Below are 136,245 nucleotides of genomic sequence, written 5' to 3'. Positions count from 1 at the left end.
AACTTCATTAAAATTAAAAACTTTTGCTCTGCAAAAGATACTATGAAGAGAATTAGAAGATAAGGTACAGACTGGAAGAAAATATTTGCAAAAGACAATTGCTAAAGTACTAATTCAAAACATACAGATAACTATTTTTTAGAGAAAAAGTTAATTTAATTTTTTAATAATTTTTATTGTTGTTCTATTAAAGTTGTCCCAATTTTTCTCCCTTTGCCATCCTCTGCCCATTTCTCCCCCTTCCCACACTGTTGTCCATGTCTGTGGGTCATTCATACATATTCTTTGTCTAGTCCCTTCCTCTTCTTTCTACCATCATCCCCCTCACCTCTGGTCACTTTCAGTCTGTTCCATGTTTCCATGCCTGCAGTCCTATTTTGTTCATTATCTTATTTTGTTCTTTAGATTCTTCTTATAGGTGAGATCATACAGTATTTGTCTTTCACCAGCTGCCTTATTTCAATTAGCATAATACTCTCTGGTTCTATCCATGCTGCCGCAGAAGATTGGAGTTCCTTCTTTCTTTCTGTTGCATAGTATTCCATTGTGTAAATGTACCACAGTTTCTGACCCACTCATTTACTGATGGGCACTTAGGCTGTTTTCAGCACTTGGCTGTGGTAAATAGCACTGATAAGAACATACATTCTTTTGAATTGGTGATTATGGATTCTTAGGGTAAAAGATACACATAACTCTTAAAATTCAACAATAAGAAAGCAAATAAATAACTAAAAACTGGACCAAAGACCTTACCAAACACCTAATCAAATAAGATATATGGATGGCAAAGAAGCACATTAAAAGATGCTCTATATTATATATTTGTATCATCAAGGAAATGCAAAATAAAACATAAATGAGCTACTACCACATACCTATTAGAATGGCCAAAACCCAGAAAACTGACAACACCCAATGCTATCAAGAATGAGGAGCAACAGGAACTATCATTTGTTACTGGTGGGAATGCAAAATGGTACAGCTACTTTGAAAGACAGTTTGATGGTTTCTTACAAAACTAAACATACTCTTACCATGCAACCTAGCAATAATGCTCCTTGCTATTTACCCAGAGGCACTGAAAACTTATGTCCACACAAAACCTTCACACAGATGTTTATAGCAGTTTTACTCATAATTGCCAAAACTTGGAAGCAACCAGAATTCTTTCAGTAGGTAAATGGGTCAATAAACTGTGGTACATCCAGACAATGGGACATTATTCAGTACTGAAGAAAATGAGCTCCCAAGTCATGAAAAGACAGGGATGAAACTTAAATGCATCCAGCATCAGGCAAAAGTAGGTTTACAGTTGTGAGTACATGAAACACAGAGTTCATAAAGCTATTGTATTGTAATAATTGTAACCTGCATGTCTTTTTCCATACAGACAACTGTAAACCTATGTTTGCCCCACCCTGTATTACTAAGTAAAAGAAGCCAATCTGAAAAGCTCGCATACTGTATGATTCCAACTACGTGACATTCTCAAAAGGCAAAACTATGAAGAAAGTAAAAAGATCAGTGGTTGCAGGGATGGGGTAGGGTGAAGGTGAGGAGGAATGAATAGTCAGAGCATAGATGATTTTTTAAGCCAGTGAAAATACTCTATAGGATACTATAATGATGAATACGTGTGATCATATACTTGTCCAAACCCATGGAGTGTACAACAGCAAGAATGAAGGATAATATAAAACTATGAACTTTGGAAAATTATGATGTGTCAATGTAGATTCTTCTGTTGTAACAAATATACCACTCCGGTGCGGGATGTTTATAATTGGAAGAATAACTGTTGGAAGGTATTCTTGGCTGCCACCTTTTATCTTCCATCCTGTTGAGTATATCATTTCTCCTGGCTTACAGAGTTTCTTTTAAATTGTATTTTATTGCTTATGCTATTACAGTTGTCCCCCTTTTACAGCCCCGCCCTCAGGCAATTTCCATTATCATCGTCTGTGTCTATGGGTTCTGTGTATATGTTCTTTGGCTGATTCCTTCACCTTCATTCATCCGGCACCCCCCACCCCACCCCTGACAGCCATCAGTCTGTCCCATGTATCTCTGCCTCTGTTTCTGTTTTGTTTGTTAGTTTATTTTGTTCATTAGATTCCACATATAAGTAAGATCATATGGTATTTGTCTTACACCAACTGGCTTATTTCACTTAGTATATAATAGTCTCTGGTTTATAGAGTTTCTGCTGAGAAGTCTGCTGATAGCTTAATGGTGGTTACTTTGTTAAGTTACTTTCATTTTTTTCCCTTGCTATCTTTGAGATTATTTCTTTATTATCAGTTTTTAACAGTTTAATTATAATGTGTCTTGGAAAAACAATAGGCTATCTCTGCTTCACATAGCTCTTTTTTTAGGGTCCTTTTCTGTTCTTTCATTTGGGCCATACTTCTTTGTCTCCTCAATTTGGCAGCCTCCCTGTGTTTGTTCCTACATAGTAGGCAGAGCTTCTTTGACTCCCTATCTTATTGCAACTGTTAAGTTGTACAGGGCAGAGCCTTGGGTAACCACCAGGACAGGGCAACCTGCTTCACTGCTTTGTGGCTCTGTGTGTGGGGGAAGGGTCAGAGAAGGAACAATGCTGCTGCTGCCTGACTTCTGGAAGCTCGTCTGGCACTCACCCCTTTTCTAGTCACTTCACCCACTTTGCATATGCTACAGGCATCTCTCCTGCTGTTGCCCTAGTGGTGGTTCCCAAAGTGGGTGGGTTTGTGTACATTCTGGGCCATGTGGAGTCTTTATGGACTCTCCTGAGAAACTGGCAGTTTCTTCTGCCACCCCAATTTCCACTTGGTTTTACAGCCAGAAGTTATGAGGCTTTATTTTTCCCAGTGCTGGGACACTGAGCTGTGCCGTCTGGCCTGGGACTGGGATCACTCACTCATAAGATATCCATCCCCCATTTGTATACACCACATGTGAATGCAGGGCCACCTGTTACACTGGTTGCTGCCGCCGCTGCCTTGTTACAACAGGCTGGGCGCTGCCATACTGCGTCCTCTCCGACCTGGCTTCCCATCTCCACTCCTCCTACCCATTTGGATGAATATAGCTTCTTTAAATTCTTGGTTGTCAGACTTCCATGTAGTTTGGTTTTCTGGCAGTTCTGGGTGCTTTTTGTTTTGAGGTTCGTTGTGATCCTTCTTATGGTTGTGCAAGGAGGTGAAACATGTGTACCTATGCCTCCATCTTCCTCTTTCTTTCTTGTCAATCTACTCTGGGGTTTTGCCTTGTGTTTACCACAAGGTTTACATAAAATATATGTCACACATTAAAAAAAGGCTATACTAGACCCTCGCTGCTGTGGCTCAGTGGATTGAGCATCGGCCTGCGAGCCAAGTGTCGCTCGTTCGATTCCCAGTCAGGGCACATGACTAGGTTGCACGTCAGGTCCCCAGTTGGGGGCGTGAGTGAGAGGCAACCACACAGTGATGTTTCTCTCCCTCTCTTTCTCCTTTCCCCTCTCTCTATAAATAAATAAATAAATAAATAAATAATTTAAAAAAGAAAAAGAAAAGGCTACACTAAGTGAAATAAAGAAAAACCCACAGGAAACTAACAGTGAAGGGAAAGAAACTGGGATTCAAATCAACGATTTGGAACATAAGGAAGAAATAAACATTCAACCAGGACAAAATGATAAAACAAGAATTCAAAAAAGCAAGAGTTTAAGAAGACTCTGGGACATCTCAAAAAGTGCCAACATCCAAATCATAGGGATGCCAGAAGGAGAAGAGGAAGAGCAAGAAATTGAAAACTTATGTGAAAAAATAATGAAGGAAAACTTCCCTAATTTGGCAAAGGAAATAGACATATTAGTCCAGGAAGTGCAGAGAGTCCCAAACAAACTAGACCCAAAGAGGACCACACTAATATACATCATAATTAAAATCTCAAAGATTAAAGATAAAGAGAGAATCTTAAAAGCAACAAGAAAAGGCAGAGAGTTACCTACAAAGGAGTTCCCATAAGACTATCAGCTGATTTCTCAAAAGAAACTTCACAGGCAAGAAGGGACTGGCAAGAAGTATTCAAAGTGTTGAAAAGCAAGGACCACCAACCAAGATTACTCTATCTAGCAAAGCTATCATTTAGAATGGAAGAGCAGATAAAGTGCTTTCCAGACAAAGTAAAGCTAAAGGAGTTCATCATCACCAATCCCTTATTATATGAAATGTTAAAGGGACTTATTTAAGAAGAAGGAGATCAAAACTATGAACAGTAAAATGACAACAAACTCACAACTATCAACAACTGAATCTGAAAACAAAAACAAAAACAAACTAAGCAAACTAGAACAGGAGCAGAATCAAAGATATAGATATCATCTGGAGGGTTATCAGCTGGGAGGGGGAGCACGGAGGAAAAGATACAGGGATTAAGAAGTATAATTGGCAGGTACAAAATCACAGGAGGATGTTAAGAATAGTATAGGAAATGGAGAAGTGAAAGAACTTATATGTACAGCCCAGACACATGAACTAAGGTGGGGGAGTGCTGGAGGGAAGGGGGGGTACCAGGTGGAGGGGGGCACTATCACGATGGTAAACCACTAACAAACAAAAATAGGCAGAAAGAGATAGAAAAAGAAATAATAGCGATGCAAAAAAACCTGAATGCAAACAAAAAGATAGCCGTAATAAGTCCTTACATATCAGTATTACTGTGTATGTAAATTGACTGTAAAAAGACTCAACTATATGCTGCCCATGGAGACTCTAAAGACACTAGTGGCTCAAAGATAAGGGATGGAAGAAGCTATCCCATGCAATTAGAAACCAAAAGAAAGTAGAGACAGCCATACTAATGTCAGATAAAATAGACATTAAGCCTAAAACAGTAACAAGAGATAAAGAAGACCATTATATAATTATAAAAGGGTAATACATCAAGAAAATATAAGTCATAAATATATATGCACCCAATGATGGAGTACCTATATATTATGCAAAAACAATAGATCTGGAGGGAGAAATAGACAAGACAATAATATTAAGGGTTTTCAGCGCTCCACTATCAGCAATGGATAGGTTACCCAGACACAAAATCAACAAGGGAAAGTGGGAACTGAACAAAATTGACTTAACAGACATATTAAAACATTTCTTCAAACAGTAACAGAATACACATTCTTCTCAAGTGTACATAAAAAATTCTTCAAGAGAGATTATATGCTAGGACATAAAACAAATCTTAGCAAATTTAAGAAATTTAAAATACACTAAATATCTCTTTTGATGTTAATGGTGTGAAACTAGATAGCAACAAGAGGAAAGCTGAAAATCTACAAATATGTGGACACTAAACAATACATGGCTGAACAACCAATGGGTCAAAGATAAATCAAAAGAAAAATAATTATCTTAAAACAAATGAAAGTAGAAATACATGTCCAAACATGTGGGAGCAAACTTTATAGCAAAAATTGCATATATGAAAAAATAGAAAAACCTCAAGGAAGCAACCTAACTACAGCATGAGAAAGTAGAAGGAAAAACAAGTCCAAAGTTAGCAGAATAAAGGATGAGAGTTAAAATACATGAAACAAAAAAATAAATAAATAAATAAATAAAATTAAAAAAAAAAATACATGAAACAGAGACAAAAAACACAATAGATCAGATCAACAAAATTAAGAGTTGTGTTTTTAAAAAAGATTTAAAAATTGACAAACCCTTAGCTAGACTAAGAAAAAAAGAGGAAAGACTCAGATAAAACTAGACAAGAAAGAGGAGACATTACAACTCATACTACAGAAATACATAGGACAATTATACACCAAAAAAAAAAAAAAAAAAAAAAAAAATAGATAGCCTTGAAAAAATTCCCAAAAACATAAAACCTACCAAGACTAAATCAGGAAGAAATAGGAAATCTGAACAGATGAATAATGAGTAAAAGTATTAAATCAGTAAATCCCCAACAGAAAACTTCAGGACAAGATGGCTTCACTGGTAAACTCTACCCAATGTTGAAAGAAGTGAACACTTCCAAACTCATTTTATGAAGCCAGAATTACCCTGATGACAAAATCAAATCAGGACACTACAAGAATAGAAAACTGTAGATCAATATCCCTGATGAATAAGATATAAAAATTTTAAATAAAATATTAGTATACTGCATGCAAGAACACATTAACATGATTATACAACATGACCAAGAGGGATTTATCCCTAGGATGCAAGTCTGGTTTAACATATGCAGTTCAATAAATGTAATACAACATTTTAGAGAATAAAAGATCATATGACCATCTCAATAAATGCAGAAAAAGCACTTGACAAAATACAACATCCTTTTTTATATCATCATTTCATGATATAAAAAAAAAATCTGGACAGTCTGGATATACAAGAAATATATCTGAACGTAATAAAGGTCATATACAACATACTGCACAGCTACGATTATATGCAACAGAAAATATTGGAAGCTTTTCCTCTAAGATCAGGAACAAGACAATGTTGCCCACTCACAGTACTGAAAGTCCTAGCTAGAGCAATTATTTAAGATAAAGAAGTAAAAGTCACCCATATCAGAGAGGAGGAAGTAGAGTTGTCACTACCTATATGCAGATAATATGGTTTTGTATATAGAAAATCCCAAAGATTCAACAACAACGACAAAACTACTGGAAGTAAGCAACAATTTCAATAAGTTGCAGGATATAAAATCAACATATAAAAATCATCTGCTTTTCTATATACTAATAATAAGACATCTGAAAAATAAATAGAAAAAAACTATCCCATTCACAATAGCATCAAAAAACAATAAAATACCTAGGAATGAATTTAACCAAGGATGTGAAAGATCTGTATAATGAAAACTATAAGAATTCGCTAATAAAAAATCAAAGAAGAAACAAAGAAAAGACATCCTATGTCCATGGATTGGAAGAATTCATATTGTTACAATGCCCATACGCCCCAAACCATCTATAAATTGTACTCAGTCACCATTAAAATACCAAAGGCAATTCAAAGAAATAGAAGAAACAGTTCTAAAATGTGTAGGGAATAGCAAAAGAACCTGAATAGCAAAAGCAATCCTGAGGAAAATGAACAAAGCCAAAGGTATCACACTTCCTGATTTCAAACTATACTACAAGCTAAAAGAATCAAAATAGCATTGTACTGATATAAAATCAGGCACACCGACCAATGGAAGAAAATAGAGAGCTCAGAGTTAAACCTCCATGTATATGGTCAATTAATATTGGAGAAGGGAGTCAAAAACATCCAATGACAAAAGGATAGTCTCCTCTGACAAAAGGCGCTGGAAAAACTGGAAAAATACATGCAGAACAATAAAGTTAAACCCTTATCTTAAACCACTCACTAAAGTTAACTCAAAAGTGGATCAAAGACCTAAACATAAGACCTGATACTAAAAAACTCCTAGAAGAAAAAGTAGGGGAGAAGCTTCTCAACACTTATCTTGGTATTGATTTTCTGAATATGATATCAAAAGAACAAACAATAAAAGCAAAAATAAGTGGGACTAAATCAAACTTGAACTTTTTCACAGCAAAAGAAATAATTAAGATAATGAAAAGGCAACCTTCAGAATGGGAGAAATTTTTACAAACTAATTTCGAATAAGGGGTTAATACCCAAAACATACAAATAACTCACACAACTCAATAACAAAAAAACAAATCAATTTAAAAATGGGCAGAGGGACTGAAGAGAAACTTTCCCAAAGTCATACAAGTAGACAACAGGTACATGAAAAGATGCTCAACAGCACTACCAGAGCAATGCAAATCAAACCACAGTGAGAGATCACATCACACCACTTACAATGGTTATTATCAAGAACATAGAGATAACACATGTTGGAGAGGACATGCAGGAAAAGGGAACCCTTGTAAGCTGTGGTTCAGCCACTATGGAAAACAATATTGTGGTTCCTCAAAAGTTAAAAATAGAACTACCAGAATCTTTACAACCCAGACCCAGCAAAATGGCTCACATCAATAAGGGTGGAGAGAAGAAGGATCATTCTGCCATCAAGAAGTCGTGACCAGAGAATACACCGTCAACGTTCACAAGTGCATCCATGGAGTGGGTTTCAAGAAGTGTGCCCCTAGGGCACTGAAAGAGATCCGGAAATTTCCCATGAAGAATATGGGAATGTGCGCTTTGACACTAGGCTCAATAAAGCTGTCTCCACCAAAGGAATAAGAAACATCCCTTCTGTATCTGGGAGGTCGTCCAGACAATGTAATGAGGATGAGAATTCACCAAACAAGCTCTATACATTCATTACCTAAGTACATATCTGTCACCACTTTCAAAAATCTATAAATAGGCAATGTGAATGAGAAGTAATAGCTGATTGTCAAAGTTATAAAACTGCAAAAAAAATGCATATCTACCAAATGGTACAGCAATTTCATTCTGGATATATACAAAAAAAAAAAAAATGAAAACAGGATATCAAAGAGGTGTATGCACTCCCTTGTTTATTACAGCTTTAGTCACCAATAGCCAAAATATGGAAACAACCTAAATGTCCCTCTCGGTGATGAACTGATCAATCATTTACTCAACCATCAGAAAGGAGGACACCTGCAATTTGTGACAACATAAATGGACCGTGAGCATATTATGCTAAGTGAACAAGCCAGGCAGAGGGAGACAAGTACTGTATGATACCATTTACATGTGGCATCTAAAAAAGTCAAAGTTATAAAAACAGAAAATAAAATGGTGGTTCCAGGGGCTTAGGGGTGTGGGGTAGCACAGATGTTCAAAGGTACAAACTTGCAATGAGTCGTAAATAAGCCCTAGAGGTTTAATGCACAGTATAAGAGATATAGACAACAATATTGTATTAAAATCATCAAACTTTCTAAGGGACTAAAACATATGATTCCAATCACAAAAAAAGGATCATTATGTAATATGATAGAGGTGCTAATAATCCCTACAACATGTAAATGTATCAAGTTAGCATGTTGTACACCTTAAATTTGCAAATATATTTCAATTTAAAAAATTAAATAAAGCAGCTAATCACAAATTCTTTTTAAACTACAATAGGCCAAGAGAAGGGGGAAGAGAAGTGGAAGTTTCCAACATTTAAGGAAATGGAACTTAGTTGTTCATGACACAGATTCCACAGAGGTTTGGGGGTTGGAGAAGGAAAAGCCTGATACCTACTTATTATGTGTTTGTCTTTGTCTCTTTCAGTTGACAGTTCTGGAAAAATCAGTAAGTTGGGATCATTTCCTTACCTTACCTCTATTTCTGTATCTAGGACCTTTTCAGTTTTTGTTCCCAAATTTTTTTGTAATCCACATTCTTCTACCTTAGTCAATTATTTTGTAAATGATATTCTCATAATTCGACTCTTTTCTATCTACTTTCCTTTTATAACAAAGTATAATGGTCTTGTATTTGAATCTCACTGTTTACTACTAAAGAAGATTGGTAGCATACACTTCCAGCAAGTCTGCCACAAGACACCCTCTTTTCCATTAAGAAAATCCCCTAAAATTGATGTAAAGAATAGGTGTCACACAAGAAAATGACTTTGATAATTGACCAACAATACACATTTTCAAACTGACCTGAAGGAGAGTGGGTAAAAAAATAACTGACTTGTGAAAAAACAATGAAAGTAGGAAATTGCAATAGGAAAGTAAGAAATTGGTGAAATAGAAAAGACTTATTCAAGGATCCAATCCCACACATTAACTAAATGGCATCCTAAAGGTCAGCTCTGTGGAGCTGGATGTAGAGCTTGGGCCAGACCAGCAATCCTGAGGCTAAAATAGAGGATTTTATATGCCCTGGTTGGTCCTGTTTCTGCATTCACCTACAGAAACTTTCATTAGGCGCTGGGTTCACCTTGAGTTAGAACATTTCCACTGATCTTTCTTTTGTTTTTTATCTTTAGCATTATCTCCTATGGGTAAGTTCCTTATCTATTCTCAACTGTGATGTTTTACATTGTTTATAGTTATTTTCTGGCCTGTTTCTACTCCCAAAATAGATATTTGTGCTTCTAAGGTCATGTTAAATGTCCCTATTCTCAAGAATCAAGCAATATTTTAAATAACTATTTTTAGAAATGCTGTAGAGGAGATGAAGTTCATACAAAAGAGTGCTATAATCTCTGGCCATCTTCTAGCCAGAGTCTCCTCACTGACTCCCAGCAAAATATAATGAAAGAAGCATTGGTTTCTAAATTCTATTAGTTCCTTGCTGGTAATTTAGAACTTTTTTTATTATAAATAAAGGCCTACTGTATCACATTAATGGGAGAAAAGAAAACTAGTTAAGAATAAAATCTTAGCAACTTTCTGTTGCCTTTTAAGTAACTTCACCTTTGAGGAATATGTAGCAGGTATTGAACACCACTACTACTGTGTATTGTGCTAGACATATTCAAAAACAGTTATCTTTTGTTCTTAAAATAGCCCTGCCTGGTAGCTATTATTATCCTCCACTTTTACACATCCGAAACTGGCTCAGACTTTACCCAAGGTTAAAGAGTAGGTAAACAGCAGTGTCAGGGTGTAAACAAAGGGCTTCCTGTCTCCAAAGTAATCACACCTTCCATCCCAACATATTACAACCTATACTGAACCACAAATGCCTTTTTTGTGATTACTCCTGAAACCTTACCTATAAATCAAATATATGTGAATACAAATATGCATCTACTAGTAAGCTGTAAATTAAATTACACAAAAGGTTAAAAACAGAAGATATCCCATTTAAATTGATGTTCGGTTTTTAACTGTTTTCTAAATTCAAATTTTTCTGTATCAGTATTATGTAATGCATGATTCAGCTCTTCAGGAAAATCATATGAAACAAAATAGAATAATAATTTTTAAAACTCTGTAAACATATAATCACAAGAAGGAAGTAAGACTTCAGTGTAGTGAGATACACTTCAAGCATCTCAAACATTCTAACCATTGACAAACATAAAATATGTTCTAGATTTAATCACATTTAAGCCTCACTCTTCTTTCTACTAGAATGAGGGTGGGTTTGTGACTGGGGGAGAGGAGGTGAAGTTGGGAGGGAATTATTTTCTTTAGACTTACAGAACAAGAACAACATGCATTCAGAGCAGTAATGATGTGTCGGCTCCCTCAAATGCTCCCCCCATTTTCCTTGAAAAGAAAGAGGACGTGAGAAGGGCTCACAGGCCAAGCCCCTTCCTGGCAGTGAATTAGTTCTTAATGAATATGTTTTTTTAATTAGAGGAAAAACAATCAGTTTAACCTTTTAATTTTTTTGTCTTGAAAGATATATTTTTATTGACAATATTTCAAACATTTTCTTCCCAGTTAATATTTTTAATTAAAGAAGGTTAAGGTTTAATTCATTGTTCAAAAAAAGATTTAAGATAAATCAGCCCATCAGACTTCATCATCGCTAGAGTTGAGTCCCTTATTTTTTCACCACCATATTCAGCTAATAAGTATGTGATCTTTTTAAATGTTGATTCATGGTGTGAGAGCCATAATGATTCATCTCTCTGATGCTTAACATATCTTGTAGAGACTAGATTTGATTGTACTCTCCCTGACAGTCACTAAGTTAAGAATTTAATATGAGTAGGTTCCTAAAAAAGCCCATGGTCTATTTTGTACATTATTTAAGTATTATATAATTAGAATTATCAAATGTGACATTTATTTCTTGATATTTTTCAGCTTTAACAAAACTTATCCAATTAAAAAAATGTTTTTTCAATTTAAACTTTTTAATCAGCCTGAATACATCAACAATGTTTACCAAGGTCTTGACTAAATCTTTCAATTTTATTAGAATTTTGTTTTATAAGCACCTGCAATAAATGGACACTTAGCCATAAGGGTATGAAGATACTATTAGAAGTGACTAGAGGTATATTTTAGTGTGACAAGGAAAAGAATACAATTCTTTAAAAATTCTATAAAATTAGGAAAAATGTAGCTAAAATAAGCTGTTTCATTAAATCCTAGAATACTTAATTTTGATTGACAAAATCTATATTTTTAGGAAGTAAATTTAGGTTAAAATGGGTCATGTAGTAGTAAATATGAAACAAATTACCTCCAAGAGATAATATTCACTTACTAAGAAAAATCAGCTTGTTTAGAAATATATTCCATAGAATTTATAAAGTTAGAAGCTTCAGTGAAAAACACACTCCTCCACTCCATGCCACACCCCAAACAAAATAAGGGTCCACTGTTAGTACTGTCAGATATCAAGATGTTCTGAGTTGTTTTTATCATACAGAAGTGCTTGGGATATATTACCACCGATTCTCATTAGAAAAATAGAAATGAGTTTGTCTAGAATAAAATGTCAGCACCCATATCTTATTGAACAAGACTAATGAGGAAAATACGCAGAAAGGTTCAGAAAGCATGAATGCAGGGTTTCTAATGTAATTTTTATTTTGGTGTCAAAAGTTTAAAATACCAAAGAGAAAACACTGAACTATGACATCCATTTTGTTTATATTTATTTTCTTATCTAATACAGGTATGTATCACTTTTTACAACTGATAAGATAGTTAAGTATATAACAATTTTTCAGACAAAAAATTATAAATATACCAAAAAGCTTTTAATATTAAAAAGTCAAAAAAATAATTATTATGCAAGAAATATTTCTATGCAATTAATCATTTCTCTAAATTTTTTGGTTGGAGCTAAGAATAATTTGTCAAGCTCAGAGAGGGTTATCTTATTTGGTTGTAGTAATAGCCAATGTTTATTGACTGTATACTATGTTCCATGTGCTGTACTGAGTGCTTTACTTAGATAATATTATTTAACCCTCATAACACCTCTGTGAAGTAGCTACTACTATTACTCCTATTTTACAGATAAGAAAGTAAAGTTTGCCCAAGGTCACCCAGCTAGTTAAGTATAGAGCCAAGGTTTGAACCAGTCTGTCTCTAAAGGCCATCCTCCTTAAACGATTTGTCTACAATACATAAATAACTCTAAAAAATGAGCAGAGCAGACTAAATATGAGGAGTGAGTCTTTGGGGACTAACTAATTTACCCGAATAAACCCTGTTAACAGGAATACTAAACCCAGGTGTTCTGATTCAGCTTTTGAATTTAGTATTCTTTCTACTATATTAATATTAAATGTTAGAATTTTTTTTTTTTTTCAAAGCAAGACATACCTTTGTTCCATAGTACAAATCCACACAAGTTTCCTTGGTAGCACAGATATTCTTTTTTCTTAATTCAGAGAATCAAATCACTAAAAAAATAATAATAATAAAATAAATTCTAAAATAGCAGAACCTAGCCCTGGCTTATGTGGCTCAGTGGTTTGAGTGCCAGCCTATGAACTGAAGGGTCACTGGTTCAATTCCTGGTCAGGGCACTAGCCTGGGTTGTGGGACAGGTCCCCGATTGGGGGCGTGAGAGAGGCAACCAATCAATGTTTCTCTCTCTCTCTTTCTCCCTCCCTTTCCCTCTCTCTAAAAATAAATAAATAAAATATTTTTAAAAATAAAAATAGCAGAAGCTAGCTAACAAATTCAAATTTATTAGGTAACACAGAAATAAGACACAGCAGCGCTGATTTACCTATACATGATAAAAAGGATCTGAAATTTTTGTAAAGTAAATTAGCAGATAGCGCAAGAAACAGTCTAGTAGTATTGGTTAAAACTGAACTCTGTAACTATCAGGTTTAAATCCCAGCTCCACCACCTGCTAACTTTATGACCATATTCACATTTATTTAAACTTTCTGTGCCTCAGTTTTTTTCATCTGTAAAATGGGAATCATATTAGTACTTACCCTATATGGTCATTGTGAGGATTAAATGAGTTAACACATATAAAGTGCTCAGAATAGTAAGTGCCTGGTGTATGGTAAGTACTTAATAAATATCAGCTACCACTATAACTACTTTTGCATAATGAGATGTGCTTTTATTCAATATGAAAAATATATTTTGAGTTTTTATATTCTAAGAAATAATATTGCTTCTTTCCACGATTTTTTCTAAAAATAAGTTTTATTTCTTTTCAGAATCCTTCTTTAGCTAATTAAGCATTATTCATTAGCCATACATTCTGAACAAATGTCAGTTCATTTATACTACACCTTACCTTTTCTTTCATTAATCTTCCAATTTATTGAAAAGAATCTGGAGTGTTATCAACACTTAATATAATTTTATGTGTAGCGTTCCACCATTTTATATTTTCAGCAAAAACTCAACTTATCTCCAGTCTGTCAGTTTTAAGAGAGAAAAAGAAAGAAAGAAACCAATATCTGGGGGTGGGGGAGTAGAAATAAAGAGAAAATACTTATCTGAATCATGCACTTTTGTTGTGTGCCCAGTTATATTTCCAGGTTACGTGGATGGAGAACTTGCAAAAAAATCATACCCCAGAGCCCTGATTCTAAAAAGTGGAGACACTACAAAATCTAAGAGTAGCCAGGAAGAAAAAAAGGAAGCACTAAAGAAGGAACTTTTATTCACAGATTCTGATAAGTCCTTAATGCACAAAACAGACTCAAAAAGCAAAGCAAAAGGCACTGAGTTGGAGAAAGACAAGATGGGAATGGAAGCCAAGGTAAAGAGTGGCATGGGAATGCCCAAAAGACAGGAAGCCCAAGTAAAGGAGAGTGAGTCCAAAACACCGCAAGGACAAGAATCTCAAGTAAAAGAGAGTGAGTCCGAAATACCACAAGGACAAGAATCTCAAGTAAAAATACCACAAGGACAAGAACCTCAAGTAAAAAACAAGAATCCTGAAGATAAAGAAAACCAGGACAAGGAAACAGAAGATGCAAGAAAGAATGAAGATACAAAAGGAAACGATGCCCAAAACAAGAAAGGTGGTGAAGGAAAAGACAAAGCTAAAGGAAAGAAAGAACCACAAGCTAAGTGTAAAAAAGCAGAAGCTTCAAAAAAGGGCAAAGGCAAGTAAAGGAAGGAAGTACAACAAAAGGAAGAAGAATAAAGATAAATAAAAGGAAAGCCAGTAAGACAACTGTTTATTATGGTTTCCATCCTCTGGATACAAGTCATATCCCAGCCATTGCTTAAATGGATTGTAATTATAGAATTTCCTTTAATCTATACATCTGCAGAGTTTCTACTCTTTAGAATTTTCACCATTTTTAGGCCTCTCAGCCACAAACCTCAGTTTCCATCTGTTTTATAATTGATACTTATATTACTTAGTCAAAAAGACTGAGTACTTTCTGAAATAAAACATTTTAATTAAATACATGTATAATAACTTTTTTAACAAATATTATGTCTCTGTCATAGCTTAACCAACAAACTAGCAACTTTTCACTGTGAGCCTAATGTTCTAGCAATAAGGGGTATAAAGAAAAATTGTATGTCACAGTCCCTGGAATCAAAGAGTTTGTAACATATACAGTGATATAATATGACAGTTTTGAAAAAATATAATTTAAGTGTCAAAATGTAGTTTAAACGGACAGTATAATAACAGTTAGAGACCTCTTGGAATAAGAAGGTAAAGGGGACCTTCACAGGGAAGGGAATGGTGGCCTGTGACATGTATGTCTCAAAGATGGATAAGATGTTGCTATGCTGATGGTGCAGAAAAAGCAGAAGAAAGGCAAGGGATTAAGGAGTGCTGCAACTGAATTGTTGCAGCAGGTGCATGAGAAGTATCTGGGGTAACTTTGAAAAGGAGGGTTAGAAGAAGATTCTGAAAGGATTTGAAACACAAAGCTGGAATTTTTATTACTATATTCATCAAGCAACTGGAAGCTTTTTGGTGTATTTGTGAGAGTCAAGTGAATAAGGTTGCATTACTAAAATGTTAATTTTGTGATTATGCTAAATAGATTGAAAAGGAGAAATATCATAGGTAGTAAATCTAGTTAAGAGGTGCTTGGAATAGTAAGTGATGGAAAGACAATAAATAGAAGGATTAGATATGAGGTATTTTTTCAATGAAGAATTCACCACTTTGTAATGACTGACTACATATGATAAGGGAAAGAAAAACTGCTGACTCAACTTTTGAAACTGGGTAACAGAAAATCAATAACGAACTAGGAGCTAGTTTGTGGGACAGAGAAGGGAACAACAAGTTGTTGCGTCTGAAAGGACAAACAGTAACACTTATTTGAGAGAGATCTGGAGTCAGTCCAATGGAGGTAACAACTGAAGCCATAAAAGTAAAAAACTCCCCAAAAGCACAAGTACAGAGCTAGCAGAAGCAGAGATAGTACAGGTGCAAGAACTAAACCTGTGTAAGGTAACAGGTTGAAGAAGAAAATTAACCAAGATAGGAAGATACAAGGAAAACCTGTATAATGAATGAGTTTCAAAAAGAAATGATGATTAGAGGATAGCCAAGGCTTCAAGAAGAATAAGGACTGAAAGAGACTATTATAGTTGCTATTTGGAGATAGCTGATGAACTTATAAAGAGCACTTTTCAAAGATGGGTATCTAGGAGAGAAATTTAAGCAGGCAGGAAATAGAAACACAGGTAAGTAGTTGTAGAATGTGCTTTCCAATAAAGTCAATTTTAGTCTGCTTTAAAAGCATAGAATTTTATTTTTATACTGCTCATTCAGTGCTGGTTAGCCCATACTCTGAATATTATATTCAGTTCTGTCACAGAATGTTGATAAACTAGAGTACCTTTAGAACAGACAGATTATGATGGTAAGGGGATCCAAATCATTCCAAGAGAGTAGGAAGTTCCAATTTCACCTGGGGGAGAAAAACATACAAGGAGACAATATGAATTATTTTCAAATATATGAAAGTTCATCATGGATTAGAGTACTTAGTATGGCCACAAGGAAATAACACTAATGAATGAAATGTTCAAGGTAACAGCTTTTTGTCTCAACATAAGGGGACGAGGGGTGCCTAGAAGAATTGAAGACTGCGTGATCTTTGGTGGGAATGTTGCAAAGGAGATTCTTAGAAATAACTTGAGTGGTTGGAATAGATCATCAGTTTTTGTCTGATTGCTGTGGCTAGAACTTCCAAAACTATGTTGAATAGAAGTGGAGAGGGTGAACACCCTTTCTTGTTCCTGATCTTGGGGGGGAATTTTTTAGTTTTTGCCCATTGAGTACGGTGTTTGCTGTAGGTTTCTCATATATGGCCTTTATTATGTTGAGGTAAGCTCCCTCTATTCTTACTCAGCTGAGCAATTTTATCATAAATTGGTTCTGTCCTTTATCAAATGTTTTTTCAGCATCTGTTGAAATGATCATGTGATTTTTGTCTTTTCTTTTGTTCATGTAGTGTATTACATTTATTGATTTGCAAATATTATGCCATCTTTGCATCCCTGGGATGAATCCCACTTGATCATGGTGTATGATCTTTTTAATGTATTACTAGATCTGGATTGTCAATATTTGTTGAGGATCTAAACATCTATGTTCATCAGCAATATTGGCCTGTAGTTTTATTTCTTTGTTATTTCTTTACCTGGTTTTGGAATTAGAATAATTCTGGCCTCATACAAAGAGATTGGGAGTCTTCCCTGTTCTTGAAACTTTTAGAATAGTTTGAGAAGGATAGGAGTTAGTTCTTCCCTAAATGTTTTGTAAAATTTGCCAGGGAGGCTGCTGTTTTGTGGTTTTTGTATGCTGGGAGATTTTTTTATTACTGCTGCAATTTCACTAGTTATCAGTCTATTCAGGCTTTCTGCTTTTTATTCAGTTTTGGAAGATTATATGTTTCTAGAAATTTGTCCATTTCAATCAGGTTGTCAAATTTCTTGTCATGTAGCTGTTCATATAATTTCTAAAACCATTTGTATTTCTGTGGTATCAGCTGTGATTTCTCCTCTTTTGTTTCTGATTTTGTTTATTTAAGTACTCTCTCTTTTTTTCTTGATTAGCTTGGTAAAGCCTTGTCAATTTTCTTCTTTTCAAAGAGACAATTTATGGATTTATTGATCCTTTGAATTGTTCTTTAGTCTCCACGTCTTTTAGTTCTTCTCTGATCTTGATTATTTCCTTTCTTCTACTCACTCTGGGCTTTGTTTGTTGTTGTTCCTCTAGTTCTTCTAGATGTAGGGTTAGGCTGTTTATTTGAAACTTTTCTATCTTTTTTAGGTAGATCTGTATTGCTATGAACTTCCCTCTCAGGACTGCCTTCACTGTGTCCCATAGGTTTTAGAAAGTGAGTTTAAAGATAACAAAGCTGAGTAAGGAATGCAAGGATATTGGGGAATAAACAACTTATATAAAATCAGTGGCTGCTATTAATCCAACATATTTTTTTAATGAAAAGAAAAAGATTTTGTAGGTTATAATTGCATTAAAAATATTATCCCCCATTGCCTCCAACTGTCTCTCACATTAGGTTATAACTGGTGTAACTAAGAAGTGAATGCAAGGAGCTGATGAAAGGGAAACTGTACATAATTTAAAAACAGGATCCAAAGAGATAAAAGTATAAACTGAAAAATTAACTAGAATATTCAGTTTTATATTTAATGAAATTCCATTACTCTCCCTCTTTAAAACAGTTAAAAATAGGAATAACCAATGTCCCGACTCTGTAGCAGGGAGGTTCCAATTAAGTTTTGAAGAAATATAAGCCTATTTTTCTAGTGTTTAAAGTGTAAAGATACTTTTATCCATCATCACCCAGAAACCTGAGCACCTGCCAAGACTTGGAAGTCAAACCAAAGGATGCCACACTACAGATTATATACTTTATAATGTAGGTCTCAAAAATACTTCCTTTAAATCTTTATTAAATTTATTTTTAAAAAATAAAAACTCACAATATTATCAGTGTTAACTTCCTATGAATTGCCTCTATCTTAAATCCATGCTATAGAAACATGCAAATGGGATCAAACTACATACATTATTCTGCAACTTGATTTCTTCACTTAACAATATATCATGCACATCACTCCAGGTCAACAGATGTCACTCTAAAGCATTGTGGTCATAGTATAGCCGTCAGTAGTATGAATGAATTACTGCTCATTCATTTCCTTAAAACAGATATTTGACTTGTCTCCAGCTTTTTGCCATTGGCATACAGAGCCAGATGGTGCTGTAATAAACACCTTTGTACATGATGAGAATTTTATTTCTTTAGGATGGGTTTCCAAAAGCAGAGTTTCCTATCCAAAGAAATGTGTATTTTTTAATGTTAATAAGTACTACCTAATCACTTTCCCAAAAATTTGTGAAAATTCAATTCTGACCAGGAAGTGTGAGAGTTCAACTTTCCATACTATCTCACGGATGTTGTAAATAGTAGCTATTTTTAATTTTGTCTATTTGATGACAAAACTGGTATTTACCATATTTTTTGCTCCATAAGACTCACTTTTTTCCCCAAAAAAAGTGGGGAGAAGCATCTGTGCATCTTATGAAGCAAATACCGCATCGCAGACCATAATGTGCATTACCTGACCTGTCAGTGAAGGATGAAACCATTGCACGGTCATTCAAAAAATGTGGCATTGGCAATGCCTTAGATGGCACTGAAGATAGTATCATATATGAAGATAGCAAAGAAAGTGATATCAGTGATTGTGAGCAATTGAGCTTCATAAATTCTGACACTAGCAATAATGAGTTCTTGGGGTTCCCAGAAAACTCGGAGAGTACTTGAACCTTAAAGTCTCTCCTCATTTGTTAATGACAGTGACGATGGTTCTTAATACAGCTATCTACTGCTGTTCACTTTACATGGTTGAAATATTATTCTGTTATACTTTATTAAATATTTTAGTACACCATTTGGTTCAGAATATTTTTTTTCTCATTTTCCTCCTCTAAACCTAGGTACTTCTTATGGTCAGGTGCATCTTACAGTGCAAAAGATAATATGTTCTCTGTTCAGTTTTAAAAGAGATGTAATTATAAACTGGAGCTCAGAAGGGAAGGCAAATTTGCTTAAGAGTACAGATTAAAGGGTCATTTCTATATAAGAAATATTTAAATAATGATTAGATCATATCTCCAGGAAGAAAGACTATAAGCTTATACACTTGTGCCTTGTTAAAATTTAGTAAAGAGGAAGAGAAAATAGGACAAACAAAAAACTAAGAAGTGTGAAGCAAGAAAAAACAAAGAACAAAAACCCAGAGGAGGCCTAAAACAATTGCATTTATATCCATGGAGACACTTTAGTTACAAATTGGCAGCAAATGAGATGGGAGTGGCTGCCTAAAATAGTTCAATCTTAGTGTGTACTTTTAAGAGTATAATAGGCATTAGGAAAGAGGAGGTAGACTCTCCCTAATCTGCAATGTCCAAACTATCTCTAGAGATCTTGGTACCATATTTAACCTAAAAGACCTTCAGAGGAGAAATTGACGTAAAAAAGAAAAATAAACTTCACAGGTTGTGCTTCTGCCTCCAGAAAGATAGGGTAAACCTACTTTTACCTACTCCGTCCCCTAAGTACAACTAAAAAATTGGATGTTATGTGTAAAACAAACATGAGAAGACTTTGGAAATGGAGAGAAAAAGGAAGACTACACAAGGATCTTGGAATCCAAGGAACAACATGGTGGTGAATTCCCTGGTTTTTTTTCTTGCCTTATAGATCCCATATTTTGAGCTGAAAAAGCGAGCAACCCAGAAACACCAATAGGGATAGACCAAGAGGAGCCCCAACAAAGGTATGAAAAGAATATCCTGGAAAGACATGAAATTTTTGGGTCTAGTTCAACCAAATACCATAGGAAAAAAAACCTGTGGTTCCCACACCCATTCACACCAACAAAGGCCCAGTAAAGAGCATAGACTTCTGCCTTCATGAGGTTGTAATGAAGTGCCCCAACAAGCCCAGTGGTGTGGTGACAGAGATGGACCAAACAGAAAGTCAGAACTTTCATCTACACTGACTAGTAAAAGGCCTTTTACCCATGCCATCAGCGATGACCACCTGGGGAGTCTTCATTTCCACCCATACAACTGATGATAATGAAATGCTCCTCTTTCCTGCTGGGATTGTGGCAGAGGAGGCCTAGTGGAAAGTGAGTCCGTCTGCACTACAATATCAGTGGAAAACAGGTGGGGAGCCACAACTCCTACCCATTCCCAGTAGTAATAAGGAACATTCCCCCATCAAGTGTCAGCAGAGGCCAAGTGGAGAAACTGGGCTTCTTCCTTACCTGACAAAAATGAAGCAGTGCTGGCCAGAGCAGTATCAAAAAAAAAAAAGCCAGCTAACCCTGGCCAGTGTGGCTCAATTGCTTGGAATACCTCCCATACACCAAAGGGTCACTGGTTCAATTCCTCATCAGGGCACATACCTAAGCTGAGGATTGCATTCCTAGTCAAGGTGCATGCAGAAGGCAGCTGATCAATGTTTCTCTCTCACATCAATGTCTCAATGTCTCTGTCTCTCTCTCTCTCTCTCTCTCCACCTTTCCTTCTCTCTAAAAATCAATGAACAGGTCCTCAAATGAGCAGAAGATTTAAATAAGATCCAGACTCTCATAACAACATAAAACTTTAGGTTTCAAATGAAAATCACCTGTTATACCAAAATCCAGATTATTTCAAATTGAATGAAATTATGCAATCAATAAATGCCAACCCCGAGGTGACAAAGGTGTTAGAATTACCTGAAAAAGATTTTAAAGCTGCCATAATAAAAATGCTTCAGTGAGAATTATGGAGCAGCAAGATGGCAGTGGAGTAGAATTTACCTTGCACCGCCTCCCAGAATCAAGCTGAAAACAAAAATAAAGAGGGGAACAGCCACCCAAAATAAACAACTGAAGACTACCTAAAGAAGAAATACTTAACCACAGGTGGGCAGAAACCACCTCGCGACCAGTAGAAAGGGGCCAGCGACACTTTCTCAGGTGGCAGCTTCCGCCAGAGAGGGAGTAAAGCGTGGATCTCAGCCCCGGCTCCCAAGCACAGAGCTGGGATCACCCGCCCACACGCATCCAGTGGTGAAAGGCCACAGGGTTTTTTTGACTGCCAGAGAAAGAGCTCACTGGGAACAAAGCCACCTTTTTTTTTTTTTTTTCTTTTTCTTTTTCTTTTTCTTTTTCCTTTCTTTTGTACTAAGGAACCAACATACAGATTTCACATTCCCAGCCACACGCCTTTGGCTCAAGTGAAGGGAGGGTAGCACAGTCTGCAGCCTTGTGAGGAGTGGGAGGCTTAGGGAAGAGGCGCAGGGAAATGGCTGTTGCGCTCCCAGTGCTTGAGAAGATTAAGCCCCTCCCGTGGGGAAAAACAATTACCCGACTCTTTGGGAAAAGCACTCAACCCAGCCTCTAAAAACCTCCAAACCTCACCCTCTGGAATCCTGTTTGCCCCACCCTGCATCCTTTTTTGAAATTTCTTTCTTTCTTACTTTCCCCCAACCTGCATCTTATCCACTGCTGAGGAGACAGCAATTTAGGCAGATTCAGGGGTGCTCGAGACTGGCTTTAGGGCATGGCCATTCCATACACTTTCCTGGGAACCTGACTGGTACTTGCCCCTCACCAGAGAGCCTGGGTACACCCTCCAGGTTTCTGGCAGGCCAAACTCCTGGGCTCTGAAGACCCCATCTGCTAACCTAATAAGGGGTTCGCCCCACCAAGTTCAGGGAAATAGTCTGGAACAACTCAGACATGTCAACATACCCAGCATCCTTCCTGAAAACTGAACGGCCCCTCCCACAGGAGAGCCAGAGGTCCCAACCTTCCAATTCCACCAGAAGCTCTCTCAGAAACAGATGGGTCAGCAGCTAGACCAGCGGTTCTCAAACTGTGGGTCACAACCCCTTTGAGGGTCGAACGACCCTTTCACAGGGGTCGCCTAAGACCATCGGAAAACACATATATAATTACATACTGTTTTTGTGATTAATCACTATGCTTTAATTATGTTCAGTTTGTAACAATGAAAATACATCCTGCATATCAGATATTTACATTACAATTCATAACAGTAGCAAAATTATAGTTATGAAGTAGCAACAAAAATAATTTTATGGTTGGGGGTCACCACGACATGAGGAACTGTATTAAAGGGTCGCGGCATTAGGAAGGTGAGGACAGTACTGAAGCAGAGGCAGGTAGAGGCTGTAGTGTTAAATATGGACGGGGACGCTGAGGGAATTCCAATAAGCAGGATGAATAGCCAGTACGCATGGAGGACTGTGGCTCGCTCAGACCAACAGTGGAGAGCAGGAAGCCTCATCCTCCTTTTATTAGGATTTCAAAAGTTACTAAAAATAGAATGGGGTGTGAGCTTTACAGCCAACAATAAAAGAATTTTTACAGGTGAAAGAATTCTTACAAAGTATCATTAATATGTAAAATACAGACAGGGTAACTTCTGGTTTTGATAACATCTAACAGAGAAACAAAGCAGATCCACTAATCATCAAGGCCAGCCCCAATTTAAGACTTTATCTTCAAGGAGGAAGATGGAGTACTCAACAGACCTCTTTGTCCTCAGGATTCCATGACCCAGTGGCCTCGAACAGCTTAAAGCTGCAGGCGGAGATAAGATTAGCTCATCATCTCCTGAGTCACAGGACACCTGGGCGGAGGGACATGGGAATGCCCCTACCAAGAGATCTGTGTTCCTACAACAAGAGGCAATAACTGTGCTGCTTTCAGTCATTAGTTAACCCACCCCTGGGCCCTGTGCTAATGAAACGTCAGCAGTGCAGAGGAGTGAGAACAATCCCAGATGCAGCCACCTGAAGGAGACAGCCACATACTGTGGGTTGCTTATAGCTTCAAACAGGCTGCCTAGAGCTAGATGGGGACAGCATCTGACATTGACTTCAGACAATGCCAGTGTCTTATTCAGAAGGAGAAACCAGCAGACGAACACTAAACTCTGCTGAGATGAATTTTGCTTTATTCTTTTTCATTACTTGCATTATTTTTTCTTTGGCATAGCTTTTAAACATTTTTCTTTTTCTTCAATTTTGTTCCTATTTTTCACTATTATTTCAAGTCTCATATTTTCCTCTTCCACTTTCTTACTTCATTTTGCTTTCTTCCTTCCCTTTATTTTAATTTTCATTTTCTTTTTTATACTTTTTTAAGTATATTTTATTGATTATGCTATTACAGTTGTCCAATTTTTCCCCCTTTGTCCCCTCTGCCTGGTACCCCACTTTCTTCCAGAAGTCCCCTCCTCTTAGTTCATGTCCATGGGTCATGCACGTAAGTTCTTTGGCTTCTCCATTACCTATATTATTCTTAACTTCCCCCTGTCTACTTTGTACCAACCAATTATGCTTCTTAATCCCTGGACCATTTCCCAATTTCTTCCCCTTCCCTCTCCCAGCTGATAAGCCTCCAAATGATCTCCATATCTATTATTCTGTTCCAGTTCTGGTTGTTTGCTTAGTTTGTGGGTTTTTGTTGGTTTTTTTTTTTTTTACATTCAATTGTTGATAGTTGTTAATTTGTTGCCTTTTTAATGTTCATGGTTTTGATCTTCTTTTTTATAAATAAGTCCCTTTAATATTTCATATAATAAGGGCTTGGTGGTAATGAACTCCTTTAGCTTTACTTTATTTGGGAAGCTTTTTATCTGCCCTTCCATACTAAATGATAGCTTTGCTGGTAGAATAATCTAGGTTGTAGGTCCTTGCTTTTCATCATTTTGAATACTTCTTGCCATCCCCTTCTTGTTTGCAAAGTTTCTTTTGAGAAATCCACTGACTGTCTTTTGAGAATTCTTTTATGGGTAACTCTGCTTTTCCCTTGCTTCTTTTAATATTCTTTTTATCTTTAACCTTTGGCATTTTAATTATGATGTGTCTTGTGTGGTCCTCTTTGAGTCTAACTTGTTTGGGACTCTTTGTGCTTTTAGGACTTGTAGGTCCATTTCCTTCACCAAATTAGAGAAGGTTTTTTTATTAGTTTTTCAAGTAAGTTTTCAATTTCTTGGTCTTCCTCTTCTCCTTCTGGCATCCGTATGATTCAGATGTTGGCACATTTGGAAATGTTCCAGAGGTTTTTAGGCCTACCCTCATTTTTTTAAAATTCTCATTTCTTCTCTTTGTTCTGGTTGAATGTTCATCTCTTCCTTATGTTCCAAATCATTGGTTTGAATCCTGGCTTCCTTCCCTTCTCTGTTGGTTTCCTGTGAATTATTCTTTATTTCACTTAATGTAATCTTCATTTCTTCCTTCTGTTTTTTTGTTTGTTTGTTTGTTTTGCCATACTCAAGGAGTTCTCTGAGCATCCTGATAACCAGGGCTTTGCAATCTGCATCCTATAGGCTGGCTGTCTCCATCTCACTTAGTTCTTTTTCTTGGGTTTTCTCTGTTCTTTCAACAGAGCCATATTTCCTTGTCTCCTCACTTTAGCAGCCTCACTCTTACTTACATTTTAAATTTTATTTTTTACTTTTCTTCAACCTGTTGAGAAGATTTCTTGTTTCTATTTCTTACTCTTATTATTTCTCCTCCCTCTATCTTCTCAAAATAATTTTTCTTTCCTTTATTCACCTCGTATTCTTTTTTATTTCTTATAATATTTTTATTCTCTTTCCACCTTTATTCTTTGCACATTTGTCTTTGATATTGCTGTTGTTGTTGGAGGGTATTTTTGCTGATGTGGGGTTTGTTTCTGTGTTGTTTTGTTCTGTTCTATCAACACCTATACAACAGCATACAAGACCTGATAGAGTTTGAGACTCTCAGTCAACCAGTCAGAGGGGAGAACACACCAACAAACAATCCAACACCAATCAAAACCCAAATACAACAGGAGAACCCACACAAACTACTAAAAAGCATCCCTAGACTTCCGGGCGGGTTCAGCTAGCAGCAGCCCTGGCAAAAAACACAGTCATACCGATTAAACCCAAGAAATGATTCCAGCCCCAAACTAGACCACACAGCTTGCAGTTCCAGAGCCTGGGAAAATAGAGCTGCATTACTTCTCATTGTGAAAGCAAGTGGGGGCAGAGGCGCAGAAAGAAGCTGCCAGTCTTGAAAAGGAGGCAGCTCGCTTAGTACAGAAAGGGGGAGAAGTGCCTGGAAAAGCTGCGGCAACCGGCACTTTTCCCTCTCGGACCCCTCCCCCCTTACAGCACCAAAATGCAGTGAAACAGTCACCAGCACTAACAGATACCTGAGGCTCCACCCACTATACTGTAAGAGGTGCGACAGCCCCACCAGATCGCAGAGGCAAACACAGAAAGTTGTCATGATGAGGAGACAGAAAAGGGGGCAGATCAAGTTTCCAGTGGCACAACTAAGCAACCAGCAGATAGCCAACCTAACAGACCAGGAGAGAGACAACAAGTGCACAGTTTAAGGCATTGATGATAAAGATGCTCACAGTCTTGACAGCAAAGATTAAACAGGACAGGAAAAGAATGAAGGGTATCCTGGCTGAAATGGAAAAAAAAAAATCCATACAAAACAAGTGGTGAAGGAAAGGAAACCAGGGCTCAAACCAACAAATTGGAACATAAAGGAGAAATATACAGTCAACCAGTACAGAGGAGAAAACGAAAATTTTTTTTTAATGAGGAGAGGCTTAGAAACCTCTGGGACAACTATAAATGTGCCAATATCAGAATCATAGGGTTGCCAGAAGGTGAAGAGGGAGAGCAAGAAATTGAAAGTTTATGTGAAAATATAATGAAGGAAAACTTCCCTAATTTGGGGGAGGAAATGGACATACAGGCCAGGAAGCACAGAGAATCCCAAACAAACTAGACCCAAAGAGGACCACACCAAGACACATAATAATCAAAATGCCAAAGATAAGGAGAAAATCTTAAATGCAGCAAGAGAGAAGAGGAAAATTACCTACAAAGGAGTCCCTATAAGGCTGTCAGCTGATTTCTCAAAAGAAACTTTGCAGGCAAGAAGGGACTGGCAGGAAATATTCAAAGTGATGAAAAGCAAGGACCTACAACCATGATTACTCTTATCCAGCAAAGTTATGATTCAGAATGGAAGGGCAGATAAAGTGCCTCCCAGACAAGGTAAAGCTGAAGGAGTTATCACCAGGCCATTATTATATGAAATGTTAAAGGGACTTATTTAAGAAAAAGATTAAAAATATGAACATTAAAATGAAAAGAGTATCACAACTCTCAACAACAGAAGCTAGGGAATGGAACAAAGGTAAACTAAGCAGACAACCAGAACTGGAACAGAATCATAGGTATGGGGAGCATGTGAGCGGAGGTCAGCTGGGAGGCGGAAGTGGGGAGAGGGAGGGAAACGGGACAGGAATTAAGAAGCGTAGTAGGAGGGTGTGGAATGGACAGGGGGATGTTAAGAAAAGCTTTACGCACAACCCATGGACATGGACTAAGTGGGGGGCTTTGGGAGGGAGGGGTGTTGTTAGGTGGAGGGGAGCAAAGGAAAAGGAATGGAAAACTGTAACAGCATAATCAATAAAACACACAAAAGCAAAAAAGAAGGTCCACCCACCACCACCCCCGCAGAGCCCTTGGCCTCTGAGGCCTGGGGGACAGGTCATGACATGACTTTTCTGCAGCACCAGCCCTGCTGGACATCCAAAGAGAGACTTGTCACCTGTGTTGCTTGACCTCAGCCTGAGTCACTATCACTGCTCACCTGGAGGACGACAGTGACTCATCTGTCTGTCTGTCTTCTCCCCTCCATGTCTGTGACCCTTTCCAACTATAAGCAAAACCATGTCCCTACTCTGCTCAGAGCCCTGTAATGCTCCCCATTTCCCCCAGTGGCCCACAGGCTGCATAGGGACGACTGCCAGTACCTCTGTGACCCCAACTCCTCCCTCCAGCTCCCTCTGCTCCAGCCCACACTTGTTTCCTCTGTTCCCTGAACATCCAGCTTCACACTGGCTCTCCCCTCTTCCCATAGGGATCCTCACAGGCTCACTGGCCAATCTCCCTGTCCAGTCTCTGCCCATCTCCCTGTCCGCCCTGACCACACCCACCTCCCCGCCCTGACTCTGTCCCTGCTCTACTGCAACGTCCCATCCTCTTGGCTCCGCTAACACACCAGATTTGGCCGGTTTGTTGCATTAGATATTCACTGTCTCCTGCTGGAATGTAAGTTCTATGAAGATAGGGAATCTGTCTTTTTTTTAATTCATAGAACAGCAGCTAACACACAGTCCACACCCTGTAAGTATTCTTGGAATGAAATGAATTCATGAATGAGTGCTTAGGATACCAATAAAGCTGGGAAGCAAAGAGGAGAGAAGTATTTTTGCATTTTTGATAGCTGACTTTTTTAAAACATCACACGCTCCTCATTGGACAATTGTTCAGGTCTCATCCCCACTTTATGGTTTAGTGACTGTTCTCAATGTTTAACTACAATAAGTAGTTGAGAAGAATCACAACCTCTCTAGAGAAGGGCCTCCACCAACAGCCACTATTCTGATGGCGAGAACTGGCAGGGCACCTGGGGCCCCCCTCACCAGGAATCCCACCCACCTGAGGGAGACACAGGAAGAGGGATGGGGACGTACTCACCTGCAGACCCTTGAGCGAGTAGCTGGATGAGAAGGAGCAGGGAGGTGAGATGGCAGAGCAGAGTGGCTGGAGCAATCCTCCATTTCCTCCAAGCTGGGGAGAGGCAGGACGGGAGGTGGGTGAAGACCAACAGAGGAAGCTCTGGGACCTCGGAGGGGACAGCAGGGCTCAGGACTGTCAACAGTCCCCAGCAGGATTACAGTTTTCCCTCCTGACTCGGTCAGCTAATGGGGTGGCAGGCCCCACACCACCCTGATACCAAGGAAGGACTGAGTGTAGACTCCTCCTGCCCTTTTGAAAGCCTCTGCGCAGCTAGAAAACCTTTAGGTTTGCTTGGAGGAAAACTACTGCTTCCCTTCCCACCTCAACTGCACCCATAGCTGCTCAAAAAACCAGGCCCTTCCTTCCTCAGCACCTGGGGCGCGTGGGAGAAACCGTCCCTCTACCTCTCCACCGTTTGCACACACCGGTGACTCCCCAGAACAGAGGGCCCAGATCCAGTCCCCTTGCCATGAAGGACATCCCCGATGCTGCTTGTGTTCTGCCGTCCTCTAACTGTGAGCAGGGAATCACTGAGAAGCATCAGAACGGACTAAATCCTCCCCAAGGAGACTGTGGCTCCTGTCACAGGGACCCTGTCCTGCTTATGTCTGCTTCCTTAAGTCACCCTCATTTCAATCCCACCCTTTGCTGCTCAGTACCAAGGACGTGGCCCTGCACGCAGCAGGTGCCCAGTCAATTCCCAGCTGATGGGTGAATCCTCTTCCTCTCTCTCGGGAAGATTTCTGTCCCAGGGTAAAGGATCCTGAGGAGGTTCTCCTGGATCTTCCTTGAGCCACCACCACACCCCCCAGTCTCACCTCAGCCTCTGCCTCACAGCCAGCTGCTCCCTGCTTTCTCCTCTTGACCCACAGGTGTCTTCAAAACCAACTTACCTGCTGTGAAAGCCTGAAACCTGGAGCTCTCTAAACACAGAACCTTCAGAAGGTTAAGGGACCTTCTGAATCTGCACTCAGAGCCCCAAACCCCGCTGCTGGAGCCAAGGCCTGGTGCACTGGTCCTCGTGTGGAGAGGCAGGTGGTTTCCAGGAAGTGGAGAAGAAGCAGAGCCTGGCCCAGGCAGCAGGGGCATCTGTAGAGACCAGACCCTGGGGCTCCAGCACGAAGAATCCACCCTTCTCCAGCTCCTTCCACCATTAGAAAGAGAAAGCTTGTCAAAAGCATTCCAGCAGACTCTGCCCTGCCCTCTGGACAGGGCACCGCAGGTATTGGGGAGGAAACCACAAGACTGGAGCAGGAAGCAGAGTGTAGGTTCGGACTCGCTGAGACAGCCCTCCTGGGCACAGACACGGGTACGGACTCGAGGCGTTTGTGCAACAGCTGCTACATTCCACGTTGGCTTGTTCTAGACCTCAGAAGCAGAATTGAGTGTGGCATAGCCAAAACCAACACCTAGCCCTACGCATAGATCTGCTCACAACAGAAATGACTTCATGTCGGTTCGTAATCACCCCTGGCCCGAGCCTTTGAAGAGCCTCCAGTGCTTGTCTCTCTTCACCAACAGATGACTAGGAGCTCCCCACAACCTGGCAACCTAGGGGTTAACATTGGGCATCAGGAAATTCCAGAACCAACACCGAAACCCTGGTCCTGCCCACCCTGAATGGACAGTGTCCTGAGGCTTGCTAATATTTTAGTATCACCTAAATGGCCTGGGTACAGACATTCAGGCCCTGTGCATGCCAGGCTGAGTCATGCACCAGGAAAGGCCCGAAAGACAACCCTGGAGCATGGTGACTTCCTCAGCAGCCTCCCTTCCTGCAGTTTCCCCATCTCAGTACAAGGCACCTGTGTTCACCCAGTTATCTCCGCCAGAAACTTGAGGGGCATCCTTGACACTTCACTCTCCAGTAAGTCTACTTCCAACCTACCAAAAAGTCCAGATTTTTCTCAAATCTATAGCCACAGCCAGCAAGCACCTAGTTACAAGCCACGCTCATTTCTCACCCAGCCCAAGCAGTGGCCTCCTCATGGGTGCCCCTGCCCCACGTCCAGCCTCACCTCCTCAACCTCATTTCCTTCCAAGGACATGATTCTCTCGTTAGCTAATGGCAACTCTCTGCCTTATCCCTTCAAGGGAGTCCTTTGCTTCACCCTCTTCTCTGTGGCTCCAGGCCTCTGGCTTTCTCTTCCACTTCATCCCATTCCTCTCCCAGGTGCTCCATCACTGGCCTCCCATTCACTGAGCTGTCCCAGCCTGGGGCCTTCCCACTGGACGTGTTGCTCTCTCTCCCCCACCAGACTCTCACCCTCAGGTCCAGCTCATCAGCAAAGGAGTCACTTCAGCAGCACATGTCTGTCCAGCCTTGTGCAAATTCAGAAACATTTCAGTCCACTAAGAAACATGAAGTCTGCTGACTCTGACCTAAACAAGCCAACCCCACGGACACAACGGCTTCGCCATCTTCCCCTCTGGTTTTCTATCTACCCCAAGCACAACTGTGTCACAGATGACATAACCCATTGGAAATTTCAGGTTCAACCCCCTTTGATGGCTCCCTCGACCCTACCTGTGCCCCGGTATACATGCTAAGTGATTTGGTCCAGTTGTCCCTCACTGGCTTGATGAGGTGACTGTCATGATTATCCTCATTCTCAGAGGAAGAAACCAAACCTCTCAGAGTTTCACAGCCACACACCCAGCAAGATTCCCTCACAGCCTGTGTTCACTCCAGTTGTTCTGAACGACTCCTCAAGTCTGTCTTCCTACAGCAAAGACTCGCTGACCTACTGATGCACAGGATGCTTGCTCTCTACCCAGAAGTCTGGTCTGAGATATTAAACTCTAAGCAAACCAGGGACTCCAGGATATACCTGAGTACATCCCACTCTGTCATCCCCCAAAGGTCGATTTCTGCTAAGGACCACTCAGACTATGGAATACTTATAAAATCTGTCGAGCCAAAAATAACTAAAACGACAAAGACCAATACTGGACTTCGGGTGCACCCCTAAACCCCACTGCCCAACAGGGAGATTTCTCAAGGCTCGAGAGACATTAGGGAAATTTTATGAAAAGACAGAGGGGGAAAAAAATTTATTGAATACCTACTGAGTGCCAGGGACTGGGTCATAAAAATTATATTGCTGCCTCTTCCTTCTGACACATGCAAACAGAGATTAAGTAAAACCTGAGCCCTGTCATCCAGTCACGCTTAATTCAGGAACTCTAAAGGATGGTCAGGGGGGACTAGAGCTGCAAGGCAACCGCTGCCCTCCACCCCCACCCCAGCCCTTAAGCCCAGCCCAGCCACCAGCTGCACACAAGTCAGAGCGAGGAGCAGAAAGGACCTTGTACTCAGACATGCCCCAGGCTGACGGGGCCAGAAATCTTGCTGCACCCTAAGTCCCAGCCCTTTGACCCCATAGTGGGGGAGGGAGGTAACAGCAGGTTTTCCTGAAGAACACTGGAAGGACACCAGGAGCACAGTGGCAGGAAGGACATCAATCAAGCAGCAAACCCCACTGCCCTCTGCCAGCTCATCAGGGTCATGTTCCAGCTGTTTTAACAACAAACCTGTTCACTAACCATGAATGATTTTTCTTTCTTAAATATAAATTATCCTAATACTCAGGATGTTAGTATTTTACTTTCTTTAACAGCTCTATAATACCTCTCATATTTTAGTTGCTTCAGTATTTTCAAAAGTTTCAGATACATACTTAAGCCATTAAAACAAAAGTGGTTTGTAAAATGAATTGTGATTTTTAAAATTTGACAATGGGTGGGAAGGATTAATCTCCTTTATTAAAAACATACAATACTGGCTCTGACTAGTACAGCTCAGTGGATTGAATGCCAGCCTGTGAACCAGAAGGTCACGGGTTCAATTCCTAGTCAGGGTACATGCTTGGGTCATGAGCCAGGTCTCCAACTGGGGGGGTGTGAGAGGCAGTGGATGTTTCCCTCCTGCTCTTTCTCCCTCCCTTCCCCTCTTTCTGGAAATAAGTAAATAAAATCTTTAATGGAAAACAAAAACATACAATCCTATAGAACTTAATTTATCTTAACACTGTTAGAGGGAGGGTTCGCTTGGTTATCTTCTACCACAGGAAAAACTTTTAAGATCAGTTTCTGACAGCCGATTGGGGGAAAAATTGAAAATAAAAAAAATCACAAACATACACACATGAACGCACAAACGAGGTGGTGGCTTGTGTTTCAACTTTAAACTGTTTTTCTTTCTTTCTCTAATCTGCATGACCCTGGCAGCCTGCTGAGCCGAGTCCCAAGGGCACAATCAGACCCTCACCTTAACCTGAGCTTTCACATCGCCCCGCCCAATACAGGCTGCTATTCCCATAACTCAATTATCCAACCACCAGTGCCTCAGAAAATTTCATAACCCCTCACTCGCTCCCAGGAGTTGGGGCCTGCCCAGGTCCACCCAGAGGTGGGCTTGGGCTGCAGAGCCCACCGGGTCAGGTACCTGCCCCACACCCTCTGAGTGGGCAACCACTCTGCCTCCAAAGTCTGAGCTCCAAGGAAGGTGAGGAGGCAGCAGTCCCACCCAAGCCCTGAGATATTAAAGGGAAAGGAGCAAGACCAGGGAGAAAAATATTCCTATTGAAAATGTAATAATAAATAAGTAAAAGATAAATAAGAAAATAAAAGGAAAGGAAGCCAACAGAGAAACATGGCCCAAGAAACGAAAGAAGGAAGAAAGGGAGGCAGGGAAGATAGTAGAGGGAGAGGGATGAAGGAAGAGAGGAAGAGAGGGAAGGATGGAGGGGGAAAAAAAAGTGCAAGGACCTCCCAGCATTTCAGCCCTGACATATCTAAGAATGAGTCACCAGAATGAGCACATCTCTCAGTCGCTGCAGTGCTAGTGAGCAATTTGCAGAGAGTGAGCACATGTACTGCCTATATGAGTGACCCAGTCAGTGAAGTGACTTGGGAAAAACTTACTCACCCTCTAATTCCATGTAGATCAGACCTATCCATGGTCAAGAATGAAACAGGCAAGTCCTGGAGGCAGGGGCTTAATTGCCAAGTTATAGGAAGGGGCCTGGAGACCTGGCACTTGGCCTCTGTCCTTAACAGAAGAGAGGGGCCTGGGCACTAGAGGCAGGAGAGGATCTGACAAACGTGAGAGACTGATTCTAATAGTCCCCAGATGCCAGACACTCTGTTCATTCTGAGTCAGGGGCACTTGTCTACCCAGGCTGAACTGTAAGCTGAAGCCCATAGGCCAGGCCCTGCTAGACTCACCAAGTCATCAGGCCCACCCTTCAGCCAGTACTGTTTTGCTCTGAACATTACATATTTCATTTCAATGAATGATTTACTATAGTCCTTTGAGAGGTGTCTTATTGTCCTCATTTCACAGCTGGAAGACAGAGGCTGAATAATGTGCTTGTGTGGCCAAACCCTGAAAGGAGCCAGGTCCCCTCCAAAGCTCAGCAGAGCTCTAAACAGAGGCCACCAGATTGGGGGCACCAACTCCAGGGGTGCTCCAGGAGTCTGAGGGCAGGAGGAGAGGTAAAAAAAAATATTAGAATTTCTGTTATAAAAGCTTACTCTTACCTCTTTTAATATATTATTTGTGTTTGTTTTTATAATCCATATAATGTTTGCACATAAATGCATGTTCCAAGTACATTAATGGAAGGAGTGTGTGATCTGGAGTTTGGAAACCCCTCCCTCCAACCCTCTGCTCCAGAAATCTCTAAAGCAGCAGGCCTCAGATGATGGAAGCGGGACCATGCTGCCTGAGATGGGCCCAGAAAGAGGGTGCTGCTCGGGTTGGGGGAGTAACCCAGGGAACAGCAGACCGGCTGCCTGCCCGGTCTCACCAGGTTCCATCAGGCTCTGCTGCCCCCTCGTGGCCGGCATGTGGCGGACAGAAGGGGCGCTTTCCTGCAGGAGTCAGATCGGCCGGCCTACAACCACTCGTAGATAAGTGAACAGGAATGCAGGAAATCAGACTCAAATGACTGAGCAGCAGGATTCCTGATTGATAAACTTAAAGAACAGGCAAAACTCCGTGGTGGCAGAAATCAGACAAGGACTACCCTGGAAGGTCGAAGAGACAGGACAGGAAAGGCCACTAGAACTCGCTACTTATTCATTTACTGAAGAGTTTGTTGTTATTGTTTCTATTTATTTTATATCTATTTATTTTAATAAAATATTATTCATTTTTAACAACAATACTGAGTTGCCATAGGAGTGTGCGGGGATAATGTCAGCATTTGCCCCAGACACATGAGGCAGTCACAGGATGCAGAGGACACTGGTAATAGAGCCTAGTGGACAAGTCAGAACGTGGCAGAGGTCCAAACCTCCACCTTCATATTCACCTCAGCAGCTATCAGACCCAGTGTGAGAGCCACCACCCTGGGCATCCTGTTAGCACTATGCATGTCTTCATGGTGGGGAGGGTGCTCTTCTTCCCAGCAAATCGGGCATGGGGATCCCAAACCCACCACAGGCCTGGGCACATCCCACCTCCTCCCCTGAAGAGGGGACAGGCAAGTCAGCCCCACTGTCCCCAGTTCTGCCCTGACAATGGTGGGAACAGAGGGCCCAGCAGCATGACCTTAGATTCTCTCCCCGGCTCTGTGGTTCCCAGACCTGCGTTCCTTTCACCTGCTTGTCCCTCAAGACATTGATGTTTCTCTCCTTCTTTCTCCCTCCCTTCCTCTCTTTCTAAAAATAAGTAAATAAAATATTTTTAAAAATAAAAGTAGAGATTGGAAGTTACACAATAGCCATGGGGATGTAAAGTACAGATAGGAAATGGAGTAGCCTAAGAATCTTATGCATGACCTATAGACATGAACAATGGTGGAGGGGATTGCCTGAGGGAGTTGGGGTGGATGCTGGGTGGAAGGGGGTAAAGGGGAAAATTTTGGAACAACTGTAATAGGGAGGTGAAAGCAAGCAAAGCATGGGGGAGGGGGTACCTCTGGGACTGGACAGAAAGTAAAATGATAGACACATACTTCTTTTACACAGGCAGCTATATTACAGAACAGACAGTGAGGTTCTGCTGCTCACCACCAATAGGCAAACTCTGGAGTCAGTGGTTTGGTGAAAAAGGAAAGGCGTTGTTTATTTAAAAGCTATACAATTTTGGAATAATGGCAGGTTTCTGCCTCAGAGCCCCGCTCCCTTTAAAACACCCAAAACTAATAACCCTGCCATCCTCTGTCAGGCCACACCAATTAAAGGAAGTGCCTGGAATCTCTTCTCTCCCATTTATAAGTATCCTCCTTTTGAGAAACGTAGGTGGCTGTAGCATGCTCATTCAGGCAGCTTGTCAGGTTCCCGGTCACACTTTGGCTTTAGGCAACTCTTGGAATCTGTGTGCCTGGCCAGGTATGGCTGCGCAACACAACGTACTACTGTCACTTTCTGTAAGGGAGAGGCACTTGGGAACACTCCCAGACCGTGCAGCCTCCAGGGCCCACCATCCGGGAATGCTTTGTCCAGGGTTTTAATTCGCATTTCTCTGATGTTTAGTGACCTTGAACATCGTTTCATATGTCTATTTTCCATCTGTATGTCCTCTTTGGAGAAGTGTCTATTCAGGTCCTTAGCCCATTTTTTAATTGGGTTGTTTGGGTTTTTTGGGTGGTGAGTTTTGTAAGTTCATTATAAATTTTAAATATTAATTGCTTATCAGATGTATCAGTGAATATGTTCCCCCATTCTGTGGGTTGTCTTTTTACTTTATTGGTGATTTTCTTTGCTGTGAAAAACTTTAGATTGATGTAGCCCTATTTGTTTATTATTTCTTTTGTTTCCCTTGCCTGGGGAGATATATCCAATAAAATTTGCTATGAGCAATGTCCTACATTTTGTTGCTATGTTTTCTTTTATGATTTTTATGGTTTCAGGTCTAAGATTTAAGTCTTTAATCCATTATGATCCACTTTGAATTTATTCTTGTGTGTGGTGTAAGAAGGTAGTCTAGTTTCATTTTTCTGCATGTATCTGTCCAATTTTACCAACACCATTTATTTTATAAACTATCTTTAAGCCATTGCATGTGCTGCCTTCTTCTGTTGAATGTTAATTAACTATAAAGGTGTGGGTTTATTTCTGGGCTCTCTATTCTGTTCCATTGATCTATGTGTCTATTTTTATACCAGTACTAGGCTCTTTTGATTACTATGGCCTTATAGCATAGTTTGATATTAGGTAGGGTGATTCCTCCAACTTTGCTCTTCTTTCTCAGAATTACTGCTGCTATGCAGGGCCTTTTGTGGTTCCATGTAAATTCTTGAAATACTTGTTCTAATTATGTGAAATACGTCATTGGAATCTTGATAGAAATGGCATTGAATCTATAGATTGCTTTGGGTATCATGGACATTTTAATGATGTTAATTCTTCCTATCCATGAACACGGTATGTGCTGCCACTTAATTGTATCTTCAATTTCTTTTTTCAGTGTCTTATAATTTTCTGAGTACAGGTCTTTTACATCCTTGGTTAGGTTGATTTCGAGGTATTTTATTTTTTTTGTAGGAATTGTGAATGTGATTGTTTTCTTAATTTTCCTGTTAGTTCATTATTGGCATATAAAAATGCAACTGATTTCTGGATATTAATTTTGTATCCTGCTACTCTGCTGAATTCATTTATTCTAGTAGTTTCTTGGTGGGATCTTTAGGGTTCTCTATGTACAGTATCATGTCATCTGCAAATAATGACAGTTTTACTTCTTCCTTTCCAATTTGGATACTTTTTATTTCTTTTTCTTGTCTGATTGCTGTGGCTAGGACTTCCAGTACTATATTGAATAAGAGAGATGAAAGCAGACATCCCTCTCTTGTTCCCAATCTTAAAGGGTACTCCTGTAGTTTCTGTGCACTGAGTACGATGCTGGCAGAGGTTTTGTCATATATGGCCTTTATTATGTTTAGGTATGTTCCCTCTAATCCCACTTTGCTGGGAGTTTTACCATAAATGGGTGCTGGATTTTATCAAATGCTTTTTCTTCATCTATTGACATGATCATGTGATTTTTGTCTTTTATCTTGTTTATATGGTGAATCACATTTATTGATTTGCAAATGTTGAACCAACCTTGCATTCCCAGAATAAATCCCACTTGATCACAGTGTATGATCTTTCTGATGCATTGCTGTATTCAGTTTGCTAATATTTTGTTGAGGATTTTAGCATCTATATTCACTAGGAATATTGGCCTATAATTTTCCTTCTTGTAGTCTCTTTATCTGGTTTTGGAATTAGGATAATTCTGGCCTCATAAAATGAGTTTGGGAACCTTCCCTCCTCTTGAATTTATAAAATAGTTTGAGGAGAGGTGTTAGTTCTTCTCGGAATGTTTGGTAAAATTCACCTATGAAGCCATCTTGTCCAGAGCTTTAGTTTGTTGGGAGCTTTATGATGACTGCTTCAATTTCACTAGGTATAGTCTTGTCTATTCAGATTCTCTGATTCTTTCTGATTTAGTTCTGGAAGATTGTATGTTTCTAGGCATTTATGTATTTTGTCGAGGTTGTCTAACTTGTTGGCATATAGTTTTCACAATATTTTCTTACAACCCTTTGTATTTCTTTGGTGTCAGTTGTTATTTCTCCTCTTTAATTTCTGATTTCATTTATTTGGGTCCTCTCTCTTTTTCTCTTTATTAGTCTGGTTAAAGGTTTGTCAAATCTGTTTATCTTTTCAAAGAACCAGATCTTGGATTCATTTGTCTTTTGTATCATTTTATAGACTCTATTTCATTTATTTCTGCTCTGATCATTATTATTTCCTTCCTTCTCACTTTTGGCTTTGAGTGTAAAGTTAGATAGTTTATTTAAGCTTTTTCTTATTTTTTTGAGATAGGCCTGTAATATTATGAATTTCCCTCTTAGGATTGCTTTCCCAGTGTCTCAAATTTTGAATTGTTGTGTCCTCATTCTTACTTTTTTTTTTTCAAAGTATCTTTTGATTTCTTCTTTGATCTCATTGTTGACCCATTCATTATTTAATAACATGTTGTTTAGCTTCCATGACTTTGCATGTTTTTCAGTGTTCTTCTTGTGATTGATTTCCAGTTTCACAGCATTATGGTCAGAAAAGATGCTTTATATAATTTCAGTCTTCTTAAACTTATTGAGACTTGTGTTGTGTCCTAAGATGTGGTCTAGCCTAGAAAACGTCCCATGTGCATTTGAAAATATGTTTGTTCTGCTGCCTTGGGGTGAAATGCTCTGAAAATATCAATTAAATCCATTTGATCTAGTGTGTTGTTTAAGGCCACTGTGTTGATTTTCTGCCTGGGAGATCTATCCATTGAAGTGAATGGTGTGTTAAAATTCCCGACCATGACTATATTTCTGTCAGTCTCACCTTTTATGTCCATCAAGATTTACTTCAGATATTTAGGTGCTCCCATGATGGGTGTATAAATGTTTACTAGGATTATAGCCTCTTGTTGGATTGTTCCCTTTATCATTATGTGGTGTCCTTCTTTTGTCTCTCACTATAGCCTTGACTTAAAGTCTATTTTGTCAAATATAAGTATTGCTATCCAAGCTTTTTTTCCTTTCTATTTGCATGAAATATCTTTTTCCAACCCTTTACTTTTAGTCTGTGTGTATCTTTCAATCTGAGATGTGTCTCTTGGAGGCAGTATATATATGGGCATTGTTTTCTTCTCCATTCAGTTACCCTATGTCTTTTGGCATTTAGGCCATTTACATTTAAGGTGATTATGATAGATCCATATTTAATGCCATTTTATTGTTAGACAGCTTTCCTGTTTTGGGGATTTTTTTTTTCCTCTTTTACTTCTTCTTCATAAAGTAAGTTCTTTAACATTTGTTGCAGTACTGGTTTGGTGTTAACAAACTCTTTTAGCTTTTTATCGTCTGGGAAGATCCTTATTTCTCCCTTGATTTTTTTATTTTAAAACTTAATTTATTTTTAGAGAGAGGGGAAGGGAGGGAGAGAGGGAGAGAAACTTCAATGTGTGGTTGTCTCTTCCACACCCCAAGTGGGGACCTGACTCACAACCTAGGCATGTGACCTGACCAGGAATAGAACCGACGATCCTTTGGTTCACAGGCCAGCACTAACCCACTGAGCTACACCAGCCAGGGCTCTCCCTCAATTTTAAATGGTATCTTTGCTAGGTAAAGTAACCTTGGTTGTAAGTCCTTCTTTTCTTTTTTCTTTCATTTATTTACTTACTTATTTATTTATTTTAGAGAGAGGAGAAGGAAGGGAGAAAGAGAGGGAGAGAAGCATCAGTGTGTGGTTGCCTCTCTCATGTCCCCAAATTGGAACCTAGCCCACAACCCAGGCATGTGCCCTGACAGGGAATTGAACTGGCAACACTTTGGTTCACAAGCCAGCACTCAATCCACTGAGCCACACCAGCCAGGGGTCCTTTTCATCATCTTGAATATTTTACACCACTCCATTCTGGCCTGAAATATTTCTATTGAGAAAACAGATGACAGTCTAATTAGTGCTCCCTTGTATCTAACTACCTCTTTTTCTCTAGCAGCTGAATTCTCTCCTTGTCTTTAAGCCTTGTCATTTTAATTATGATGTTTCTCAGTGTCGGCCTCTTTGGGTCCAACTTGTTTGGGACTCACTGAGCTTCCTGGAGTTGTGTTCCTTTTTTCTTCACCAGATTAGGGAAGTTTTAAGTCATTATTTCTTCAAATAGAATCTCAATCCCTTTCTTGCTCTCTTCTCCTGCCGGTATTTCCATGATGCGGATGTTGTTACGCTTCATGTTGCCCAAAATGTTTCTTAAACTCTCCTCATTTTTATTTAATTCTTTTTTCTTTTTGCTGCTCTGCCTGTGTGTTTTTTTCAACCTTGCCTTCCAAATCACTGATTCAGTCCTCTGCTTCATCTAACCTACTGCTTATTCCTTCCAGTGTATTTACTTCAGTTATTGCCTTCTTTATTTCTGACTGGTCTTTTTAAATGATTTCTATGTCTTTTCTCATGCTTTGAGTAATCCTTATAATCATTACTCTAAACTCTATCTGATAAATTGCTTGCCTCCATTTCATCTAGCTCTTCTTCTGGAGAATTCTCTTTTTCTTTCATTTGGAGTCTGTTTCTTTGTCTTCCAATTTTGGCTGCTTCTTTGTATTTGTTTCAATGTATTAGGTAGATCTGCAAAGACTCTGGTGAAGGCCTTTGTCAGACACTGCTTCTCACTGGCCCTGGTCGACCTGTTTGGAGCTATCAGTGATCCACAGCATGTGGCTCCCTCTGCTGAGCCTGTTTGCAGAAAGAATGAGACTGTGCACCAAGGCCTGTTCTTGTCAGTACTGGGCCCAGAGAGGGTCAGCTGAAGTTTCATAGAGCTCCCAGAGATCTGCTGTAGTTGTGAAGCTAATAAGTGATATAGCCTCAAGCCGGTTAAGCTCCACGGGGTAGGGCAGAGCAATTCCTGCAGGCAGGGCTATTGCTTCCTCTTAGGCTGATGCCATTCAGAGAGGAGTGCTCTAAGAAAGATGGCTTCTGCAGTATGGGGAATAAGTCAGCACAGGGTCCTCATGGCTGTTCCTTCAGTTCTTCCCCCTAGAGCCACCAACCCCAGACTCTCCTCAAGCATCTCTAGTCCACTCTGCCCTCCCTCCACCAGAGCCCAGGACAAGTGGCTACAAATGAAATTTTTGTGCATTGGCCCTTTAAGAGGCTCTCCTGGCAGACAGAAACCCTGTTGCTTTTCACAGCTGGATGTTATCTGGGTTCCTTTCCGACTCTGATGCTGTAGGCTAGGGAGCCCAGCTTGAAGTTTACACCCCACACTTCTCAGGAAGAACTTTAGCTGCTGCCCATTGGAGCCCAGCCAGCCTTCCCATGCCTTCTCCACACTCCCTACCAGTCATGTTGTGGTGAAGTGGTTTCTTCTGTCTGTCTGTGGTTATAAGGCTTCTCTCCAACTATTGTTCAGTGGATAATTCAGCATGATTTTTCTACAATTTAGATGTAATTCCAGATTGGTCCTGGGAAGAAGTTAGTGTAGCTTCCACTTACTCCTCTGCCATCTTGGATCTCCCGTGTCCGGCTTTTCAACTAATGTGGGCTAACGTCTGCCATGTTCATCAGCTGCACAGTATCTCTGACCCTCTTCCAGCCACCACTTTCTGGAAGGGGGCAGAGTCTTTAGCCACACCAGAGCTGGTTTAAGGAGTGCTGGCTTTGTTTACCATTGCCCCAGGGCACGTGTTACAAGCTGACTGCTGTTTCAGTCCACAGTCCTCTGGTGCTTCCTGCAACACCCTCCTTTCTGGGAAGAGGTGCTGCTCTGGCATGCTTTTGGAGTCTTCCCAGACCCACCCCTGTTACAGGATAGTTAACAGTCAACAATTAACAAAACAATAACAATGAGGGGATTTTGGTCTTTGCTCTCCCGTGGTTGTTGTGCCTGGATGGTTCTGAGAAAAGTTACCTTGACATTCCAAAGGAATGTTATCATAGATGCAAAAAGACAATAGACAGGCTCAATTAAGGTAAAGAGTGACTTTAGTCAGGGAAGATTCTAGCCTAGGACATGACTACCTGCCATGACCTGCTTTTAGTGAGAAAGTTTTAATTTCAGACCATCCTATGTGGTTACTTTAGGTCTTTGAGTTTGGAAGGCCATCACAAAGCCCTCTCCTGAGCTTCTCATGTTTAGGATATGGTCCCTTTTCATCCACACCACCCGGCCATTCTGCTGAGGGTTTGGGGTCCAGGCTCCAAAGCTGGTCTTTTTTTCCCTTTTCTTTTTGACTATCAGTGGCCTGATAAACCTTTTTTTTAATTATTGATGAGAGAGAGAGGAATCATGATTTATTGTTCCACTTATTGATACATTCATTGGTTGATTCTTTTCATATGCCCTGCCCGGGGATCAAACCGGCAACCTTGGCATATGGGAAGGATGTTCTAAACGAATGAGCTACCCATCTGGGCTAAACCTTTCCTTTTAAAAAGACTTTCAGGCCCTGACAGATGTGGCTTTGTTGGTTGGGTATTGTCCCAAAGTGTGAGGGGTCGCCAGGGTCACACACCTGGGTTTTGGGTTTGGTCCCCTGTCAGGGCACATACAAGAAAGCAACTGATTAATTTTTCTCTCCCTCTCTTTCTCCCTTCTTTCCCCTCCCTCTAAAAAATAAATAAACAAATAAATTTTTAAGTAAATAAAGACTTTCAGCTATGGACGTTAACATTTCTTGTTTAACAGCTTCCTGATTTTGATAGTTGTACTGTGGTTATGTAAAAGAATGTCCTTATTCTTATGAAATTCACACCAATGAGTTTACCATTGTAAGGGGCAAAGACATGGTGACTCCCAAACCAGTAGAATATAATTAGCAGCAAAGGACAAATGTAATTAAGCCTTGAATCAGGAGGTCTCTAAGCCCGAGTTAACAGTACCAGCACACTTACAAGTAAGGAAGGGGGCATTCTGTAGCTCAGCACAAATGCTTCTGAGGGCAAAGGATATCGGAGACCAAAAGGAGGAAGATATTCATCACCCAACTCCAGGAGATGGAAAAATGTAGCTAGACAGCCCAGCAAACAAGATAGGGAAATTTAAAAGAAGAACTGGAGACAGAACTATAACTAGATCACCCTCAATTAATTTAGTTAATCAAGTTAGAGTGTAACTCCGGAGTATCCAGCATGGAAAAACGGAGGAGGAGAAGGAGGGGGAGAGGGGAAGGGGGGGGCGCTTTACTCGCATTAGGATAAAAACAGCCAGCTCTGTCTTTTCAGTGCACACCTTTGATTTGGCTCTTGGCTGCGCCCAGAGCTGCAGATCTGTGAATAAACAACTGCTTCAGTTACTGCTGAAATCCTGTGTCCCAGTGTTTTATTGTGAGCATTTCTCACACCAGTAGAAGAGTATCTTGTGTACAAGTTACTCTCAAATGGTTCAGAAAAAATTCTAATGTGTATTTAGAGAAACAATGATAAAACAAATGTGGTTAGATGATATCAACTGGTTAATCTGAGTGAAAAGTATCCTGAAATTGTTTTTAGTGTTATTGCCCTTTTTCTTTGAGTTTTAAATGATTTCAAAATAAAATTTTTTTTAAATGGTGCTGGAGCCCTGGCTGATGTGGCTCAGTAAATTGAGCACTGGTCTGCAAATCAAAGCATTGCTGGTTTGATTCTGTGAGAAATGCTCGCAATAAAAACACCAGGACACAGGACTTCAGCAGTAACCGAAGCAGTTGTCTATTCACAGATCTGCAGCTCTGGGCACAGCCGAATGCCAAATCAAAGGTGTACACTGAAAAGACAGAGCTGGCTGGTTTTATACTAATGCGAGTAAAGCACCCCCCTTCCCCCCACAACCTTCTCCGTTTTTCCATGCTGGATACTCCGGAGTTACAATCTAACATGATTAACTAAATTAACTGAAGGTGATAATTAACTCAGGGTGATCTTGTTACAGAAACAGGGGAGTCCAAAAATCCCCAGAGCTTGCAGCTGGGGGATGGGGAGAAGGAAGCAGCTTTTGGAATGCCTCCACATGCCTGAGGCTGGTGGCTAGTGTCTTTCTTATGCAAATGGCTTTAATGCATCCAAAGTCTCAGGTAGATGGGAGGAGTCTTGAACCAGGGGACGGTATGGAAAGCACACAGAGCCTACGTAAGAACCTGTGAATGGTCAGAACTGTTTGCAACGCCCACTGCGTCAGATGACGCAGTCAGGGATATATAAGCAGCTGCAGACATTTTAGCTCAGACTCTCTCTGGCTCTTGCTCCTGCTCTCACTCTGAGACTCTCTCGCGCACTCGCTCTCGGGCTCTAGCTCTCTCACTCTGGCTCGCTCTCTCGCGTGCTCCCTCCATGTGGCTTGGTGAAGGGGCCTTCTCCATGTGGCTTGGAGAAGGGGTCTCCAGGCTGCTTTAAGAGGCTCTCGCCATGCGGTTTTGAGAAGGAGAGAAGACCCACGCGGTTTGCGGGAAGAAGGCAGTTTGCAAGGAGGCTGAGAATCCAGGTGGTTCTGCATTGAGAGCTGGAGGGCACCACGGCACAGAAAGGACCTCCCCAATCAGATTGAATGATTGGCAGCTGCTGGTAAAGCTGAACTGTGTTTGGAAAGTAGGGAAACAGTTTCTCTGACTTTCCTAAAACTAGCCTGGTTTGGTAGTGGGGAGGCAAGGATATGTGTTTGTGGGTGTTTTAAAGAGCATAAGGCTTAACAACAGAAATCTGCAAATAATTAAATCTATATAACTGTTAAATAAACAATTCTTTTTCTTTTCACCAAACTCTGGTATTGAGAGTTATAATTTTGGCGGCGGGCAATCGGGCCCCTAACTAAAGAACCCGTGGGTTTGTTTTCAATTGGAGCAGCCCAGGGGTTCTGTAACAATCTGATTATAGGTCTGTCTCCAGTTCTTCTTTGAAATTTCCCTTTCTTGTTTGCTGGGCTGTCTAAATACATTTTGCCATTTCCCAGAGTTTGGTGATGAATATCTCCCCCAGTTTGATCTCAGATATCCTTTGTCCTCAGAAGCATTTGTGCTGAGCTGCAGAATGCCCCCTTCCTGACTTGTAAATATGCTAATACTGTTAACTCTGGCTCAGAAACCCTTTGATTACATTTGTCCTTTGCTGCTAATTATTTCCTACTGGTTTGGGAGTCACCAGTTTCCTTGCCCCTTACAATTCCCAGTCAGGGTGTTACAGAATGGGGGTGTCCAAAAAAAACCCAGAGCTTGCGGCTGGGGGATGGGGAAAAAGAAGCAGCTTTCAGGATGCCTTTGCATGCCTGGGGCTAGTGGCTAGTGTCTTTGTTATGCAAATGAATTTGATGCATCCAAGGCCTGGGATAATGGGAGGGGTCTTGGACCGTGGGATGGTATGGAAAAGCACACAGAGCCTGCCTGAAGTTCTGTGAAGGGTCAGAACTGGTTACCACACCCACTACATCAGAGGATGCAGTCAGGGATTTAAAAATAAGCGGCAGACATTTTAACTGGGTTCTCCGTGCAGATTAGAAAGGAGGGAATGCCATGCGGCTTTGAGAACACCTTGCAGCTTGGAGAAGGGGGAATACCTTTGTGGTTTTGTTACAGAAACAGGGGAGTCCAAAAATCCCCAGAGTTTGCGGCTGGGGGATGGGGAGAAGGAAGCAGCTTTCAGAATGCCTCCACATGCCTGAGGCTGGTGGCTAGTGTCTTTCTTATGCAAAATGGCTTTAATGCATCCAAAGCCTCAGGTAGATGGGAGGAGTCTTGAACCAGGGGACGGTATGGAGAAAGCACACAGAGCCTGCATTAGGTTCTGTGAATGGTCAGAACTGTTTGCAACGCCCACTGCATCAGAGGACCCAGTCAGGGATACATAAGCAGCTGTCGACATTTTGGCTCTCTCGCTCACTCGTGCTCTCTCTTGCGTGCTGTCGGTCTCTCGCCCCCTCCATGCGGCTTGGTGAAGGGGCCTTCTCCATGTGGAATAAAGAAGCTAAGTTCTCCATGTGGCTTGGAGGAGGGGTCTCCAGGCCGCTTTTAAGAGGCTCTCGCCGTGCAGTTTTGAGGAGAGGAGATCCATGCGGTTTGCAGGAAGAAGGCAGTTTGCAAGGAGGCTGAGAATCCAGGCAGTTCTGCATTGAGAGCTGGAGGGCACCACAGCACAGAAAGGACCTCCCCAATCAGAATTGAATGATTGGCAGCTACTGGTAAAGCTGAACTGTGTTTGGAAAGTAGGGAAATGGTTTCTCTAACTTTTCTAAAACTAGCCTGGTTTGGTAGGGGGAGGCAAGAATATGTGTTTAAGGGTGTTTTAAAGAACATAAGACTTAACAACAAGTCCGCAAATAACTAAATCTATATAACTGTTAAACAAACTATTCTTTTTCTTTTCACTAAACTCTGGTATTGAGAGTTATAATTTTGGCGGCGGGCAATCGGGCCCCTAACTAAAGAGCCCATGGGTTTGTTTTCAATTGGAGCAGCCCAGGGGTTCTGTAACAGTTTTGGAAAGGAAAGGCTGGGAATTCACGCGGTTCTGGATTAAAAGCTGGAGGGCACCACAACACAGAAAGATCTCCCCAATCAGAATGGAATGATTTGGCAGCTACCAGTAAAGCTGAACTGTGTCTAGGAAGTAGGGAAACGGTTTCTCTAACTTTTATAAAACTAGCCTGGTTTGGTAGGGGGAGGCAGGAATATGTGTTTGTGGGTGTTTTAAGGAACACAAGACTTAACGGCAGAAATCCGCAAATAATCTAAACCTATATAACTATTAAATAAACAACTGTTTTTCTTTTCACTAAACTCTGGTATTGAGAGTTATAATTCTGGTGGCGGGCAATCAGGCACCTAACTAAGCAGCCTGTGGGTTCTGTTTCAGTCGGAGAGCCAAGGGGTTCTGTAACAAGGGCACATGCCTGGGTTGCAGTCCAGGTCCCCAGTTGGGGGTTCGCAAGAGGCCACCACACATTGATGTTTCTCTCCCTCTCTCTCTCTCTCCCTCCTTTCCCCTTTCTCTAAAAATAAATAAATAAAATCTTTTTAAAAATAATAAGTAAATAAAATAAAATAAATATGGTGCTGGCACCCTGGCCAGATGGCTCAATTGGTTGGAGCATCATTTTGTACACCAAAAGTTTGTGGTCCCCAGTCAGGGCATATACTTAGGTTGCAGGTTCAGTCCTCCAGTCAGGGTGTGTATGGGAGGCAACCAATCAATGCTTCTCTCTCACACAGATGTCTGTCTTTCTCTCGCTCTCTCTTTCTCTCTCCTCCTTCCTCTTTCTCTAAAACCAATAAATATATCCTCATGTGAGAATTAAAAGAAAAAATTTTAAATATTGCTGGCTGTCAGAACATGGAGGCAGCTAGAACGCACACCTGGACTTTGGTATATGCTAATCAACCTGGCCTTGGACTGAGCAGTTCCCAAAGGATATGTTGATGGACTGAAACTGTTCCCAGAGGAAATGGTAATGGACCTAGCCCAATATGTTAACTAACCTGGTGGGGGGCAGGGGGGCAGTAATGAGATGTAAATGACCTACTGAATTTGTTGATAAGCAAACTCATCCTGTCCAAAATGTGTGGTTGACAAGTATAGAAAAGGTGACTGCAGAAGTGCACGAGGAGGACCGGGAGTTCCCATTCCCCATTCTCTGTTCCCTTGCTCCCCATTCCCCTTGCTCCTATAGGTCCTTGAGTTGGTCCGGGAGCTGCCTCTCCCCTCCACCCCTTTTCCCTCAATAAACCCATTGCCTGATCCTACAGTGGTCTCTGGGTGATTTCTCAGAGCAAGGCTGCCCTGGCACTGGCAAAGCACATTCCTTGGCAGAGGAAATTGCTAAGGGTTCACCAGGCTTCAGGCGAGCTCCTCATGCTGGCTGTCAGAGTTCCTGCCACATGTGCAGCCACACTGACGCTTAGTCCTTTGCTAGCAGAGGAAGTCTGGGTGTGGTGACCCCGAAGTCCAGGGTTTACTCAGTAAGGTAAGATGAGTAAGAGCATTGAGTTTTGTTGTGATTTTATTTACTCTGATTTTAAAGTCAATGACTGGCATCTTCTACCACGGCAGTAAAAGGAGGGAGACATGGGGGGATGAGAACAATCCAAATGCAGTATTTGCTATAAATAATCCAGACTGCAAAATTGAGTGTTGAAGATGTCATTTACCATTGATGAGAAGTCTTATGCATTCCCCTCCAGAGGAAGGGCAAGATTTGCCCCCAAACCAGCTGGCATCTTGCCCATTCCCCAAAAGGAGAGAAGCCCCAGCAAGGGCCAAGGTAAAGACCAGAGTCCCCTGGGTTTCCTCTGCCAAGGTTAGTAGTTTCAAGTTAGGCCAAGTTGCAGAATCTGAGAAGCATCTGTAGTGACCTCAAAAAGCATCCTCCCTTGGGAAGAGGACTAGCAGAACTCCCATCACCCCACACCCCTGTTTCCAGGTCCTAACCCTTCTGGAGCACAGGTGGCCACCTCGCAATTCCCATCTCTAGAAGGAAAGAGCACATTAACAGAAGGGCTGAAACTGTCCCCGGAGCCCCAATCAGACCAGTTCTCCCCTCCCATCACCTGCCCTCCAACCACTCTGTTCTATTCCCTGGGAGTTGTCAGGGATGGAAGGCCCCTCCCTCATCCCCTCAAAGTCCCTCCCCTCTCCCCCATCACTAGGGTGTCCAGGACTGTGACTCAGGAAGCAGCTCAGACATGAGGCTTGCAGGCAGGCCGAGGAGAAAAGGGCTGTGGGAGCAGTGGTGGCTCCTGACTTAGTGAGGGCTCTGTGGGGTCAGGCTCAGGAATGCAGTCCCCTTCACTGCCGTTGCGCTGCTTGGTTGTGAAGACCAGAAGTGAGGCACGGGGTGGAAGAGGTAGGGGGACCCATCTTCCTTAGGCGGTGTCTGGTGGGTTTGGGGCCGGGGACCGAGCACCATCCTTTGAGGTGACACTGGATGGAGGAGATTCTCGCCGCCTTGATGGGGACAGCCTCTGCTGCTGGATCTGCACAGACCAAGGCTGTGGGCCTGGTGCCAGGCGGAGACTGTTGGGAGATGGATGACAGGGTGTCCTCCCCCAGGGAGGACCAAGTCAGCCCTGGAGCTGGGGGACGTGGGCTCATTTGGGGGGAGGGGAGAACAGACTGACCACCTGGGAAGGAAAGAGATGTGAGGGTAGCAGGGGATGGAGACACAGAAAGGTCAAAGGCCCACCAAGTCCCATTCCCTGTCCAGCTGCCCCCCCCCCCCACACACACACACCCATTCCTCCATGGCTCAATGCTGGGCCTTCCGGGAGGAAATCCTTTCTCTGGCTCAGTCATTCACCTCCCAGGAGTCCCTTCAACACCCCCTTCCTGATCCCTGTTGACTTGCTTCTGAGGATGGAGCCTGAGGCTGGACTTTGGAGGCCAGAGTAAAAACAGGAAAGGGGAGGTAGGGTTGGTTAGTAAGTGAGAGGCCTGGGATCTAGGAGGCTGAGGCAGGCACCATGTGAGGACTAGGAACAGGAGTGTTGTTACAGAGCAAAAGGGGATTCTTTCATGTGGCACCTTGGTGTAAAACCCAACAACTAGTGTTGAGGAAAACAGATATTCCAACCTGGGGAGGGCAGTAAGCACTTAAGTTCAGAGCTCTGTTCTCCCATGGGACCCAGCATTTCCCTTGCTCCCCAAAAGGCTATAAGCCAAAAACATGCCCAGAAGTTCCCCATCCCTTATCTGTCAGCTGTCTCCTTCAGGATCTGGGGTACGATGTCATCAGCCTCCGTATAACAGCCCAGGAAAACATGTGCCGTGTTGCACTGGATCATGCATGGTTCGCTCTCTGCCCTTTCAAAGCTGCATGGATCTCTCTTCTATCCTTGCAAACCATGTGGAGTTCCCTCTTCACTCTCGCCCCCAAAATGGCTACTGCCTCATTTTTAAATCCCTGACAGCGGCCTGTGACGCATTCAGTGTTGTAACCAGTTCTGACCATTCACAGAAACTTGCACAGGCCCTGTATGCTCTTTCCTTGCCATTCTATGGTCAAAACCCCTCCCATCTCCTTGGTGCCTTGGAAGAACCAAAGCCATTTGCCTAACTCAGACACTAGCTACCAGCTCTAGGTATGCAAAGGCATTTTGAAAGCTGCTCCCTTCCTCCATCTCCCAACCACAGGTTTGGGATTTTGGGGAGGGACTGGCTCTGTAACACCTTGGAGCACCTGGAGGACAGGTGAAGCATATGCTCCCCACTCCCAGCGTATACTCGTATCCTTCCCTAGGACTGCCTTGCGGGAGTTTCTCAGAACCCTGTGCCAATGGAGGCACCTGCGTGAGCCTATCTCAGGGCCAAGGAACCTGCCAGTGAGTATGTCTGGGAGGTTGGGAGGGTGAAAAGGGTGAGAGAGAGCAGGGGAGGAGGAGGGAGGGAGAAGGTGAAGGAGATAAAAGGAAACAAATGAAGGCAAAGAGGGAAGGAAGTGGGAGAGAAGGCAACAGCATCCAGTGGGGAATTTTCCTCTCCCCACTGCCCAGATGTGCTCCTGGCTTCCTGGGTGAAACATGCCAGTTTCCTGACCCCTGCCAGGATGACCAGCTCTGCCAGAATGGGGGCAGCTGCCAAGCCCTGCTTCCGGCCCTCCCAGGCTCCCCTAGCACCTCCTCTCCTGTAACCACCAGCTTCTTCTGCACCTGCCCCTCTGGCTTCACTGGTGAGAGATGCCAGGCCCAGCTCAAGGACCCCTGTTCTTCCTTCTGTTCCAAAATGGGCCACTGACACATCCAGGCCTCAGGACTCCCACAGTGCTCCTGCCTGCCTGGATGGACAGGTGCGTGCTGACGGGGGTGGGGAGGAGGGGAACGGCAGGAGCAATGACCTGGGCTGTGAGGTAGGAAAGATGACTGAGGCCTGTGAGGACAGAGGCCATGAGAGCCAACAAGCCAGTTCTTGGTGACACATATACCCAAGATCGCCATTCACCAGCATAGTCAGACTGATTATTAAAATGTTGGAATATTTTCAAACCAGCTGGTAAACAGCTGCTGCCATAGCCCCCTTAGTGTGCCACCGTGACCCCTTTCCCAGCCCCTCAAAGGCCCCTCTACCCAGTAGCTAGAGGGTGAATGAGGCACCACAGGCAACCTCTGTATTCTTGGCACCTCAGCCTCTGAATTCTTGGCACCTCAGCGGCCTCTGACTCCTCATGAGTGCCCATCAGATCACTTGGAAAGACCTCCGTGGGGGGAGGTGTGACAGGGGGCTGAGATGGGGGTGGAAATGATCTGACCCAGGGAAAAGAATGGGTGCCCATCCCAGGAGGAGGGTGCAGCCCTCGGGCAAGAGAGCAGGACATGTGATGGGAAGGGTGTGCTACTCTGAAGAAATGGTGGAGCGTGGACAGACCTGTGAGGCCCTGGAGAGGAAAGGCCCACAGGACCAGATCAGGAAGGAGGGGCAGGACCAGGCAGCAAAAGGCCGCATAGATAAGAAAGTTCCTGAAATGTGGGTGCCTCTGTGTGGTGCTAGAGGCAAGGCTTCTCAAGCTTGCCTAGGCACAGCAACCACCTGGAATGTCTTAAAAATACAAGTGTCCCTTCCCAAAGTGGGTCTGGGGTGGGCCCACAGCATGAAGATTTTTAACCTGCCCGGGTAATTCTGAGGAAACTGGGGTTGAGACTAGGTGTGAGAGACTAGCATGTGTGACAAGAAGGATGGCCACTGGCAAGTTGCCAGGCCTGTGCATCAGTGTTGGAGCTCTGGGGCAGCCTCTCCCCCAGGTCCAATGCCAACTCTGCCACTGACTAGTCGTGCAACCTTGCAACTGATATTTGAGCTCTCTGGTTCTCGGTTATCAGTTGACGTGCACACTTCACATAGCTGTTGCAAGGAAGGACAACAGAGTGGTGTCCAGTAGCTGCCAAACAGCCAGCGTGCCATGAGTGGTGGCTGCCACCACTGCCGCCATTGCCACAGGTGTACACAGCTGTGAAGAGAGTGTCTTAATCACTGCCAGATCACTGCACCCACTCAGAGATTAGGAAATTGGATGAGAGAGGCCAGACTACTGCCCAGAGGCGCACAGCCAGTTGCAGAGCAGCAAGGCTCTAAGCCTCCTGCCTGCAGAGGCCTGCCACTTTCCACCTCCCCATCGAGGTCACCACTGAAGGAACTGTGTCCAGATCTTCCCAGGCAGGGCTGATTTGCAACACCTCATCAACAACTACTTGTCCTATTTTAGCTTAGAAAATATAGTTACTCCAGATATAACCCACTCAAGAAAAAGGCAAAACTGAGGCGGAGCTGATAGGACAGGGCAAATAGGGTATGGGGAGAATGGGAAGGAAACAGGAAAATTAGAGAATGCAGAGTGAGAGCTGGGTTCTCTCAGAGGCGCTGGAATGTGTGCAGTGCTGACTGTCCCCTCTGTCCTCTGCCTTAGGTGAGCAGTGCCAGCTTCGGGACTTCTGCTCAGCCAACCCCTGCATGAATGGAGGGGTGTGTCTGACCACCTACCCCCAGATCCAGTGCCACTGCCCACCTGGCTTTGAGGGCCATGCCTGCGAACATGATGTCAATGAGTGTTTTCTAGACCCAGGACCCAGCCCCAAGGGCACCACCTGCCATAACACCCTGGGGTCCTTCCAATGTCTCTGCCCCACTGGATGGGAAGATCTACATTGTGAGCTGTGGCCAGGACCCTGTCCCCCAATAGGCTGTCCCAATGGGGGCACCTGCCTGCTGGTTCCAGGGAGAGACTCCACCTTCCATCTCTGCTTCTGCTCCCCAGGTGTGTGCTCACAGGGGGCCTCCTGAAGCCCCCTCTCTGGGCAGGCATGTTGTCTCCCTCCCTCAGCTGATCCCATGACCCTATCAGGTCTCATAGGTCCTGGCTGTGAGGTTAATCCAGATGACTGTGTCGGGCATCAGTGTCAGAATGCAGGCACTTGCCAGGATGGGCTAGGCACCTGTACCTGCCTCTGCCCAGAGGCCTGGACTGGTGAGTCATTTAAGCCAAGTTCATGGCACCATTGGCCCAGATGGTCAGCCCCTGGCCTCCCCTCCTGCAGGGCCCCCAGTTCTAGCCCTTTTCTCCATCCCACACTTCTGCAGGCTGGGATTGCTCTGAAGATGTAAAGGAATGTGAGCCCCAGCAACCCCCTCGCTGCAGAAACGGGGGTACCTGCCAGAATTCAGCTGGTGTCTTCCATTGTGTTTGTGTAAGTGGCTGGGGAGGCACAGGCTGCAAGGAGAACCTGGACGACTGTGCTGCTGCCACCTGTGCCCCAGGATCCACCTGCATTGACCACGTGGGCTCCTTTTCCTGCCTCTGCCCACCTGGCCGCACAGCTGGTGGCAGAGGGTCCCGGGTGGTGGGATAAGAAGAGGGCCTATGAGAGGAGCATGGAAACAGCTGGGAGCTTCAAGTGGCCACTGAGCGCTTCACCCCACCACCACCCCCCATCCTGCAGGCCTCCTGTGTCACATGGAGGACATGTGTCTGAGTCAGCCAAGCCACAGCGAAGCCCAGTGCAGCACCAGCCCCCTGACAGGTGCCACACTCTGCCTGTGTCAGCCTGGCGACACGGGGCCCACCTGCCAGCAGGACCTGGATGAGTGCCAAATGGGTGAGGCACCCCCACATCAGATCTTCTCTGAGCCCCCAGACAGTCTCTGCACAGGAGACAGACAAGTTGTTTTCCAAACTAAAAATATAAACACGTTTTTTCCTCAATTTGTCCAGATTTGACATCTCTTCCCTACATGGTCTTCTCACCAATGCCCAGCCCTTCAGGCCCCATTTAGTCCTTCTCCATCTTAAAGATGCAGGCCTTGCCCGATGTGGTCTCACCTGGCACAAACAGGCCCTTACACCCCCCAGGCAGTCAGGCCTTGTGGCCGTCCCTCTCTGGCTCCTGTGGACCTGCTCTTCTCTCCTCCCAGCCCAGCAAGGCTCTGGTCCCTGTGAACATGGCAGCTCCTGCCTCAACACCCCTGGCTCCTTCAGCTGCCTCTGTCCCCCTGGCTACACGGGCTCCCGCTGCAGGCAGATCACAATGAATGCCTGTTCCAGCCCTGCCACCCAGACAGCACCTGCCTGGACCTGCTTGCCACCTTCCACTGCCTCTGCCCACCAGGTACCAGCTGGGTGGGGGCCTTGGGTAGAAGACAGGATTTGTTCCACCAGCCATTGCCCCTCCAGAGCATAGAGAGCCTCAGGCCAGTTGAGGTCAATTACCCAAGAATGCTTCCTCTCTTCTCCGCACCCCAGATGAGGAAGCCCATGGCCCCTGGGAGAAGGGCTACAGGTGGCAGCAAGGTTGTGCAGTGCTCAGCTCTGGGAGTAGGCGGGGAACACTCATTTCATAGTCCTTGTTGAGTATACAACCTTGTCCACTGTACATGGAGGTCCATCAAAGGAGCAGAACAGCAACTAATAAACTTCATGCCAACCCAGAATGCTCTTCCTAATTGAGGAACTCTCCTCTGTAGAGATTGACAGTAAAGCCTTTGAAACAAAATTGCTTGAATTTGGTGCAATAAGGAAAGGGATACTGGAAGGCTGCACCCACCTCCACAGTAGTTGTAGAGGGGAAGTCTCCCCAGGGAGCTAATGACAGAGCCAACAACATCAGGAAGCGGAATGAAGCCAGAACAATAATATAATACCTTACTTTGTGCTAGGTACTGCCTGGGCAGCTTACATGCATTGTCTAATTTTTACAATAACCCTATTAGGTCAGCATTGTTACTATGCCCACTTTACAAATGAAGAAACTGAGGCACGGGGAGGTTAAGTGGTCTCTCCAAGGTCACCCAGCTTATAAGTGGCAGAGCCAGGATTCAAACCCAGGGTTTGATGGTGTTAGCTACACCACAACACTGCCTTCCTAAAGTTGTTTGATAATCCAAGGGACAAGGTTGTGGACATCAAGGAGCTTCAGAGACAGGCTTCCTAAGCAAGAAGAAGAAGGCAGCCATGGTCCAGAGGCTAATCCAGCTTTAGTTCAGGATGAGACAATGGACACCAGGACAAGCCTGAAGAAACAGGACAAATCTGGGAGTGATACAGCTTCCGCAGTGCCCTTAAAATACCCCCATTGGGAAGCCTGGCCTCCCTAGCACAGAGGCCTTCCCAGGTAGAACAAGAGTGGGTCGCCTCCAAGCCTACTTGTCTCATTTGTCTCTTGGGGACCTCCAGGCTGATCAGCCTGCCTTCTGTGCACAGAGGAATGGCATGTCCTCGCAGCCCATCCCACTGGTCCTGGCAGGTGCCCTGCTCTTAGAGCTTTCTCACCAGAGGGAGCAGAGCAGCAGGGCTTCACGTCCATCTCTGCAACCCACGTGCACACAGCTCCCTGGGAGGGGCTGCCTGATGGGGCACACGGCGGTGGAAGCAGGCTGGTTCTAGAACCCAGGCCTCCTGGGCCAGAGGCCTGGCTGAGCCTCAGCCCTCACCACAGCTCCATGTCCTCAGGCTTAGAAGGGCGGCTCTGTGAGATGCAGTCAGACGAGTGTGCCTCGGCGCCTTGCTTGAACCAGGCTGACTGCCACGACCAGCTCAATGGCTTCCAGTGCACGTGCCAGCCCAGTGAGTGCAGATTCCACTCCAGTCTTCACCCCTGGGCCTCTGAGCCTCCACAGGTCAGGCCTGAGGCCTCTTGAAGCTCTCCTGAGACTATCAAGGACTCCCCATTTCTCCAACTGCTCTGCTTTCCAAACTCCTCTGTTACTACCCCCAAATCCTTCTTCCCTTGCTTACCCACCCACCCTCCTCTCTGTGTTGAAAAATCACCCTACAACCCTCCTTTCCAGACCTCCCTCAGAGTCCCTGTGTGCACCCCTGCACGTCAGGGTCCCAGGCTGATCTGGGTGCTGCTCATCAAGTGCATAGGGAGAGTTGCCAGGCCGCCTTCACTGCATGGGACACCTCTTACCCCTGCTGTGATAATCATCGGTGTTTATTGAATATTTACTCTGGTTCGCGCTTGACTCTACTTCACAGGCATTATTTTGTTTACTCCTGTTAATGGTACGCTGGTGTCAGTTCCATTATTAATCCTCTGCAGGGGAGGAAACTGGAGCCCAGAGAGGCTCCATTTTTTAAGGGTAGAGTAGCTTCTCAAAGTCACCCAGCTGGTGGGTGGCTGAGCTTCACCTTCCTGCATCATCATCCCCACATGCCCCAGGAGTCTTCTCTGGGAAGCCTTCCAGGTTCCCCTTTCCTGGTCAGGGGAAGGGCCAGGACTGGTATTTAAAATTTTGATAAAATGTATTTTCAGCATTTGTACATATATCCTGTGATGCCTTATTTATATGAAGAATAAAGTGACCAACTTATGCTCTGTTACATCCTGAAACTCAAATCACTATTTAAGAAGCCCTCAAGTTGGTGCTTTCATTATATAATGATACATTTCAACAAAACCCCAAACCAAGCCCTGGCTGGTGTGGCTCAGTGGATTGAGCGCTAGCCTGCGAACCTAAGGGTCGCTGGTTCAATTCCCAGTCAGGGCACATGCTTGGGTTGCGGGCCAGGTCCCCAGTTGGAGGCACGTGAGAGGCAAGCACACATTGATGTTTCTCTCCCTCTCTTTCTCCCTCCCTCCCTACCTCCCTCTCTCTCTAAAAATAAATAAATAAGATTGAAAAATAAAAAATTAAATTAAAACCCGAAACCAAGCCATTTGATCTGTAGCAATATCATTTCTGTATATGTAAAGAGAGGTTAAATATCAGTGTAAACTCTTAATTTCTTCTTTGAATCCATAAAGTCATGTCTGTAAAGCCCAAACGTTTGTAACAAACTCCATAATAAATGTAAAGAAAAAAGAGATGCCCTTGACGATGTGTCCCCACCTACTCCCACCCCAGCAGGATTCACAGGCTCCTGATGTGAGGAAGATATCAACAAGTGTGGCAGCTCCCCCTGTGCCAACGGTGGGCAACGCCAGGACCAGCCTGGGTCCTTCTATTACAAGTGTCTCCCAGGTAAACTAGGGCTCAGACACTGGAGGGAGAGAGGGGGCCAGAGGCAGACTTTCCAGGTCCCTGAGCCTGTTGCTGTCCTGCAGGCTTTGAAGGCCCACGCTGTCAGGCGGAGGTAGATGAGTGTCTTGAGTAGCCCATGCCCGATGGGCGCCAGCTGCCTTGATCTCCCAGGAGCCTTCTTTTGCCTCTGCCCCTCTGGCTTCACAGGTCAGCCAGGGAGGGGTGGCAAGGACCAGTGGGGGTATCTGAGTCCTTTTGGGGTGGGGCAGAGGTCATTGGTGGGTGTTTGAGGGTTAGGATGTGAGACTTGGATGAGAATGGAACCTCTTATTCATTGCAAAACCTGCATGACTATACAACCACAGGCTGAGGGTGGAGTTATCGTAGGGCCCAGAGGGCCCAACATGAATGGTATGATTGGACTTAGGAGCAAAGGACAGGGTTCAAGGGGAAGCCACTCATTTGCTTAATTAGCAAGCATTTATTAAGTGCTGACTATGCCAGACACAGCACTGAGTAAGAGAATTGCCATCCTCAATCGGCTTTAAATCTAGGGCAGAAAGACCAGTAAGTCTCTTGTTCATGAAGGCTCAGAGAGGTGCTCTGAGAGCAGAATGCACAGGACCCTAGGAGTACAAAGGACCCACTGACCCAGACTAGAGATGAGAAGGCTTCATGAACTGAGTCTTGAAGAATGAGTAAGAATTTGTCAAGATAGAAGGCCAGGCAGCATGTTTAGCTGCAGATAACCACACACATAATGGTGCAGAGGGAGGAAAAGAACACCTCACTTCAGGATCTGTATGATACCCAGAGCTCACTGTGCAATGGGGCAAAGGTGAGAAACATAGAAGTTGTAGGAAAGACCTGTTCTGCAGGACCCCGTGTGCCATTCTGAGGAAGTTAGATGGTATCCTGAGGCAATAGGGAGCCATCGAAGGACAAGTTCAAGAGCAGTGAGCATGTTGTGTATGAGAAGTGGCCTTTGACCCCATGAAGAACATGGAGGGACCTGTTTTCTCTCTGACGCATCTCCCCACCCCAGGTCATCACTGTGAAGTTCCCCTGTGTGCCCCCAACCTGTGCCAGCCCAAGCAAAAATGCCAGCATCAGGAGGACAAGGCCCGCTGCCTCTGCCCTGATGGAAGCCCTGGTTGTGGACCACTGAGGACAACTGCACCTGCCAGCATGGGCACTGCCAGAGGTACCATCTTCCAGACCTTCACATTTGCACTTGCCTCTGGGTCCTCAGCTAGGGCAGGAGAAGACAGCCAGCAAAGGGCAAGTCTGTGGGAAATGATCAACGGGGAATAGCTAGGAGATAGCAAAGTTCTGAGGTCACAGCCAATGGGAGGGCTGGACTGGTGAGTGTAGTTATACAGTGAGGAGAGAGTTCATAAATAATGGGGGAACCGGAGGACTAGAGGGTCAGAGCAGAATAAAGAGCATTAAATCCCAGGGTCAATTCATCATTCATTAGACAAAAATTTATTAAGCATCTACTGTGTGTGGATACTGTCCTAGGGTCTGGGGGAACAGCACAGAACAAAGAAGACAAAATATCTGCCCTCAAGGAGCTTTTGTTCTAACGAGGAAAGACAGACAATAAACATTATAGAAGGAATGTATCTATCTAGTTGGAGGAAATGAGCATGGGGGAGGTGAAAGAGGGGACAATGATGAGAGCAGACACTGAAGAAAAGGGCCAGAGTCTCAGGGCCAAAGAAGTGAAGAGGTCATAGGGGTCTGACCAATGGGGAGGGAAGAAGAGAAAACCCTCCCCTTTCTCTTCATGACCAGATCCTCATGTGTGTGTGTTGTGGGTTGGACAGGACCAGAGTGTGAGGCAGAGCTGGGGGGCTGCGTCTCCATGCCCTGCACCCATGGGGGGGACCTGCCACCCTCAGCCTTCTGGCTACAACTGCATATGCCCCACAGGCTACACAGGTGAGGCACTCCCTAAGCTATATACACCCTGGGATGGCCACCCCCTAAATAAAGGGTAAGGACAGTGGAGATTAGTGACAAAGGGCTCTTGGTCTGTCACCACCAAGGAAAACTGGCCAGAAGCGGCAGGGGACACAGGTGATGTGTGGAGGTGGTAAGAAAAGAAAAGCTGTTGGGTACAGGAGAGTACGGGTGCGGATGAGGAAAGGAGGGAAGGGAAAGGGAGGAAGAATGAGAGGAGAGGAGAAAAGGTGGGTTCCCTTTCTCAGTCCCCAGTTGCTTCCTTCAGGGCCAACCTGCACTGAGGAGGTGACAGCTTGTCACTCAGGACCCTGTCTCCATGGTGGTTCCTGCACCCCCAGCCCTGGGGGCTACTCCTGCACCTGCCCTCCAAGCCACACTGGTTCCCACTGCCAGACCAGCACAGACAGCTGTGCCTCCGGAGAGCACGCACCGTGTCCTGGGGTTGTGCCACGAGATAGGCAGGGTGTGTTTGTGCCATATTTGAAAAAGAAAAACAACTGGACACAGTGAGCTTGTGTTTCGGTGGGGACTCGGGGTGGGGAGGGGTGGTAATGTCCTGCATGAGATACGACTGAGATCAAAGGCAGGTTACAGGCAAGAAAGGCAACTCCTCATGCCTCCTGTCTCCAGCTCCGTGTCTCAACGGTGGCACCTGTGTGAACAGGCCCGGCACCTCCTCCTGCTTCTGTGCCACTGACTTCCAGGGTCCACGCTGTGAGGGAAGGGTCGATTCCAGCTGTGCAGACAGGTGAGCAGGGTGCAAAGACCCTTGAAGAAAAGGAGGGAGCCCCTCAGTCTTCTTCCCCTTCTTCTCCACCTCCTCAGTATCTGCAGCTGCCTCCCAGCCCACGTCCATCACTTGGCTTCCCTCCAGTTTCCCGTCTCCCCCGTGGTTGCCCTTTCACCACATCACACTCCTTCCCCTTATTTCCCAGACCTTCCTCCTACTGTGTGTGCTCTGTCTCTCTTATCCAGCCCCTGTAGAAACAGGGCTACCTGCCAAGATGGGCCCCAGGGTCCCCGCTGCCTCTGCCCTGCTGGCTACACAGGAAACACCTGTCAGGTGAGGGGCACTGAGCCAGGTATGCTGAGGAGGGAGGGGCTGAGGAGCTCTGGTGAGAGGGTCTCAGGTACTAAAGTGGGCAGCCGGGAAGTTTGGGCAAGTACTCACATGAAGAGAGGTTTAGAGGTCTAGGCATTGAGGTCTGTATGGAAGAGAAAGGCTGAAAGGGTGTCTGGGATGTGGGAATCAAAGGAAGCCATGGAGGGGGCTTCAGAGGTAAGAAATTTTGAGGAGCTGAAGGTGGCAGGAGACCCTCTCTGAGCCTGAGAACCTGATGCTCTGTCCTGCCTCGTGCTCCTTCTGAACCCTCGGACTCTGATGGACTTATGTGCCCGGAAGCCCTGTGCACACCATTCCCACTGCCTCCAGACTGGGCCCTCCCTTCAGTGCCTGGGCCTCGAGGGACGGACGGGGCCTCTCTGCAAAGTCCCGCTGTCCTCCTGCCAGAAGGCTGCCCTGAGCCAAGGTACCAACCCAGGGATCCACTGGGAAGCAGAAGAAGAGGGAAAAAAGGTGCCCTCCCGTATCACATACCTAAGGGAATCTACACATTTGGCCAAAACAACCAAATGAGAATTGACACAACACAGACCAACCACAGTGACTGATTCTACAGCTCAACACCCAGGGTATCCTAGCGCAACTCAGCTCCTAGCACCACATTCAATACAACTCAAGAAACAACAGCCAGCCCAGTCAGGAAGACTCCAGTTTAACACAACCCCAGGAACCTAACTCAGTGTGGAGCAACTCAACTCTGTCATTATCTCAGCCAGAGTGGACCACATTCAACCCAACTACATTCAACACATTTGGGTGTACCCCACTCATGTGATGGCACAAGAACCAACCCCCTTATAAAAGAATAGCCCCTTGTTCAAATGAGATTTGATATGAGATCTCAGGAAAGAGACTTGTGGGGATAGGGGTGGTTGATGGGAATAACAGTGAGAACAATGGATGATGCAGAACTCATTTTCTGAAAAGCCTGAGAAAAGGGATCTTCTTCCGATGGCAGAATAGACAGGAGGGGGAACTTGATGTTTTCATCTCTTTCAAGTCAGGAGGTACTGACTCTTCAGGTCTCCACCTCCCCCTGGGAACACTAGTGGTTCCCATAGGCCTCTCTGCTCAGTCTCTGGGGCCTAAGCATCTTTCTACCCCACCTAGCCTTACTGATCCCTGTTTGTCTCTCTCCCCAGGCACTGAAGTCTCTCTCCTGTGCCAGAATGGAGGCCTCTGCATTAACAGTGGCCCCTTCTGTTTCTGTCACTGTCCTTCTGGATTCCAAGGCAGTATGTGCCAGGAGAGGGTGAACCCATGGCTCTCCAGGCCCTGCCAACATGGGGCCACCTGTGTAGCCCAGCCCAATGGGTATCTCTGCCAGGTGAGCAAGTCTAAACGAGAGTGGGTAAGGGTGGCAAAGGTGGGCTGGACGTGGGAAACAGTAGTCAGGGACCAAGGGGTTGTGGTGATATACCCATTTCCCTTTACTTTACCCCACAAAACTAGCCAACCACCAAGTCGTGCCATTTTTACCTCCTAAATAGTTCTCAACTCTGTCATCCCTTCACCTTCCATCCACTGCCTTAGACCAGGCCTTCGTTCCATTCCACCTGGACACCTGCATCATTCCTGCCTCCACACTGTCTTCCTAGAGGTTCAGGCTTTATTCTGCTACCAGGGTGCTCTGTTGAAAGTGTTGAGCTGACCTGTCACTCCCCTGCTTAAAACCCTTCGGTAGCTGTCCACATCTTTCACAGTGAAGTCCAAGGCCCTGCAAGGCACAGCCCTGCCTGCCTCTCAGGTCTCATGTCTCCTCATCCCACCCTCCTAGTCTCTGCTCCAGCAACACGAAACTGCTGCTGGCTTCCCTGCACAACCTTCTCTGGTTCCCTGATGGTCTTGCCCCACCCTTCTTCCACTGAGATGCCCAGGAGTTGCCTTCCTCAGGAAGATGTCCTGAACTTCCCTCCAGGCTGGGTTCAGGCCTCTCCTTGGTAGTCAGATCACTGAGCAAGAGAAGCAAAGTCAATATTCAAATCTGAGCAGCCCAATTCCTGTATTCAGAACCACAGGTCTGGATAGAAGGCACCATGCACTTAACCTAGCCTTAACTTTTTATTCTGAGAATTTTCACACACGCGCAAAAGCCGTGTAACTGTTACTCAGCTTTATTTCCTTTTTCATGAAACGCCCTCCAGAAGTTTCCAAAACACCCCCCTTATCTGCTTCTTCCAGTGCTCTGATCACTTTTTCTTTTTCTTTTTTAAACAATTTAGTGGTTTCTTTTTATTTATTGATTTTTAGAGACAGAGAGGAAGGCAGAGAGAGAAACATTTACTTTTTTTTATGTGCCTTGACCAGGGATTGAACCCACAACCTTGGTGTATAAGGACGATGTTCTAACCAATGGAGCTATCTAACCAGGGCTCTGGTCACTTATTTGTTAATGCTTTTTCTCTATCTTTCTGAAGCTTTCCTGGTATTTCATTCTTGCGTGCTCACCCTCCTCTTGCAGGAGCTCAGCACACGGCACAGACCTCATCAATGACTCCTCTCTTCAGCAGAATGATATGAAACAATCAGAAAATGGTTAAGGGCATTGGTTATGGAGTCATAGAGAGAGGTTTTACCAAAATCGGAACTATGTTTAGTGGCAGTGTGTCCTAGAGAGTGTTTAGGACTGGGGCAGTGGAAGGTTAAGTTGTGTGTTATTGAACAATTATGTGTCGTGCGGAGTTGATATGGGTGAAGCTAAACATGGCTGTGATGGCTGGTGAGTTGAGTGACACTGTGGAGTCAGAAGGTGAGACCTGGGCAGTCTGTCTTGAGCTGAGTCCCCTGTAGTGCTGGGTTGGGCTCCCTTCCTGGTTGTCTCATTCTTTGCCTGCAGTGCACCCAGGCTACAGTGGACTGAACTGCTCAAAGGAACCCGATGCTTGTCAATCCCAGCCCTGTCACAACCATGGGACGGGCACCCCTAAAGCTGGAGGCTTCACTGTGTCTGCCCTCCAGGCTTTGTGGGGCTGCACTGTGAGGGGAATGTGAATGAGTGTCTGGACCAGCCCTGTCACACCACAGGCACTGCAGCCTGCCACTCTCTAGCCAATGACTTCTACTGCCAGTGTCTGCCTGGACGCACAGGTGAGGCCTCGGATGGGGATGAGGTGGAATGTAGGCATCTCTGTGGCAGGCACAGCTGAACTGATCATGGAAACCAAGATAATCCCCTCCCCCAAGGCAGCCTAGTCATCTTCTTCAGTCCCACACACCAGCCCAGAGAATATGCCCCATGATCCCTTTGTCTGTGCAGCTAGTGCTGGGTCAACTCCCAGGAATGAGCTAGAAAGGAGGCAGAGACCAAATCTGTGTGACATCAGATCCCATCCCCACTCAGACCAGTGGTGCGAAGTGCAGATAGACCCCTGCCAGAGCCAACCCTGCTCCCATGGAGGGTCTTGTGAGGCCACAGCAGGACCACCCCCAGGTTTCACCTGCCACTGCCCAAAGGTGAGTCACTGCAAAGCGACCTTCTCTATTGCCCCCAGCACTGACACAAGGTGTGGACGCCTGAGCTCAGATCCTATAGGGGAGCCTGGGAGCACTGGTATGGGAATTATTGGAGAAAGCCATCTCTGATTCACAGAGGCGAGGGCCTCTTAGAAGCAGACAGCAGGGGGGTGGGCAGGATCAGGTAGTAGCACAAATGGAATTTTCAGAAATCATGGACACTGCCTAAGGGAAGGACCCCAAGGTCAAGCTGGGTGACCTTGGATATGTTCTTAGTTCTTTTAACTGTGTGTGTACATGTGTGTGTGCACACATATGGGCCTCTGAAGCATAAAATTGGGTTAATTTTAACACTTAGTTCATAATACACTAACATTATTGGTTTGTGCATGGCCTTCTTTTATTATTTTATTATTCTTACAATATAACATCCATGAATCAAGTCTAAGAATTAGGATATTAATAACATACATGTACTTATGTCCTCCTCTGTCCCATTCCCCTACCAGAAGAGTAAGTGTATAATTGTACTTCTAAGGACTAAGATAATATTAGTTCAATTAATATTACTCTATTAACTATTTAGTCTGCCAGGACTTGCATTGTGATACTACAGCTCATTCAGGTTGTTGCACATAGCTGTGGTTCATCCATTTTCACCACTATGTAATGTCCCTAGGTGACAAAAACAAGGGACATGGTTTCAACATCTATAAGATGACTAACTTGAAGTTCTCTGAGCTCCTTCCAGATATGAGACTCTAGGTCACTCTGAGTTATCTTACCCCAGGAGTTTGCTTAAGGGCAAGTGGGAAGAATAATACAAGGTCCTTTCCCAACATCTCTTCTCTCCACAGGGTTTTGAAGGCCCCACCTGCAGCCACATAGCCCCCTCCAGTGGCCTCCATCACTGCCACCATGGTGGCCTGTGCTTGCCCTCCCCCAAATTGGGCCTCCCACATTGCTGTGCCTGCCTCAACAGCTATGGGGGCCCTGACTGCCTGACCCCACCTGCTCCTCAAGGCTGCGGCCCTCCTTCTCCTTGCTTACACAATGGCAGCTGCTCAGAGAGCTTCAAGCTGGGGGGTCCAAGCTTTCAATGCTCCTGCCCTCCCAGCTCCCCAGGGCCTCGGTGTCAGAGCCCCAGAACAATGGGATGTGAGGGCAGAAGTGGAGATGGGGCCTGTGATACTGACTGCAGTGGCCCAGCAGGAAACTGGGATGGGGGGGGACTGCTCCCTGGGGATCCTGGACCCCTGGAAGGGCTGCCCTTCCCACTCCCGCTGCTGGTTTCTCTTCCAGGATGGGCAGTGCCACCCACAGTGTAACTCTGAGGAATGTTTGTTTGATGGCTATGACTGTGAGACTCCTCCAGCCTGCACATGAGCCTGAAACCCTGAGTTGGTGTAGAGATGGCACAGTGAGGGCAGGAGAGACATAGATGCCTCTGAGTTACAATGTGACCACAGCCTCAAGCTCCAGGGAGTTTTCACCCTAGTAACCATTGCTAAGAAGGAGTAGAAGGCCCTAGACTCCAACCCAGGGGGACAGGGCAGCATCAATTTAATGGGAGACCAAGAATGGGCACTGCCTCTGCCTGGGCTCCTCATTGAGAGCTCAGGCTTCAAGCCCCTAAGCCCTGCTGCCATGAAGTATCTACCCAAGCAACCTGCACCACAGACAGAAAAGCATCTTGGGCTCTCCTTCAGGGAGACAGGAAAGCTTGGGAGCATAGAAAACAAGGGTGTCAGTAGACATTAGGGTGTCTGGGCTACCTACCATCTAGGGCCTAATTAAGCCCATTTCTCTGGAGCTGCCCCACTTAGCAGCCAGTGCCCTAGAGGATGGACTATGAGGAATCTTCTCTGGGATGAAGGAGGGAGTCAGGTTTCTTGGGGGTCCTGAGTCCCCCTCTGCTCACCCCACAGACCAGCCTATGACCATTTCTGTAGTGATCACTTCGACAATGAGCACTATGAAAAAGGCTACAACACTCCAGAATGTGGCTGGGATGGGGGTGACTGCAGGGCCACCGATGAAGATGGGAATTCTGCATGCGGGCCCTCCTTGGCCCTGCTGGTGGTGCTTAGCCCCCCAGCCCTGGACCAACAGCTGCTTGCCCTGGCCCGGGTACTGTCCCTGACTCTGAGGGTGGGGCTCTGGGTGAAGAGAGATAGTGATGGCAGGGACATAGTGTACCCCTATCCTGGGGCCAAGGCCGAAAAGGAGCTAAGAGGAACCCCAGACCCCTCTCATCAGGAGACAGCAACCCTTCAAACACAGCCTGTGGGCAAGGAGACGGGCTCCCTCAGCACAGGGTAAGAAGGCTGGGCAAGAGGGAGGGAGCCAGGGAGGGACAAATACAAGGGTCTCTATGGTGCCTCCCCTGCAGGTTTGTGGTGGTGATAGGTGTGGACTTGTCCCACTGTGGCCCTGACCACCCTGCATCCAGCTGTCCCTGTGACCCTGGGCTCCTGCTCCACTTCCTTGCTGCCATGGCTGCAGTGGAGGCCCTGGAGCCCTTACTGCCAGGACCACTGCTGGCTGCCGACCCTTGTGCAGGCACCGGTAGGTGACCCCATCCATTCCCCTGACTTTGCTCCCAGGCCAGCTTTCATGCCAGCAACCAGCAATGGAGGTCAAGTGGAACAAGATCGCTGGGACCCAAATGCTCTTTGTGGGACTTACCTTGTTAACCTCTCTTTCTCTAACTGATCTCCCCGTAGCCCGTTTGCTCTATAGTCTCCTTCCTTATTTTCCTAAGGACTTTATCCTAACCTCTATCATAGACATCCCACAACCCTCAGGTTTTGGTCCATTCTCTCTACTAGACCAAGAGTATCCAATCACTCCTCTATCAGTTCAGAGCTCATGAAAGAATAACTCTTACATCACATTCACTACGTGCCAGGCTGTGCTCTAAGTGCTTCACAATACTAACTCCTTTTATCCACCCAACAACCCCATTGAGGAAGGTGCTATTGATATTCCCATTTTACAGATGAGGAAACTGAGGCCCAAAGGTCTCATAGTGGTACCCAGCCTCACCTGGAATGTCCTCTTTTTGACTGTCTCTCCCACCAGTGCCTCTCACCAACCAGCTTCTCTGGCCTGGGCTGTGCTCACTGGTGGCTGGGGTGCCTCTCCTGGCCCTTGGGGCTCTTCTTGTCCTCCGGCTCATCCAGCGCCGAGAGCATGGGACCCTCTGGCTGCCCCCTGGGTTCACTCAAAGCCCTTGGACTCAGCCAGCTCCCCACTGACGCCGGCCCCCACTGGGCGAAGACAGCATCAGCCTCAAGTGAGAGTGAGGAAGAACTGGGGCTCAGGGAGGGAACTCTTGCCTGTGAAAATATTTATGATCAGAGGCAACAAGAGATGCCATTGCAAAAGTTGAAACAAGAAGGGGAAAGGGGTAGTAAGGCTGCTGGGAACCTTGTGGACCCTGAACGTCCTCTACCCACCCACCCTCTTTCAGGACACTGAAACCAGAGGCAGAAGTTGGTGAGGATGGCGTTGTGATGTGCTCAGGACCTGAGAAAGGAGAGGAGGTAGGCCTGGTGAAAGCACTGAGGCAGATGGAAGGGTTGAAGGAACAAGTCAACCTTCCTTCACTGATTGTTTTTCTGATCCCAAGGCTAAAGAAATGGCCTCACCCTCCCAGCTCTGGTCTCTGAGTGGTGACTGTCCAGAGCTTCCGCAGGCAGCCATGCTGACTCCTCCCCAGGAATCTGAGATGGATATCCCTGACATGGCTATACATGGACCTGGTATGTGAGCCAACCCAGAGCAATAAAAATCCCTTTGACCCTTAGAATCAGAAAATATTTTGATATCAGACCTGGAGAAGCAAATGTTAGTGCCTTAGAATGGTGATTTTTCAAATGGTGGTCCCAGGACAGAAGAATCAGTATCACCAGGAAAACTGTCAGAAATAGACATTCTCAGACCCTGATCAGTGTGGCTCAGTTGGTTGGGTATCATTCCACAAAGCAAAAGGTTGCTGGTTCAATTCCTGGTCAGGGCACTCGCCTGGGTTGTAGGTTTGGTCCCCAGTCAGGGCAAGAGGCAACCAATCAATAATTCTCTCCTCTCTTTCTCCCTCCCCTCTAAAAATAAATAAATAAAATACATTTCATTTTTAGAGGGGAAGGAAGGGAGAAATAGATGGAGAAAAACATCGATCGGTTGCCTCCTGCATGTGACCCAACGGGGCACCAGCCCACAACCTAGGAATGTGCCCTGACAGGGAATCGAACCAGCACCCTTTCGCTTTGTAGGATGATGCTCAACCAACTGAGCCATGCCAATCAGGTCAATAAATTAAATCTTAAAAAAAGAAAAAAAAAAAAAGGAAAGGATATAAATAAAGAGGAAGGGAGGGAGGGAGGAAGAAAAAGAAATAGGAATTCTCAGGCTCCACTCCAGAGCTCCTGATTCAGATATTGGGCAGTTTGAACAAAGCACTCCAGGTGAGTCTAATCCAAACTCAAGTTTGAGAATCACTACCCTAGAATATTAGAAAATTAAGGTCTGCTGGTTCCTTATAGGGATGAGGAAACTGAAGCCCAAGGAAAAGTAGAAGTCACTTGACTAAAGCCACACAAAACCAAGAGCCAGAGCTGGGCTTCCTGACACCTCAGGCTGTGATTCACCCTGAGCCTCCATGTTACCACCCCCTTTATGTTCTTTTTATTGATGTCTCTCATTCCTTGTCTCCCACCTACAGATTGGGTGACACCCCTGATGTCAGCAGTCTTCTCCGGGGGAGTGGAGTCCACGACCTTGCAGGAGGCATGGCTGGAAAGCTCTGAGTCCTTGGAGCCTCTGTTAGCTGGAGGAGCCTGTCCCCAGGCTCAGGGCACTGGGGAGACCCCTCTGCACCTTGCTGCCTGATTCTCCCACCCAACTGCTGCCCACCGCCTCCTTGAGACTGGAGCCAACCCCAACCAGCCAGCCAGAGGAGGGCGCACCCCCCTTCACACTGCTGTGGCTGCTGATGCGCGGGAGGTCTGCCAGGTCAGTGCACACTGCGGTCACTGAAGAGAATGGGGAGCAAATTTGAAAGCAAAGCTGGGCAAAAGCATTCTCTAGGATTTGGTAAAGAGGAAGGTGACATAAGATTAGGGACCTGACAGGGAGACAAGAACAGATAGCTGAATATGGATTGGGAGGTGGTTAACAGTGTGAGGGCCCTGAGCTAGCAGCCCCAGGACATACCAGGGGTCACTGGCCCTATCTGGCCCCCTAGCTCCTTCTCCAAAGCAGACAGACCACAGTGGATGTGAGGACAGAGGATGGAGCCACGGCCCTAATGCTGGCTGCCAAGGTGGGCAGTGGAGAACCTGCTTGAAGAACTGATTGCAGCCCACGCAGATGTGGGAGCCAAAGATAAATGGGGTATGAATCTGGGGCAGGGTTGACATGCTACGGAGAAGTTGAGTAGATGGAATGTGAGGTAAAATGTTTAAGAAAAAAAAAAAAAGGGAACAGTAGAGGAGCAACTGGAGGCTGGGGGATTCCCTCCCACCCTGCTGTCATGGTGGTAATGTAGGGGCACCAAATATTCCCTGTAAAAAGTTTCAATATGTAAGTATGTAAGGGCTTTAAATGTTCTTTGTAAGAAGTAGCAAGGACTTGCTAAAAGGCCTTGGAAAAAGGAATGTAATAAGGAGTGTTATAGCAATTAGTGATTTACAAGCTAAAAGCACCTCAGCCTCTATCACCTCCCATTTGCTTGCTTGTGTCTGGTTTATAACATTTGTTAAGGTTGTGCTTTGCAGAATGTCTAGCCCTTTGAAAATAAATTGCTTCACAGGGAGTTCGACCCTGGCTGAAGAGCTATGCTGCCCCCGAAGATAACCTTTAGCCTTGCGAATTTCTGTTCCTGTTACTGCCAAGACATTCCTGCAGTCCTGCCCAGCCCTCTCTTCCTAAGGCTGTTTCCTGCCAAAAAAAGAAACAAAGAGACTGCACCAGCATAAAAACCCAGCGTTTGGACTCCATTGTAGGTTGGAGCATGTTAGAGACCAGCTCAGGGTCTGCCCAACTCCTGGCCATCATTAAAAATCTTTTGCTTAACTTTATACACCGCTTCAGAGTGTTCAATGTCGCCTATGTAGCCGTTAACAGTAAATCTGCGGTGGGGGTGACATAATGGAGCACGTGTCTTCCCTCATCATCCTCAAGGATCAATCGATACACACAGCCCTGTCCCACTAAACTAGAACGGCGAAGTGTCAATGAGAAGGAAGAGGGGTCTCCCAGTCCCACCAACCCCAGAACAATGCCCCATTGTCTCTTCCGCGCGCCGGTGACATCACCAGGGACAACAATTCCGGCCGACCAGCGGTCACCCAGACAACGCTTCCACCTTTGAGGGACCTGGGTCCCCTCGGGCTCCAATAGCCTTTCCCCCAAGACCAGAAACTTTGGGAAACGGGAACCAAGATGTCTGACCCCAGCGTCAGGGTGACAACCTCCCACGTCGTTCCCCAGGAAAAACCGCTCTGCACTGTGCCGCCGCTGTGAACAATGCCCGCTCCCTTCTCCAGGCCAGAGCCGATAAAGACGCCCAGGACGGCAGGGGCTAGATGCCCTAGATAGAGGGCTCCCTAAAAAAAGGGGGCTGCGGGAGAGGTGGAAAGCTTAGGAAATCCCTCAAACCAGAGAGAAGGGACGGGTAGTCAAGTAGGTGGAGTCATCAAGGGCCAGTCCTGTGGCTGTGGCCTTCTCTGACCTCGCCCCTGACACTTTCCTCTGATGCAGGAGCAGACGCCACTGTTCCTGGACGCCCGAGAAGGGGCGATGGAGGTAGTCCAGCTACTGCTAGGGCTGGGGGCGGCCCGAGGGCTGCGGAATCAGGCCCGACTAACGCCCGCGGACACCGCCCGCCAGCTTAACCACTGGGACCTGCTGCTGCTGCTGCCGCTGCTTCGGCTTCAAAGGGCGGGGCCACCGGAGACACGTAACAAGGCCACGCCCAGCGGCGGGGAAGCAGCCTTCGGGAGTGCCCGGACCGAGTCGGGAACAGCGCCTCGCGCATGGGCGGGGCTCTACGCGCAGCCAGACGCTGTCAGCGGAAGCAATCCGGCGCGGGGGCGGAGCAGGTCTGCAGACTCGAACTTTGTCCGTAGACTTGGCCCCCGCATGGGGGCGGGACCTATTCGCAGTGCCAAAGCCAATCGGAAGGAGAAGCCGGAAGAAGTCCGCCCCGCCGCGGCTGGAGGTTTTCCCGCAAGCTTGCGTGGGCCGAGGCCCAACCCTGCAATAGGGCGAGGAAGATCCGGGGTCGCGGCCTGGAGCGGGGGTGTGGTCTCAGCTGACTGGCCCTGCGATTGGGTGGCCTTGGGAGCATGCGGTCCCTCCTACAACCCTCTGATTCTGCCTGCTTCCCTTACACTGCCCCAAAGCAGGTATCTTAAGTTGCCTGGGGTCAACTAATACCCTCAAATTCAGTAAGCGAAGGTCAAGAGTAGAAGGCTAATGGCAGGGTGGGATTCTGAAAGTAAGTACCCATTAAGTGACACTGTAAGTTCTCAAGACTTTAAAGTTCTCTGAACCCCAAAAGTAGGGGAACGGGAATATAGCGTCCGTCCACAAATGAGTATGTGCCCATTCACAACCGTCATCTTCCACGAGGAGAAGATGCAGCCCTGGAAAGGATTTAGGGTGCTGGGATGAAATGGGCCCAGTCCCTCCCCCAGAAAGTAGGAGTGAGGGGCTACAGAAGGTGGGGTGGAGTAGACCAAGTACCCTGAACTGGAAGCAAGAGTTTCAGATAGGTAGGATGTAAGATATACTTTCCTGTCTTTGGTTCCCAAAGGCAGCTTTTATCTCTCGCCCACTACCTACAAACAGCTGACAAATATTTACTTAGCACCTTCTATGTGTCAGGCACTGCAAGTGCTGGATGGGGAGGAGTGCCAAGGGCCACTCCAGGTGATGACTCCTTGCATTCTTACCACCCCCAAACAAACCACTGCAGAGACAAGCGGCGCTCTTCTAGCCACTGCTATTTAAGAACCCCAAATCGGTCACAAGATAATAATGCTGATGTAAAGTGTTACCTCCTTTTGAAGGGTTGGTAGTGCAATGGAAAAAATAGGGGAGTGGCTGCATAGTCTTTTCAGAATTTTGTGTCTCAAATTCTATTTGGGTGGCGACTCAATATAGTTTAAGAGCAAGAATAAGATCTGAGGGTCCTATGTTAATTTAGGTTATCATCTAAAAGCAATAGTAGCCCAAGGAGAAGCCAGACACTAGACCCTTTGTTCGTCTTCCAAGGGCACTTAGTTAATTCCACTTAGGAGAGACTCCCAGTTGCTCAAGTTAAAAAGAGGAGGTTGGAGAGAATATTTCAAACAATCCACTTTTCAACAATGTCGCTAGACCTCATTTGTGGTGGTGATGGGCCTGAGACATGGAGGCTTGAGGCATTTTGAAAGCTAATATTGTACAAGCATACCTCATTTTATTGTGCTTCACTTTGTTGTGCTTCACAGATATGTTTTCATTAACAGTGAAAGACCTAGCAACAAAAAGGTTATGACTTACTGAAGGTTCAGGTGATGGTTAGCATTTCTTAGCAATAAAGTATTTTTTAACTAAGGTATGTTCATTGTTTTTAAGATAATGCCATTGCACACTTAATACACTACAGTATACAGTATTCCAGAGAAGGAAAACTCTGACTCCAAAAAACCTCCGCTGCCTTGCGGCATACCTCTTCAGGGGGAAGGCTAAGGGAGTAAACCCCGACAGAAAATCCGGAGCCGGAGTCCCTAAGGCGGTTTGACGTTGTAGTCAACACCGGCAACTCCTGCGGCGCACCTGAAGCCAAGCTGTATTGACTCCGTCTTTCCCTTGGACCCTTCAGCTGCGAAGAGAGGGGGGGTCTGCTGCATGGGCAACAGCAGACCCTCCATATCACCCTGCCCAGGCTCTGTAGCTTCATCGCAAGATGTCGATTCAACACGGGAGGAGACAGATACCGTGTCACTCCCGAGTCGGACTGCACAGCCATTCTCGGCGGTGCAGATAGACTCTTAAGAAGCTACACCATCGTCTCTCAGGACGGACGGCTGCCGACGACGATACAGTATTCCCTCACTTATCACACATATTATGTTCTAGACACACACACCCCGCAAAGTAGGACCCTTACATTTATTCTAAACGCTTAAACCTACGTAACTTTAACAACATATGTATACAGTACCTCAAAATCCCGCGATAGAGTGAAAAATCCATGATAAATAATTAAATATAATATTTTTAAAAATCCCGCGATACAGTGAGGCCACAATAAGGGACTACTGTAGTTGTAAACATATGCACTGGGAAACCAAAACATGTCACTTGATTGTGATAAGCACTTTATTGTGGTGGTCTGAAACCAAACCCACATTATCTTTGAGGTATGCCTTGCAATAACTACCATTTATTGAGCATTCACTATGCCAAATACTTTATCACGTTTATTCCTCACATCAACTATTAGGTCTACTAAAATTCAATTTTACTCTTAGAAACTGAGGCACAGATTTTGTTTGGCCACGATTGCAAGGCATTAAGTGGCAGAACCAGAGCTCTTCGTCACATTGTGTTTGAAGTCACTCACCTGTGAACCCCCTATGACAGGTTTCCATGTAGAGGTCCCAAGTGTCTTATTTGTAGTGTTTCCACCTTGGTGCCAGCCATCCTGATCAGCACAGAACAAAGACCAAGCCAGGGACATGGTCCTCTCCCTTTTTCATTCCTATATCCCTCGTTCATGACCAGAGGAAAGTCATCCCTGACCCATGCCTCACATTTAGTGCATTTCTTAGCTGCTGAATAAACCAAGCACCTAAAGGGCAGGAATTACTCAACACATTTATTGAACACTCTGTGTGTGTTGGACCCAGTGCTAGGGGTATATGTATATGTTTGAGGGCCTGACATCCCTGGATCTAAGTCCTGCTTCCCACTGGAACCATGCATGTCCCAATCTCAATAAGGCATGGGAGCAGGGGAGGCTGAATCCCGTGTCAGGTTCCATCTTAGGGAGAGGAAGGACCTGGACGGCGAGAGTTCTGGGGAGTGAAACCACTTCCTGTGTAGCTAGTTCCTGTGTTGACAGAGCTGAAGGGGAGGAGGGGAAAGAGCAGAACTGAGGGGTGGGGCGGCTACTGAGGCCCTGGAGATGAGAAAGCCAAGTTTTTGCCCACCTTGGAAAAACCCCTCCACTGTTGCTGGAAGAGTTTTTTGCAGTCTCTGTGCTCCCCTTGGGGGAGAGAGGTTGAGCAAGCAGTTTGGGTGGGAAAAGAGAACTGGAGGAAGTTGACAGAGATGGGCGGGGCCCATGGGGGGGCTGACCAGGAACCCAGCTTCCTGCTTAGTACCCAGACATCCATCCCCCTGCTCGCCCCCTGCTCACCCCACCCCTTCCAGCCCCCACTCCCCTCAGGAACGTGGGGTTCTGGCCCTCCTCAAATCCTAGATACCCCTCCCCCGTTGGTTTCTCCCCTCCAGGGGATGGAGGCTGAGAGACCCCAGGAAGAAGAGGATGGTGAGCAGGTGAGCTGGCACCCGGTGGGGGAGGCTGACCCTGGAGGAAAGGGAGGTGAGAGGACCTGAGCAGAGACCAGTGATAGTGGACCCAGGGGACCTGGAAGGGCTTGGGCACACTGGGACAGGTACGGAGACACAGAGAAAACAGGCCGCTGACCTAGCCCCCTGCCCACCCCTCCCCTGCTTGAGTGGAATGGATGTCCCGGCATCAGGTCCCCCATCAGGATGAGCACAGCTGGCCCCCTGTGAACACCACCACTCGGCCTTGGCGATCTGCTCCTCCATCCCCTCCTCCAGGGACCCGCCTCACAGGTACCCCCACCCACCCAGGGAGCTTCCTGACCTGGTGCCCACATCTTTCCTGATCCTGTTACCAGGGTCCACTCCATCATGGGCCCTTTCCCCACCTCCTCTGGACTCCCCATTGCATCCCCTTACCTCTGAGCACCAGTCCCTAATCACCTCACCCTGTCTGTCCCTGTCCCCATCCCAACCCCCTGCCAACTTCTCTGAGCCCTCCCCCTCCTCTCTCAGCCCTGGGACCCCGCTCGGCCTCCCTGCTCTCCCTGCAGACTGAGCTCCTTCTGGACCTGGTAGCTAAGACTCAGTCCCGTCGCCTAGAGGAGCAGAGGGCCACCTTCCAAGCCCCCCACAATATCCCAAATCTAGCCCCAGCCCCAGCCTGGACTCTTGAGGACAGAGAACAGCTCTACAGCACCATCCTCAGTCACCAGGTGAGACACCTCCCTGCCACACACACACACACCCAGGAGGCAAGATCCAGGTATCCTGGTATCTTGGCCCTGTTCTCTTTGGGGCTTTACCCCTCTTTCTCCCCAGGTATCTGTATCTGCCCCCTCCCCAGGCCCTAGTCCCTCTATTACCCTCACATGCCCCTCAAACCAGCCCTGGCTCCTTTCAAGGCCTGCTCCTCTTAGAGTCTCACCAACACCCTGCCCTCCCTCCATTCCTCCAGTGCCAGCGAATGGAAGCCCAGCGGTCAGAGCCCCCCCTACCCCCAGGGGGGCAGGAGCTCCTGGAATTGCTGCTGAGAGTTCAGGGTGGGGGTAGAATGGAGGAACAAAGGTCCCAGCCCCCCACACATGGGTGCTGAGACTTGAGCCATCCACCAGCCCCTCTGCACTCCTGAGGCTCAAGGATGGGCAGCCCCCACATGCCCTCAACCCTGCTTGGCAGGTACACCAAAGACTGGACCCAGCAGAAATCTCAATATTCATTGCCCTTATTCACACTCCCTGGGAATTGAAGGGGGTGAAGTCCTCAAACCCTGGGAATAGTCAAGGTAGTATAGTCATTTATAAGTTCCTTCCTGGGTACAAGGGAGCTTGAGACACTGAGAGGATCCCAGCCACCAAAGGACACCCCATCACTGCTCATATCTCAGGAAGTGGCTTGGAGTCTTGGTCCTGAGCTAGGAGGACTTCCCCAGTAGTCAAGCCACTAGTCAGGATCTGAGGGTTCAGGCCTCCAATTCCCAAGAAAAGGCCAATTTCCTAAGATTGTGACCTGATGGACAGTTCCACCCACTTACCCAAAAAGAAGAAAGGGAGGGTGGGCACAGCCAAGTGGTAAGACTATTCTCCCTCCCCCACAACCACCATCTCCCAACCCCGGGACTAGGGGACCTACAGGCTGTGAATGGACACGGCCCTGCCCACCCTCCCTCTCCACTGCTGCTCTGCGCCTGTCTGATGTTTCGGTTGTATGAATAAATGTCATTCCCCTCTGGACTGAAGACTGATATCTGGGGCTGCGGGCGGGCGAAAGGTAGGGCAGCGGGGCCTGAGGCTGCCTCTCTCCCCAGTCTGGCCAGAGGCCAGCTCCCCTCCCTGGCTGGTTAATTACTGGCTTATTAAGCAGCGGCTGGAGACCTTCCTAATTACGCCCCCCCCCGCCCCCTCTCCTGATTTTAATTAAGTAGAACAGGGAGAGTAGTCATTAGAACAAGAAATATGAACTGAGCTGTCTGTGAACCCAGGATTTCAGCAGCCGGAGTCCAGATCACCTAAATCCCCAATTCAGAACCCTGGTAGCAGGACCCCCGCCCCAACATGCCCCCATCTGAGGCTGCAGAAGTCCTGCCCCGGGGCCGTCCCATCTTTCCTCCGTTGGCTTAGTATCCTCCCCGCGTCCCCTCTCTTCTCCCCTCCTCCACTAGGTTTCAGTTCCTCTGTGTCTCTCTCCGCCCCCAGCTCCTCCCAGTTTCTCCTCTCTTCTCCCCTCCTCTTCCTCTCCGCCTCCCCTCCCCCAGCCTCCCTCGCTCGCTCCCCCTTTCTCCCTCCTCCCTCTCTCACACACACCCCCGCTTGGGCCTCTCTCTCTGTCTCTCTCTCTCTCTCTCTCCCTCTCTCTCTCCCTCCCTCCCTCCCTCCCTTTCCCCGGCTCCATTTTCTCCGCCGCCGGGGGCCGGGGTCTCCTGTGGGGGGCCCAGCCGGTACCCTAGGTCTCCCTTCAGGGCCGGGGTGAACCCTCGGGGGAGCCGAGAGAGGGGGAGACGGGCGGGGTTTGGAGCGGAGGGAGTAGCGGCCCCAGCGAGTTTTGGGGGGAAGTAACAAGGCGGGGGGAGGGGTGGAGAAGGGTGGGGGCCTCCGGCCCCCCCCAACTATGGACGAGCGTCTGCTGGGGCCGCCCCCTCCAGGCGGGGGCCGGGGGGGCCTAGGATTGGTGGGTGGGGAGCCTGGGGGCCCTGGCGAGCCTCCCGGTGGCGGAGACCCCAGTGGGAGTAGCGGGGGGGTCCCGGGAGGCCGAGGGAAGCAAGACATCGGGGACATTCTGCAGCAGATAATGACCATCACCGACCAGAGCCTGGACGAGGCCCAGGCCAAGTGAGTGCCCCCACCCCGGGACCCCACACAGACCCAGCAGAAGCCCCATTCACAATCTGAGTCTTCTGGGACCGTGCCCCCCGCCCCCAACTCCAGGACCGCTCCAGGATCCTACAGCTCTCTTCTCTCCTTACTCCCCGAAGCCCAGAGATAACCTTCCTGCACCCCTAGGCCCTGAAACCTTAAAGAGGGGAACTTAAGGTGGTCCCATCGCCCTTTCCTAACCTCTCACTGACCCCCCTACACAGCCCTGGAACATCCTTCCATCTCCATAGCCCCCTTCTGGCTCCTGAACTAAGAAACGGCTCTGCTGTCTTCTCCCCTAACTCTCCACCCCGCCCACCCCCTCCTCTGCAGACCTGGGGACCTCCACACCCCTCCTCAGAGTTCCTACCACTCCTCTCCACCATGGCCCAGCCTCCAAGGGTCCTCACCCATCCTTCAACCCTGCTAAGTTCCAGGACCCTCCACACACATCTCTGCTGATCTCCCTACTTTAGCTTGGCACTCCTAACCTCTCTGGCACGTCAAACTCTTGACTTTTCTCCCCAGTCTCCATCTATCTTCTGAAATCTACCTAGTCACCCTCATATCTGCAGTCACCCTCAAAGTCGTCCTCTGCACCCTTCTAGACCATCTCCTGCAGCCCCCAGCCTGCCCACAGAGGCCTTTAGTCAGCTGCCTCTGCCTTCCCTCTGTGGCCTGCAGCCAAGCAGCTTCCCCGCATCTCCACACTCAGAGCTCAACTCTTCCCAAGAACCCCCAAATCCATTCCACTCCTAGCTCCACATTTTTACGTTTCTTGTTGCCAGGCTCCTCACCCTTATGGTCCCCACCTGCCTGTTTGTAGCACAACTTTTCTCTCCCGTCCCTCCCAAGGAAACATGCCCTAAACTGCCACCGAATGAAGCCCGCTCTCTTTAGTGTCCTGTGTGAAATCAAGGAGAAAACCGGTATGTGGGTCCCCCTCTGATTTCTCAACTCCTGGGATAGAATCCTGTTCAGTATAGACACAGGCCAAGAGTTTGACAGCTTGGGGCACTGAGGAAAGTGGGGGTCAAGGAGGTTGCCAGGGGGATTAGAGAACCAAAGAAGTTTGGGTCTCCAGGAGGCACATGGAGGGCTGAGAACTGGGTGTGGGGGCCCCTGGTCTCTTAAGTCCACTCACCCACACACTAGGCCTCAGCATTCGAAGCTCCCAGGAGGAGGAGCCAGTGGACCCCCAGCTGATGCGCTTGGACAATATGCTTCTGGCAGAGGGTGTGGCTGGGCCTGAGAAAGGGGGGGGCTCAGCGGCAGCAGCTGCAGCCGCTGCAGCTTCCGGGGGTGGCGTGTCCCCCGACAACTCCATCGAACACTCAGACTATCGCAGCAAACTTGCCCAGATTCGCCATATCTACCACTCAGAGCTGGAGAAGTATGAGCAGGTGAGGAGAGGAGGCTGGAGTGGGTGGAGGGAGATTCTTTGGGGGGAGTCCCAAGGCCAAAGGGCTTCTCCTCAGACCCTTCCGGCCCCACTGCAGGCATGTAACGAGTTCACGACCCATGTCATGAACCTGCTGAGGGAGCAGAGCCGCACGCGGCCAGTGGCACCCAAGGAGATGGAGCGTATGGTGAGCATCATCCATCGAAAGTTCAGTGCCATCCAGATGCAGCTCAAGCAGAGCACCTGTGAGGCCGTCATGATCCTGCGTTCCCGATTCCTGGATGCCAGGTGGGGCCCAGGGGCCCGGGCCTACCCCCAGCACTAGGCTCCTTCCCATCCTTCTCCCAAGCCCCTGGGCCACCAAGTTGCACAACACCAAACTCCACAACAATGGCCCCTTCTGGAATTAGGCAACATGGAGGCCCTGCTGGGACCACAGTGTCCTCCTCACCACCCTACTCCCTCCTCTGTAGACGAAAACGCCGTAACTTCAGCAAACAGGCCACTGAGGTCCTAAATGAGTATTTCTACTCCCACCTGAGTAACCCGTATCCTAGTGAGGAGGCTAAAGAGGAGCTCGCCAAGAAGTGTGGAATCACTGTATCTCAGGTATTGGGGAGGAGTTTTCTGGCAAAAACCTCTCTGATCCTACTGATTCAAGGTCATGCAGAGGGAAAGGTTTCCAACTGACCCTCTTTTCTGCCCAACACCCCATAGGTCTCCAACTGGTTTGGCAACAAGCGGATTCGCTATAAGAAAAATATTGGAAAGTTCCAAGAGGAGGCAAATATCTATGCTGTCAAGACTGCCGTGTCAGTCACCCAGGGGGGCCACAGCCGCACCAGCTCCCCAACACCCCCTTCCTCTGCAGGTGGATCCCGCTGCCACCTGGCTGGCTGTTTTGCACACTTCCTGCTTTTGTTCCCATTTCCTATCTAGGCAAGGTCCTAGAGTAAGGGCTTTTGAGGGTGAGAGAGATCAAGCTGAGATGGGGTGAGGATGTCAGGGTGAGGAGGCCACTCCAGCCAAGTTACACCTTGCCTCTCTTCCAGCAGGTAGCCAGGGGAGGCTTGAAAACAGTCTGATCCTTCTGGGTGTTGCAGTGTTGTCATGTGGATAATTTGTGCACAGTGGCACACTCCCAAAGCTAGTTCAGAGGGCTTTTTGGAAAGAGTTATGGTGTGTCTCCTGTCTGCCATCAGAGGCTATTGTTATACATTTCCCTAATTCCCTCTCTGTTCTCCCAAGGCTCTGGAGGCTCTTTCAGTCTCTCAGGATCCGGAGATATGTTTCTGGGGATGCCCGGGCTCAATGGAGATTCGTACTCTGCTTCCCAGGTGAGATGGCATACCTCCCCTTAGTAAGGTTTTCCAGAGTCAGTTTTCCGTCCCTTCAGGATACAAGACTTTTTTTTTTTTTTGAGGCTTCTCATTGTGTCATACCCTCTTTTGCCGGCCACAGGTGGAATCACTCCGACACTCAATGGGGCCAGGGGGCTATGGGGATAACCTCGGGGGAGGCCAGATGTACAGCCCTCGGGAAATGAGGGTGAGTGGATCCCTGAAGCCCCCCTTTCTCCACTCTCACCTGGACAGGAAGGCCTTTTCCCTGGCAGTGTTGTCCCCCACACGGGGTTTCAGAGCCCTACCCCAACTATTCCTGTCTTTTTCCAGGCAAATGGCGGCTGGCAGGAGGCTGTGACCCCATCCTCCGTGACATCCCCAACAGAGGAACCAGGGAGTGTTCATTCTGACACTTCCAACTGAACTCACCCCTCAGGGCCACAGGGGTGGGGGCTCATGAGGTGACTCCTGAAGAGGACAAAGGCATTGAAGGCATCCAGAGGACAAACCCCAGACACAAGAGAAGCACAAGACAGAGAAGGGCAAATGGGGTCATCCCCTCCCCCACCAGACTCAGTGCTGGGGGTATTGCCTACATGGCAAGGAGAATGGGATCCCCTAAGGGGAAAGTAGGGTCTGTCTCCCCCTTTTTTCCTTTTTTTTTCAGTCTTTTTCTCTCCCCATTTCTTAAACACACACCTAGAATCCTATTTTTAAGATCCCTTTCTCGCATTCATATACACATATACAACTATTCTCTCCTCCTCTCTCTCTCTCTGGTTTCACCCACTCTCCCTCCCCAACCTGTTATCTGCTCTGGGATCTGTGGAGGCTGCCAGCCTTGCCCTACCTACCAGAGGTGCCAAAAATGGAGACAACTTCTGGACAGAGGACCTGGGCCATGCCCCCTTGCCTCCCACCCCTTGCCCCTCCAGACAGCTTTATTACCTCATATGCAGCTCATCTTAAACCAATAGAATAGCTCGGTGGACGAGAGTGTCTGACTCAGATATCTACCTCGGAGGGAGTTTCTGCTACTTTAGGGAATTGTTGACTGGGTTTTGGGGTTGAACTTTTTTTTTTTTTTTAAGGAAAGAAAAACCCTGGGATCTATTATTTGTTTGGTTTTTGGTTTTTGATTGTTCTGGTTCTTAATCTTTATTTTAGTTTGGGGAAGTAGGTATTTTTATAAATATATTGATTTTTCTCTTTAATTTCTTGCTTTCCCATATTAGGGGGGATAGCCAAAGGGTCATGATAAGAGAAAGGGGAACACAGAACTGGTAAAAAGGCCCATCTGGCTCCAGTCCTATCCATCAGGGAGTACATTTAGCAGGGCACCAAGCCTGCCCCCCTAAAATCACTTAAGTATTCTCCTTTGCTTGTAAATCCCAGTTCTTTGCTTGCTCAGGCAGCTTCCAGCTACAGTTGGTGAAGAGGCTGTCGGGGGCTTGTTGTGGCTGGCCTATCCTCCCTTTTCCCACAGCCCTTGGGCAGGGCTAGATGCAGTAATTTTAAGGAAATGCCATCTTCCTCTATGACATGTCTTTAAAATAAGTTTTATTATTTTTGTTTATTTGCAGATTGGAGAGGAAAAATGGGGAGGGGGTTATTCCAAAGCAATGGGTTGGGGTGCTTGTGTATTTATCTCCCTCAATCTCCCCAGATATGAGATTTTGTTTTTTCCCCCCTCAGTCCAAAATCATGAGGGTGGAGAGAGGAGGGAGATTGCAAAAAGCCAGGTATGGAGGTGAAGTAAAATCATTGCTGCCCCATCTTTGGCCCAGAAGCCCTCAAACATCATAAGGATTTCACAAGATTCTGTCGCTATGAAACCCACCTATCAAAGATCCGGGCAGGACTGAGGGCAGGTTGGGACTGGTGGGGGGGCCGGGCGTGGGAGGTACGGGCGTGGGCAGTTCTCTCCTCACTTGTAAACTTGTAGTTTCACAGAAAAAATAAATCAGTTTTAAATAAATTTCTTTTACCCCTGGGTTTAGTTGAGAATTATTTTCAAAAACACGAGGAACCCCAGGAAAAGATTTTCTCATAAAACCCCAAAAGGGCTTTCCCCAAGCCCCCTAGCCTTGTGCTCAACACCTGGGCCCCATGTTTCAGCTTTGCCTCCTTTCCATGGGAATCAGCCTGGCCTGAACCATGTTGCCTGGCAACCATGCTTCCTTCCTCAAGTGGAGCTCCAGTGGTCCACCAGGTAGTCCTCAACAGGCTGATGGAACAGATTGGGGGTCCTAAGGACATGAGAGACCCTAGGAAGGGTACTCCCCACCCCCATGGATGTGGCAGTGCCCAGGGGTGGGGTGATAATTGTTTCTCCTAGTATCTGAAGGACTCTTGTCCAAGAGTCATAAATTCCTAGCATTCCCTGTGCCAGGACAGGACGGGGAGATGGGGGCAGGGGAGAGGGTACAGCCCCACCTAGGGCTGTGGTCACCTCAGTGAGAGAAGGACAGAGCCAGGAGCCTGGACAGGAGGCAGGATGGCAGCAAGGGAAGCAGCTGGAGCCTGGGTGCTGGTCCTGAGTCTGTGGGGTGAGCCACTCCCCCTCGCCTGTAGAAGGCACTGCCCCTCCCCAGAACTTTCCCAGAGCCTGGGCACTGCTCTTTCCAGCTCCCTTGCCCATGCTGTGCTAGTTTTCTCAGCCCCATCTCCCTGCTGGCCCCCTCCACCTTGGTGCTGTCTCCCAGGGACAGTGGTAAGTGGTCAAAATCTCACAGTCCGGATTGGGAACCCACTGGTGCTGAAGTGTAAGGGCGCTCCCAGGAAACCACCCCAGCAGCTGGAATGGAAACTGGTAAGTGGGGCTCCTGTTGTAGCCTCCCCACCTCAGGTCTTTCCCAAAAAGCCTGCACTGTTTAGACCCCTCTCCTCTGTTCCCAGAACACAGGCCGGACAGAAGCTTGGAAGGTCGTGTCTCTTCAGGGAGACCCCTGGGAGAGTGTGGCTCGAGTCCTCCCCAATGGCTCCCTCTTCCTGCCGGCCATCGGGATCCAGGATGAGGGAACTTTCCAGTGCCGGGCAATGAGCAGGAAGGGAAAGGAGACCAAGTCCAACTACCAAGTCCGAGTCTACCGTAAGGGTTCCAGGGCCATCCGCAAGGCTCACCTCTCATTTAAAGAAAGCCTTTAATCCCAGTCCCTGACTCCTTGGCCCTGGTGTATAGACCTCTTGACTTCTGCTACCCCATTCCCACACTGGGGTATGAGAATCTTCAAAGCCCCAGCATCTGATTGGAATTTCCCCTCCTTCAGAGATTCCTGGGAAGCCAGAAATTGTTGCTCCTGCTTCTGAACTCAAGGCTGGTGTCCCCAATAAGGTAGTGGAAGAAATGGGGAGGACAAAGTGATCTGAGAACGGGCGGAGTATAGCTGGGTATGTGTGTACGGAGTCTCTTATTTTCAAAGATGATGAGGTCACTCTTTCCCCAGGTGGGGACTTGTGTGTCTGAGGGGGGCTACCCTGCAGGGACTCTTAGATGGCACTTAGATGGGAAACCTCTGATACCTGATGGCAAAGGTGAGTCTTAAGGTCCCTTCTCCTACTGCCTTTTTTCTGATCCCTCTCTCCCACACACCCTGGGATACCTGCCTTCTCCTTCCTCCACCATAGGAGTGTCTGTGAAAGAAGAGACCAGGAGACACCCTGAGACAGGGCTTTTCACACTCCAGTCGGAGCTGATGGTGACCCCAACCTGGGGAGGAGCACCCCACCCTACCTTCTCCTGTAGCTTCAGCCCTGGCCTTCCCCGGCGCCGAGCCCTGCACACAGCCCCCATCAAGCTCAGTGTCTGGGGCGAGCACAGAGGTGGGGAGGGCTCCAAGCTCGGGTGAGTACATTCTGAAAGTATGGACACTAGGATCACACACAGCCTCATGCCCCTTCCCAGCCCCAGAGCCTGTGCCTCTGGAGGAAGTCCAATTGGTGGTGGAGCCAGAAGGTGGAGCAGTAGCTCTTGGTGGTACCGTGACCCTGACCTGTGAAGCTCCCACCCAGCCCCCTCCTCAAATCCACTGGATCAAGGATGTGAGTGACGCGGGGAGGGGTCTGGGAGGTAAAGACACATAATTGGCAATTAGGGGTCAGGGAGCTCACGGAGAGAGGGAGGCAAGGAGCTAGAGAGGAAAACAGGGTGTCTGAGAATGTGGAGACAGTCAGGAGCATGGCATGTATGAACAGGAGTTGTAACAGCCTCCTGTTCCCCTTCCCCAACCCAGGGCATGCCCCTTCCCCATCCCCCAAGCCCAGTGCTGCTCCTCACTGAGGTAGGGCCTCAGGATCAAGGAGCCTATAGCTGTGTGGTCACCCATCCCAGCCACAGGCCCCAGGAAAGCCGTGCCGTCAGCATCAGCATCGTAGGTGAGGAGGCCTCCCCTACATCCCAGGGACCCTGTGCAGGCTCCAGTTACCTACCCCATTCTGGCATTGTCCCCAAGAGCCGCCACCCCACCCTACCCTCAGTGCACCCATACTCAGACCTCAGCTGCCCCACCCAAACCCTACCAAGAGAGCAGCCCAGCTTGTCCCCTTTCCCTCTAAACTGAAGAAAGCGAAGACTTCACTGGGGCTCCCACTAAATAGTTCTCTCCCAACCTGCAGCTTTCCTTTCTGACTTGCTTTGAATTTGTCTTACAGAAACAGGTGAGGAGGGGCCAACTGCAGGTAAGGAGTTGGATAAAGTCAGAGAAGCAGACAGACCCCAACATGACTAGGGAAATGGTCAGCAAGAAAGGAATCATGAATAGTGGGGCTGTGCCCTCAATCCTCCCTATTTCTCTACAGGCTCTGTGGGAGGGCCTGGACTGGGGACTCTAGCCCTGGCCCTGGGGATACTCGGAAGCCTGGGGGCAGCAGCCCTGCTCATTGGAGTCATCATGTGGCAAAGGCGTCGGCGCCGAGGAGAGGAGAGGTGAGTGGAGGCAGCCGGACACCTCAGACTTGGGGCTTCTGGGCAGCAAGGAGAGGGGTAGTGGAAGTGCTAGGACCCATGTGCAGAATTCTCCCCAATCCTCCTCCCCAGGAAGGCCCCAGAAAACCATGAGGAGGAGGAGGAAGAGCGTGCAGAGCTGAATCAGTCGGAGGAGCCCGAGGCAACTGAGAGAAGTGCAGAGGGGCCTTGAGGAACCCAGAGCCACCCCCATCCCTCAGCTCCCTTTTCTTTTCCCCACACTGTTTTGGCCCCAGACCAGTTCTCCCTTGTATAACCTCTACCCACCTTGCCAAACTTTCTTCCACAACCAGAGCTTCCCATGAATAGTGATGAGTAAACACCTGACACATCTTGCCCCCTTTGCTCTTGTGTGTGTGATGCCCTCACTTTCTGCACCCCTGAGAGCCTGGAAGGAGAGGGGCTCATCTGCGTGCTTCCCCACACCACACGAAACATCTCAAAGTGGGGAGATGGTCCTGTCTGGGAAGGAAGGGGGAAAGGACAAAGGTGGGCACAGTTCCCGTCAATACATCTCACCTTGTTTATTGAATTTGTATTAAAGGAGGTAGTGAGGGAAAGGAAGCATTTAAAACCAGAACCCATATTAGACACTGGGGAGAGAAAATTTAAATTAAAACAACAAGGGGAAAGTGGGGGAGAGTCAAAGGGAGCCTTGCCCATCTTTCAACATCAAATCAAGAAATGTGGGGGAAAGCAAAGGATGAGGAGAGAGGAGAAACAGACTTTCTCTTCAGTCCGTCCTCCCCTCCCAGGGGTGGGAGGTACGCTGCTACCGAGTAAGAGTGCGCAGTTCAGAGCAGATGCTTCTCTCATCCCATGCACAGATGTCACTCCTCCCACCTTCCTGGAGAGTGGCCGGGTTGGCCTCAGCCAACAGGAATGGAGGGGCTCGGGGGAGAGCCCAGGAGTAAGGAAGGGTCGGCAGGGACCCCCAATACTGATTCTCCTCTGGCTGGAGGTGGGCAGAAAGGAGACACAGCTCAAATACTCAGCAGCCAGAAAAAGAAGAAAATGGCAAGAAACAGGAAGAGGGAGTCCTGCCAGCTGGAGGCCGGGTGACCCTGTCCCAGATCCACACCTGCAGGAGAAATAAAAGCTGTGATAGAAGCATCCACTCCAGCGCCAGGAAGGGGCCTGAGGGGATTCAGAGGGCTCCCTGGTAGGGATTGAGGGAAGGCTCTTACCTGCACCCCGGCGGAATGGCTCATGGGTATTGAAGACTGTGGTGAAAAATCCAAAGGGAAAAGCACCAACACCAAATGAGAAGTGAAAGCCCCCGATATCGCCAAATGGCTGGAATCCCTAAGGAGGTAGATAAAGTCAGAGTGGGGCTAGGCAAGTCTTTAGCAAAGAAGGAGTACAATCAGACAAGACTCACCCCTCTGCTCTCTGGAGCTGGTCGCTGGCCCTGGGGGCGAGGTGGAGTTTTCAATCTGAGGAAGAGAAGAGGGGCATCAACAGGAATTGTTTTCTCCACTTCCACACCCCACCACTAGAGAGGAAGTCTTCCACCTTCCCTGAACACTCTCCTTTCTCTCACCTGGGATCCTGGGGCTTCTGGCTCCCTCGCCCATAAAGAGGGACAACCTTTTCTCTGCTGATCCCAGCTTTACACACTGGGCACTCTTGCCGCTCTGGCCGCGTCTCCAGCCACTGGGGGTAAAAATGAATTGGTTTCCAGTACACAGCACGGTCTTCCAGCTCCTCAGACCTCCCCCATTTCCCTCTTCATCTCTGAGTACGCACCTGATGAAGACAGGGCCAACTGGATGGGGGAGGGGGGAGAAAAAGGTCAAACTAGCCACAGGAAAGACAGACACAGACCCGACCTCAGAGTCCCACCTCACACCTAATTCCCAGGTAATTACCAGCTGTTTCTTTTCATATTTTCCGCCATCTCTACCATGGCAGCCAACTTGGCCTTCCTGCTTTTCTGACCTTCCAACACCTAAAGCTTCATCTGTCTTCAAAATGCTCAACCTTCTCCTCTCCCCCAAAGCACACACACTCCCTCATCCCCTCCGTTCTCCTTTTGACTTAATTTCCAGTTCTCTTCAACCGCTCCTTTCCGGATCTCCTGTTTCAGTCCCAGCCCTATCCTTGCCCCCATTACTCCCAAACCAAACCCCCTAACGAGCATTCTCCCTGACTACTCCTTTTCCTTTCTTCCAAGCCCAATAAAGTCCCTGTTCTCATAATCCTTTCAATCCTCAAGACTGTCCCTCCAAGTGTTCTTGTTCCCAGGGCATGCCACACCTTGCCATATCTCACCTGAATGTGATCCCACATTCCAGGTCTCCTCCACTCAACTAATGCCTCCCCTATCTTTTGAGTCTAATCCGTTTCCACCTACACAGCTAAGACCCCTCCTTTCTCTGAAGTAAGGTGGCTAGGGTCTCACCTGTGCAGGTGTGCGATACCCACCCTCCCACTCCACTTCCTCTTTAACACAACAGACGCCCCAGCTCCTACCATCTACAGGTCTTGTCTGTACAGACATGACTCTGCCCCCAACAAGTACCCCAAAAGACATGTCCCCCTCTTCGGGGCTCACCTATGGGGATGTGCCTTCAGATTATCCGTATGATCGTATGATCCCCCCAGCCTCCTCCATATGGAGGTGAGCCCCACTCCTTTCGCCCCCTTCCCGATTCTCACCAGTACAGGTGGCCACACACACTGATCACAGCTTCCTGAGCGGTCTCCAGACATATATTACATTCGAAGGTCGCGCCCGTCCCGCCCCGCTCGCGGTTTGTCCCTTCGGGGCCCCCGTCCTCTTCCTCCGCTCCTGCCATGGCCGGTTGAGTTTCGCCCCCAAGAACCTCTTAGTCCCCGCAAACACACATATACAAGCCCCAACAAACGAGAAACCGCCTCCTGTTCCCGATCGTTGGGGAGGCTTCAAGGTTTTTTAATCACGATTGGTCTGACCCCCTGCCAATCACACGATTCAAAAGAAAGGATTGGTCCAGAGGCGGAGGGAGAAAGAAGTTAGCGCTGTCCTGTTCTTCGCACAATGACTATTGGCTTATACAGTCGCAATCAGTATGCGAAGCCAAACTGGAGACAACGCCACACGTCCTGTCGTCGGGCCAGGGAAGGCTTTATTCGCCTAGGTAGCTGTCAGTCATATCCAAAGGCCAAAAGCAATTGGTTCGGGACTACATAGACCTCGCCCATAAAGCCCCTTTCTTTCCTTCACTTCCGCTTTCACAGAATGTTCGGATTTCTATTGGACTTTGGAGTTTATGGCTTCAAAGCAATTGATTGGCTAGAACTCGACGGAAAAATGGTAGTTAGGTAAAATGCGCGTGTGCAGCAGGCGGCGGGAAGTGGTGGACCAATCCTCTGCGGGTGGAGCATTCTCTGGCCTCACCCCTTAACCGCTATCTTGTCGCCATGGTGACTGTTCTACAATTGGTTGGATTTGGCGGGGTCAGAGGGCTCGGCTCAGCCTCATCCGGGTATGGTCCCTCTCTCCTGACTAGTTAGTTTCTTTCGCCTCTAATTGGCCAAGATCAGAAAAGAAGACGGAGACCCCCAAAAAGAGGGCAAATATTAGGGTCGCTGGGTTCAAAATGGCTCCGGTCTCCTTCGGTGACGTAGAGAGCAGAATTGTGGTCCGCCCCTCCCTCTTAGTGAAGAAGGGAGAACTGGGGTTAGCCCGACGTTTGGATGGTGCGAGCATCGATCTCCGGCGCTGGTGTTAGCCCACCTCCCTCAGCTGGACGACTCAGCCCGCTCCTCTTTAGGTGACTTACAGAACAGAACTAAAAGCCCATCTCTCTTAAATGACCCGTAGAACAGAATTGACCTCGACTCCTTTTTAAACCTTAACAGCAGAAAAGGCCTAGCACCACCCCTTTGCAAGTGGATGCAGAAAAGGCAAGGCCCGCCCCTTTTTAAAACGATCCGCTGCGAAATGGGATTAGTCCCGCCCCTTCCTTCTTGGAAAATGTCCTAGAAAACTGGGGTCTTCCTAATGGGCTGGACCACTGGGACTTAGGCAAGCTCCTTCAGAGCTTGGGACTTTCTTACGAGTTTGGGCCTTTGTTCTTCAGTCAGTGACTCATTGTGGGCCGAGGAGCAGAACTAGGTAACACTCCTCCCACTACCAGTGCTCTTTACATCTTCCTCGGGGCGTGTAAAAAGGCAAAGGTGTGTTGGGGCGGGGCAGTCACGGGCAGAGGGCAGTCAAGCAACCACCTGATAAAAAAGCAAGGGGAGGTTAGGATTCAGGAGTTCTGTAGAGGTTTAAGGGAAAAGTTATTGAGAAGAAGAGGTAAAGGAAGAAGTAGTGAGGTATGATCCTGGTAAAGAGGTAATAGGAGTAAGGGGAGCACGGGCTGGAGATAGAGCCAGACACATGGCTACAAAATTAAGGAGGGATGCTTAACCCAGAGGAATCAGCATTCTTCCTCACTTTTTTTCCCCCAAGAAAGCACCCCTAATGCCCAATTTCCATTGTAAGAATACATGCACTGAGCTTCTGTGTTGGGGAGAGGGGTTTTCTCAGTTTGGGTTAAGTAAGGAAACTGATAGGAAGGCGCTAGAAAAAGTGCTGAGGTTAAAGAGCAAGGAAAGACGGGCAGGGAGACGGCCCGAGAGTATCCTTTCTCTTTAAAGAGGCAGGGGGCGGGGGGAGTTGGACTGCTGAGAGGTAGTGAGGGGACAAAGGGCAGGGACCAGACTAGAGGGCTGGAGGGTGAGTTGAGATTGAGCCCTGAAGGGACAAAAAGAGGTGAAGACTTAGTACTTGGTATATAGAGTAGGTACTTGATAAATATTTGGAATTGAATGGGGGACAGGAAAGGGGGTCTTGGAGAAGAGTTGGAGGGAATAAGCAGCAGCAGATATGGGAGCTGAGAAAGGAAGAAACCAATAAAAAGTGACAAAAGGAGAACTAAGACTGAGAAGAAGAAATGGGCCAAGAAAGGAATACAGCACGGAGGAACACACAACTCATGTTTGCTGAAAAGGAGTTTTATGGAGTAAAAAAGATGCAGCCGCAGCCAAAACACACAGGCAGAAAAAAGATGCAGCCGCAGCCAAAAGACAGACAGGCAGAGCTCAGCTCTCTCAGAGCGGAGGTAGCTAGAGGAAACTGGTAGATTGGGGGGTGGGGGGGAAACCTAGGTGCCTGGGAGGCGATTGGCCAAACAGGCTGCCCATCACCGCCCCCTACTTCCTGACCAGCCCCGGAAACCAGCAGGCGTAAGGGAGGGGTGGGGGAGGATAGCGGCAGTTCCAGTCCTCAGAGACAGCAGGAAGGGAGGGAGGGAGCTGGGGGGACAAGCCCCCACCATTCCGACCGCTATGGGCCCAGACTCCCACTCTCACCTCCCCTTCATCGGCCGGGGCTAGGATACCCCCAAATCCAATCGCCCCCTTGGCACCGACACCCTGACCGAGGCAGAGACACAGCCACCCACCACCACCGCTGCCGAAGCCTGGCTGGGGAGGGGGCCACCTTCTTAACCCCCCTCCCCACTGAGGTGGGGGCAGGAAAGGGATGGGAGGAGGACGGGGGAGGGTGGGAAAGAGATTGGGTCTGGGAGGGCGGACTGGGGAGAGGGTTGCTGGGAAAAGGATGAGAGCCGACTGGGGAGAGGGGGCCTGAGAGGGAGAAAGGATGGAAGAGACAAGAGGGAGGAGAGGTGGAGACCCTGTGAGTTGGGAACGGGGTGTGTACAGGGAATCCTGGAGAGGGAATTCCTGCACCTTCCTCAATTCCTTTCCTTGCCCTTTGGCCCCACTTGACTCTTGGGGGTTGTGACTGGGAGGAAGCGGTTTATTGCCCTTCTTCCCCCAGCAGAATTTGCTTCCTAGGAATGCCCCCAGACACATCTGTTTCCATCTAGGCACAGGGCCTCTTGTTTTTTAGTGGCTTTCTGCACTGCTAGACCCTTACTGACACTCATGCCTTGTGGGGGGCCATGTTTTCTGTGTTGAGTCTGTGTGCCTTTGACATAATTAATTGCTTGTGTGCAGCTAGGTTGTCCAATGCTATCCATGGGCTGTGGAGAAATAGTGTTATTTTGCATCAGAGTTGCTCATTCTCATATCTTACGTCTGTGTCTCACATCTAGTCTTGACATATGCAAGTGTGTTAGTTTTCATATACATATTGCATCTACTGTTGGTTTCATGTTTCTTGCACATTTTATTTTTTCTGCATGTTTACTTTAGCATGTAGAGATTATACCTTGTTTTCTTGCACTCACATGTTCTGTCCATGGTCCCACCATGTACAGCAATCTTCATGTGTGGGACCCATGGCTTATCTGACTAGCACATGCTTTTTTTGTGAGCCCAGTCAGGGTTCACTCTGCACATATGCATGCCCCTTTGCATGATACACCGATGTGACATGTCCAAAGCATGTGTACTTATGGTTACACATACTATTTATTTCTTAATTTTAATGGCAGTATATCTTGGGAGCCATGTGCTCATTAACTCATTTGGCACTCCATTGTGTTTATAAATCCTTGGATATTTCTTCTCCAGAGAGGACACTTAATATTACTTATTAGAGAGGGTAACTCGGCCTCCATCTCCCCAAAGAACCATGCCTTACCTTGCTGACCTCTCCGGCCTGTGTTTGTGAGGACACTTAATATTACTTATTAGAGAGGGTAACTCGGCCTCCATCTCCCCAAAGAACCATGCCTTACCTTGCTGACCTCTCCGGCCTGTGTTTGTGGAGCTCAGTACATGCCATAGGGTCATCATTGCCATGCACATTATCTGTCCCTAACTCTGCACTGTTGGCATGTATTTGATGACAGCAGCATCTTTCCCCATGGCATGTTAATCCCCATTATGTATGTTTCTCTTGTGTGTACAATGGTATGTACCATCTTGATTGTCATTCTTACTGTGGCCAGGTATCAAATGTATATATTCAGAGTAAGTTACTGTTAGTCTTGGTGTGCTCACTGCTTTCTCAGTAACTTTTCATAGTTACTAGTCCTCAAGAGGGTAGCTATCGTACGTTCAGAACTGTCGTCTCTGTCCTTAATTATGGTTGTGTGAGTATGTATACAACCTTATGATCTGTTCGCTTGATCTTAGTCAAAAGGCCAAGAAGCAATGATGATCTGTTCAACAAATGTTTATGAGTCCTCTGCCTCATTCTGTCGTGGGCATTGGGGATAAGACAGAGTCCCTGTTCTCAAGCTGCTCATAGACTAGAGAGGGAAACAAAAATGCCAGTGAGCAGTTATACACAGGGGTGTTAAGATAAGTAGCTCTCAAACTCACCTGGAAGGCTTGTTAAAATACAGATTAATGGGCCCAACATCCAGAGTTTCTGATCCAGAAGATCTGTGTTGAGGTCCAAGAAGTTGCATTTCTACGCTTTGAGAACCAGTGATTAAGATAAAAGTGTAATGAAAAGTCAGGCCTGGACACTGAGCTAAGTGAGGCAGGTGAAGGAAGTGGAAGGGCATTCCAGTCAAAAGGAACAACATATTCATGGCACAGAAGCCTGAAAGATCATGGTGTGTCTTAGGAACTAAAGTAAAGCAGTTTGGGGTAAAGAGGCATTTGTGGGCATATGTCCGAAGATGTAAACAGAAGTCAACTTGTCAAGAAGGGCCTTCAGGCAAGACAGGGATATGCCCAGATTTGTTTTACAGGAAAATCTGATTTTCATGTGAAAGAGGAATTGGAGAAGAGTTAGGAGCCTATTGCATAGTCCAGGGGAGAAATGTTGTTCCAAACATGTAGGGGAACAAGGGGGAGAAAATTGGAACTGTTGTAACAATATAATCAATAAAAAACATTAAAAAAAAAAAAAAAAAACACAAAAAAAACATGTAGGGGCAGTGGAATGGAGCAGCTCCAAAGCCTACCATTTTAGTTAGAGCAGGCAGAGATTCCTATTTCCTCTATTGCCTGTACCTTTGCTCTTGGCAATAGGCTTTCCTTTGAGCACAGTCCTTCCTGTCATTGGAAAGGTGTGTCTTTGGCCTTGATAGTATTTGCCTGAACAACGTTCTTGTGAATTGTGATCCTGCACCCAGAAGTGAGGCAGCAGAGTGGAGGAAGAAGGAAGAGCCTAGGCAGGTTCTGGGTGCCTGCCCATCTTCCTCCTAAGCTCTTTCCTTTCCCAGGGAAGGTGGCGTGATGTCCCTTTTACTCTCTGCTCTTTTTTTCACTTGGTAAGGCCTTACTCTGTACCTGCCTGACCAGACTGCCCCTGGTATCTCTGGAAGGGAGGGAAGGAGTGGTGGGATTTCCTTGCCTGTCTGTGGAGGATTGATGAATATAGTTACTGGTATGTCCATGGCTTTATCTGGAACAAGGGAGGTTGCCTGGGTGGAGAGGGATTTTTCTAGTTATGCATTTCCAATCTTTCATCTTTCACTGGGTGTGATTATAAATTTGTGTGTATGTGTGTGAACCAGTTAGTCTTTGTGTGTCTGTGTTTGCCTAGTGACAGCCTTCATTTTTGCCAGTCAGCCCTTGAGAATGTTTGTGGGTGTTTTGTGACTTCCACTGTATCTGCTATGTGTGCACCTATGTATATGCATACAGGCGGCAGTGTGATTGAGTAGTTAAGGGCACACGCTGCTTAGGCTGAAGCTAGAAAGTGCCTCTTGGGAACCATATCAACTCAGGTAAGTTATTTAACCTCACTGGGCCCGTTTCCTATAAAATGTAAAATTTGTGGTTTAATACAACATATAGACCAGCCCTGTCTAACCCAAATATAATGCAAGCCACAAATTTTAACTTTTTGTTAAAAAATAAGAGGGTGAAATTAATTTGAATATCCTTTTGAACCCAAAAGTTTGTAATTTTGAAATGTACTCAATATAAAAAGTTTTCATTCAAAGTTTTTGAGATCTGATGTGTATTTTACATTTCTAGCACATCTCAGCTAGGACTAGGCCACATTTCAAGTGCTCAGTAGCCGTATGTGGCTGGTGGCTGCTGGATTGGACAGCCCAGGCGCAAACCCTTACAGGACCCTTACCAGCTGCCAATGTTACCTTTCCTTGTTTTGTCCCTGTGACTTGTGGATGTACGTGTCTTATGTCTCTTGTGTATCTGAAGATATCTGGAGCCTTCAGAGAGGTGTGGGAGACCAGTCCCAAGCTCCCCACTGCCTCCATCCTAGAGAGGCTTCCTGGGTGGGTTGCAATGGGACCCCTGGCCCCACCCTGTATCTCCTGCTTTCTCTGCCTCATATGACCCACCTGCTCAAGGAATCAGGCCCATTGTCCCTTGCCCCATCCCTGCAGGTGACCAGAATGGAGCTGTGGCCAGGGGCATGGACGGTGCTGCTGCTGCTCTGCCTGTTGCTGCTCTTCCTGCTGCCCACCCTGTGGTTCTGTAGCCCCAGTGCCAAGTACTTCTTCAAAATGGCCTTCTACAATGGCTGGATCCTCTTCCTGGCTGTGCTCGCCATCCCTGTGTGTGCTGTGCGAGGACGCAATGTTGAGAACATGAAGTAAGGGCCAGGGGTGTTAGATGATGAGGGAGCCTAAGGGTCGGAAGTGAGCAGTGATGGGGAGGGCCTGGGGTGTGTGTAGGAGAGACAGAGAGCCCAGGACAAGGAAGGGGAGAGGACTGCAAAGATACCCAGAAAGGGGGGAGGGGGAGGGTAGAAGGGAGCTGAGGCGTGCAGGTGGATGTTGGTGGATCCTACTGAAACCGCTTGCTGTGACACCCCATAGGATACTGCGTCTGATGCTGCTCCACATCAAATACCTGTATGGGATCCGAGTGGAAGTGCGAGGGGCTCACCACTTCCCTCCCTCACAGCCCTACGTCGTCGTCTCCAACCACCAGAGCTCCCTTGACCTGCTTGGTGAGACCCTCAGAGAACACACCTGCCCTAGCCATGCCCTTCCTCCTGGAACCTTTCCCAGAATCTTCTCTCTTGGAGTTGCTCAACTCCCCCCTCATCTGGGACGTGGCCTTCTTTCCCTCATAAGCAGGGCGGTAGACCTTTAGTTACCCTTCCCTCCGTTCGGGGCTTCCTTGGCCCTGCACCCCAGTCTCCCTCTTCCTTTCTATCCAGGCCCTAATAGACCTGTGTGAGGTGAGCTGCCTCCATTCTGATGCTCACCCCATCCCCACCTCTGCCTAGGAATGATGGAGGTACTGCCTAGCCGATGTGTGCCCATTGCCAAGCGGGAGCTACTATGGGCCGGCTCTGCTGGGCTGGCCTGTTGGCTGGCTGGAGTCATCTTCATCGACCGGAAGCGCACTGGGGACGCCATCAGTGTCATGTCTGAGGTTGCCCAGACCCTGCTCACCCAGGATGTGAGTCACCCTGGGCATATGGGGAGTATAAAGTAGAATAGTTGTAAATAAACTCATATTCAGGGCCAAGGGGCCTCAGAAGTCCCATTACAGCATCACGATTTTGTGACCCCTCCATATGTGTATATCTTCCTTGACCCTCCTTTATTCCCCAGGTGCGGGTCTGGGTTTTTCCTGAGGGCACAAGAAACCACAATGGCTCCATGCTGCCCTTCAAACGCGGTGCCTTCCACCTTGCAGTGCAGGCCCAGGTGATTACTACCTCTTCTCTGCTGCTGAGCACCAGCCCCAGCCCCCCACTATCCCTTCCTCTCTGGCAGAGGCTTGTCTTGGGGGGTCTCAGGAGAGAGCCATGGGCTGATCACTTTTCCCCTTCCCCAGGTTCCCATTGTCCCCATCGTCATGTCCTCCTATCAAGACTTCTACTGCAAAAAGGAGCGTCGCTTCACTTCGGGTGAGGCCTCTGAGCAGATCTGTAGGTGGGGGGCCAGAAAGGTCATGGCAGATGCTGAGGGATGTCTCTATAAAGCAGGATCAGCCTGTCAGAGCTGAGATGTCCGTAGGATCATCGGCCAATAAGTATTTATTAAAAACCCACCGTACCCTGCCAGATAGGTAACATTTGGTTCCTCCAAGAGAGGCCATTGCTGTCCCACAGGAAATGTAAGGCTTGTGTGTGCAAAGCTGTAACACTTATCAGAAAATGATAAACCTAGACAGTGAGGGCTGGAAGGGTCCCATGTCTGAACTGGATTTTGAAGAAGGCTTTAATGCAGGAGAGCCACGAGGAACAGGTAGCATCTGGCAAGCAGGGGTCAGTTGTCCAGGGTTAAAGGACGAGCACTAAAAGGTTGAGGACGGGAGTAGGTTGAGAGCTCAGAAACTGAGCCCAAGCTGTGGGCAAAGGCCTGGGCAGATAGGTCCTAACTGTGCTCATCCCCCTCCTAGGGCGATGTCAGGTCCGAGTGCTGCCCCCAGTGCCCACAGAAGGGCTAACACCAGATGACGTCCCAGCTCTGGCTGACAGAGTCCGGCACTCCATGCTCACTGTTTTCCGGGAAATCTCCACTGATGGCAGGGGTGGTGGTGACTATCTGAAGAAGCCTGGAGGAGTGGGCGAGGCCCGGCTCTGAGCTCCCCTTCCATCTATCCCCATCTTCCTCCACACACCTGCCAGCCCAGTGGGTTCTGAAGCAGGGCCAAGCCCTCCTCGTTTACCCTCTCCCCACTTCATGTCCTCTTTGGAATCTTCAGCTTCTGAAGTGAATGTCTCTGCCACCCCAGCTTCCCCCATGGACTTTCTTGCCTTGGTGCAGTCTCCACTCTGACCCCTACCCACCTCCTGTGCCATCATGTCCATGGGACAGTTGCCTCCCCCTCATATTCAGTGGCTCAGCCTACACACAAATGGGAGCACTCCATTCTGTCCCCAGTGGACCTTCTTCCTTTGTGGTCTCTCTCCACCCCACATTGGCCAGTGGACTCATCCATTCTGTGGAACATTTCCCCACCCCCACATCCATAGATTCAGTGGATTCATCTGTTTGTGAGGAGGACTCCTCCTGCTGTGCCTGGAACACTCCTCCCAGGCTCCTCCTGGGAATACTCCTCAGCACCTTCACCCTCCTTCCCGTGGAGCCTCCTTTCAGTGGAGGCTGGACTCTTCTCAGAGGTCTCATCCCTGCCCATGCCCAGGAGCCCAGGAGTGAGCAGCACCCTTCTGGATGCCAGTTTGGTCTTCACATTTCAGCTTCCCGCCATACATTTTTTTCTGTGGTCCTGGCCCCATCCATCCCCTTCAGCCCTGCTGTACCATTCTAACCAGAGAAGGGGCAAGAGGCATCCAGCAGCAAGTGCTGTATTCACTGCTCCCTGGAGGGCTGGCGTTGGGGGGGGGGGGGGGGCGGCACTGAACCCTGGCTGGAGGGAATGGCTTTTAATTTATTTCTTTCTTTTGAGGTTTCCCCCTCAGAGCCAGTTTTCATTTCCTGCCTATGGCATTAGCCACTTCCTGCCTCCTATCCCTGACCTGTGCCCACAACAGGAGGGCTGGGAGCAAAAGGAGAGGGTGGGACTTAGTTTTGTGTAATTGGTTTTTATTAATTATCTGGATAACAGCAAGGAACCAGAATAAAGATTGAGAGATCTGGACACTCTAGCTGTGTTTCTTGAGTTGAAGTTGTTCCCACCCCCCAGGCAATCTGCCCCAGCTGGAAGACTCAGGGGCCCACCAAGACATTATCTCTTGTCAGCAGATTACCTTATCTACTGCCCCCCAAATGGCAAATCCCAAAGGACTACAGTGGGTCCAGTTTCTGTATCAATTAGGGGGCAGTGGCTCTGCAGAGGTTCCTCATCACGGCTGTTGGGGGCCTGGGTCCAGGCTATTGTCCTCACAGGAGCCTGGTTAATGACAAGGAGACAGGCAGACTTGATTGGGGACTGCCTCCAGCCTGGATGAAGTAGGTGCGAGAACTGGACACTGACATTCTCACCCAACAATAAGTGAAACCACCAGGTTGGGGATCGTGCCAGAAAGGATGGTGAGGTGTGGTTATCTGGGGTCGGTTTGGGGGAAAGAAATTGAACTGGGTAAAGCTGGGGGCAGCTGGGGGGTGCGGGTTCCAGCAAAGAGCGGCAAGAGGACTCACAGGCGCCTAGCCTCTCCTCCAGCAGCAGCACCTGGTCGCTGAGAGATTCTATCCTGTCGCCCCAGCCCCACAGCTCTGCCACCTGTTCCGCCTGCAGTTCTTCCGGAGGCATGGGCAGCACCGCCCGGACCCAGGCCCCAGCCTGACCGGCCCACTACAAAGGAAGAGACGCTTCAGGGTGTTAGGGATGGGGCGGCCCAGCCCAACGGGTTCGGCTCCAGGAACCCAGGCTCACCTGCTCCAGCCGTTCCAGGCGCCCTCGCAGCTCACGAATCTCCCGCTTCAAGGCGCGCTCATCCTGTTCTGCTTCCCGCACTGGGACAAAGGAGAGCGTGACCACTGCCCAAGCCCGGCCACCGGCCCGGCCCGGCCCGGCCCTTCCCACGGCCCACACGCTCGCCACTCACCCGCCACACTAAAGATGCTGGCACTAGTTGGAGGCTCTGGGGGCCCCTCTGCGCAGGTGCGCCTGTCCGGGCCCAGCACCAGGTTGTGCGGGCAGCCACAGATGAAGCTGCCTGCTGTGTTTAGGCAACTGTGTGAGCAGAGAGTGACGCTAGTTCTACATTCATCCACATCTAGTTACCGGAAAGAAGAGGGGCCTGAGGGGTTGGGGCGGTGCCTGGGGGCCAGGGAAGGCCCCGCGCCACCATGGGGGAGGGTGAGCCGACTCACCCACGTGACAGTGCTTCCCACCCCAGCCGGGGGCGCACTCGCACTGGTCAGGCCGAATGCAGACGCCTCGGTTCAGGCAGGGCTTAGCACAGATGGCTGCGGGCGCAGGAAGAGCTGTTAGGAATGGGGCGGCGGGCTCCCAGCCCCCAGGGTTCACCTCCCTGAGGCCCAGGAAGAGCCAGCCTCACCTTCATCACAGGTGAGCGCCCCTGGATGCCTCTTCTTCCAGCCCTGGCAGCACACGGCATGCGTCTGCTGCACCTCCCGCCTCACCTCCCGCCACGTCACGCGGTACGTGGTCCTGGAACACAGTGTCCGACTGTGGACCCTGGCATATGGATCCTGGTTGGGGTTCTTGGGGTTCCTTTTGAAAGACTCTGGAATCCAAGCTCTCCGCCCCTCACCTGTACATGCTGCAGACGCGCATTCCAGCACACAGGGTAAGGTAGGGCTTATACACTGGTTGGCTGTAGGACTCGTTGTAACGCAGCGGGACCACCAGTGTCTGCTTGGAGCAGACTCCCTCACTGCACCCATGCGGGAGAAGGTGGGAGACATGGAGTGCGTCAGGCCCTGGGGAGCCTGGAGTCCTAGATCCCTCTAGACTGGCAGAAGCCCAGTCCAACAGCCCCACCCCGATTCTAAACATCTTTGTTTTGCCACCCCCAGAAGATTTCCTGAAGATCTCAGCCTGGCCCTGCCCCGTCTGTTGTCACCTTTCTTTGAGGGATCCACCCTTGGACCCTTCGCCTGACATCAGTAGGAGGAGGAATGAGAGTCCGCCTAAGACAGTACACAGCTCAGCCCTGGACCCCATGATTCTCCTGGACTCCAGACTGCCCTGCTGGCTGCAGGCAAGAAGAGATTAATAATGGCTCTTCCCTCCCCTATTAACTTCACCAGCTCTAGCCCCCTCCAAAGCAGTCTGCTGGTGCCCTCCAAGGGTAACAGGTAATTTCATTTGTATACACTTGCAGTAGTCACCAGGACTGCCAACACCTGCAGGCACATTTACCTACCAGCACCCTTCTTTTAGCATGCCATGGTCCATGCACCATCATACAGGCTCACACCCCAACACACTCCCTCCCTTCCTTCCACGCACACAGTTAACCCTCCCCTCATGACCCTCCAATCTCTAACATGCCCTCTTCCACCCTAATCTTTCTACCTTTAAAACCTCAGATATTCACTACACCTCCTCCCTCCTTGCACACAAACCCAACACACCTGGAGACTCCATAACTTAAACATATTCCTACTATCCTCAAACACCCATAACATCACATACACCTCTTACCCAGACAATGTCCCCATCTCACACTTTAAGGCTCTGAATGACCCCCACTTTTTCCATTGACATTCTCTCCCCACCTGCCTTTCCCTCTCTCCTGGAGACTTCAGGCCACCAGCCTCAGCAGCAACACCTCAGACTGGTTGGTAGGCTGGGCTGCTGCAGAGAGGAGAGGCTGGGCCACAGAGCCCTCCCATTCCCGCCCCCTCCCATTCCTGCTCCCTCCCACAGGCTTCCCCCATAGCTCCAGCTTGGTCTGCTCTGTGGAGGCCAAATCCTACTACCTTCCACCCCAACAAAGGGCCCCCTAGAAGTATCTTCCCAACTTGAGGCTCCGTATTTCTGGACCCCCTCCCCCAAATTGGCAGAGGCTACTGGCTATGTAACACGACCAGTAGCCTTGGCCTTTGTCTCCCCCTTAAACCCAACACAGAGTGGGGGAGAACTAGGGAGCAGGGAGAGAAAGCTGGCAGAGAACAAAGTGGGGTCAGATGATGGGAGAAGAGGCAAGATCAGCTTAGGAAAGGAAGAAGGGGAAGTCATCACAGAGGGGCAAGGAGGCAACCCAGGGCACTAAGAGGAAAACTGACCCCATTTCTTAATGACATTTGTTAGGGCCTGGTGGGGTCGGGGAGCACTGTTGAGTCAGCCACCACCCCCTATGCCAGAGCAGACAGGGCCCTATTGTCTTTACCAAACTTCTTTCTTTCAAAGAAGAGGAGGCTCATTGTCCAGCCCCTCACCCAGCTCTGGCCTACAAAGGTCGAAAAGGGGTTCAACAAATGCCCACCCTGACCCTTAGGCCCCGCATCTAGCCTGGGGGTAGCAAGGACATTCCATCCATGAAGCTGAAGCATAAACCACTGGAGGGAGCTCTGGGCTCAGCCTCTCAATCTTAGGCTGGGACAGGAAGAGAATTGTTCTTAGCAGGAAAGAACCCACAGAGAATCAGGAACCCACGCAGAATGGGCATTGAGAGAGCAGAAACACCAAGGAGGTCCTACCCCAAACCAGGCATCCAGGCACCCAGGCCTCAGACTCTCCATTCCCACCCTTTTTGGGGATCACGTCCCCCTCACCTGGAAATGAGCCAAGCCACATTGAGGAAAACGACCTTTATTTCCATAAATACTGGGGTAACACCCATTCAAGGGTAGCTAACAGAGGGGCTGGGGCCTCAAAGAAACTAGGCTCCCAGGGGTTACCCCTACACCGAACATAGGGACTGGGGGATCCCCAAACCTGAGATGGGCCTCACAGGCCACAGATATTCCCCAACACTGACACTTTAAGAATGGAACTGTCCCCATAGGGGAACCTCAGGGCCCGACTCTCATGGGTAGTTCTTCCTGGACATGGGAGGGCTAATGACAAGGGAGTTCAGCAACAAAGGGAAGGTGGAAGAACAGAAGCTAACAGTGTCCTGAGCGGACTGGAAGGAGACCCCTGTAGTGGACAGGCTGGGTTCCCCTCCTGTATAGCCAGAGGTGGAGGAGCAGCCACAGTTAAAAACCTGGTTTCTCACTTCCCAACCTCAGCCTTGGGATGGGAGAGCATGGAGCAACCCCCAACTGAACGGTGGGGGAGACCAGGATGTGTCATTCATAGAGCAGAGGAGGGGGTCCTGGAGGCCCTGGTTGTAGGGGGCAGTGTGCGAGCAATGACATGGTCACAGGCACAAGAGCCTACATCTGCTTTCCAAGACCACCACTTGGTCTCTGGGCCAGGGAGTTCCTAGAGGATCCCTGAGGATGTTCTCAGGAGAGCCAAGGTTCAATGCAGGTCTCATAAAGGGTGTGGTTGGAGTGCCAGGCTGTGTGGGCAATCCCAGCCATTGGACACCTCACTATGGCCCCCCGGGCCAAGAGAGTCTTCAACCCAAAAGAATCCCGAAGATAAACCTTTGAAGTGGGTGAAGGGGCATGGAAGAAAGACACAGGGAGAGACAAAGTGAGTTTCTGCTGGTGTCTCAGGCCCCCTCCCCACAGGGTGAATGCTTCAGCTCATGGGTCAGTAGCAGGAAGGGCTACAGACTGAGCTGGGACAGGGCATGAAGAAATCCCAAACACTCACCAGTTGCTCCTCCATTTCTAAGACCGTCTCATTTTTGTCATAGAAACCAAAGAAGCTACAAAGAGATGGGGATAGGGTGTTATCAGGAGAGCTGAAGAAAATCAAAATATTTAACTGGACATCAGGTACCCCATTAGTTAACACATTACGGATATGGCATCACTTCACTGAGTTCCTATAAAAAAATGTGTAACCTGAATTGGAAATAGCCAATAAACCCAAACTGAAGGACATTCTACAAAATAGCTGGCTCATACGCTTCAAAAATATCAATGTCACAGACAAGTACTGAGGAAGTATTCCAGGTTTAAAGAGACATGAAAACTAAATGCAATACTTTATCCTGGGTTGAATCTTGGACTGGGATTTTTTCTAAACAGACAATTGAAAAAAATTGAATAAAGTCTCTAGAGTACCATATCAATGTTAATTTCCTGATTTTGATAATGGTATTGCAAATATGTAAAAAAATAAAATAAAATGCCCTGTATGAAGGAAATATACACTGACATACTAAAATTTTAGAGGTAAAGAGGCATTATGTCTACAACCTACTCTCAAATGGTTCGCACATACTATATAGACATGCTAACACAGACATGGTAAAATGTTAACATTTGAGAAAACTAGGTGAAGATAAGATTGCTTTGTACTACTTAGGTAACTTCTTAAGTACGGAATTATTTCAAAATAAAAAGGTCTTAAAATTTTTAATTAAGAATATTTAGTCCTAGCTAGGTAGCTCTGTTGGTTAGAGCATTGTCCCCATATATCCAAGTTTGTGGGTTCTATCTCTGGCCAGGGCACATACAAGAATCAACCAAAGAATGCATAAGTAAATAGAACTGATCGCTCTCTCTCTCTATACCCCTTCCTCTCTCTAAAATCAATAAATTAAAAAAAAAAATTTACTGGCACAATCACTGAGTGGATGCTGGTGATGAATAACTGAACAAATGCTAATAATAAGTTCAATAGGTTATAGAAGCAAAGATGAGAAGCTACTGCCCTAGTTCAGAGTATCAACAAAGGCTTCCCAGCAATAACCCTGGACTAGGAAAGGCTGTCCCAGGCAGATGGAATGCAAGAGCAGATGCACAGAGATGAGGCACAGCTGCGTATGTCGGGGTGGGCAGGGAGGGAGGGCATGATTGGAGGCCTGAAGGCCATTTTAAGAAGCTGGATTTCATAAGGTGTAGGTAGAGCAGCTGGATCACACAGACGTCGATTTGCACTCCAGCTGTGCCACACACTCCCACTGTGTGCAGCTGAGCATGTTACTTCTCTTTGTCTTATATAAGAAATACCTCCTTTGTACAGAGGAAGTAAAACAATGTGGTTAACAGATAGCCTGACTTCACTTCTTACTAACTCTATGAACGTAAGCAAATTATTTAATCACTTTGAACCCAAGTTTCCTAAAATGTGAAATAAGAATAGTAATTACCCATAGAATTGTTTTGAGGATTAAATGAGCTTTATTTGAAAAGTACTTAGAACAGTGCCTTGGGACAAAAGGTGCTATATAACTGTGAGCTATTATTATCTTCACAGGGTTGTTGTAGATCTGAAATGAAATATAAATAAACCCCATCTCTTACTCTTATTATACGGGTTGTTCCTCCATCACTCAAAACTCTCCAATGCTTTCTTTTTTTACTCAGAATAAAAAGTTAAGGGTCATGGTTGCCAGGGACTGGGGGAGGCAGGGTTGAGCAGTCAGTGCTTAATGGGTATGGAATTTCAGTTTGGGAAGAAAAAGAAGTTCTGGAGATGGATGGTGTTGAGGTTACAAAATAATGTGAATGTACTTAATGTCACTGAACTGTACATTTAAAAATGGTAAATTTTATGTTGTGTATATTTTAGAAAAAAGAAGTCAAGGGCCTCACTTTGCCCTACAAAGGCTCAACATAATGGCTCCCTGCTACCTCTTTCAACCTCCTCTACCACTTTCTCCCCAGCTCCCTCTGCTCACTAGCCTCCTCCTTCCTCACACCTGCCCCAGGGCTATGCAGGTGCTATCCTCCTTCCTCAGCTCAAAGGGCAACTCTTTCAGGAGGACTTCTCTGGTCACTATTTGAAACAGGCTCCAGTCATCCTGTAAGCCCTCCCCCTGCCTTATTTTATTACTACCTGACATTTACATTTACACATATTATCTGTATCCCCCAGAAGAAAGTAAGCTACATAACACCAGGGACTTCTCTTTTATTGACAGCTGGATTCAGGCCCAAACAGTGCCATGGCACATAGTGCTCAATGAATGACTAAGTAGATCAGGTGACATTTCATGTCACTCATGATGATCTATAACAGAGGTAGGCACATAGTGCCACAGAGACCTGGATTTTCCTGAGGAATAGGATGGAAAGGATGAGTATGGAGGCAATCACAATAGTCCAATTAAGTAAAAGAGGTGATAGGAAATGAATTAAAATAGCATAGAACTAACTACACATATTGTGCCAAAGACAATTTCCTGGTTTTGATATGTGCTATAGTTACAAAGGATGCAACCACTGGAGAAACTGGGTGAAGGATACACAGGACCTCTCTAAACCATCTTTGCAATTTCCTATGAATTCATATTTATTTCAAAGTTTAAAGTTTTTACAAAACCAGGGGTGGTAGGGAGGGAGAGAAAGCAGTCAGCAAGACATAGTGACTTGCTAAATACAAGGGGCTGAGGGATGACTCCCAGGTTTTTGTCTTGACTGAAAGGATACATGGAAAGTCGGGGGAATGGGTACATTAACTGAACAGCAGAACCACTTTTAGGCATGAGATTAAGATTGGTGGGGATTAGGGGGTATCCTTAGCCAATTTTCAGGCCACACAGTCCCTTATTACCTGGACTGCCAGGGGGTAATAACGCCATCATCAGGGCCCCCAATCAGCACCATGCGGCCCACACGAAGAAAGTTCTTCCGCCATGCTGCAGGTTGGGAAAAAGACAGCCTGAGTCAGTCACAGGAGTCAGGCCAGGCTGGAGAGGGGAACACAGGGGATCAGAAACGCAGAAAATGGAACTCAAGTAGAGTCTGGGGTCTCACCAGTGGCATTGGGATGGTCTCTTTCCCCATTGATCAGGGCCAGGAAACTGCTGGCATTGAGGTACAAGTCATCGTGGTGGGGATCTGGGTACAAACAGCATTTAGAAAAATAATCAGAGAAGCAGGGAAAGGAGGCAAGACTGGAGACTGGAAGACCAGTCAGGAAGCTATAGTAATAGACAAGGTGAATAGTAATATAAAGTAGCAACAATAGTAATTGTAAACATGATAGCAAACACCTTTATCTAGTGCCTACTAAAAGCCAGATACTGTTAAATTATATTATATTCATTAATTTATTTAATCCTTACAATCTCCCTGTAAGGTAAATACTATATTATTATATTACAGATGAGAAAAACTGAGTCACAGGAAGGTTAATACCCAAAGTCACCCAGCAGGGTCAGCCTTCAAGCCCAAGTAATCTGGAACCCAGCATCCATGGTCTTAAAAGGTACCTTAAGCATTTGCACTAGGCCCACTGCTTGTTTCTGTAAATCAAGTTTTATTGGAACACACACTCATTATTTACATGTGGTGTATGGCTTTCACAACAGTGTGCCAGAAGTGAGTAGTTGTGACAGACTATATGGCCTGCAAAACTAAAATTATTTATTATTTATATTTATTATCTGGCTCTTTAAAGAAAAAGTTTGCTGACCACTGCACCAGACTATGCTTTCTGAGTCACTAGGTGGTACACATAAGGTATTTTGAACAGGGTCTGTTCACAAAGAAGGTGCTCAATGAATATAAGTTATCACCATTATTATTGCTGTTGGTTATGGTAGAGAGGGAGCAGCAAGCCCTACCCTCCAAGGTACAGTACGCCTCCATGGAGGTCCAGTTTAGCATCCCTTACTCACCATGCCAGTAGTTGCATATGGAGAATTCCTGCCCCCAGGGGCTATAGCAAATCCGGTAGAGGTTAGACCTCATGGAGGTAGGGAACAGCCATTTCAAGTAGTCCGTGTCTGGCAAGAGAAGAGCAGTGCCAAGTAAGCCCAAACCTTTGTGCTCCCAAAACTCAGGGCCCTCTATAAAGCCCACAGTACCCACTCACCTCCATACTGTCCCATCTGTGGCGAGGACAGAGAAATGAAAGAATCCACATTGTGTTCATCCATCACAGAGAGCAGTGCCCGGCACACCAGGCCCCCTGTAGGCAGACCCCCACAGTGGGTATGGATTTAGAGACAGCAAGGCCAACTAGTCTCCCCACTCTGCCTCTCCCCCCAATACAATGTACATAAAGAAGACTGAAGTCCAAAGAACACGGACGTGCCCTGTGGCAAAAGATCATCAAGTAAATGACAGAGCCAGAATTAGATTCTGACTCTTAACTCTAGGGTGCTTTTTACTGCCCCACTCACTATCTCTTAGGTACAAGAATCATGGTTAAGGAGGAAAGAAGGGGGCATTAGAGCAGGGAGCCTCCTACTCAGGACACGCAGAGATGAAACCCAGGTGCTGAGGGTTCAGGCACCAGGGTCCTGGCTAGAACAATGTGGGACAGACACTAGGAAGTGTCCCTCAAATAAGGATCAAGTTAAAAAGTGCTTAGGATTGGGGGCAGGAAAGGAGGCACCTACCCTGCGAGTAGCAGATGAGATGCACCCCTTGAGGGGCCTTTGCCATAAGGGGGGCCACAGCCTCTCGGAATCCTTGCACCTGTTCCCACAGGGGCCGCAAACTCTCTCTCCCATCAAAAAGATCGAGCACTGTCACCACAGTCCCGGGGTGTGTCTGTGGGAAGGGGTCAATTATGCAACTAGGGATGAACTATGAAGCCCCTCCACAACACACCCTGGCCGCGCCCACATGCCAACGGGGCCCTGCTAGAACCAGGGAATCTCATCCTCCACCCAACTCTTCCCACGACAGCACTAGCTCCCGAGGAACTGGGCAGGCCCAGAGGGGCGGCCTTCAGTTTCGCATTCTCCCTCCCTAGACCCTGTAGATGCCTCCAATGCCCCACAACCACGTGGGCCCTGCCAGACCTCGTTGATGTATTCCAGCAGGTGGCGGAAGCTGTACGAGCTGTCAAAGAGCCCGTGCACCACGATGACCGGCTTGTAGGAAGCACGAAGGGGCCCGGGGGCTGCAGGCAGCGGCGGTGGCAGGAAGAACAACAGGAGCAGGATCCCCGCAGCGGAGAGCCCCGGCCCCCGGAGCCCCAGCATGCTCTCGCCTGAGAGGGGGCGATGAGGGCTTGTGAGAGAGATGACACCACCTTCTCCCCTCGGAACAGACGATGGGCAATCAAGCCTCTCTCGCCCACCCCAGGTCCTTGTCACAAAATAGCCAACTTTTTACTCCAGTCCTCTCCCCACAAACACACCCCTACCATGTACTCACCAACACGCCGCGAAACCCCACCCCCAACACCGCAGAGACTGGGTCTCTAGGCCTAGGATTTTCCTAAAGCATTATCCTAGCTGTGCACCACCTTTGCAGGAAAAACCCCTGGACAGCAGCACAGTTCCCCACAGAGTGTAAACTCCCACCTGGCCTGGCTCCGAGAGCCTCCCTCCGCCCGCTGTTTACTTCTTGCTAGTCTGGAACCCCGGGGGGAGGGGAAAGGGTGAGGACAGCTTGCGCAGGGGAGTGACGGACAGGAGAGGGGCGGTGGCTCGGGGTCGCGCTCAGCCGTCACGTCCGGGGCTTTCCCTGACAACCGTGCTAGCGTCCCCTACGACACAGGCCCGGGACCGGAGGGGCAATGGAACTTTCCATTGCGTTCTAGGAACGGGGAGGGAAAAGGCGGAGCGATCCATTTAGACCGGTGGGGAGAGGAAGAAGCAGAAAGAAGTGTTAGGAATAGACAGAAGGCTTTCGCCCCAGTGCGCACTTCTGGGGTCCGGCTCCGCAGCGAAACAAGTTCAATTTCCCCAGGGGGGCGCTGGGGGACAGTCTCGGGAAAGGCAATCCTCCGCATTTCGTTGTCGCCTGCTGAGGGCTGGAGCCCGTGCAGACGAACCCCACCCTACCCCTGCCAGTCCGCCCCAGGTTAGCCTCTTACAACTCTTGATTCTGAAGTGCGTGTAGTGCCCTTGTCTGCAGAGACGCGGAGAGTCCTCTCGGCCCCTCGAGCTAAGAGAGCAGTCTGGCCCAGTTTCTCCTGCCCTGTTCTCCTCAGCTCCCCATAAAGGATCCACCCGCAAGGGGCGGAGGGCCCCTGAGGCAGCCCTGACTCACGCTCACTAGCTTGGTTTCGACCACACTTTCAACCAGAGCGACCCCACAATCCGGCCCTCAGCAGGGAGCTCCTGTGGGCGTCTCCCCACCCAGACTCTCTCACCCAGTCCAGACATCCCCACCTCTCCCCTATGACTCCGACCTGATACCCATGAAGAATTTAGTGAAGAAATAAAAGGGACTCACTAATAGCCAAGCTGCTAAATCACTAAAGTCAAGTAGGTTGATGTATGAAGAAATTATTCTATTCTTATTTTAACTTAAACTTTTGAACCTTCTAGTGCTGTGTCAATGCCTGCATATACATCAGACTTCCAGGTAACTTTCTGATTACCCACTGAAGGACTAAAGAAAGACTAGTTAGATATCTAAACCACCTGACATCCAGTATCCAGGAGATTACCAATCCAGAGGCTGAGAATGCAAAACTGATTCTTCTGAAGAATGCACTTTTTGCAATGAGAACTCTTAGCTTTTCTTTCTTCTTGGGGACACTCTGGGTATTGCCTAATTGTGCTATCGGTTTGCAAACCCTAAGACCCTTGAATAAATCTTTCAAGTAATTTATTTCTAACAAAGCCTCCAGATTCTTAGTGAGTTCATTGGACACCAGGTGCCCCAGTTGGAGCTTTTTCTTAGCATTTAGACATTTCCCTTGAGAAAAGGACTTCCCAGGTCATCTGAACCCCTCCCTTTTTTCACAAAGTCTCTCCCAATAAAACCAATTTGAGCCTCAAGTTGTGCAGAATGATGAGGTGGTGGTAGACGGTTAGGGGCTCACACAAACACCATAGAAACCAGGACAAGAGGCCGTGATCTAAATCTCCTCAGCTTGGCATTGGCTCAGGTGAGGGTCTCTGTACTGCTAGTTCTGTAGTCCCTGTTTGAACAAGGAGCGGAAGGACACAGCCTGGGAGAGTGACTGCATCAAGCAGGATCTGGGAAGTACTAGTCTAAAGGTAGGGGTGGTGGTGGTGGTAATGATTCTCTGGCTGTGTCTTTGCAAAAAGCCCAACTTCTGTAAGTTTGGGTATCTTCCCCATCTCTCCCCATTTATGCACTCCCAAGATGCGATAAATTAATAAAAAGGCTGCAATTACCACTGTGCCCCCAGGTTGATTCAGGAGGTGGTTTGTGATCTTGGGAGTGAGGGGCGTGGGGGGGATTTTTAATTTTTTTTTTTAATTTATTGAATTTTTAGAGAGAGAGGAAGGGGGGAGAGAGAAAAAAAAACATTAATTTGTTGTTCCACTTGTTTATGCATTTGTTTGTTGATTCTTGTATGTGCCCTGACCAGGGATAGAACTTGAAACCTTGGCATATCAGGATGGTCCTCTAATCAACTGATCTATCCAGCCAGGGTGGGGTAGGGGTTGGGGTTTTAAAGAAATGAATCTGAACACTGATGGGCCCAGGAACTCTAAGGACCCCAATAAACAACGGGGGGAAAGGGGATCAAGTACATATTCCCAGATCGAGGTGCCAGAAATGAGCAGCTGATTCATTCCCTCCTCCCAGGGGGCTTTTAGCTCCTTCACTCTGGTGGAAGAAAGTATCAATGCACCCCCCACGCTTCCTCTTGGTCCTTCCCCCTCCCCCACTCCAGGCCCGGCTTACTCTGAACTATCATAGACCGAAGACTTCCACTTAACCTCCCCATTCACACCTCAGGCCAGGATGGCAGGTCGAGGCCATAACCCTGGGAACTTTTCAGGCCATCACAGGTGTCAACTCTGAACATAGTTCTCTTTCATACACACTCGTTTCTCCTAAAGTGGGTAAACTAGGGTCAAAAATTTGGGAGAATATTCTGGGACCTTGCGGAGGACCCGGAGGGAAGCTGAAGAGAGGAGACCTAACTGGAATGAACCGGATCTGCAGAGGACTGGGGAATTGAATCCGTTGAGTACCTGCTCAATTTCTCCTAATCACTACAGCCAGCCTTGGAGGGGGAGACTCTCTGGAGTTCTCTCCCTCCTTCCTTTCCTTGGTCCCACCCCACCCCCCTTGTTTGGTCTTGCTTGCCTCCCTGTTTCCATGACAACTCCAAGGGAGCCCAAACTGGGGTCCTGAATGCTGGGGTGAGAGGAGAGATGCGGGGTGAGAGGAGGAAAAACGAGTAGGGGTACGTCTGAAGCGCTCCCCCACTCCCGCGCCCGGGTCCCTTTAAGCTCTCCCCCCTCCCTGATCTCCCTCCATTCCCCCCCACCCCCGCGGCTGTCTTCTCTCCATCTCTTGAGCTGCTGCTGGCTGCGCAATCCCTGCAGCCGGACTCCGACGCCAGTTGGAGACCTCGACTCCAGCTGCTGAGACCCTGCCCCAGTGAGACCACAAGCATGTCATCGGAAAAGTCAGGTAAAAATCCACCACGAAACCTCCCACCCCCTCTATGGTCTCCTGACCCCCACCCCCACCCCCGGGCTCCAACCCCCTGCCTTACTCCTCCCTAGCGGGTAGTTTGGTTTCATTCCCCTTCTACCCAGCTCTCAGCCACCCTCAAATCCCCCTCCTCTTACTATATCCCTTCCTTCTCTTCCTTTCCTTCTTCCAGTTTCAGCCTCTGCCCCCTGCCAACACATGAGCAGCAGGGGGGAGGTTGAGGCAGTGAGGGAAGTACAGAGTGGCTTAGCATCAGCCAGGTAGTGCAAGGATAGCATCATTAGGAGTGACAGACAGGTGACAGTGGCTGGCATGGAGACATCCAGTGGGGAAATACGGAGACACTATCAGATGGGGTTTGTCAGGGAAGTAAAATGCAGTAGACCCTTCTTTATCATCCCTAAAAGAAGTACTGAGATTACCAGAGAGGTGAGGGCACCCTCTCACCACTGAAGGAATGGCAAAGTGGAACATGTCACCCTACATGTGCTTACACAATTGTTGAATTGAGCACATGTTAAAGTGTTGTATGTCTACCCATGGACACACGCAGGACTAGCTCATATAGGCAAACCCGAAGGCAGCCATATGCCAAGGAGGACAGGAGACTGGGCTGCTGGTGAAAGCTGTGTGTACCTTGCTATGAAGAAAAGAAAGGAGCAGAGGAGAGTTGTGACCTCAAAACTAGATTGAAAGACAGAAGTGGGGCACAGATGGCCTAGATACAACCCTTCTCCTGCCCCCAAAATGAGACATGGCTTCTCACCATATCCCTTGTCTCTCCCATTATCTTTCTCCATCCCTGACCCTCTGTGTCTCCCCCTACCCACCCCCACCCCCTTACCTCTCCCTCACCTCTGCTCACTGCCCCCAGGCCTTCCGGACTCAGTCCCTCACACCTCTCCGCCACCCTACAATGCCCCTCAGCCGCCGGCCGAACCCCCCGCCCCGCCCCCACAGGCAGCCCCCTCCTCGCACCACCACCACCACCACCACTATCACCAGTCCGGCACCGCCACCCTCCCGCGTTTAGGGGCTGGCGGCCTGGCTTCTTCCGGGGCCACCGCTCAGCGCGGGCCCTCGTTCTCTGCCACTCTGCCACGGCCCCCACACCACGCCCCGCCCGTCCCGGCCTCCGGGGCGCCCCCACCCGGCTGCGCTACCTTGCCCCGCATGCCACCCGACCCTTACCTGCAGGAGACTCGCTTCGAGGGCCCACTGCCCCCGCCGCCGCCCGCCGCAGCCGCCCCGCCTCCGCCGGCGCCCTCTCATACTACCCAGGCCACCGGCTTCGTGGTGCCTACGCACACCGGGACGGTAGGCACGCTGCCGCTGGGGGGCTACGTGGCCCCCGGCTATCCCCTACAGCTGCAGCCTTGCACTGCCTATGTGCCAGTCTACCCGGTGGGCACGGTGAGTACGGGGCAGAGAGGGGCCTGGGAGGAGGAGGAAGGCACGATGGAGCAGGACCAGGAACTGAGGACACCCTAGGAGCTAGTGGAATAGACACAGGGCCAGGGTGGTGGTCGAGGGGAAGGCCTCGATGGAGAAGGGCCTGGGAATGGGGGAGGGAGGGTATTTGGCAGTTAGTTGGGGTCAGAGATCGTGGCCTGAGATGGGGAACAGAACAGATGAGGGAGAAGAAACCTGGGGCTGAGTAGGAGGCTAGGGCAGCGCTGGTGGGGCCATACCTTGGGAGAGGAAGTGTAGACAGAGGGTTAATGATAGCAATGAAAGGAGGAGAGGGACCGAGGTAGAATTTATGGGTATTCTGGAAGGGTGGTGGATGATCAGGTTCTTTGAGAAGCAACACGCAAGAACTGTTCTTTAAAAAGCGCACTTTCAAGAGCGGATTGAGGGGCTCAGAGGGGATCCGAGTGACGTCGTCTCCCCCCACTCACCCACCTTCCTTCCACAGCCCTATGCAGGCGGGACCCCGGCGGGAACAGGAGTAACCTCCACGATCCCCCCGCCGCCCCAGGGCCCGGGACTGGCCCTGCTGGAGCCGAGGCGCCCGCCGCACGACTACATGCCCATCGCAGTCCTGACCACCATCTGCTGCTTCTGGCCTACAGGCATCATCGCCATCTTCAAGGCAGTGCAGGTTGGGAGGTTGGGGGGGCGGGGGGGCGGCGGGGAAGGGGGCTTTAGGGGAGGAGGTTCACTCGGTTTTCTTGCTCCTAGGGCGTGCTGGGTGTTCTGAGGAGCATCTCGGAGACTGAGGCGTGTGGATGAGGCACACTTCTCTGACCCGCTCTCCCCCACCGCTCCCCCGCAGGTGCGCACGGCTTTGGCCCGTGGAGACATGGTGTCAGCCGAGATCGCTTCGCGCGAAGCCCGGAATTTCTCCTTCATCTCCCTGGCGGTGGGCATCGCAGCCATGGTGCTGTGTACCATCCTCACAGTAGTCATTATCATTGCCGCGCAGCACCATGAGAACTACTGGGATCCGTAAGGACGACTCGGGCCGGCCCCACCATGCGCCCCTCGACCGCCCCAGCGCGCTCTGCAGTCATGCCGCGGATCCAATGGGCGCCCTGCACACCCGCCCCTGGGCCTACGGGACTTCCATAGGTCCTAAACTTGTCCTCCACAGAACCTCTCGCCTTTCGGGCACGCTCCGAATCCAGGTCCTCAGGAACCCCGCCAAAACCCACACCCCAAGGACGCCGCTTCCCTGGATTCTAGCCAAATGCCGGCCCCCAGTCGCTCCAGACCCCAAACCCCTGTAAATGCAACGCCCCCAACGGAGCTCCCTGGGTGTTTGTTCCGAAGCATGGAGACTGGTCCCCCAAACCCTTCCTCCTCTATAGGCCCCACTCCGGCTCTGACAAAACCCCGCCTCCAGGTCGGCAGGCTCAATCCGCCTTCTTCTCTCCTAGCTGGGTGATTCAGTCTGGTGATTGGGTTTGCGGCGCCAGGCGGAGTTCCCAGACAGACAGACAGACAGACTCCTCCCCTTCCCCTGGCGCGAGGACCCAGCCCCGGGGTAGCCACGCCCCCGGGCTTACTCCTGGTGTTTGTTTTATTGTTTTTCCAGTACAGTTTTCGCATCTCCTACACCCGGATCTTTGCTGATTTTCTTGCTAATTCCAGAACCTCTGTTTTTGTTTATTTTGTTTTGGAATGAGATTTGGGAGGTTCCTAATTTAGGACCCTTCTCCCTGGGATGAAGATTATGTCCCCGTTCTGTGTAAATAACGCCCATTCACCTCTCCCAACCCCTGAGCAGCCAGCCAGGCAGAAGGGAACCCAAGGTACGGACCTTCCAATGTCCCGAGGGAGCCGTCCCGCTCCCCGCTTCCCTGGGCAGTCCCCACTTTATTCTGATCTGTGTGTGAGTGTGTGTGTGAACTTCTGAAAGACAATATTAAAGAGTCTAAGTGGATTTATTAACCGCAATTCCGAAGACTGAAGTTTTGCAAAGACCCTGGTCTTTTGGTTCCCCCTTTCCCCCTCCCCTCACTTCCCTTGAAGTGTGGTGGGGGAAGAAAACTGACAGAGACTAACTAACAGAGGCAGATTTCCAGGACACTAGAGAGACAGGCACAAAAACGAGGACAAGGGTTCCTTGGGATGCTAGTTGGGAAGATCTTGAGGTCAATTCTCACTGGGGATTTCTTTCCTCAAAACACCTTTCCCACTCTCTACCACACTGGATTTAGGGCTTTGGAGAGGAAGATACAAGGAGATCCAGGGATCTATCCCCAGCACTCCAGGAAGGAGGAAAGAAGAGGACAGACCATTATGAAGGAGTTGGTCAGAGATAGGGTGGCAGGGGCAGAAAAAAGATGCTGACTACCCACAGTTGTTCCTGCCTGTGGGCTGGGAGGTGGCAGACAACTTGAATTGGAGCCCTAAGTGGTGTGTTGTACCAGTATAGGGAAGGCAAAGGGAAGAGCTGTGGGAGCCTGTCTCAGTTAATGCCAGCTGCTATAACAAAAATATCATTGACTAGGTGGCTTATTAACAGAAATTTATTTCTCAGAGTTCTGGAGGCTGGAAGTCTGAGATCAGGGTGCCAGCATGACCAAGTGAGGGAGGGCCCTCTTCTGGGTTACAGACTTTTCATTGCATCTTCACATAGCATAGGGAGCAAGGGAGCTCTGTGTGTTCTCTTCCATAAGAGCACTAATCCCATTCACAAGGGCTCATCCTCAGGACCTAACCACCTCCAAAAGGTACCACATCCTAATACCATCTCTGCACATTAGAATTTTTAACATTAATTTTGGAGGGAACACATTCAGACTACAGCAGAGCCCCAGGGATAAGGTCAGTAGCCTCTTAAATCCACTTGGGGCTTGTTGCTCTCTCCTACCCTGAGGGCCAGCCAGGGGGCCTCATGGGGAGGGGAGGGGAGCACAAGCAGTGGCCTTGGTATCTTCAGTTGTACACCTGCAGGACATGCTCCTATCCTGACTCCATGCATTCAGACAACGTGCAGGTACAATGCAGGATGCTGGTGAGACAGCTGCCGAGACAGTAGATGAGAACACTGACCTCATGGAGTTAAAAATTTAGAAGGAGAGCCATGCACCAGAATAGGAGACATGGGAGGAGGATGGGATGTGGTGTGGAAATCATGGGTTCTCCTTTAATTTTTTATCCTCACCCAAGGACATTTTTTTCATTGCTTTTAGAGAGAGAGGAAGGGAGGGAGAAAAACATTGATGCAAGAAAAGAAGCATTGATTGATTGCCTCCCATATGTGCCTGGACTGGGGATTGAATGCTCCAAGACCAGGATCAAACCCACAACCTAGGTATGTGCCCTGACCGGGAATCAAACCTGCAACCCTTCAGTTACAGGACAATGTTCCAACCAACTGAGCCACACCGGCTGGGACATGGGTTCTCCTTTAGACATTTCAGGTTGAATGTCCCTTCCTCACCAAACTTCTTGAAAAAAGAATTCATATTTGCAACCTCCACTTTCTTACCACCTACTCATTTCCCCCCTTAAATATGGAATATTGTTGTCACAGATGTTTCTGTGTCTGTCTTTCTCTCATACCCATATTTCTTATCCCTTTGAAATATGCTTCCACTCCCTGCTCAAATAGTACTCAATCACCAGAAGTTACCAGGAGCCAAAATCAGTGGCATTTTCCTGAACTCTACCATGTTTGTCCCTTGACCCTGGATTTCTCACTCCCCCAGGGTCAGAGACATGTCATCTCTTTCCCCTTTATCTTTATACACACCTCTAATCATATTCCTTCCCCCTTGTTTTTTCTCCTCTCTGCCCCTAAGAGCTTACTCTGAATTTTTTTTTTTCTTTGAGACCTTCCCTTGAAAATCTCATCAATTCCAAATTCGGACATTATTTCTAATGTTTTTCTGCTATAGACTGAATGTGTTACCCCAAAATTCATATGTTGAAACTTGATCCCCAATATGACAATGGGGCCTTTGGGGGTGCTTAGGTCATAAGGATGGACTGTCATGAATGGGGTTAGTACCCTTATAAAGAGACTGCAGAGAGCTCCCTTGCCCCTCCCCCCATGTAAGGGCATAGTTAGAAGACAGCCATCTGTGAACCAGAAGTGGCTCTCAGCAGACACTGAATCTGTTGGTCCCTTGATCTTGGACTTCTCAGCCTTAGAACTGTAAGAAATAAGTGTTTGTTGTTTATAAGCCTCCCAGTTTATGTCATTTTGTTACAGCAGCCCAAGTTTACTAGGATATTATTCAACCTATATATTTATATGCAGACATTCTTCCAGGGCCTGTGGAACACATCCACGTGGACCATGCTGCTGGTCCTCTCAACTCAGCATGTTCCAAACCAAACCGATGGAAAACTGCTTCCCTGTCTCTATTAATGGCACCATTTTCCCAGCACCCTTATCTGAAAACTTGATGTCTTCTCTATCTCCCTCCTGCCTTTACTTTTGGTGTGCTGACAAGTGGAGTCAGTTCTACCATCACAATATCTTTTGAATCTATAACTTTTCCCCAGCCCTTGCCGGAAAAATGATCTCACGTAGAATTATTGCAATAGCTCCCCTAACAGTTCTCCCTACTTCCTACATCTACCTACTCCGAGTCCCCATTCATATTACTGTGAAGTAACTGCTCAAAGGGCCTGCAAAACTCCCTATTGTTTACTCAATTATTTACAAAAGTTTAATCTGACCCTCAACACCTTCCATAATTTAAAATCATTCAGCTTTCTCTCTTCAACCTAATCTCCAGCCAAACTGAATTACTCATCATTTCTATCTCCAAGTCTTTACCCAGCTGTCCTCAAATCTTAGACCTCTTTCTCCAACCTCTGCCTATTATAAACCAAATAATTTGCTGCCTACCATGTGTTTCAGACCACATCTAAGCCTTTATTCAGGATTTTCTTTCCCCTTTCACATCTGCTGCTCCACCTGACTAAAATTTACCAATTCTTCAAGGCCCAGAACAGATCAGCCCCTCAAGTCCAACAAGAAGGAATTTCTCTCTTCTACAGGTTGGACTAGAGCAGTGGGTTTCTAACAGAGCCGCAACATTCCATGGAGCAGTAGTTCTCAGCCCTGGCTACACATTAGAGTCATCTGGGGAGCATTTAAAAATCCCAAAGCCCTGGCTGCATCTAGACCAATTAAATCAGAATCTCTGCGGGTGGTGCCCAGACGTCAATATTTTTAAAGACATCCCTAGGTGATTCCCTTAGACAGCCGAGGCTGGAAATCACTTTGGGGACCAAGAGGTGTGGCTTCAAGCAGAGTAACTTTCTCTAGGAGAACGCTACTGGGTCTAAAACCTATTCATTATTGAAGTTATCTGTATTCTCCACCCCACCCCCAGCCATCTCTTCTCATCTGAGAGCTTGATGTACTCAGCTTACCTTGTGAATGCAGGAGCCAAATGTGGTTTATCACTGGTTTTCAGATCCATTCAGATCAAACCTCTCTTGACTCAACTGAATGGAAAGGAACTAGGCAGAGAGAGAAGTGATTGCAAATTCTCCCAGATCTCTTCGCCTCACTCTGACTCCTCTCTCAGAAAGCTCATCTCAATTTGAGTCGTCCTCCACCTTACCTCAGCTCCTTCCCAACATGGTGCCCTTGGCTCTTGCACCCTGTCAACAAAGAGTCTGTCCCCCAGGAGAGGCTCCTACCCTCTAACTTCTTCTTGGAGCTCTGATTCCCCCCATGATTCCACTCGGGGTCACCAATCCCTTTGTTCATGAAGATTCAGTACCTACAATGATGTTTCTCCCCTCTCCCCAGCCACTCACTCCCTCGGTCAAATCTTTGACTTGGTTGTTACCAGTAACTGCCATACTTTCAAAATCTCTTCAGTCATCTCATGTCACCCCTTCCTCTGCCCAGAACCTCCATCCCCAAAATTCATCAGCCCCACCCTGACTTCCCATCCACTGACTCTGTCACCCTTCTTTGATGTTTGATCCCCTCAATTTCTCACTTCCCTCATTACCCAGTGTAGGACCCCAGGTTCAACACTACAATCACTTCTTGTCTATTGCCCCTCTCCCTCCAACACATTTATTCCTGATTAAATCCAACCCTGCCTGCTCCCCACTTGCACCCAATAGCTAAATACATCTGGGGAAAAACACAGTCATACTCACTGGTCTCACTTCCTGTGGACCCTCAGTATGGCCTGCCAGCCCACATTTCCGCAGTCGGTTCACATTCCGCAAATCTGAGACCACAATGTCACAAGATGACAACCTTTCTTCTTATTTCAGTGAGAAAATAGAAACTTTGAGAACTTCCTCATGGTCTCATCCCCAAATCTACTAGGTCATTGCACCTCTGCCATATTCACTGCCATCCCCTCATTACTGCAGAGAAACTCCCAGCTTCACCTTGTTTGTGCACTGGTATTCTGTCCCTTCCCACCTGCTCAGAAATGGACTCTTGAAATTATTCCCTGTCTATTCCACATAATCTGTTTTCCTCTCTTTACTAAAACAGTCCCAGTATCATACAAACATATTATAATAATATAACTTCTCTTTGAGAAGAAAAAAAGAAAATCTCATTGCTACTTGCCTATTAGTAAAAGCACAACACTCAGAAGTGTGGTTACCCTTGGTGGGAGGGGACTTCTGATAGAGAGGGACACACAGAGAGGGAGCTTCAACAATAGTGGGAAGATTTTCTTTCTTAAGCTGCATGATGTTCATTTACTTTGTAATACATATGTGCCAAGATTGAGAAACCCAGGACTAGACCCATCAGCAACATTAGACACAATTGACCACTCCCTCCTCCTTGAAATGCTTTCTTCATTTCAGATACTCTTTCTGGGTCCAACTAAAGAAAGTCTTCCTTAGTTCCTTATTGCTGCTCCTTCCCTGACAGTTCCTATTGCTCTTCCAGACTTCTAAGTGTTAGAGCAGCAGTTCTCAACCTGTAGGTCGCGACCCCTTTGGGGGTCAAATGACCCTTTCACAGGGGTCGCCTAAGACCATCGGAAAACACATATAATTACATATTGTTTTTGTGATTAATCACTATGCTTTAATTATGTTCAATTTGTAGCAATGAAAATACATCCTGCATATCAGATATTTACATTACGATTCATAACAGTAGCAAAGTTACAGTTATGAAGTAGCAACGAAATAATTTTATGGTTGGGGGTCACCACAACCTGAGGAACTGTACTAAAGGGTCGCAGCATTAGGAAGGTTGAGAACCACTGTGTTAGAGGGCCTGGGATTCTGCCCTTGGCATCTCCTCTACCCTAATGAAGCTCCCATGACAAGCCCCTTAACTGGATTTTCTGCTTCCATTTTTGACAGATCTAGTCCATCTTCCATGCAGAAACCAGAGTGATCTTTCAAATTACCAGATGATATCATTCATTTTGCTCAAACCCTCTGATGGTTCTCAATCACACTTAGAACAAAATCCAAACCCTTATCTTGGCCTGCGAAGCCTGCCTAGTCTTGTTCTTTCCTATTTCTCTGACTTAATCCCCTCCTACTCTTTCCCTACCTTCCTCTCCTCAACACACTCTGGCTCCCTTGCTGTTCTTCTAGCTGCTATGAAGTTAGCATTAAAATCCAATTCCTTCCTGCCTCAGAGCCTTGGTGCTCCTGTATTCTCTCTGGACACATTCCTTCAGATACATGTGTGTGTGCTCCCTTACATCATTTACGTCTGCACCAATATCATCTCCACAGGGAGGCTTTCCTCATCACTTGATTAAAAACAGCATTATGCACACCTGGGAGCATTTCCTAGCCATTCCTTTACCCTGCTTCATTGTGCTCATAGCACATTATATTGTTTTTGATGTAATTATTTATCTAATACCACCTGGTTATACAGAACTGACATTATATTTCCTGATGGATGTTAATAGCCTATTATCTTCCTTTGAATATAAGTACAAGAGATGCAGGGCTTTTTCCCACTGCCTTACTCCCGGGAACCAGAGGCGGTCCTCCATAACGATCCGCCGAGTGACTGAATAGGGAGCTCCTGGAGTTTTGCAAGGAGAAAATGAGGTGATGTACATCAGATTTAGCACAAGGCCTGCTACTGTGGTCAGGGCTTGGTAAAGAGCAGCTCTCATCAATAAATATTTCACTGTGGTAAAGGCTGCCTTGTCCCACCCAAAAATTCCACCTAGAAGGGAAGCAGAAACCAAATGCTTTGGGAGTGAACAGGAGGAACAATTCTGACATAAATCCCAGAAAAAAACAAAACAAAAAAACAAAAACCACAGGCTGTGGCTGGTGTGGCTCAATGGATTGGGTGTCAGCCTGTGAACCAAAGGATCGCTGGTTCAATTTCCAGTCAGGGCACATGCCTGGGTTGCAGGCCGGGTCCCCAAACCAGTTGGGGATGCGAGAGAGGCAATGACACATTGATGTTTCTCTCCCTTTCTTTCTCCCTCCCTTCCCCTCTCTCTAAAAACAAAAAAATAAAATATATATTTTTAAAAACACAACATGGGGATTTATTTAGTCTTTGGAAAGCTAGAATTTTTGTACTGCTGATGCTAAATGGCAGAAAGAAGTGCAGCATATGGTCCCATGTGGTGAGTACAGAACGCAGGGGGATGCGAAGGTGTCAAAACTTCCACGGGGCTCGATGCCTGGTGACAGGACAGCATGAACAGGTATTGGAATACTCTGAGAAAGCTGAGATTGACAAGCCAGAGATGAATAATACTGAATGTAAATTGACATTCCTTTCCTAATCTCTCCTGCCTTGCACTGCTTCCTCCACCTGCAGTAAGTCCCTTTAACCTCAGCATGTCAAAATTATGGCCCTCCTCCAAGACTCAACTCTCTGGACTCCATTTCAGATCACCCCCAATTAGACATAACTTCCCTACCACTTATCACTTTTGCCCTTGCATCTGGAGCTTTAGTTAAATGACTCTTTACTCTCATTAGACTATTGGTGGGGAACTCTGTATTCATCTCCATGTTTCATTGGTGAATTATGAGTACTCAGCAAGGATTATTGAATGAATAAGAAAAGAACCTTACTTCACCTAAACTCTGCATGTGGAGAGAGCATGGAACAACCACCAGCTCACAAATTACCTTGCACCAGCTCCGGAACCTCACCTTGGATTCTGCCATCAGGTTAGATCTTCAATGAAGGTTAAAAAAAAAAAAAAAATGTCCTTATGGCATAGGGCAAAGAAAGTAGCAGAATATGACCAGATCCTTTGAGACACCTTGGGAGAAGGGAACTCAGAAAGAAGGAAGGAAAGAAGTGACTCCAGGTGAGGTGTAAAACAATTATTTACAGGAAAATCCTCAGAAACTTGTCAGATATGGGGTTTTCCCTTTGAACGATCTTCAGCAAGGCATTAAGTGCCCCCTTGGAAGAGGGAATAATTGTTCCAGAATGGGGTTCATTTTTCTTAATCACAGCTAGCAGAATCAATGACACCCCAAGTCCTTCCATTCTCACAGATGTATTTTTGACTTTCTTGTCTTTAAAGGTTCTTATAAGGCCTCTCATGAAAAATCTGCACAATTACCACAGATCAAGTCACTGAAGAATCTTTACTCCTTCTGTTGTCCAGCCTCCAGCTCACTTTTTGCAGCACCAACACTGGCCTCTGAAGTCCCGCTTTCTTTATTCTAATGTTCCTTTTGCTGTTTTCTTGAGGTCTTTTTAATCTCATATAGGCCATGCCTTGTAAGTGTATGTTTAGGTTCATTTTTCTTTGCATGATCCAAGGAAACATGAATCATGCCAAAGCCATTTGTCTTGCCACCACCAAAATGGGTTCTGAATACAAATACAAAGATGACACTTGGTGTGGTCTTATACATTTTGGCTAGTTTTTCCCAAATTTCTATCTTAGATACTATTGCATTCCCAGAGTGAAGGACATCGATAAACATTTTTTTCCACTGAAGCAGTGTATTGGTCATGAACTTTCTGATCCGGATAGTTACTGTGTTGTTCCTGATGGCAGCCAATCTTCAAGTAGCCAGGAAGGAAAAAACATATTTAACTTTCTTAACCCAGAGTCTCCCATAATCTCACTCCCTTTCCGGAGATTCTTGTGTGCTCCTCCCTACCATCCTTCTCACCTGAACCTGGGAAAATGTCTTAGGTACAAGGTAAGTATGTCCCAGCTGCATTCATACACTCTGATGCTGGTGAGGTTAGTCCTTGTGCCACCAAAGGAAAAAAAGAGAGCAGAGGGCACTTGTAGTGAGAGGGTGGGATGGAATCAAGTCACTTGGGGAAGATGGCTCCTTTTCATCTCTTCCCTTCAAGTCTACTCTTTCATTTCATTCTCAAATCTTTAAGGAAAAGAGGGAGGAGAGAGACATTGCTCCTTCCCTGCTCCCAAGTCCAAGCCTCTGTCCCAACAGGTAAGCAATTTTTCATTTGTCATCCTCTTTTTGTGTTTTCTCCAGATCCCATGTTCTTTAGCCAGGCCTGGGGATATAATCCCCCTGGCTTGTTTCCCTCCCACTTCCTAATTCCTTGGTGACCATTCTCAGAGAGTTGAGCCCCAGCATCATGAAACTCAAGGGACAGGGAGCTGGGAGAGAGCAAGCAGTGTGAGTCAGTCAACATTCATGCTGTGACATTTCTGATTTTTCACACCTTCACTCCTTCCTAGTCCTGTTTCTCAAGCTGAGACCTGGGGAAACCTACATATCCATGGATTTCTCTCTGGGGACTTCTGAGTCCTCTTATAAAATTTGAATTTTGTGTTTTTATTTTGATGGGTCATCTTTTAAAAATAAAATATTCATTCTGCATGATTTGGATTACTTTTTTCAGGAGTTTCAGCACCTATGTTTGTATTGGGTTTTATAGTCACAATGGTGACAAGAGATCACCTGAAGGGACAAAGTTGACCAGGTAATTCAGTATTTCTCAATATGAGGGTCTATAAGTGTGTTCTCAGAGCTTCAGTTCTAATTCATTCTTTAGATGCCAGCAAAGATATCTCATCCTCAAGAAATATTCCCTTGTCCCTCATTGACTGTCATAGCATCTCATGCTTCTTCATACCAGTGTAATTGCTTATTCTCCTTGGCTAGACAATAAGTTCCATGAGAGCAGGAACTGTGTCTGTCTCACTCACCCAGTTCCTAGCATGCTTCCTGGAACATAGCAGGTGCTTGATAAATATTTATTGAATGAATGAATGAGTTGATGAAACACAAAAGTAATGAAGACAAGTTCCCTGCCCCATAGAGTCTGTTGGAAAGGAAACACACACACACACACACACACATTACAAAGCAATACATTTGTAGCAGAGTATACAGTAGTTCCTTTTCACTGAAAGCTGATCTTTGAAGGGTCATTGGAGTGGCCCTCTCAGCTAAGGCACACATAATACAAATTAGCAACCTTTACCCAGGAATTAGGGTGTAATCAAACCTTTTGTGACTCATTTTAGACCTCCTGTCTTTACCAGAAATCCTTGAAATGGAAAGACGAAGAAACAGGGAGAAAAGATAGGTTAATTTTCAATAGGAGCCCAGGGATTCCAAGAATCAGAGTATTTAACCATAGGAGGAAGCGGGTAACAGTGTACTAAGGTGACTCCGGCCCAGAACCCAGAAATAACACTTGAAAAAAAAAGTCTCCGTTAGTGAGTCTCAACACAAAACAGGGAGTGGACTGTTTGGACACATCATCTGTGGGTTATGAAACTATCCTCCATTCTGGCTGTCCTGGCATGCATGGTCCTTGTAATCTGGGGCACAATCTAGGGTGTTAAAGACCAAAGGAAAGGAGGCAAAGTGAGGTATGGAGAGTGGGGTTCCCCTTTCCTGAAGAGCTGTGGTGGCCCAACCTCTGCAGGTTGCTGGACAAGCAAAGCTGAACCTCAAAGGGACCTATGTCTTCTATTAGAGGAGACCCAGTTTTCCACTGATACATCCAGTGAAGCAGGTTATACCAGTTATGTGTGCAAAATATAGGATGCATCAAGGGGCACAAAGCAAGGGGTGAAAGGAATAGGGTGAGGTTATTCTAGAATCATGCTATTCAAAGTGTGGTCCATGGACCAGCAGCACCAGCAGCATCCAAGAGCTTGTAAAAAATGCAGAATCGCAGGGCCCATCCCAGACTTTCTAAATCAGAACCTGCAATTTAAGTTACTCATGTGATTTATATTCACATCAAAATTTGAGAACTATCTAAAATTTCTTGAGAAAGAAGAGCTCGAAGTCCATGATGACTATGAGGGAAAAGGTAAGGAGAAGCCTCAGGTGGTCTCCCAAGGGAACAGGGCTGGTTAAGGAGAAAGGGGCCTGAGGATTTATCTTAGAGCACCCTGGACTGAATGGGCCAAGGAGCAGACAGTTGACTCTGACTGGCAGCCCCGAACAAAGGGGTCAAGTCAACAGCACAGGGCCTGAAGTTGTCAGATAAAAGGACGACTGGCCTGCTGCCGCTGTTATCTACCACGAGCTCCACTATTCCCTGCTCTCCGCATTCGCCCCAATTTCCCATTCCAGGACTTCTTCAGAGGCAGTAAACTGGCCCGCCCTCGCCTAGTTCAATTCGATTCGGCCGAGTTCGGTTGCTAAGGCCTGGAGCTTTCGCGTGGCGGGCGGACTATGTCACGCCCAAAAGGCGGGCTAACCAGACTTTTCCTGCCTCCCGATTGGCTGCCAGGAATCGGACTGGATTCGCCGCCTGGTGGACTCCCCAATTAATTGTCAGTGTTCCTGTCCCTTGGCCGTTATTCTAGCAGTCCTCTCCGCCTGCGGCAAGACTCCAAGGGATGCACTCAGTGAGCACCTAGCTTCTGAAGTAGAGGTGACCACAGTGGTCCCCCCACCGCCACCCGTTTAGGCTCTTCGGCCGCCCAAGGACTTTTGGACTCGATCAGTTTCCGTAGTTGGGGGGGGGGGTCCCCGAACCGCAGGGAATTGTGGAATTTATAGTTCTACATTAGTTCCGGGTGGAACCCCGGTTTCCAGCTAGATTTTTTGGAAGGAAAAAAAAAAAAAAGAAAACAGATGAGGACTTTGAAGACCCGGGCCCGGATCCAGAAAGACGGGAAAGGAGTCTAAATAAGAACCCCCAATCCCCATTAGCGCTGTTTTGATTTTTTTTTTTTTTTCAGGTGCTGACCTGAACCTGGCCCATCCTTTTCCGACCCAAACTGATTACCCACGGGGGAAGGGACCAGGCAGCGAAATGGAGACGTCGCCAATCAATCCAGTGGGAGAGAAAGACACTTCTCAACTGCGGCAACAATGGGGAAAGAATCCCGAGAAGAACCTTGATTCAACTATTCACATTAGGCAGCAGTCCCAAGAGCCTCCTACCGAATTTCTTGAGCTGAGAATGAGCCCAGATCCAGCCAGCCAAATTATAGAGATTCCTCAAGGGACTGAAAAACTGGCTGCTGGACTTGAAGAAAACTCCGTTAAGTCCCATGGATCAGCTAGTGAGATGTCAGAGTCCCTCCAAGCTTCTGATCTCTGGTACTGTCCGGATGGGAGCTTCGTCAAGAAGATCATAATCCCTGGCCATGGCTTGGACAAACCCAAGCTGGGCTCCCGCTGCCGCGTACTGGCTTTTGGGTTTCCTTTTGGGTCAGGGTTGCCAGAGGGCTGGACAGAGCTAACTATGGGGTTAGGCCCATGGAGAGAGGAAACCTGGGGAGACCTCATAGAGAAATGTTTGGAGTCTATGTGTCAAGGTGAGGAGGCAGAACTTCAGTTCCCTGGGCACTCTGGACCTCCTGTCAGGCTGACACTTGCTTCCTTCACTCAGGGCCAGGACTCCTGGGAGCTGGAGGCCAGCGAGAAAGAGGCCCTGGCCAGGCAAGAACGTGCAAGGGGCACAGAATTATTTCGAGCTGGGAACCCTGAAGGGGCTGCCCGATGCTATGGACGGGCTCTTCGGCTGCTGCTGACTTTACCCCCACCTGGCTCTCCAGAACGAATTGTCCTTCATGCCAATCTGGCTGCCTGTCAGTTGTTGCTAGGGCAGCCCCATCTGGCAGCCCAGAGCTGTGACCGGGTGCTTGAGCGGGAACCTGGGCATTTAAAGGCCTTGTACCGAAGGGGGGTTGCCCAGGCTGCCCTTGGGAACCTGGAAAAAGCAACTGCTGACCTCAAGAAGGTGCTGGCGGTAGACCCAAAAAACCGGGCAGCCCGGGAGGAGCTGAGAAAGGTGATCTTTCAGGGGAAGAAACAGGATGCAGGGCTGGCTCAGGGTCTCCGCAAGATGTTTGGCTGATTAAGTAACTTTGTCCTGGCTGGGTGGCTCAATTTGTTGGAGCCTCGTCCTGTATGCCAAAAGTTTGCGGTTGGGTCCTGGGCCCAGGCGCTTGCAGGAGGCAACTGATTGACGTTTCTCACAACAATGACCTCTTTCTCTTTCTTTCTCCCCCTCCCTCTCTCCCCAAAATCAATAAACATATCCTCAGGTGAGGATTTTTAAAAAAGGTTAAACCTTAAAGGAGACAGTAATCTGTGAATTGTGGTCTGTGCAGTGAGATTTGTGGGGGAGGGGCTCAGAGAGAGGGTTTCAGCTGATATCCCATTCTCTCAGCTTTTGCCTTTCTAGGGCAGGTAGCAGTGTGCCTCTTTTCTTTTTTTTTTTTTTTTTTTTACCATTAAAAAGTCATGGTTACGTGTGCTTTGTTTTAGGGGGCTTAGCCTTTTCCGAAGATGAATAGAAGCTATCTAAGCTTGTAAATTTAGGACTGGCTGGGGGGGCGGGGGGGGTGATGGTGGACCTTTAAATGCTGTGAACTACAACTCCCAACAGCGTGCTCGCTGGGCCCGTTTTGCGCATGTGCAAGTGCTACGGGCCCCCGGTGCAGTGGAACTGGATCCGCCTACTGCCGTGCTCTTATTGGCTTAGCCTGCAGAGCTGCCTCTTCTATTGATGCATGTGCTGAGCATTCAGGTCTCTCACTGGTCAAAAGAACTTCCGGGACGCCCCCCTTTTTGAAGAGTCAACTGATTAGTTGCTGATGGGGAGAGGCGGGCCTTAGGTACCGTCTCATGGTTGGGGGGCGGGGGGAAAGATGGCGGAGCTGATGCTCCTCAGCGAAATTGCGGACCCGACGCGATTTTTCACCGACAACTTGCTGAACCCGGAGGACTGGGGTGTGTGGAGTGAGGCCTCTGGGATGGGAGAGGGCTGTCTTATACTGTGCCCCCGAGGAAGCGGAGATCCAAAGAGGAAGGCTGGGCAAATGCGGAATCCACCTTCCGAAGGAAGGCGCAGCATGGGGGCCCCTTGTGCTTACGGGGGTGCGGGAGTTGGGGGAAACCTCTGCTCCCTGCGGAAACGTCGCATTGTTGTGGGGTCGGGAGAAGAGGGGCTGAAGTTGTTTGACTGTATCACTTTTAAAGTGGGCGGGCGGTGGGTCTGGCCGCGCCGATCCAATGACGGATGGAACAAGGGCTGTGTGTGGATTCCCTAGGCTGGGCCCCTGGACAGCCCCCTGACACTCTGCATCTCTTGCAGACTGCACCCTGTACACCGGCCTGGATGAGGTGGCCGAGGAGCCGACGCAGCTCTTCCGTTGCCCAGAGCAGGATGTCCCGGTACTGCTCCCCCAGCAGCCTTGTCTCTTCCCCTCGGTGGCTGGGAGTGGTCCCAGAACCCGGATTCATCCCCAGGCCTGAGCTCGACTGGAGCCACTCCTCCTTTCTCACAACCCTGCCATCTAATATCCTCCTTTATTCAGTTTGGCAGCAGCATGCTCGATGTGGGGATGGATGTCAGCCCGCCTGAACCTCCGTGGGACCCGCTGCCTATCTTCCCAGGTAGTACTGTTTGTGATTCCCTCATTCTTCCAGAAACCCTCATCTTCCCCGTGCCCCAGAAACTATGTAATCCCCTGTGTCCGCACACCTCCCCCACATGAATGCCCTTTAACACCTTATATGTGTTTCTTCTGCCTTGCCCCAGTGAGGAAGGCCACGCCCTCATGTCCTTGGACACTTTTTGGACTTTCTAGGGCTCTGCTTCCCCATTATTTTCTAACCCCGTTTCCTCCAGATCTTCAGGTGAAGTCTGAGCCATCTTCTCCCTGCTCTTCCTCCTCTCTCAGCTCTGAATCAGAATCATCACGTCTTTCTACAGAGCCCTCCAGCCAGGTGAGAGAGCCATCTCCCTACTTTTACTCTCTGTGGCAAGGATTGTGCTTCATTCCCTTTACCTGTAGGTACTGAGGATTGATCTGTGTGGGAGATGGGGGAGCTTCTTTCCTGCCTTTGTCATTTCTTTAACATTTTCATTTGCCACATCACTTTGTTTTCTAGAAATGAAAATAGAAACTTTTTAGTATATGTATAGAGATATGTGGCAGCTGTGGGGGGGCTGGGAATTCTGGAACTGTTCCTGCCACAGCTGTCCACTCTAAGGCAGTGTTTGAAATCATGAGACGTCATCGACCCTCCCAGGAATAAAGCAGAAGGACAGGACCAAGGTTCAGAGACAGCTTAGGAAGGTGCTGAGTACCATTCAAGTGAGAATGTCAGATAATTGGTGTTTGTAATCTGTAAAGCCTCTGTTTTTGCTCTTATTCTCAACACCTTCCTTGTTTTCTTTTTTTCTTTCTGCCTTCCCGCTTCACCCCTACTCTCATGCAGACCACTGGTGTAGGGGAGGTGCTGGTTGTGAAGATAGAGCCCTTGGCACCCCCACTCTGCCTCCTGGGAGATGATGCAACATCCCCAATTGAAACTGTCCAGATCAATGTGGGCCCCACCTCTGATGATCCCTCAGGTAATAACAGCCTGCCTTCACCCCCAGGCTTTACCAGGTAGAATGTGTGGGTGTGTACATGCATGTGTATGTATGTGTGTGGTGGGTGAGAGGACAGGTTGCAGGACAGGGATAAGGTGGGGAGGGGAAATGGCAAAAAACCAGGAGAGAGGCCAGGGGTGAGAGGGAGAATTTTAGGAAACCACAGCAAAGGCAGCACTGAAGAGATGGGTTTTTCTTTGTCTTTTTTCTAGTATCTTGTGTGATCTAACTTCCTATTGCTTTGCATTTTTTAAAGACTTTGGACAATTTAGAGCGTATTTATTTATGTTACGTTTTCACTTCAACGCTTTATTAAAAAAATCTTCTACATATAGAAAAGTTGAGATACTATATACCCAACTCCTATAGTCTATAATTAATGTTACTTGTGCTATTTTTTTAAGTGTTTTCAAGTTTATGTACACTTATGTCTTTATTCAGTAAATATTTACTGAGCACCTATTCCATGCCAGGTACTGGACAGGATGCTGGGAATGCAAAAATGAAAAGATGGGAAGCCTGTGGTGTGGTGGGGGAAGAAAGACAAGTACCAGTAAATATAGGTGTGGTAATCCTGGGATAGAGATCATCATTGGGTGCTATGGAAGCTCATAAGAGAGGTTATCTCATCTGATTGGGGCTGTACTGCTAGAGAAAGGGTTTCCTGAGCTGAGTTTTGAAGGACACATAGAAATTAGCCAAAAGGAGAGTGTGGGGACTGGCATGTGTGTATAAGGAACCTGCACATCTTTAGAGTGGATATGAGCAGAAAGTGGGGAATGGCAAGGAGCTATAGAGGATGCAGGGTTAGGTGGGAACCCTGCTGAGACACACTTAGCTTTTATCCTGTGGGCAGTTGGGAGCCTTTGAAAAATCAAGCAAGAGAGCAGTATGATTAGGAAGATGACTGATGGCAGAGTAGACAATGGATTGCAGAGAAACAAGACTGGAAGCAGGAGGAGGACCAAGGAAGACACTCGTGTAGTTAATCAAGTAACTTATTTGGATGCCAAAAAGAAGGCAGAAAGAATGAAATAGAATGGATGAGCTGCAGTGACCTCTTGGACATTGGGCAGGAGTCAAAGAGGATGCTTGGGTTTCTGGCTGGGGCAGCTATCCAGTGGGTAATGGCACTGTTAACTGGATAGAGACCACAAGAGCAAGAGCCCTGATGATGAGGGAATACAATGAGATCAGTGTTGGATGGGCTGATTGTTAATTTCAAAGTGCCTTCAGGGTTTCCTGGCACTGCTTCTCCAACAAGAAGCAAAAGGACAAGGGAGCCTGGTGATGTATGTAGTCCATTCATGTTTTCCTCCTGGGCCTCATAGCAGGGCAGGGAAGGATGAAAGTTGGATTTGGAGGGAAAATCAGGTCAGATCCAGCACATCATTAAAAGTTACAAAGAAGACAAAATTATGATTGAAAAGCCTTTAACAGCAAAAAGATTGTTGATGACTTTGCAAAGAGTAATATTATTGGAGTCAGATTCTCTGCTCTGACTTGTATTTTTTGAGGGCCTATACTTGTCACTTTGATAGACATGAGGCATAAGACATAAGCGTTTTGTGGAGTCTCATGAGGATTGTAACGTATGGCTAATAGCTCAAATAGTAGTTACCTCTGAGGATGGGATCTGGATGGCTGTTGGACAAGGAAGGGAAGGAGATTCACTTTTCACTGAATTCCTCTTTGTTCTTTTGTAATTTTATATCACATAACTTTGGCCTATTCAAAAATGTAAATTGATTTGAAATTTTAAGAGTATCAATGTTGACAGTCATATAATTAAGTACCAGAATGAGTGGAATGGACCAGAGGTAGTGGCAAACTGTTGTCCTTGGGGCTGAATCTGGCCCTCTAATGGGCTTTGTTTCACCCATGTGAAGCAATCAACAAGTCTTACAGATAGATTAAACAGAGGCTTTGGAGGCTCAGAGGTGACTGAAGCTTTGATTTGGTGTCTGGGAGGCTGACAGATGTAGGAAGGGAATTTGTGTGAAGGCACAAGCAGTGAACTCTGTATAAATCCAGTTGAATTTGTGTGAATGGTGGATATGAGAAAGGAAGTGACCAGCAGGGAGCTTGGAGGTCAAGGTCAGGGTGCAAGGGAGCCGTCAAGGGTAGAGAAGCAGACTTGACGGCTGTCAGCATGGAGATGTGTGAGAGCATTGGTCCAGGAGAAGATGAAAATCCAGCCAGAAGGAATTCGGGCCCATATGAATGCTGCAGACTCTCCCTGCTTGGGCCTTCTCTACATGAATAGACCAGGTCTGTGAGGAAGAAAGAGAGAAAGCAGAAGGACAAGGATGGCCTTGAGGAAAACTGAGCAGTGGGGGGAAAAAATGAAAGAGCCCCTGAAGAATAAAGACAATGCTGGGTAGAGGTGGAAGGAGAGCCTGCAGAGAGCAGCCCCATGGCACCTCCACCATCTGGACTGCCTACCTAGAGCCAGAATAGTTTTGTTTGTAGGTACAATGAGAAGTGACAGTGTCCCCATTTCTCCACCTTAACCCTGTTCTTTCGTGTTTATCTGATATTGAGCTGTTTGTCTCATCCTGCCACCCCATAGATGTCCAGACCAAGATAGAACCTGTCTCCCCATCTTCCTCCATCAACTCTGAGGCTTCCTTGTTCTCAGCAGAGTCCCCCAACGAGGTGAGTATCAATGTCCCTTCCTCCCTGCAGGCACTACAGTGAGTTCCTTCTCAATTTCAGAAGTAGGAAAGCTTTTTTTTCATCAGTTCCTTCTCCTTGGCACTTCTGACTCACAAATTTTCTGGAATACCCCCCCATAGGCTTTTATAGGAGAGGAGATACTAGAAGTGAAGACAGAGTCCCCAGCTGCTCAATTGTGTCTCCTGCAGGATGTCCCAGGCCCCGCACTTGGAGCTGTTCAGATCAGCATGGGTCCATCCTCCGATGGCTCCTCAGGTAATAGGGCCTCCTGACACCAGGGGTCCCTGGCAGAACGTCTACAGTCCTGACATTCCTTCCATCCGTCCATTCACGTTCCTTCAGGCAAAGCCCTGCCTGCCCAGAAGCCACCGCTGCAGCCTAAACCAGTGGTGATAACCACCGTCCCAGTGCCACCCAGCGTCGTGCCTCCCAGCACCACCGTCCTTTTGCAGCCCTTTGTCCAGCCACCCTCAGGTACTGAAGAATGAAAGAAGGAGGCAGGCTGGATTGGCCTTCTAAAGGAACTTAACAGCCCCTGAGGCCCTTGGATGTTTACGTGTGGACACAGGATCCCACGTGACTTACAGCTCTCTGATCTCTTTCTCCTGTTCACTTCCCCCAGTGTCCCCAGTTGTCCTTATTCAAGGTGCTATTCAAGTCCAGCCTGAAGGGCCGCCCCCCGCTGCTCCACGGCCTGAGAGGAAGAGCATTGTTCCAGCTCCTATGACTGGGAACTCCTGCCCACCTGAAGTGGACGTAAATATTGAGGAGGGAGGAGTAGAGCTAGTAATGGGAGTGGAAGAGGAAAATCTGTCATGGGATAGAACTGTGGTGTGAGGAGAGAGCAAAAAGTGAGGAAGCAGACCCTTAAGATGATCCTGAAGATCAGAATAGACCCCTGTTCATATATTAGTGTCAACTTTATGTAGTTTTAGGACCCTTAGGTTTGTTATCAAACAGCAGATGGAGAAGTGGGGGTGGTCTCAGTAAATCAAAGGCAGGGGAGTCATTCTGTGTTGTGGTTGTGGCAGTAGTTGGAAGAGGGAGGCTGCTTCCTCCTGGGGAAAATCAGTTAGCAAGGTTAAACCTAGGACCCCAAAAACGAGAATTGAGAAGAGGGGAAACCACCCAGCAAGGAGAGGAACTGAAGTTTCACTAGGAACTAGGATGGAGGAAGTTCTTTCTACAGTTTTAACTTCTCTCAGCTCTGAGGAATAGTAGCAGGAGATGGTTGGCCCAAAACCTCTCCCTGAAAGGTTTTAGTAGAGAAGAGAATTCCCTCTCCCTCTTTGGTGCTATAAGTAAGGTCAGGAAGGCAGGAGAGTGGCCCCTGGAAGCCTGGGTAATTAGCCCGTGGAGTTGGGGCAGTGGTTCCCCTCCCCCACCCATGTTTCATTCTCTTGTTGACCTTCTGGGTATCTAGGCAAAGCTGCTGAAGCGGCAGCAGCGAATGATCAAGAACCGGGAGTCAGCTTGCCAGTCCCGGAGGAAGAAGAAGGAGTACCTGCAAGGGCTGGAGGCTCGGCTGCAGGCTGTGCTTGCGGACAACCAGCAGCTGCGCCGCGAGAATGCCGCCCTTCGGCGGCGGCTGGAGATTCTGTGGGCTGAGGTGAGACATCTGTCCTTGGGAGACACAGTATAGGCTCCTTGGGAGGACTCACCCGCCCTCTCTTCTCTCTTCCTCTGTGCCTTAGAACAGCGAGCTCAAGTTGGGGTCTGGAAACAGGAAGGTGGTCTGCGTCATGGTCTTCCTTCTCTTCATTGCTTTCAACTTTGGGCCTGTCAGGTGAGACCCTCCTTGCTCCCTAGAACCTTCAGAGTGGAGTTCACCCTCAACTATCTGATTCCTGCTTTGGCGCCTTTCCCTTCATCCCACTCACACACAGACAGCTGTGGAGCCCCTGCCATAGGGCTGTATCCAGCAGTCCCTTCTTATTCCATCACTAACTTCACACATGGTGATATGTCCTGAGGTAGGTAATGCTGATAATGTTGATAAAAACAGACTTAAGTGCTTTTAAGTGCTTCCTGAGATGTAGCCTCTAGGTTAAGCAATCTCCTTTTCTCGTTTCCTGGCCCTATGATGTAGGCATCATTCTCATTCCCATCTGACTGGTAAAGAGAGTCAGTCTTGTCTAACAGGTGGGCTATGTGTAGAGCCCGTGCCCTTAACCAGCACCTCAATAAAGCTGGAATTCTCCCTTGTGCTCTGTCCTTCCCTGTCCACAGCATCAATGAGCCTCCTTCAGCTTCCGTCTCTCCTTGGAGGAGTGGAGAGGAGCCTCGACCCCAGAGACACTTGCTGGAGTTCTCAGCACAGTTGCCTGTTCGTGGAGTTGAGCCCTTCCAGGGCTCCTCCCAGGGCCCCGAGGAGCCCCAGCCCAGCCACGAGGGCAAGCCGAGTTTCAGGTGAGGAGAGGGTCCTCTTTTTTGGGGGGGTGCTGCATGTCTTCTCCCCCAAGTTTATCTTTTCTTTTTGAGGGGAGCCGGAGTTGCTCTTTGCCATCATGGCCTTTTCTGTTGGTGGCGCGCTGGGCATCTGCAATCACTGCCTCCTCCCTGCCTCTCTCCAGGAACCTGACAACGTTCCCCAGGGGTGCCAAAGAGCTGCTGCTGAGAGACCTGGACCAGCTCTTCCTCTCCTCAGATTGTCGGCACTTCAACCGAACTGAGTCCCTGAGGTACGGGGGACCCACAGCTGGGGCACCTTCCCTGTCATTCATTCCATCCTTGTGTTCTGGAACACCAGCTCTTTTTCCTACTCCGCTCCCTCCTGTGTGTGTGCAAGGAAAGTGGGAGCCTTGGCCTGGCACGAATCTGTTCTGTCCTTTGCTTCCCCAGGCTTGCTGACGAGCTGAGTGGCTGGGTGCAGCGTCACCAGAGAGGCCGGCGGAAGATGCCCCCAGGGGCCCAGGAGAGACAGGTAGACAAGGGCTTAGTGTCCTGGAGATTTTGAGGGAGCATGTCCTTGTGGAGGCTTGAGGGATTGTTGAGGAAATGGCAGGGTGGGTGTTAGGTGGTGTCAGCTTCCAGGGGCTCTCTCTCCCTTCTCCCTTCACCCTCTTCAAATCCTTAGACACTTCTCCTTCTAGAAGTCTCAGCGACGGAAGAAGTTGCCTCCAGTTAAGGCAGTCCCTACCCAATCCCCTGGGCCCCTGGAAAGGTGAGTCTAGGGGATGTGCTTCCTCATTAAGTGAAGTTCCCCTCTGAAGAGCTGTATCCTCAGGAGCAGGCCCGTGCTTGTCACCACTGCCACCAATAGCATTATGCCTCCCTCATCCACTAGGGGGCTCCTGTGTTTTTTTTTCTCTCATCTTTTCCCTGCTTTCCCAGTGGGAATGGGGAGCTGGGCTTAGTTCTTCCCAAATCCTGTTTTTTCACCTGCCTAGGCATTCTGTGGGCCAACTGCAGCTGTATCGCCACCCAGACCGTTCTCAGCCAGAGTTCCTGGATGCAATTGACCGACGGGAAGACACATTTTATGTTGTCTCCTTCCGGCGGGTGAGCCCCTCCTCCCTGCCCATCCTCATCACCCTGGGTGTCCAGCAGTGTGTTCAGGTTGAAGCTGGAGAGTAGAGCCAGGCAGCCTGCTGGCATCTTTTCCTCCACCCTCCTGGCCTAGCCCCTCTTGTTTCCCAGGACCACCTGCTGCTCCCAGCCATCAGCCACAATAAGACCTCTCGGCCCAAGATGTCCCTGGTGATGCCTGCCATGGCCCCCAACGGTAATTCTTCCCCTACTGGGGTTGGGGCGGGGACCTGAAATTGAGGAAGGGGTTGTTCCAGTCGGGATATCCAGCATGAGGAGCTGGGGGTGGGGGGGTGGGATGGAGGGGAGTGGGGCATTCCAGAGAGATGCTGGGTTTTTGGGTGAGAAGAAGCAGGAAATGGGTGCAGAGCAGAGCGAAATGCAGGAGGCTCTGATGGGAGGGCGGCGATGTGTGGGTCTGCTTTCATTGAAGGTGCTTGGGTAGGGGGTGGGCTGGGAACCTGCCAGCCTCTCTTCTCCTTTTTTCTCTTGATGTCCTTCCCTCTGTGACTTCACATTTATCTATGTCATTCTTTTCCTTTCCTTTCCCTCTCCCTGTACCAACTCCATTCCTACTCTCTTATTAACTCCTGCTATGGACACCCCTGGTCCCCATCACTCTTTCTTCCCTATCCACTTCTGCTTTTCTGACCCCTCCTCTCTGTTTGCTTCCCTCTTCCCCTCTTCCTTAACTCCCCCTTCTCACAGAGACCCTGTCTGGCCGGGGGGCTCCTGGGGACTATGAGGAGATGATGCAGATCGAGTGTGAGGTCATGGACACCAGGGTGATCCACATCAAGACCTCCACAGTGCCCCCTTCGCTCCGAAAACAGCCGTCCTCGACCCCGGGCAATGCCACAGGTGGCCCCTTGCCAGCTTCTGCAGCTGGCCAGGCCCAGCGGACCACCCATCAGCCCCTCTACCTCAATCACCCCTGACCTCTGCTTCTCACACTGACTTAGGACTGGGGGTGGGGGAGGTTGTCCCCAAATGGGACTGTTTCCCTGATTCCTGCACTTGGACAATTGGTAATGGAAGGGGACAGGGTGTGGGGGTTAAGCACTTATTTGAAGGTGAGGAGGTTCACCTCTCTTCTCACCCCTTTTTGGAATATAGGGCTCTTCTCATTTCTCTGAACCCCCAGCCCCTGCTTCTTTGTCTGAGGGTACTGAGTGAGGGTAAGGTTTGGGGTGAGTGGGCTCTTGATTCTTTTGTTTCTCTATTTGGGATGTGGAGGTAGAAATGTAGTCCCTAGGCAGGACAAGAGCCATTTTTACATTTTGGAGCTCATTTCTGGGCATAAAGGAAGGCTGATGAGGAAGATCAGATTTATGTGTGTGCATATTTTTTTTTTAATTATTAAATAAAGAACTTGGAGGGAGTTAAAGGAATGGTGGCTGCCTTCCTGGCTTGTGGTGAGGTTTGGGGGGCAGTGGGAGTGGCTTCTCTAGGGCCAGGGTATCAGAGAGTTAAGCACTGAAGACAGCTGGCCCTCGGGTGGGGTGGGTGTGAGATTATAGACCTCATGTCATTCCCTTGCCCTGCAACACTGGGGTATGTCTGTGGGAGGGGCCGAGCGGGACAGGGATGTCTCATGGTGTCATAGCCCAGAAGATGCAAATCCCTGGAATGTGTCTGAGTAAACAGGAAGGACAGGGGCCTGCACGC

General features: G+C 47.5%; 12 protein-coding genes across 25 annotated transcripts; 9 read left to right on the top strand and 3 right to left on the bottom strand.

Moving 5' to 3' along the window:
- Window positions 1-8,777: 8,777 nt before the first annotated feature.
- On the top strand, window positions 8,778-15,114 carry TSBP1 (testis expressed basic protein 1). Its single transcript, XM_090280787.1, has 4 exons — window positions 8,778-8,787; window positions 9,225-9,245; window positions 9,934-9,948; window positions 14,365-15,114. Exons 1-4 carry the CDS (start codon window positions 8,778-8,780, stop codon window positions 14,955-14,957), a joined length of 639 nt encoding a protein of 212 aa, XP_090136913.1. The 3' UTR covers window positions 14,958-15,114.
- Window positions 15,115-48,855: 33,741 nt separating this feature from the next.
- Window positions 48,856-71,986, top strand: NOTCH4 (notch receptor 4). The gene is given in 41 exon segments (XM_090280786.1): window positions 48,856-49,012; window positions 50,167-50,248; window positions 50,420-50,712; window positions 52,324-52,671; window positions 52,759-52,881; window positions 52,995-53,234; window positions 53,354-53,509; window positions 53,826-53,924; window positions 53,927-54,019; window positions 55,360-55,473; window positions 56,760-56,873; window positions 56,957-56,997; window positions 56,999-57,080; window positions 57,919-58,035; window positions 58,038-58,077; window positions 58,674-58,758; window positions 58,760-58,820; window positions 59,110-59,277; window positions 59,475-59,592; window positions 59,820-59,906; window positions 60,219-60,373; window positions 61,110-61,294; window positions 61,652-61,721; window positions 62,804-62,902; window positions 62,905-63,054; window positions 63,308-63,420; window positions 64,278-64,643; window positions 64,645-64,820; window positions 65,349-65,738; window positions 65,813-65,988; window positions 66,505-66,718; window positions 66,896-66,968; window positions 67,055-67,187; window positions 68,147-68,436; window positions 68,669-68,743; window positions 68,745-68,817; window positions 69,916-70,003; window positions 70,185-70,455; window positions 70,457-70,561; window positions 70,563-70,652; window positions 70,654-71,986. Coding segments are annotated over 41 exon segments (6,117 nt in total). The 3' UTR covers window positions 70,861-71,986.
- Window positions 71,987-73,537: 1,551 nt separating this feature from the next.
- On the top strand, window positions 73,538-75,722 carry GPSM3 (G protein signaling modulator 3). Of its 3 annotated transcripts, XM_090282165.1 has the most exons (5): window positions 73,538-73,577; window positions 73,933-73,977; window positions 74,184-74,283; window positions 74,506-74,705; window positions 74,948-75,722. In XM_090282165.1, exons 2-5 carry the CDS (start codon window positions 73,936-73,938, stop codon window positions 75,083-75,085), a joined length of 480 nt encoding a protein of 159 aa, XP_090138291.1. In that variant the 5' UTR covers window positions 73,538-73,577; window positions 73,933-73,935; the 3' UTR covers window positions 75,086-75,722. The 3 variants fall into 3 exon arrangements, with proteins under 3 accessions (XP_090138291.1, XP_090138293.1, XP_090138292.1); XM_090282167.1 differs by lacking the exon at window positions 73,538-73,577 and having other exon boundaries at window positions 73,603-73,977; XM_090282166.1 differs by lacking the exon at window positions 73,538-73,577 and having other exon boundaries at window positions 73,665-73,977; window positions 74,161-74,283.
- Window positions 75,723-76,574: 852 nt separating this feature from the next.
- PBX2 (PBX homeobox 2) lies at window positions 76,575-81,581 on the top strand. Its single transcript, XM_090282153.1, has 9 exons — window positions 76,575-76,817; window positions 77,697-77,770; window positions 77,997-78,244; window positions 78,341-78,531; window positions 78,717-78,852; window positions 78,961-79,114; window positions 79,492-79,580; window positions 79,705-79,791; window positions 79,917-81,581. The coding sequence occupies exons 1-9, from the start codon at window positions 76,597-76,599 to the stop codon at window positions 80,007-80,009; spliced, it is 1,293 nt and encodes a 430-aa protein (XP_090138279.1). The 5' UTR covers window positions 76,575-76,596; the 3' UTR covers window positions 80,010-81,581.
- A 425-nt stretch (window positions 81,582-82,006) lies between these two features.
- On the top strand, window positions 82,007-84,885 carry AGER (advanced glycosylation end-product specific receptor). 3 transcript variants are annotated; one of them, XM_090282152.1, is made up of 11 exons: window positions 82,007-82,135; window positions 82,322-82,398; window positions 82,485-82,677; window positions 82,856-82,920; window positions 83,033-83,120; window positions 83,214-83,408; window positions 83,491-83,627; window positions 83,819-83,960; window positions 84,237-84,263; window positions 84,384-84,510; window positions 84,622-84,885. In XM_090282152.1, the coding sequence occupies exons 1-11, from the start codon at window positions 82,084-82,086 to the stop codon at window positions 84,719-84,721; spliced, it is 1,203 nt and encodes a 400-aa protein (XP_090138278.1). In that variant the 5' UTR covers window positions 82,007-82,083; the 3' UTR covers window positions 84,722-84,885. The 3 variants fall into 3 exon arrangements, with proteins under 3 accessions (XP_090138278.1, XP_090138277.1, XP_090138276.1); XM_090282150.1 differs by having other exon boundaries at window positions 82,044-82,135; window positions 82,292-82,398; XM_090282151.1 differs by lacking the exon at window positions 84,237-84,263 and having other exon boundaries at window positions 82,292-82,398.
- Window positions 84,886-85,058: 173 nt separating this feature from the next.
- On the bottom strand, window positions 85,059-87,623 carry RNF5 (ring finger protein 5). Of its 2 annotated transcripts, XM_090282163.1 has the most exons (6): window positions 87,211-87,623; window positions 86,299-86,317; window positions 86,093-86,205; window positions 85,931-85,985; window positions 85,737-85,854; window positions 85,059-85,630 (listed from the first exon to the last, which is right to left on the bottom strand). In XM_090282163.1, exons 1-6 carry the CDS (start codon window positions 87,348-87,350, stop codon window positions 85,533-85,535), a joined length of 543 nt encoding a protein of 180 aa, XP_090138289.1. In that variant the 5' UTR covers window positions 87,351-87,623; the 3' UTR covers window positions 85,059-85,532. The 2 variants fall into 2 exon arrangements, with proteins under 2 accessions (XP_090138289.1, XP_090138290.1); XM_090282164.1 differs by lacking the exon at window positions 86,299-86,317 and having other exon boundaries at window positions 87,211-87,276.
- Window positions 87,624-89,772: 2,149 nt separating this feature from the next.
- Window positions 89,773-96,987, top strand: AGPAT1 (1-acylglycerol-3-phosphate O-acyltransferase 1). Of its 2 annotated transcripts, XM_090282162.1 has the most exons (8): window positions 89,773-90,050; window positions 93,100-93,182; window positions 93,810-94,018; window positions 94,245-94,378; window positions 94,661-94,836; window positions 94,992-95,087; window positions 95,218-95,290; window positions 95,785-96,987. In XM_090282162.1, exons 3-8 carry the CDS (start codon window positions 93,819-93,821, stop codon window positions 95,967-95,969), a joined length of 864 nt encoding a protein of 287 aa, XP_090138288.1. In that variant the 5' UTR covers window positions 89,773-90,050; window positions 93,100-93,182; window positions 93,810-93,818; the 3' UTR covers window positions 95,970-96,987. The 2 variants fall into 2 exon arrangements, with proteins under 2 accessions (XP_090138288.1, XP_090138287.1); XM_090282161.1 differs by lacking the exon at window positions 93,100-93,182.
- Window positions 96,912-99,646, bottom strand: EGFL8 (EGF like domain multiple 8). 3 transcript variants are annotated; one of them, XM_090282157.1, is made up of 9 exons: window positions 99,537-99,646; window positions 98,879-99,010; window positions 98,567-98,689; window positions 98,351-98,463; window positions 98,163-98,258; window positions 97,895-98,065; window positions 97,723-97,802; window positions 97,488-97,641; window positions 97,137-97,239 (listed from the first exon to the last, which is right to left on the bottom strand). In XM_090282157.1, the coding sequence occupies exons 2-9, from the start codon at window positions 98,977-98,979 to the stop codon at window positions 97,193-97,195; spliced, it is 885 nt and encodes a 294-aa protein (XP_090138283.1). In that variant the 5' UTR covers window positions 98,980-99,010; window positions 99,537-99,646; the 3' UTR covers window positions 97,137-97,192. The 3 variants fall into 3 exon arrangements, with proteins under 3 accessions (XP_090138285.1, XP_090138283.1, XP_090138286.1); XM_090282159.1 differs by lacking the exon at window positions 97,488-97,641 and having other exon boundaries at window positions 96,912-97,239; XM_090282160.1 differs by lacking the exon at window positions 98,567-98,689.
- Window positions 99,647-100,556: 910 nt separating this feature from the next.
- PPT2 (palmitoyl-protein thioesterase 2) lies at window positions 100,557-107,665 on the bottom strand. 3 transcript variants are annotated; one of them, XM_090282155.1, is made up of 9 exons: window positions 107,608-107,665; window positions 106,586-106,776; window positions 106,178-106,331; window positions 105,649-105,744; window positions 105,452-105,559; window positions 104,586-104,669; window positions 104,383-104,467; window positions 101,530-101,584; window positions 100,557-101,357 (listed from the first exon to the last, which is right to left on the bottom strand). In XM_090282155.1, the coding sequence occupies exons 2-9, from the start codon at window positions 106,766-106,768 to the stop codon at window positions 101,214-101,216; spliced, it is 909 nt and encodes a 302-aa protein (XP_090138281.1). In that variant the 5' UTR covers window positions 106,769-106,776; window positions 107,608-107,665; the 3' UTR covers window positions 100,557-101,213. The 3 variants fall into 3 exon arrangements, with proteins under 3 accessions (XP_090138281.1, XP_090138280.1, XP_090138282.1); XM_090282154.1 differs by lacking the exon at window positions 107,608-107,665 and adding an exon at window positions 107,093-107,509; XM_090282156.1 differs by lacking the exon at window positions 107,608-107,665 and adding an exon at window positions 106,944-107,072.
- Window positions 107,666-110,059: 2,394 nt separating this feature from the next.
- On the top strand, window positions 110,060-113,564 carry PRRT1 (proline rich transmembrane protein 1). Of its 2 annotated transcripts, none has more exons than XM_090282147.1 (4): window positions 110,060-110,138; window positions 111,037-111,575; window positions 112,081-112,266; window positions 112,441-113,564. In XM_090282147.1, the coding sequence occupies exons 1-4, from the start codon at window positions 110,120-110,122 to the stop codon at window positions 112,615-112,617; spliced, it is 921 nt and encodes a 306-aa protein (XP_090138273.1). In that variant the 5' UTR covers window positions 110,060-110,119; the 3' UTR covers window positions 112,618-113,564. The 2 variants fall into 2 exon arrangements, with proteins under 2 accessions (XP_090138273.1, XP_090138274.1); XM_090282148.1 differs by lacking the exon at window positions 112,441-113,564 and adding an exon at window positions 112,347-112,434.
- Window positions 113,565-124,602: 11,038 nt separating this feature from the next.
- On the top strand, window positions 124,603-125,958 carry FKBPL (FKBP prolyl isomerase like). Its single transcript, XM_090280395.1, has one exon. It carries the CDS (start codon window positions 124,792-124,794, stop codon window positions 125,839-125,841), a length of 1,050 nt encoding a protein of 349 aa, XP_090136521.1. The 5' UTR covers window positions 124,603-124,791; the 3' UTR covers window positions 125,842-125,958.
- A 646-nt stretch (window positions 125,959-126,604) lies between these two features.
- Window positions 126,605-135,964, top strand: ATF6B (activating transcription factor 6 beta). Of its 3 annotated transcripts, none has more exons than XM_090282146.1 (18): window positions 126,605-126,719; window positions 127,084-127,163; window positions 127,307-127,385; window positions 127,621-127,718; window positions 128,214-128,349; window positions 130,943-131,028; window positions 131,238-131,304; window positions 131,392-131,523; window positions 131,672-131,805; window positions 132,473-132,658; window positions 132,744-132,835; window positions 133,279-133,458; window positions 133,623-133,730; window positions 133,891-133,972; window positions 134,142-134,212; window positions 134,439-134,550; window positions 134,689-134,773; window positions 135,286-135,964. In XM_090282146.1, exons 1-18 carry the CDS (start codon window positions 126,638-126,640, stop codon window positions 135,513-135,515), a joined length of 2,040 nt encoding a protein of 679 aa, XP_090138272.1. In that variant the 5' UTR covers window positions 126,605-126,637; the 3' UTR covers window positions 135,516-135,964. The 3 variants fall into 3 exon arrangements, with proteins under 3 accessions (XP_090138272.1, XP_090138271.1, XP_090138270.1); XM_090282145.1 differs by having other exon boundaries at window positions 131,169-131,304; window positions 134,145-134,212; XM_090282144.1 differs by having other exon boundaries at window positions 131,169-131,304.
- Window positions 135,965-136,245: the final 281 nt, after the last annotated feature.

The sequence above is a fragment of the Furipterus horrens genome, unplaced genomic scaffold, assembly GCF_987537825.1.
Source record: "Furipterus horrens unplaced genomic scaffold, mFurHor1.1.pri manual_scaffold_6, whole genome shotgun sequence".
NCBI classification, from domain to species: Eukaryota; Metazoa; Chordata; class Mammalia; order Chiroptera; family Furipteridae; genus Furipterus; species Furipterus horrens.
Note: the sequence above shows the minus strand (reverse complement) of the source record. Positions and strands in the feature narration are given on the sequence as shown.

Excerpts from the sequence above, each read along its gene's own strand:
- GPSM3 (XM_090282167.1), top strand. The coding sequence starts at position 73,750 with ATGGGCGGGGCCCATGGGGGGGCTGACCAGGAACCCAGCTTCCTGCTT. Across the intron at positions 73,978-74,183 it reads AAGAAGAGGATGGTGAGCAG|GTCCCCCATCAGGATGAGCA; the intron begins GTGAGCTGGCAC and ends TCCCGGCATCAG. Across the intron at positions 74,284-74,505 it reads TCCAGGGACCCGCCTCACAG|CCCTGGGACCCCGCTCGGCC; the intron begins GTACCCCCACCC and ends CTCCTCTCTCAG.
- PBX2 (XM_090282153.1), top strand. The coding sequence starts at position 76,597 with ATGGACGAGCGTCTGCTGGGGCCGCCCCCTCCAGGCGGGGGCCGGGGG. Across the intron at positions 78,245-78,340 it reads AGCTGGAGAAGTATGAGCAG|GCATGTAACGAGTTCACGAC; the intron begins GTGAGGAGAGGA and ends GCCCCACTGCAG. Across the intron at positions 79,115-79,491 it reads AACACCCCCTTCCTCTGCAG|GCTCTGGAGGCTCTTTCAGT; the intron begins GTGGATCCCGCT and ends TGTTCTCCCAAG.
- AGER (XM_090282150.1), top strand. The coding sequence starts at position 82,084 with ATGGCAGCAAGGGAAGCAGCTGGAGCCTGGGTGCTGGTCCTGAGTCTG. Across the intron at positions 83,628-83,818 it reads AAATCCACTGGATCAAGGAT|GGCATGCCCCTTCCCCATCC; the intron begins GTGAGTGACGCG and ends TCCCCAACCCAG. Across the intron at positions 84,511-84,621 it reads CGGCGCCGAGGAGAGGAGAG|GAAGGCCCCAGAAAACCATG; the intron begins GTGAGTGGAGGC and ends CCTCCTCCCCAG.
- RNF5 (XM_090282163.1), bottom strand. The coding sequence starts at position 87,350 with ATGGCAGGAGCGGAGGAAGAGGACGGGGGCCCCGAAGGGACAAACCGC. Across the intron at positions 85,855-85,930 it reads CAGCTCCAGAGAGCAGAGGG|GGATTCCAGCCATTTGGCGA; the intron begins GTGAGTCTTGTC and ends CTACCTCCTTAG. Across the intron at positions 85,631-85,736 it reads GCCATTCCGCCGGGGTGCAG|GTGTGGATCTGGGACAGGGT; the intron begins GTAAGAGCCTTC and ends TTTCTCCTGCAG.
- AGPAT1 (XM_090282161.1), top strand. The coding sequence starts at position 93,819 with ATGGAGCTGTGGCCAGGGGCATGGACGGTGCTGCTGCTGCTCTGCCTG. Across the intron at positions 94,837-94,991 it reads AGACCCTGCTCACCCAGGAT|GTGCGGGTCTGGGTTTTTCC; the intron begins GTGAGTCACCCT and ends TTTATTCCCCAG. Across the intron at positions 95,291-95,784 it reads GGAGCGTCGCTTCACTTCGG|GGCGATGTCAGGTCCGAGTG; the intron begins GTGAGGCCTCTG and ends TCCCCCTCCTAG.
- EGFL8 (XM_090282157.1), bottom strand. The coding sequence starts at position 98,979 with ATGGGGTCCAGGGCTGAGCTGTGTACTGTCTTAGGCGGACTCTCATTC. Across the intron at positions 97,803-97,894 it reads CAGCATCTTTAGTGTGGCGG|TGCGGGAAGCAGAACAGGAT; the intron begins GTGAGTGGCGAG and ends CCTTTGTCCCAG. Across the intron at positions 97,642-97,722 it reads GCCTGGAACGGCTGGAGCAG|TGGGCCGGTCAGGCTGGGGC; the intron begins GTGAGCCTGGGT and ends CTTCCTTTGTAG.
- PPT2 (XM_090282155.1), bottom strand. The coding sequence starts at position 106,768 with ATGCTGGGGCTCCGGGGGCCGGGGCTCTCCGCTGCGGGGATCCTGCTC. Across the intron at positions 106,332-106,585 it reads TGCTGGAATACATCAACGAG|ACACACCCCGGGACTGTGGT; the intron begins GTCTGGCAGGGC and ends CCCTTCCCACAG. Across the intron at positions 105,745-106,177 it reads TCTCATCTGCTACTCGCAGG|GGGGCCTGGTGTGCCGGGCA; the intron begins GTAGGTGCCTCC and ends GTCTGCCTACAG.
- PRRT1 (XM_090282147.1), top strand. Across the intron at positions 111,576-112,080 it reads CAGTCTACCCGGTGGGCACG|CCCTATGCAGGCGGGACCCC; the intron begins GTGAGTACGGGG and ends TTCCTTCCACAG. Across the intron at positions 112,267-112,440 it reads CCATCTTCAAGGCAGTGCAG|GTGCGCACGGCTTTGGCCCG; the intron begins GTTGGGAGGTTG and ends GCTCCCCCGCAG.
- FKBPL (XM_090280395.1), top strand. The coding sequence starts at position 124,792 with ATGGAGACGTCGCCAATCAATCCAGTGGGAGAGAAAGACACTTCTCAA.
- ATF6B (XM_090282144.1), top strand. The coding sequence starts at position 126,638 with ATGGCGGAGCTGATGCTCCTCAGCGAAATTGCGGACCCGACGCGATTT. Across the intron at positions 127,164-127,306 it reads GCCCAGAGCAGGATGTCCCG|TTTGGCAGCAGCATGCTCGA; the intron begins GTACTGCTCCCC and ends TCCTTTATTCAG. Across the intron at positions 131,305-131,391 it reads ATCCTCCGATGGCTCCTCAG|GCAAAGCCCTGCCTGCCCAG; the intron begins GTAATAGGGCCT and ends ACGTTCCTTCAG.